The sequence below is a fragment of the Ornithodoros turicata genome, chromosome 3 (genome assembly GCF_037126465.1).
Source record: "Ornithodoros turicata isolate Travis chromosome 3, ASM3712646v1, whole genome shotgun sequence".
Classification (NCBI taxonomy): Eukaryota; Metazoa; Arthropoda; class Arachnida; order Ixodida; family Argasidae; genus Ornithodoros; species Ornithodoros turicata.
The window spans coordinates 56,797,617-56,938,322 of record NC_088203.1 but is presented as its reverse complement, the minus strand read 5'-3'; the positions used below and the strand labels follow the sequence as shown (position 1 = coordinate 56,938,322).

At 47.5% G+C, this 140,706-nt stretch overlaps 3 protein-coding genes, 1 long non-coding RNA gene and 43 other non-coding genes across 47 annotated transcripts; all 47 read right to left on the bottom strand.

Moving 5' to 3' along the window:
- Positions 1-46,656: 46,656 nt before the first annotated feature.
- Positions 46,657-46,730, bottom strand: Trnat-agu (transfer RNA threonine (anticodon AGU)). The gene has a single exon. It is a non-coding gene; the product is annotated as a tRNA-Thr (tRNA).
- Positions 46,731-47,029: 299 nt separating this feature from the next.
- On the bottom strand, positions 47,030-47,103 carry Trnat-agu (transfer RNA threonine (anticodon AGU)). Its single transcript has one exon. It is a non-coding gene; the product is annotated as a tRNA-Thr (tRNA).
- Positions 47,104-56,339: 9,236 nt separating this feature from the next.
- On the bottom strand, positions 56,340-56,413 carry Trnat-agu (transfer RNA threonine (anticodon AGU)). The gene has a single exon. It is a non-coding gene; the product is annotated as a tRNA-Thr (tRNA).
- A 117-nt stretch (positions 56,414-56,530) lies between these two features.
- Trnat-agu (transfer RNA threonine (anticodon AGU)) lies at positions 56,531-56,604 on the bottom strand. Its single transcript has one exon. It is a non-coding gene; the product is annotated as a tRNA-Thr (tRNA).
- Positions 56,605-56,712: 108 nt separating this feature from the next.
- Trnat-agu (transfer RNA threonine (anticodon AGU)) lies at positions 56,713-56,786 on the bottom strand. Its single transcript has one exon. It is a non-coding gene; the product is annotated as a tRNA-Thr (tRNA).
- A 116-nt stretch (positions 56,787-56,902) lies between these two features.
- On the bottom strand, positions 56,903-56,976 carry Trnat-agu (transfer RNA threonine (anticodon AGU)). Its single transcript has one exon. It is a non-coding gene; the product is annotated as a tRNA-Thr (tRNA).
- A 109-nt stretch (positions 56,977-57,085) lies between these two features.
- On the bottom strand, positions 57,086-57,159 carry Trnat-agu (transfer RNA threonine (anticodon AGU)). Its single transcript has one exon. It is a non-coding gene; the product is annotated as a tRNA-Thr (tRNA).
- Positions 57,160-57,838: 679 nt separating this feature from the next.
- Positions 57,839-57,912, bottom strand: Trnat-agu (transfer RNA threonine (anticodon AGU)). Its single transcript has one exon. It is a non-coding gene; the product is annotated as a tRNA-Thr (tRNA).
- A 509-nt stretch (positions 57,913-58,421) lies between these two features.
- On the bottom strand, positions 58,422-58,495 carry Trnat-agu (transfer RNA threonine (anticodon AGU)). The gene has a single exon. It is a non-coding gene; the product is annotated as a tRNA-Thr (tRNA).
- A 540-nt stretch (positions 58,496-59,035) lies between these two features.
- Positions 59,036-59,109, bottom strand: Trnat-agu (transfer RNA threonine (anticodon AGU)). Its single transcript has one exon. It is a non-coding gene; the product is annotated as a tRNA-Thr (tRNA).
- A 1,629-nt stretch (positions 59,110-60,738) lies between these two features.
- Positions 60,739-60,812, bottom strand: Trnat-agu (transfer RNA threonine (anticodon AGU)). The gene has a single exon. It is a non-coding gene; the product is annotated as a tRNA-Thr (tRNA).
- Positions 60,813-68,688: 7,876 nt separating this feature from the next.
- Positions 68,689-69,447, bottom strand: LOC135389505 (uncharacterized). Its single transcript, XM_064619546.1, has one exon. It carries the CDS (start codon positions 69,445-69,447, stop codon positions 68,689-68,691), a length of 759 nt encoding a protein of 252 aa, XP_064475616.1.
- Positions 69,448-69,454: 7 nt separating this feature from the next.
- On the bottom strand, positions 69,455-70,612 carry LOC135389504 (uncharacterized). The gene has a single exon (XM_064619545.1). It carries the CDS (start codon positions 70,610-70,612, stop codon positions 69,455-69,457), a length of 1,158 nt encoding a protein of 385 aa, XP_064475615.1.
- Positions 70,613-70,983: 371 nt separating this feature from the next.
- On the bottom strand, positions 70,984-71,057 carry Trnat-ugu (transfer RNA threonine (anticodon UGU)). The gene has a single exon. It is a non-coding gene; the product is annotated as a tRNA-Thr (tRNA).
- A 1,237-nt stretch (positions 71,058-72,294) lies between these two features.
- Trnat-agu (transfer RNA threonine (anticodon AGU)) lies at positions 72,295-72,368 on the bottom strand. The gene has a single exon. It is a non-coding gene; the product is annotated as a tRNA-Thr (tRNA).
- A 128-nt stretch (positions 72,369-72,496) lies between these two features.
- On the bottom strand, positions 72,497-72,570 carry Trnat-agu (transfer RNA threonine (anticodon AGU)). The gene has a single exon. It is a non-coding gene; the product is annotated as a tRNA-Thr (tRNA).
- Positions 72,571-72,869: 299 nt separating this feature from the next.
- Positions 72,870-72,943, bottom strand: Trnat-agu (transfer RNA threonine (anticodon AGU)). The gene has a single exon. It is a non-coding gene; the product is annotated as a tRNA-Thr (tRNA).
- A 432-nt stretch (positions 72,944-73,375) lies between these two features.
- Trnat-agu (transfer RNA threonine (anticodon AGU)) lies at positions 73,376-73,449 on the bottom strand. Its single transcript has one exon. It is a non-coding gene; the product is annotated as a tRNA-Thr (tRNA).
- A 117-nt stretch (positions 73,450-73,566) lies between these two features.
- Trnat-agu (transfer RNA threonine (anticodon AGU)) lies at positions 73,567-73,640 on the bottom strand. Its single transcript has one exon. It is a non-coding gene; the product is annotated as a tRNA-Thr (tRNA).
- A 109-nt stretch (positions 73,641-73,749) lies between these two features.
- Trnat-agu (transfer RNA threonine (anticodon AGU)) lies at positions 73,750-73,823 on the bottom strand. Its single transcript has one exon. It is a non-coding gene; the product is annotated as a tRNA-Thr (tRNA).
- Positions 73,824-73,940: 117 nt separating this feature from the next.
- On the bottom strand, positions 73,941-74,014 carry Trnat-agu (transfer RNA threonine (anticodon AGU)). The gene has a single exon. It is a non-coding gene; the product is annotated as a tRNA-Thr (tRNA).
- Positions 74,015-74,313: 299 nt separating this feature from the next.
- Trnat-agu (transfer RNA threonine (anticodon AGU)) lies at positions 74,314-74,387 on the bottom strand. Its single transcript has one exon. It is a non-coding gene; the product is annotated as a tRNA-Thr (tRNA).
- A 116-nt stretch (positions 74,388-74,503) lies between these two features.
- Trnat-ugu (transfer RNA threonine (anticodon UGU)) lies at positions 74,504-74,577 on the bottom strand. Its single transcript has one exon. It is a non-coding gene; the product is annotated as a tRNA-Thr (tRNA).
- Positions 74,578-75,067: 490 nt separating this feature from the next.
- Positions 75,068-75,141, bottom strand: Trnat-agu (transfer RNA threonine (anticodon AGU)). Its single transcript has one exon. It is a non-coding gene; the product is annotated as a tRNA-Thr (tRNA).
- Positions 75,142-75,250: 109 nt separating this feature from the next.
- Trnat-agu (transfer RNA threonine (anticodon AGU)) lies at positions 75,251-75,324 on the bottom strand. The gene has a single exon. It is a non-coding gene; the product is annotated as a tRNA-Thr (tRNA).
- Positions 75,325-75,431: 107 nt separating this feature from the next.
- Positions 75,432-75,505, bottom strand: Trnat-agu (transfer RNA threonine (anticodon AGU)). The gene has a single exon. It is a non-coding gene; the product is annotated as a tRNA-Thr (tRNA).
- A 109-nt stretch (positions 75,506-75,614) lies between these two features.
- Trnat-agu (transfer RNA threonine (anticodon AGU)) lies at positions 75,615-75,688 on the bottom strand. The gene has a single exon. It is a non-coding gene; the product is annotated as a tRNA-Thr (tRNA).
- A 117-nt stretch (positions 75,689-75,805) lies between these two features.
- Positions 75,806-75,879, bottom strand: Trnat-agu (transfer RNA threonine (anticodon AGU)). The gene has a single exon. It is a non-coding gene; the product is annotated as a tRNA-Thr (tRNA).
- Positions 75,880-76,186: 307 nt separating this feature from the next.
- Positions 76,187-76,260, bottom strand: Trnat-agu (transfer RNA threonine (anticodon AGU)). The gene has a single exon. It is a non-coding gene; the product is annotated as a tRNA-Thr (tRNA).
- A 307-nt stretch (positions 76,261-76,567) lies between these two features.
- On the bottom strand, positions 76,568-76,641 carry Trnat-agu (transfer RNA threonine (anticodon AGU)). Its single transcript has one exon. It is a non-coding gene; the product is annotated as a tRNA-Thr (tRNA).
- A 490-nt stretch (positions 76,642-77,131) lies between these two features.
- On the bottom strand, positions 77,132-77,205 carry Trnat-agu (transfer RNA threonine (anticodon AGU)). Its single transcript has one exon. It is a non-coding gene; the product is annotated as a tRNA-Thr (tRNA).
- A 107-nt stretch (positions 77,206-77,312) lies between these two features.
- On the bottom strand, positions 77,313-77,386 carry Trnat-agu (transfer RNA threonine (anticodon AGU)). The gene has a single exon. It is a non-coding gene; the product is annotated as a tRNA-Thr (tRNA).
- A 109-nt stretch (positions 77,387-77,495) lies between these two features.
- On the bottom strand, positions 77,496-77,569 carry Trnat-agu (transfer RNA threonine (anticodon AGU)). The gene has a single exon. It is a non-coding gene; the product is annotated as a tRNA-Thr (tRNA).
- Positions 77,570-77,678: 109 nt separating this feature from the next.
- On the bottom strand, positions 77,679-77,752 carry Trnat-agu (transfer RNA threonine (anticodon AGU)). Its single transcript has one exon. It is a non-coding gene; the product is annotated as a tRNA-Thr (tRNA).
- A 299-nt stretch (positions 77,753-78,051) lies between these two features.
- On the bottom strand, positions 78,052-78,125 carry Trnat-agu (transfer RNA threonine (anticodon AGU)). Its single transcript has one exon. It is a non-coding gene; the product is annotated as a tRNA-Thr (tRNA).
- Positions 78,126-78,424: 299 nt separating this feature from the next.
- On the bottom strand, positions 78,425-78,498 carry Trnat-ugu (transfer RNA threonine (anticodon UGU)). Its single transcript has one exon. It is a non-coding gene; the product is annotated as a tRNA-Thr (tRNA).
- Positions 78,499-93,504: 15,006 nt separating this feature from the next.
- LOC135387125 (uncharacterized) lies at positions 93,505-94,218 on the bottom strand. Its single transcript, XR_010420875.1, has 3 exons — positions 94,170-94,218; positions 93,799-93,928; positions 93,505-93,697 (listed from the first exon to the last, which is right to left on the bottom strand). It is a non-coding gene; the product is annotated as an uncharacterized LOC135387125 (long non-coding RNA).
- Positions 94,219-94,911: 693 nt separating this feature from the next.
- Trnat-agu (transfer RNA threonine (anticodon AGU)) lies at positions 94,912-94,985 on the bottom strand. The gene has a single exon. It is a non-coding gene; the product is annotated as a tRNA-Thr (tRNA).
- A 9,082-nt stretch (positions 94,986-104,067) lies between these two features.
- Trnat-agu (transfer RNA threonine (anticodon AGU)) lies at positions 104,068-104,141 on the bottom strand. The gene has a single exon. It is a non-coding gene; the product is annotated as a tRNA-Thr (tRNA).
- Positions 104,142-104,985: 844 nt separating this feature from the next.
- Trnat-agu (transfer RNA threonine (anticodon AGU)) lies at positions 104,986-105,059 on the bottom strand. Its single transcript has one exon. It is a non-coding gene; the product is annotated as a tRNA-Thr (tRNA).
- A 14,079-nt stretch (positions 105,060-119,138) lies between these two features.
- Positions 119,139-120,323, bottom strand: LOC135389503 (uncharacterized). Its single transcript, XM_064619544.1, has one exon. It carries the CDS (start codon positions 120,321-120,323, stop codon positions 119,139-119,141), a length of 1,185 nt encoding a protein of 394 aa, XP_064475614.1.
- A 349-nt stretch (positions 120,324-120,672) lies between these two features.
- On the bottom strand, positions 120,673-120,746 carry Trnat-agu (transfer RNA threonine (anticodon AGU)). Its single transcript has one exon. It is a non-coding gene; the product is annotated as a tRNA-Thr (tRNA).
- A 4,782-nt stretch (positions 120,747-125,528) lies between these two features.
- Trnat-agu (transfer RNA threonine (anticodon AGU)) lies at positions 125,529-125,602 on the bottom strand. The gene has a single exon. It is a non-coding gene; the product is annotated as a tRNA-Thr (tRNA).
- A 4,058-nt stretch (positions 125,603-129,660) lies between these two features.
- On the bottom strand, positions 129,661-129,734 carry Trnat-agu (transfer RNA threonine (anticodon AGU)). Its single transcript has one exon. It is a non-coding gene; the product is annotated as a tRNA-Thr (tRNA).
- Positions 129,735-129,843: 109 nt separating this feature from the next.
- On the bottom strand, positions 129,844-129,917 carry Trnat-agu (transfer RNA threonine (anticodon AGU)). Its single transcript has one exon. It is a non-coding gene; the product is annotated as a tRNA-Thr (tRNA).
- Positions 129,918-139,630: 9,713 nt separating this feature from the next.
- Positions 139,631-139,704, bottom strand: Trnat-agu (transfer RNA threonine (anticodon AGU)). The gene has a single exon. It is a non-coding gene; the product is annotated as a tRNA-Thr (tRNA).
- A 109-nt stretch (positions 139,705-139,813) lies between these two features.
- Trnat-agu (transfer RNA threonine (anticodon AGU)) lies at positions 139,814-139,887 on the bottom strand. Its single transcript has one exon. It is a non-coding gene; the product is annotated as a tRNA-Thr (tRNA).
- Between the last annotated feature and the right edge of the window lie 819 nt (positions 139,888-140,706).

Sequence of the window (140,706 nt, the reverse complement as noted above, 5' to 3'; positions counted from 1 at the left end):
ATTTGCGCTGCACAATAAACTATATCGCCTTTGAACTCTCTTATCTGACCTCTAGAGCGACCCGTTTGCTGGACAAAGTAATATAGCCCCTAACCCTTTGAGTGATAAAGCATGCACTGTGCTATGGTCACATAGATATAGACATAAAGTCTCCTGGCTTTGAGGAAAAGAGTGAAAACCGTGCATATTTCCTATGTCTTGGATACCTCCATCAAGGTTCGTAGTGTTTGTTAGAATGAAAATTGTATATTGATCGATTTTATGATGGTTCAATGATAGATTATTTTCCTCTGTTGATGTTTACGTGTCGCCGCGTGTTCCTCTGTTCTTCAGCGTTAAGTCTGTGCTATTTCGCCATTGATAGATTGATTAGCTATTATTTCTCTATGTGTTGGACGGTGCGCAGGTTTGGCTCTCTATTAATTGTAGCTGATGATTGTGTTGTTTCTCGTTATTTCCTTACGTCTATGCTGTTCACTTAATAGGAAATTAAAAGTTGAGTAGTGTTGGAATATGAAATTGAGATTCCCTATTGCGCTCGAAACGTTATGACAAATATTCACGCTATTGCAAAGATGGTTCTCATGTGTCAGACTTTTATAATACAATTTTTAATTTGATTGTAATCGTATTGATTAAGAATATCTTCTTTGTAGTGGTATAGATTTTATTTCCTCTTGTCGCTCGTGTTCCGTGGTCTTCCATACATCTATCGGCACCCGTCTTCAACAAATCAGGGTAGATATCATTAGATCTGGTTGTTGGCTAGAAGCGTGCTATGTGGTGAAGTTCATTTTTAACATGTCTATTTTCTGATGAGTTTGATTTTTTCTTCTGATTTTCCTCTTGTGTTCGTGTCGTTCTGTGTTGGCTAGGAGTGTGCTATGTGGTGAAGTGGAATATCTTCTTTGTAGTGGTATATATTTTATTTCCTCTTGTGTTCGTGTCGTTCTGTTTGTTGGCTAGGAGTGTGCTATGTGGTGAAGTTCATTTTTAACATGTCTATTTTCTGATGCGTTTGATTTTTTCTTCTGATTTTCCTCTTGTGTTCGTGTCGTTCTTTGTTGGCTAGGAGTGTGCTATGTGGTGAAGTGGAATATCTTCTTTGTAGTGGTATAGATTTTATTTCCTCTTGTGTTCGTGTCGTTCTGTTTGTTGGCTAGGAGTGTGCTATGTGGTGAAGTTCATTTTTAACATGTCTATTTTCTGATGAGTTTGAGTTTTTCTTATGATTTTCCTCTTGTGTTCGTGTCGTTCTTTGTTCGCTAGGAGTGTGCTATGTGGTGAAGTGGAATATCTTCTTTGTAGTGGTATAGATTTTATTTCGTCTTGTGTTCGTGTCGTTCTGTTTGTTGGCTAGGAGTGTGCTATGTGGTGAAGTTCATTTTTAACATATCTATTTTCTGATGAGTTTGATTTTTTCTTCTGATTTTCCTCTCGTGTTCGTGTCGTTCTTTGTTCTGATTGTTGGCTAGAAGCGTGCTATGTGGTGAAGTGGAATATCTTCTTTGTATTAGTATAGATTTTATTTCATCTTGTGTTCGTGTCCCATAGTCTTCCAGTGTCTCTGCTGTTCACAGTTAATTACATACAACTATCAGAACTTCCCGCTATTGCACTGATGGTTCTCACGTATAGGAATATTAGACATTTTATAATACAATTTGTAATTTTGATTGTAATAGTATTGATTAAGAATATTTTAAATGCGCTATCAATTCTGATTCATTGAAAACTTCCACTAATAAAAATATTGTGTTTGATTTGTGATACCTATTCAATGCTAATGTATCATACCTGTAATATTCTTTGTTACGTGTATTGTGTTCCTTCTATTTCAGATTTTTGGCTAAGTTTTTCCCATTCACGCAGAGTCATAACATAATTCCTAATGACTTTAATAAATATATTTTCACTTGTACATTTGTGTATGGCTATCCTTTGCATGTAAACTGCACACCTGTTGTAGCTGGAAAAATTACGAATCAAGTCGACTCAGGCTGAAAAATGGCGAAAGTCGGCGGCCCCAGCTGAAAAATGACGAAAGTCGGCGACCCAGGCTGAATGGTAAACGCACACGCAGCCCTCCGGCCACGCGACGCCCAAGTAGGAAAATTGTGAAAGAAGTCAGCCCAGGGTGAATGGTAGGCATGCACGCAGCCCTCCTGTCACGCTCCGCCCACCTGTCACGGGAAGGAAATCGGCCCAAGTAGGAAAATGGTGAAAGAAGTCAGCCCAGTGTGAATGGTAAGCATGCACGCAGCCCTCCGGTCACGCTCCGCCCACCACAGCAACCCTCCACTCGAGCACCGCCCTGTTACAGGTGGTGAAGGTTTTTTCGGCTGGGTTTTTCTCCTTCACCTGATTGACATCACAATTCCCAGCACTATTGGCTTTAATAAATATATCTCAACTTGAATGACATTAATAAATATATTTTCACTTGTCCTTTTTTGTGTATGACCCTTCTTTGCATGTCTCTGCATGTAAACTGCTCACCTGCTGTATCGGAAAAATATGTGAAGTCGGCCAAAGAAGTCTGCCCAGGCTGACAAATACGCTACGATGAGCGCACGCGCAGCCCTCCCCCGCCGATAAGCGCGCGGACAACCCTCCCCACACGCGCCGCGCAGGGAAAAATACGCGCAGGGCTCAGGGGGTCCATGTCTCTAACTCGCCCTGACGACAGCTCCCAACCTATCTTTACTACTGCTGTGTACCACTGGGAACTATTGCACATGCGCGTTTTCATATTTAGGGATTAGCAAACAATTTGTTAATAATCGATGCGAGGAATTTATTATACAACTGTTGTCTCAGATATTATGATCAGACGTTATATATCAGACTCCATGAAAATATGATGAGAACCATATGTTGCTTCACAGCTGGATCATGCTCACTAAACCCAATATGACAACGGATCTATCCGTAGGCTGTGCCGTTTCATTACAGACTGTAAAAATTATCTTCTGGTTCAATGCAGTCATTATTCAGGTAATGAACGAATTCTCGGAGACATACGTGAGCGTTCAACCTGCCCTCAAATGAACTTTCCTAGGCCCTATAGGAAAAAGTTGACACCATGTCATTGGCTCCTTCGTTTTCGAGAGCCGTTCGAGATAGACGGTCAAGAATAAGGACAAGATCATGTTGCTCGTTCGGGTTTCCACTTTTGCGAGTTAGATGCCCCGTGGCTCTACTCTGCGGCTTTCTAATTTAGGCTACCTGCCCATTTTTATTAATTAACGAAACTGATTATGAAACTGCATTAAGCCTGGCATTGGCTGTCAAAAAGATATTACGCCCAAGCAGGCCATGCAGCAAGCGGGTATATGTACTGTTGAAAGATGGAAGTCACTGAAAAGGTTAGCCAGCTGTAGCTCGTCTGTATTTATCCCTTCTATGCGTTCCAGCCTCAAAACATCAATTGGCTCACATGTACTGTGTTTTGGAATGAAAAATGAACCATGAATTTTGGAAAATTCGCCCGCTCCTCGAGAAAGCACTTTTTATATCGAATACCTTGCGTTAGAAGACGTCGTTGTAACTCTCGCTGGCATACCACTAGCCTAACATACGTGCTATACAAATGTACTCCCGCAAGCCTGGCAGAGACACTTTCATGTTCACACTCGTTGAATTCACGTAACTTTGGCTGTTCTCCATGCAGTCGCCACAGGACCGTCTGAAGTAAGAGGAGAGCCATTTAAAGCAGTCTTCCAGTACCACGTCGCCTTTCCCGATTTCGAAATTTCTCTGCCTGGAACTCCCACGAGAAACGTGAGATTCGCCAAGGGAAGAGCAGGGCCTCTGAGCAAAGTTCTTAGGTGTACTCGTGGTTCTATCGGGGCTTATAAGAGCGTTCTATCACTCAAGAACTCGCGTGTCTCCTACAAAGCTGTAGCCACCGAGCCGAACGAAAAGTTTGATCTGGTAGTGGATGTAATACAGGGCTTGGTGGAAGTGGAGCGGGAAAAGCCGAAGGTACCATCATTTATACCATTTACTGGCCCTGTGATTGAAGGTTGGGAAACTTGTTGGGAGTCGACACGAAAATGAGCACCACCTTGCTCTACTTGCACACCTTGTAATTCCAGTTGACCTTTAAATTTATGTTATATGGACCTTACAACTTGCTGTTGCATGTCTGTACACGATTGACTCTTCCTGCTGTACTGCTCCTAAGAAATGAATGGCATATGTAAGTGTTAGGAATTGCGTCACTAGAAAAACAATCTTCTGACACCCGCAATCTTTGCAGGTGGGAAATTTCAACTGAAGAGCGTAGCTGTGAAAGATCTGGACGTGTACGTTCAAAATCCAGCGGAGCTCAGCAGCGATGGAAGGCAGAACACTCTGTTTGAAGAGGAGCTGAGGAAAAAATTGTTGGGGTTCCTGGAGGTGTTTGCACAGACGGAAGTGGTGAACGATGCACTAACCGACTTCGGCGCTGATACACTCCGGGCAACCTCGACCGCTGTCGGTTTGTACGGTTTCTCCAAGCTACCAAAATTGGCAAGATGGGAGAAAATTCAGGACATGGTCTTGTGGTCGGGGTGACGTCTGAAGAGAAACTTTCGGTCTTAAATTCTTACCGCATCATTGGCATTCATCTTAGCCTCCTCAAAAGCCAAAATCGGATCCACACGGTCTTCGGTAGAGCACGATACATGCCTCATACTTCATATACTTCCTTCGGTAGAGTACTGGAATGCGAAAGCTCTCTCATGTGTACTTTTATTTCCCACAGGTGAATCTTGCACTCAGTGATATCCAGAAGATGGATCATATGTCCCAACATGATAAACTGCTTTCTGTCATGGTTCACTTACGGCACCATGAGCTTGAGGGAACGAGTGGACGCATGAAGAAGTAGACAGGACGAGGCTCAAAGCCTTATCCTGTCTAGGTCCTGTCGAGGTTTGAGCCTCGTCCTGTCTACTTCTTCGTGCGTCCACTCGTTCCCTCAAGCTCAGTGTACGCTACCGTCGTCGAACCTTCACCAGCTTGCTTGCCTGCTCATCCTTATTTCATGGTTCATTTGTCCGCGACATATGCCTCTACAACATCAGCAATTACTACACGTTCGGCATGATAAACATCAGATACAGTTGTTGTTATAGACGTGATGCGAAGATTCAGGACCGGATACGCTGTCCACGACTTTCCTCTTTCCTTTCTTTCGAAATGGTTTGATATGAAAAAGGTGAGAGCTCCTGCGTTCCATGCTTTCCTTTCCGTGTCCTGCAAGGCTGTCCTGCTTGTTTCGGTATTCCGCAAAAAAATAAAAAATAAAATAAAAAAGAAGAAAATTCAGGGCACTTGCCCAGGCTCTAATGGCCACTTTCATCCTGTGTGCGGAATTCTATGGTAATGTTATGAAGGAGAGAGTCGCGACACGACGGTTTGCTTTATAATGTTTGTCTTTTCTTTACGCAACTTCATCATACTGCGATGTTGCACAAAAACAACACGGTGCTGTTGTAGCGCTGTTAACACCATTAAGTGAGCGTGCAATTCCCCTCCTTCGACGAGAAAAAATGGGAAGGACCCGGCACATCGCATTCCACTGGTAAAAGCTGCATTAATTTACAGCGGTGACGAAGGCCTCCTTCGGTCGTACACGCGTTCGTTCTATGGACTTCGACGGAAGCGCTTGCGATGATCGTGATAAAGGGACACTGCCACACACACCCAGCGATACAACGCGCACGAGCTGCCAGCCAGGTAGGGAAGGAGACGAGACCGCAAAAGTTCTCTCATGGCTGTTCCTTCCTTTCCGGCGCCCCCGCCAGCCAACCGAGCGGACGAACACGTAAACTACGTAGTGTCGGATAGTTGAGCGGAAGAGCGAATCCTTACGATACTCCTGCAACAAATTTGTGCACAGAAACCAATTAATTACTCGAGAAAAATCACTGAGTGTCGTAGCGTTTCCTTTTTTTTATTTTTTTTTGTCTAAGTATTTTTTTATGAAGGTTCCGATACGTCAAATAGAGGTTTCGAAACCCTCTGACGTAAAGTTTAAAAGCTTTTATTTTTATTAAATTAGTTAGCGTACACAAATGACGTGCTCACTGCTGAGTTCTTGGCCGATCTCACTAGGACATCTACCAGAAAGAAAGTTATTCGATAACGCCACCTGTTCACGAATTACTCAGCCTTCGGACCTTCATGAAACACCCGGTATAACGAATACCTTACATTAGAAGATGTCGCACATACACGCAGGCATTTTATTTATTTATTTGTACTACCCCAAGGGCCCTTACGGGCATTACGTGGGGGTGGGAAAAAACAGTTACATTTGCAGCATGGTTACATACATATAGTTACAGCAGAAAAAGTGTAAATACAGTATATAAAATAGAAATAAAACATTCGACATACGAGTGTGTTCGACATGCCTGCAAATGTACACCCCTGAGTCTCGCGGAAAAACATTTTGAAAAACCTTGACACCATGCAACTTATGCTCCTCATTGCACTCCAGAAGCCGTTTGAGATAGTCGGTCAAGAATAAGAATGTTGCTCGTTGCGGTTTCCACTTTTGCGAGTTAAATACCTCAGAGCTCTACTCCACAACCGGCTCAATCTACCGGCTGATTTTTATTAGTTGATGAAATTGATGAAAGTCCATTAGCGCTGACGTTGGATGTTAAAGCGTTATTACATGGAAAGAAGCCATGCAGCAAGCATTGTACATTTGGAAGAAAAAATGAACAATGCTTTTAGGAAAAGTTGGCCCACTCCTTGAGAAACCACCCTGTGTTGAACAACCTTCCACACGAAGACGTCGCTGTAATTCTTGTGGACATACGACTATGTTCAACATACGTGCTATGCTAATGTACTCCCGCAAGCCTCGCAGAAAAACTTTCATTTTCAGAGTCGTTGGCTCCACCTCGTGCAGTCGCCAGAAGACCGTCCAAAGTTAGCAGAGACTCATTCAAGGCGGTCATCGAGGACCACGTCGCTTTTCCCGACTTCAAACTTTCTCTGCCTGGAACTCCCACGAAAAATGTGAAATTCACCAAGGGAAGAGCAGGGCCTCTGAGCAAACTTCTCAGGCCTACTCGTGGTTCTGTCGGGGCTGATAAGAGCGTTCTATCACTCAAGAACCTGCGTGTCTCATACAAAGCTGTAGCCACCGAGCCGAACGAAGAGTTTCTTCTGGTAGTGGAACTAATACAGGGCGTGGTGGAAGTGGAGCGGAGACAAACAGAAGGTACCATCATTTATATCATTTACTGGCCCTGTGATTGAAGGTTGGGAAACTTGCTCGGAGTTTACATGAAAATAAGCACCGCCTTGCTACACTTGCACACATCGCAAAGCTCGTGACGCACTTGTGCAGCACGGGCTTGGATTGTTCTGCTCTTCGTTAGCCCTAAGGTAACCTAGCTATCTTAAACCCGAAATAACCCCTCACCTTCAGGCCGATGGCCAGGAATGCTGATGGTGGCCTCGGTTGTCGTTCCGGTCTCCCCGGAACGCACGACGCGGTTCCCCGAGGCCGCAGTCGCTCCCCGGTACGGAGAAACCGGTCGAACTCCGCCCCTTGCGAACGGACACTTCTGTCGCTTCAACAGCCTTCTCTGGTAGAGGACCGAACATCTAGCACAGAAGTGTATGACGTAAGTCAGACCAGTGATCCAATGAATGGTGATGAATCACTGGACCAAGATATGGGGGACCCTTTCGCACTGGTGACGTACAAGAAGAATAGGCCTCAAGGCATCCATGTATTGTTTAAACCAGTTGATTCTGGAAAGTCGTTTTGGAAGGTCAATCCCAACGTGGTAGCGAAGACTATTCGCTCTGCGGCCCAGGAATCAATTATCCGTCATCGTGTCAACGCTGATGGCTCCATGTGCATCTTCGTCCAGACGGAATGGGCAGTGTCTAATCTCATGACCCTTCGTGAAATGGCTGGGGTGGCCGTTACTGTCACCATCCCCTCCTCATACGTTAATAAAATGGGGAAAATATATGACGTCCCACTGGAGTATACCAACGAGGAACTCACTTCGTATTTGGGAGAGGATGGCGTCGTAGCCGCTCGGCGTCAAGTGCGGCATGTCTCTCATGAAGATGGGTCGGACCAGTACATCCCCCTTCGAAATGTCATAGTGACCTTCAAGTCCAACAGAAGGATACCTGAGGAAGTTAAGTTTGGTTTTTCAACGCATAAGGTGCATGAGTACGTGGAAGGTCCAGTGCAATGCTATCACTGCCAGAGGTTCGGTAATCTTGATCGAAGCTGTCGATGGCCATTACGGTGCAAGTTTTGCTCTCAGCCGCACACACTCAAGGAATGTACAGCGCGGCGCCAACCGAAATGTGCAAACTGCGACGGACCGCATGCTGCTTCGCATTCTTTATGTCCCCGGAAGAGGGCACCTACAAGGCGCTTTCAGGCTCGTGTTTTGACCAACACCCCTTCCCCTGGGATCAGGAAGGTACGACGTAGTGCACAAACGGACGGAGGTTCAACTTCAGGTCTCCAGGCGGCCAAGAGTGATGGTCGACCACAAACTACTGCGAGGTCCCAACGGGCACCTCAGCAGGTCTCAAAACCACCAGTCAAAAGCCCCAAACCACAAGCATTTAACCCTCAACCGAGTAGGCATGTGCGGCTGCTAGATAGCCAGCATGACATTCCTAATGCTACCACAACTCTCCGTGCAACTTTCGCGGCCGCAGTGCGAGGTCCAAGGAAGACCGACCAGTCCCTGCCAGCAGCGCCTCGATGGCTGAAATGGCAATCCCCCCAGTCTTCGAATAACTGTGTCATCATCCCCTTAGTTCTTGCTGCTATGAAGTCCATTGTTGCTTGTTGCCCTGAGGCTGCGCGGTTGCCCGAAGTCAAGGCTCTTCTAGAGATTGACAGCCTTTTCCTCGGTCATGGAGCAAATCTGGCTAGTTCCATCTCAAATCGAACAATCCGGTACACTTGATGTCTCGAATGAACGGGAAAAAAATATATGTTGAAGCCGTCGGTGAGTTAGGAGAAATAAACGCTTTCCGAATTCTCTGCGGTGCGCGGTTCGGGAAATAGGAGAGGAGGAAAAAACTGCTTCTCATGAGGCGACGTCGTCGCGAGCGGGTTTGAGCGTTCGCTACAAGGCCATTTCTTCTCGCATTATAGTAATTTCTTGACCTGGCTTTAGACCACTTAGGGCACAATAGGATCCTTCCTTGGCAGTGCTGTACCGGTTTTTGTCTGTCTGCAAAAAAACATCAAAGTTGACTCAAAGTGCCGAAAAACACCATATTCACTGCAGCTTTGCGGGCGATGTACAAGACGGATAAGACTGAGCTTTATGCCGTTTAATTTGTCATTGATAGGGCTATCGAATGATGTATAATTTGTTGCTCTACTCTGTAAGGAACGTAAGCGATACTTCTTTTAGTAGCACCATACCACCGAAAAATTACGAACTTCGGAAGCCATTACCTAAAAAACCCCACCAAAAACTTGCCTCGAAAATTTTATATGTTGTAGGCAGTTCCTTAGAATATATCCAGAAGCAAAATCGAGATTCGGACTTGATCGGTAGGCGCACTGTGAATTTTTTGCCAGCCCTATACGCGGAGCGCATTCAAGCGGAGGCACCGTGTCCCGCGTGTTGCAAAATCGAATTTTCCAAAGGGACTTTCAACTTCTGTCTTCATATAAAAAGTAATTGCTGTCATTTGAAACCATTCTGAGGTTTCAAGGTTTCCTTTTCAAGGTTCTGAGCGTTTGCGTTCATAACAATGGTGTAATCGCTGAATCTAGATTGTGGAGCAACCAGATGTGCTCGCATTTTTTGCGGGATGTCACACATGCATTGCATGTGCTGGTAGCCCGGGAAGAACAGAATGATTTTACATCTTTGTAAGAGGCATATCTGTTCAGGGTTATTCTAAACAAGCATATTTACTGTACGCATTATGGCAGCAGGGACGCAGTGACTTCCAGTATTCTTTGAAACATTTCCTTTCTTACGGCCCCATGACCTCCGGCGGGGGAAATTGCACTGAGGAAAATGTTGTGTAGTGCCATACGCACACACTCAAGGCTAATTCATGGAGCCTTTTGTGAACCTTGCCGAAACAGCCCGACTGGCGCCGCTGTCCAATATGTTATTCGGTTCGACATGCTGCGACCATGGGAAGGTTCTGATCGCATTTACTCCCTGAAGACTCCTTGCGCAAAGTTTCGCCTCACACAGAAGACGCTTCACTCACTTCTCGACTACAGAAGTGCATGGAGTGCCCTTATACAGAGTGTGCGACGACATCTGCATTACTGTAGTGTGTCGTCCTGCTTTCACACCTACCTCAATGGCCTCTTCGTTGTACAGTGCTGATCGTGTGGATTTCGCTGACTACCGCCTCATACACAAGAAAAAAGTGCTATAGACAAATGATTTTCGCTTTGCTTCGGAGATCGGCGTAGCTGCCATAAAGACTGTGGTTCCAGCAGATCAAACCGAAGGCGTAACAGAAATGGGCCAGCTATGCAGAAGCTGCTTCAAGTACTTCACAACAAAGGTGGCTGAATTACAACACGCAGCAATGTTGCCCACATTTGAAAGAAAATCTGACAAGAACCTGCTATCAAAAGTAGCATTAACGAAAGTGGCTTCCACAACGGCCTAAAGCAGTTCATGACACGAGCACTCTCATCCACCCGGAATGCTCTGCATAACTTACGTTACCTTCTTACCTTCGTCACCTTGTCTTCTTCGCTGTCAAGTTCTTGTTATTCTGTGTACTGTAAATATGCTTCGATATGGTCACCGTGGACAAATATACCTCTTATAAAGACGCAAAAGTATTCTAAAGCATTCTGTTCTTCACGGGCTCCCAGCACTTGCAATGCATGTGTCATCCCGCAGAAAATGTGAGCACATATGGTTGTTCCACAATCTACATTCAGCGATTACAACACTATTATGAACGCAAGCGCTCAGAACGGTTTCAAATGATAGCAATTACTTTTTATGTGAAGACAGAAGTTGAAAGTCCCTTTGGAAAATTCGATTTTGCAACACGCGGGACACGGTGCCACGGCTTGAATGCGCTCCGCGTATAGGGCTGGCAAAAAATTCACAGTGCGCCTACCGATAAAGTCCGACTTTTGATTTTACTTCTGTGCATAGTCTAAGGAACTACCTACAACCCATAAAATTTTCGAGGCAAGTTTTTGGTGGGGTTTTTTAGATAAAGGCTTCCAAAATTCGTCGTTTTTCGGTGGTATGGTGTTACTGAAAGAGGTATCGCTTACGTTCCTGACAGAGTAGAGCAACAAATTATATATCATTCGACAGCCACATGAATGACAAATTAAACGGCATAAAGCTCAATCTTATCCGTTTTGTACATCGTCCGCAAAGTTGCAGTGAATATGGTGCTTTTCGGTACTTTGAGTCAACTTTGATATTTTTTTGTAGACAAACAAAAACGGACACAGCACTGCCAACGCAAGATCGTATTGTGCCCTAAGTGGTCTAAAGCCAGATCAAGAAATTTGTTTAATGCGACAAGAAATAGCCCTGTAGCGAACGCTCAAACCCGCGCGCGACGACATCGTCTTATGAGAGGCAGTTTTTTCCTCCTCTCCTACTTCCCGAACCGCGCAGCGCAGAGAATTCGGAAAGCGTTTATTTCTCCTAACTCACTGATGGCTTCAACATAAATTTTTTTCCCGTTCATTCGAGACATCAAGTGTACCGGATTGTTCGATTTGAGATGGAACTAGGAACGCTGTCTTCATGCAGTGGAACACGCGCAGTCTGCGCAACAAGCTGCCAGATCTTAAAGAATTTCTACTTCGACATCGAATTCCCATGTTGGCTATTAGTGAAGCTTATGTTGAGAACGATTTCAGACTCAGCGGTTATAGTTTGGTCACGCAAGAAGATACAGATATCTCAAGGACGGTCCTGCTTGTTCGACGCGATTTCAATGCAGCCGCCCTTCCAACGCCGAAAGTGGCTGGTCTAGACTGTATCCGGTGTAAAATTCGTTTGGGTAAAACTGTCGTCACTGTGGTGAACGTATGCGTGCCGCCGTCAGCTAAGGTGTCCAAGACCGATCTGAAGGCTATGGTGGAAAATTTAGAGTCTCCTTATCTAATGGTCGGTGATATCAACGCTCACCACACTGCATGGCGGAGCACCAAAACTGATCGTCGAGGGAAAATATGGATGGAGCTGATCGAGAGCATGGATCTCTGCATCCTGAATGATGGATCACACACGTTTTTGCGGAGGTCTTTCACTACGGACGTTCTGGACGTCTCCTTCTGCTCAAGAGATATCTATAGGAAGCTACATTTGCACACGGACCTTGATGGCAGGGGAAGCGACCACGTGCCCATATACATCACGTATGATGGATATTCAACGAGAACGGGATGTAGAACGGCGAAATTAACAGACTGGCGTTCGTTTCGTACAGCATGTGGAGATAGAGCACACCCTTTGCTTTCTGTGGATCAGCTAGAAAATGTCATTGCCGATGCCCTTGCCTCGTCCTCTAAAACAGTCAACGTGCGTTCTGGTCACTTAGGGTCTAACCCTTGTGTGGAGCAACTACGTGCTGTCCGAAGGCGCACTGAACGTAAAGCTCGACGGACAGGAGATCTTTCTGATATACAGGAAGCAAGATGCGCGAGTAGACTTGTACAGAAAGAACTCCGAAACCTTGACCGTCAACGGTGGCGGTACTTCTGTTGCTCCTTATCACCTTTTGAGAGCCCTGCTCGGATATGGAGAGTCGCAAGAAGTTTAAAGGAGAGCCCTCCAGTTCGGAACTCACTTGGAGCTCTTGCGCTCTTAACATCTACGTCTGAGAAAGAGGTGGCCAGGGAATTCTGTCGTGTCATTACGAAGGGAGCCAATGTAACCAGCACCGAGGAGTACCTAACCCATAGAGCCCATGTGACATCTATTCTCGAGCATGCGAACCCATCAGCTGTCCCTGCCTTGGATATGGACTTCTCCGTGACAGAACTTTCGTCAGCCATTTCAGCTGCATGCAAGAAGTCGTCTCCAGGCCCGGACGCCATTACATACACGGTGATTGGAAACCTTGACCCTACTTCCATTCAGGCCCTGCTGAACATGTGCACGTCGGTGGAAGGTCAGGTCACGTCGGTGGAAGAGGCACGACGAGGCAGGAAGACCTCGGCGGCTGTATTTCTTGATGTTAAGAGAGCATACGACACCGTTAGTCATCCATCAATCTTACATGCTTTATACAGCGCTGCGCTCTCACGTACAACGTTGCTTTGGATAGCTGATTTCCTCGGTCAACGAGGTATTTTCGTCCGGACAAGACAAAGCGACACAGAGCAATTCCCCATCTCTCAGGGGGTACCACAAGGAAGCGTCCTAAGTCCGCTCCTCTTTAATGCCATTATGGCGGGCATTGGAACCTGCATTCAGCGGAAAGTCAACTTGTCCCTGTATATCGATGGCATCTGTATTTGGACTACAGGCACTTCCCGTCCAGCACTCCGTCAGCGTCTTCAGCGCACGTTAGATGCCATTCGCCTCTATTTACTCCAGGCAGGAATGGAGATATCCGTAGAGAAAAGCGCAGTTCTAGCCTTCACGCGCAAAGACATGCATAGATGTCGCCTGTATATTGGTGCAAGCCCACTGGAGCAGATGACACATCACAAGTTCCTCGGCGTGACTTTGTCATGGAATTTGTCGTGGAAGCGCCACATAGACGTCATTGAAAAGAAAGTCCAACGCTGGGTTCACGTGATTCGTCACTTCGCAGGTATGAGATGGGGGCGAGACGAGAAGGATCTCCTCATGCTGCACAATGCCTTGGTTCGTGGCTCAGTGATGTACAGCCTTCCCGTCCTGCACGGACTTCCTCAGACACTGATCCAAAGGATTCGAGCCCTGCTCGCGCGCAGTCTTCGGGTATGTCTCGGGGTTCCGCGAGGCGCGGAAACCCGTCTAGTAGTGGCTGAGGCCAGGAACATCCCCATTGAGGTTCTCCGTACTCGGGAAACTGCACGCCACTATCTGCGTCTCAGTGCCCATCATAACCATCACTCTCTGATTCGCAAGCTTCACGCTAGACGGAATGCGACGGTTCATGCTGCTGTGACATCATTCAGACCTGATATCCCCAAATTCATAGTCGACCCGACGGCACCCAAAGTGCCTCCATGGACGTTGCCATCGCCGCCTGTCACTGTCTCCATCCCCGGCCTCAAGAACAACAAAAAGAGCTATCCTGATTTTATTCTTAGGCAACTTACCCTTGACTTCATCGAGGCTCAATACCACAACAGTACCGCTGTATACACGGATGGATCGTCGACCAGGGACACTTCATCTTCTGCATTTGCCATTCCATCAGAGTCTGTTACACGTGGGTGTCGTCTATCTCACCGTACCTCATCGACCCCCGCTTAACTTTATGCTATCTTGTTATTCTTGACATATGCGGAAGACTGCGAACCGCGGCACTGGGTAATTTACATCGACTCCAAAGCAGCTCTCCTGTGCATTAAAAACATGGGCATCCGCGGTTTCCTTTCCTCAGCGGTGATAGACATCCTGTGCGCCCTGAAGTCCCTACAAGATCGCTCCCACTACGTTGCCTTTCAGTGGGTTCCAGGGCATTGCGGAATAACTGGGAACCACGAGGCCGACGCTGCCGCTGCCGCTGCACACCAACAACGGCCTTCTATGCCCATTATACTCTCGAGAAGAGACAGAAGATCCCTCCTCAGGCATTTGTCCGATTCCTGGTCTACCCTACAGTGGCAACACGACATTCCAACTAGGTCCTCTTTGGGAAATGTAGACCCAACGCTGTCATACCGGCTGCCTGCAAAACTTCCTCGTCCTCTGAAGTAGCTCATCCACAGGCTACGTCTGAATGTGGCCTTCACTCCGTTGTATCAATACCAGCTAGCCTGTGAGGGTAGCCCCTATGTGCAACGAGTGTGGTGTACTTGCCAACGTTGAGCACATATTCCTCCGCTGCCGGACCTATATCAACGAGAGGCGTACACTGTAGTCACAGCTTGCCACCCTTGGCTGCCTCCCCTTCAACTTGTCGACCATCCTCGGCCCTTGGGATACCGCGGCCGACTCCAGGGCGGCCTTACGTCATGTGGTTGACTTTTTTGAGGCGACAGGCCTAAAGGACTCATTATGACCCCAACAGCGCCCTCGGACATTCCCGCCATCACGATCACGTTCAGCATCGCCATCGCGACTTCGATCATTCCCGTCGCTCTCATCGTCATTACTCATCATTGTCACCACTCATATTAGACCCCTAGCTATGGGGTAGCGTTCCACTCCTAGAGTGGAAAACCTCCACACTTCATCATCACAATATATATGTTTTTGTTGTTGTTGCACACATCGTAATTCAGGCTGACCTTGAAATGGATGTTTTCTGGCCGTACAATTTGCTGTTGCTTGTCTGCACACGATTGACTCTTTCTATTGTACTGCTTCTAAGAAATCTATGGTATATGCAGCTATTAGGGAGTTTGTCACCTGAAAAGCAATCTTTCTTACACCAGCAACCTTTCCAGGTGGAAAATTTAAATTGAAGAACGTCGCTGTTAAAGATGTGGCCGTGTACGTTGAAGAGCCACCGCAGTTCAGCAGCGATGGAGAGCAGAATACTCTGTTTGAAGAAGAGTTGAAGGAAAAAATGTTGGAGTTCCTCGAGGTGTTTGCACAGACGGAAGTGGTGAACCATGCGCTGACCGACCTCGGAGCTGATACTCGCTAACACGTACTCACTTGATACCAGGTGCGTCAAGCTGCCGTTAAATCAGCGTCAAACAGCGGAGGCTGCCATCTTGTGGAACGCAGTTGCCAGACAAGGAAACCCAAAGTTCGACCATTACGTCGGCATAAAACACCGCTGTTTTATTTTTGTCATATACTTGCTTAAACAAATGTATTTATTGAAAAATTATGAAGCAAACGTGTAAAAATTAGTAATAACTAACCTTTGTTGCCTTTGACAGTTTTTGAATAGGATGACAGTTTAAATTTCCTGATTGCTGGTTTTGGCTTGCTGCATATCTATCACATGCAGGCACATCTGGGACTAGATGTTGAGACAAAATATCTCTGAAAGGTTTTTTTATGTGTTTTCAAAAGGGGGGGGGGGTGGAACGTTAAACCCTCCGCGCTACAATAGTGCTAAGCGTGAAACCTAATTGATAAAGGCAGGCGTCCAAAGATCATGAAATGTGGACCACACCTCGATGGCATAATCCTGATGGAAAGCCTCCATGGACCAGAGGGGAAGGCATAGCGAAAAGAAAAACTGAAGACATCTACCAAACTGTTACAGGTCAATCACTTGATGCTTCCTCTTTCTTCTATCACGATTACTCAAGCAGTTGATTTCTAAGGTACAGCAGTGACAAACTCTCACTACTCGTGAGTAGCCTGCCCTCTTCCTGCAGCAAAACAAGTAGCCTACTTTAAGCGTATTGGCATGATGGTTGACCACAGTGGGAACAGCCAGTCATGGGCAGTATCGAAGATGCATGTATCTTCGATACTATCTTTCCATACATATTGTGTATCGGTATTAGGTATCGCGTGCCAAAAATGAGAGTATCGGAGTATCGGTATCGAAAATACATTTTTAGCGTATCGTGTAATTTAACGATACTCGATACTAACAAAAGACGCAAATATTGAGGCTGTTGTGAGACTTAGGGTCAGCGGCACTCGCTCAGGCGGTAGTACAATCCAGGCCGCAACGGCGTAGGCATGTCGACCACAAATTCGCTCCGAGCTTACGTCCGCGCGTGGCTCCATCGTCAAGGTCGCCTGGAGAGGCCCTGGGCTGTGCCCTGGGACGCGCGCCCACGAGCGCGTCCCAGGGCGCGGCTCCCAGGGCAGGGCGGCAAGGCACGACTTCTAGAAAAAATTTCCAGAATTTTCCAGAAATAGGTTCCAGAAAAATCTCTTGCGTCTCTTTCTACGGCGGGCGCGTCGAAAACTCTCGGCGTCATCCATAGTGGCCTTACAGAGGACCAACCTCACGGCTTCTGGAACTGCGCTGCCCGATGTCCCCCTGCTCAGTGTGCAAGAGCACGCCCACTTACCTTGAAGTGTGGATTCTACATCTGTCATGCCGAAAGAATAGCCGCCGGCTTAGTCTGAGCGCTGTAACCCGTTCTACAGCTCACAATTCACAACGGCCAACTAAGGAGATCAAGTCAGAAACAAAGCCAGAGGCTACCGGGTAAGTACTGCAGTACCAAACGAAAAGCAACAGAAAAAAGCTTCAGGTTTACTCGTCGGTAGGTCAAGTGCTCACAGACCGGTACGCATGAAGAACATGATCTTAAAATATTGTTTTTTGCTAGACTGCCTATTGAAGCGATCGTTTCAACTTACCCATGCCTTCAGTCCAATCAAAAGTTCTAACAAGACTAGCTGCTCAGACAGTGCAGCTTCATTAAATCCGTGCGATCGGATACGTTTAAGCCCTTTCACAAAGTGTGCACTATAAGAATACAGCAAAGGTTCGAGAAATAACGGATATTTTTGTTTTACTTCCCTAATCGTATTACCAGCTTTATTATATTCGGGATTTCAGTGATGTAGCGAAGTATCGACGATACAGTACCGAACATCTGTATCGAAAATCAATTTCGGTTGCGTATCTTGTATCGGCATCGGAAATACAATTTTTGAGGGTATCGAGCATCGGCATCGAAGATACTTTTTTTAAGTATCGTGCCCAGCCCTGGGAACAGCGTACTTCCTCTTATGGAAAGGAGTCTCAATATAGCTTATCCCTCCTTATTGAAGAAAATCTTCACTGTGATGAGCATACTTACAGCCAGAGTGCACATGTTGCTTAACAACCACTTGTCACCTGTGCATTTTATATCTTCGCTTAGAGACAATGCCTTGGAAGTGCACAAGAAATATATTTTACACAGAAGGCACAGTGCACGTGATTTCTGAGTTCCTCCGAACGACTACTTGCCATTCAGACATAGGTAGCGATCATGGTACATGACACAGCTAATGCCACATATGTTGTACATGTCCATATATAAACACATTTTAGTTCAAAGCAATAAGCAGTTACGTCCAGCAACGGGAATGCACTACGTGTGCACACATTTTGTGTACATAATGACTGCGTTCCACATTTCACTTCTATCAAGCATGAAGCATTTGTGTGGAAAGAGTAACAAGCATATGGGTGGGTGAATATGAATTTTGCAGATATTAGTAATGTGTCATACAAACCCTTTATTCATCTTGTACTGCTGCGCAGACTTCTTACCTACATGCACGCCTCGACACATGTGAAAGCGAAGCAAGGAAATTTTGTTGGGAAATCTATAATCAGTGATCTACAGCAAAGTAAATTGCGGTTGTGCATGTACTTTGCGAACGTAATCACTGTTTCACATCTTACATGTAATGTAGTTAAAAACGATAAATATCAGGGAAAGACGATGACGGAACACAAAATAAGACGAGGACACGGGACTGAACGGCCAACCAAAGAATTTTTATTTTGCGAAACAAGGCCTTAAATACATAAGAGCCTTCCTTTCCCCCTTTATTCCCTCACGTGTATGGACTTCCTGGTTACACCGCTATATCTTGCACACACAACCGTTATCATTAAGTGGTCAACATGAATGCTGATATTTTTGAGAAAGATAAATAGAAGGGTGACTGATGGCAGTTACTACCTGCTTTTTTCATCTGATGCGCCTCTCGAAAGAGAAGGCTACCTTGTTTTTTTACACCTGATCAATATTTTTGTTTTTTGGATTTCTGCCTGACATCCCACAATGTCAATAATGGTCCCCCAACGTGCAATATCTATTAGAGGTATTAGTTGGCTGTTCCTTTAAGTGAGTGTTGTTTACGCACCTTGATGATTATCCGATATATACGTTACCTCTCTTTAGTTCGATAGGGCAAACTATACCAATATGGCATTCTACAAATATCTTCCCGTGGTCACCAACCAGCCCACGTTTTAACCCTTTTTCATTTTATGTCTAGTCAATCGGGCTTTCCGTTAATTCACACGAATCACGAACCAACCTTTTTCATGTTTACGTCTAATATGTCTGCATATGTGGAGAACTGACACGTATGTGCTACGTGTGAATATCAATGTCAGCGGACTGGGCAATAGAAAAGGTCCATTTCTTTTTCAAAAGGTCATTCTTCTACGATAGAGTTTAACACACAGCGTCCTTAAGGGTCTTTCCTTGAGTGTGGATCGGGATTATGTGAACGAGCCGGCTGCAAAAGTGGAAGAAGAGTTTTAGTCAACACACGCAGGACGACAGTTACAAATGTACTACAAATGTAGTAACTTCTTCGCACAATGTCGTCGTAGACTTACGCCGGGCATCTACATCATCCAAAGCAGCCTCAGCTGGCTGACCAGCGGCATGGCTGAGTGTGCTAAGGCGTCCGCTCGTTGGTGGTAGCCAAGGTCGTGCTGAAGACTGGGAGGTGGTGGGTTCGAATCCTACCGCCGGCTGCGCTGTCTGAGGTTCTCCCTGGGGTTTCCGAAGACTTTCCAGACGAATGTCTGCACAGTTCCCCCTGCAGTCGGCCCAGGACGCATACTAACCCCCTGTCCCACACTCCTTCCGGCTGTTCTCACTCCATCTGTCCACGTCTGTACGCCGCTCATAGCCACAGTTGCTTTTTTTCCTCCTCTTATTAACAAATACACACGAGTACACACAAGTACAGGTACGTCACACGGTTACAACACCGAGGGCCATTACAAAACGTCTAAAGAGAAAACTTAATACCTTAATACATTTTGAATACCCTAAGGGTAATGAAGTATACGTAAGACAATGTTTCTAACCAATTTGGCAGCTCTAAACATCGCATAAGGCACAGCTTAAGTTGAGGTATTTCTATCTTAAAGTATTTCATAGGAGGCATTAACGGTTCTCCGTTCCTGTTACCCATACCAAGTTTCCACAGACAGTACAAGGCTATATTGACAATATCGTACCTGACTGTTTCCCTCGGGTGTAATGGGAGAAACCGTATGGTGTGTGGGTTAAGCCGAAGTCGAGTTTTTAAAACTTTATACTGGAGATCGTCCCAGAAAAACTTGGCTTCTGTGCAGTCTAAGAAAAGGTGGTCATGCGTTTCAGGAACTTTGCAGAATCTACAGTCTGCAGACCAGGGCACCTATATGCCCTTCTGCGCGAGCAATGCCTTGACAGGAAGTGAAGACGTATGAAGTTTGTAAAAGAATGTCTTCATGTTTGGTTTGATTGGCATCCTTTGGACTCGAAACAAAACATCCCTGCCTGGCCAACTGGGTGGACAGACAGGCACAGGGAACAATGTGTCTATCAAGTGGGCCGCCAGCGTTTCCTTGTTGACAGACAAGAGGTATTCAAGGGTAAATCTTGCTTTCAAAAACAGCATGCACTCAACGACCTCCTTGAAAAAGCCTGTTAACCGCATCGTTCCCTCTGTGAAGGTGACGTGTAATTCCGGGATGTAATTATATGTAAAGATGTGTTTTACTCCCTCGAGAACTGGATGCAGCTCCTCACGCAAAAACCAGAGTCTCATGACCAGTTGTTTTACAAAGAGGTGCTGGAGGCCGAGACCTCCATCACGAAGTTTCCGAAAAAGACAGTCGCGACGCATCCTCTCAAATGTAGAGCACGGCGCCTTTTTGTGGAAAGCAAACTGCAGTGCGATGTCGCGGAGCTAAAAACGAGGCCATGCAGGGCGTAGACAAGAGAGTCCACCTGAATCAAACAATCACACGAAAGGTAGGACAGGTATGCACCGGAGGTAGTCGAACCCTCGATCTCGTGTTTACTAGAAAGGCGCTTTAACTACCTAAGCTACGGCGCCTTCTTGTGGAAAGCAGACTGCAGTGCGATGTCGCGGAGCTAAAAACCCAGGCCACCCAGGGCGTAGACAACAGAGTCTACCTGAGAGTCTACCTGACTATAACATAATCACACGAAAGATAGGACAGGTAGGCACCGGAGAGAGACGAACCCTCGATCTCCTGTTTACTAGACAGGCGCTTTAACCACCTCGATCTCCTGTTTACTACACTCTGAGAGAAAAAGGAGTTACCTAGGAGCAAAAAGCAATTTTACTCCCCCTACTAAAATTTAACTCCCACTTAACTCCCTTTCAACACTTTTATTGGCTCGGTCACCCCCATCGCCAAAAGTTAACACCCACTTATCTGCCTTGTAACTCCCAGGGCATGCATTTTGCTCCTCTCACCGAAACGTAACACCCACTTAACTTCCTTTTAACTCCCACGTTTTTCCACGTATTGTCGTTTGCTTGTCGGTGACACGGCTACAGAAGAAATCTGCGCAGAAGGCGTATTTTTTCATCAAGCGCAGAAGAGAGAATCACGTGATGCTCTAGCCCGTTGCGCCGTTAATTTAATTTCAAACTGTCCCAGACGCTGCTGGAGGATGGAGTCGAACAACATGACGGCGTCTCGATGTCTTGGACGACTGCGGTAATCTCCAGCGCAAACAGCTCCAGCACAGGTTGAAGTTTTTGAAGCTTTAAGTGTATGTCCCTCGTAGGTAACGGATGCACCACATGCGGCCACAGTCTATACAGGTAAACGGCCGTGGTGCCTTTGTTTATTAGCGTTCGTTTGAGACTCTATTCTTCTTCCTGTCGATTCAGCCCACCGAGTTCATGAAAATGAAAACTAGCCCGGGTATGCTTGGAGACACATTAGCGTGCGTGTGCTACTTCTAAATTGTGGTCGGTTCACTGTAGTTTTCATCTTACATATTCTTTTAGGACTCATCAAGTGTCTCTTTTAGCAAGCTTGGAATCATTTATCGTCTAATGCGCTACAGGTAAGAATCCTACGTAAATCGAAAAATTCTCTAACGTTGATATGTCTGTATCATGTCTGTGTTATTTTTCCCAGTGTGCTTCGACAGCGGAACTTCTGTTTGGCCGGTGAGTTCCAGAGGTTGGAAAACACGAAGGAACAATGAAATCGGTAGCCGTTCATAAGGCAACAAATGACCAGAGGCTACAGTTGCGTCGCCAGCTGGCAGGACACGAGCTAATTATACTGGTGAGTAACATTGATGATCCTTCTTATTTACATAAGGTAGTTATATTGTGATCGTGATCTGTATAAACGGACGCTGTGTGGTTCGCAAACATAAATAACCACACAAAAGTGGTCTTGACACAGGCATGAGCAGCTCATCAGGTGGCACTTCACGATTTTTTACAGATGCAACGTCCAAGTGCCTACGTGGACAGATAAGCAGAGGACCCAGCACAACCACAAGCCAATAGTGCGGAAGATAAACACGAAGGCTATAGCAAATACTTGTGGCCTCAGCAGCAGTAATGCTGCAGCAGTAAGCTGGCAGCAGTAATGAAGATGAGGTATAACATCCGAAGGACATAGCGGCGCAGGACACCGACGCATAACAAAGAGACACACCACAGCGCTACTAACAACAGGGAATTTACTAGGAAAGCACCTGAAGCTTACAAACACCGCAACTGGCACGGAACAGACTTCCGCACTCCACCTGGTGCATTCTACAACGTGCATGACTCAAGAAATGCCACCTCCTTATCTAACAGCGCGACCGACGGTTTGCTGACACACATGTCGCCGCCGCGGTTTATCAGGAGTGCCTCGATGATCGGAGTGCGGGAGTCTGTTCCGCGCCAGTTGCGGTGTTGGTAGTCTTCGTGTGCTTTCCTAGTAAATCTCCTGTTGTTAGTAGCGCTGTGGTGTGTCTCTTTGTTCCGCGTCGGTGTCCTGCGCTATGTCCTTCGGATTGGAGTACCAACAAGCCAGTAGTATTGGAATAATACAACTTAACGAGCAACTTGACACCTTCCTCGTCTCTCACCCCCTGCTACCCCCAATTTTGCAATTTCCACCCCCACCCAATTTTTAATTTTTATTTGAGATTTTTTCACTTAAAATCGCTCATACACGCATAAGAATGTGATAATAGAGCGTAGAATATAATTTTCAAGTAATACATCCAATTACTATTCATTCCAACGAGAGAGAGAGAGAGTAGGAAAATGCCAAATTATCGTTAAGTTGTATTTTTCTATAATGAGACACATGAAAAGAAGCGCACATACGCATAAATACACTTTATAAACTCATTTAAAATTCAAGTCATTACTATACATATTCAATTCATTAATGTGTCAGTCGAGGTTCGGTAACAGCATCATCCCATGGGCGCCGCCATTTGCAAAGCGTCACACCAGGCAGGTCGGAAAGCATCACGTCAGGTGGCAGCACCGCTGTCATCATGGGGACTTCCGTGGAATGCAGAAAAAAATAAAACAAAACATGTGCTAACGAGGGGAAAACACGCGCAAAAACAGGCGCACACAAGATTTTCACCATCGTGAACATGTACTGGCATGCACCGACGAGAATAGCAACAAGGGAATTGCGAACTAGTTTGGGCATGCACGGACAAAATAACAACAACAACAACAAGGGGAAGACTTTCTGCTAATCGCAACAAGGTAAATCGCAAAACATACACTACTCCAATACACGCTGTCAAGTAATCGCAGTTAGGGGGTAGGTAAAAGCGGCAACAGAAGTATTAAAACGACAACTCACTGACATCGAAGCATATCTGTATGCACACACTGCCCTCCATCTTCTTTACATGACTAAAGAGTTCACCATCACATCAACGGCCACGATACGAGCGACGCGCCAGACGTCCGCACCCGACGAGAGGCTAACAGAAAACTGAATCTGGCGCCCTCTTCGCGGAGCATACGTCACACGCGCGCGCGCGCTCGCAGCGCCACCACGTCTGCCGTCGGACGTTTCGGTTTTGGTCCCGTCACCCTTCACGTCTCGCGCATGCGCTTGGAGCACGGTGGTGGTGCTGGTTGTTTCGCTTTCGTTCTGACGCCCATTTCTTTACGTTTTTTATTTGGAAGCGCCGTATAAAGGGAGAGAGCGCTATCCGCGCGTTATCATTCAGATCAATGCTTGGAAAACACCATGTGTGGTATATTCTCCTGCGTTTCTCGTCATCGCCAGGAAAAGACAAAAAACGAAGAACTTCGCGAATTCATTCGCGGCATCGTGGAGGAAGTCTTTCAAGTCCACCGCCTGGAATGGTTGCAAGCGCGTCAAGACAGGTGTCAGGACAAGATGAAGACGCTCGACCGCATCTTAGCGGCGGACAGACTGACGAGAAAGAAGTTCACCTTTGGTGTGGATAATCTGTATTGAGAACGCACTTCGGACCTAGAGGACGACGTCGACGTGTAAATAAAAGAGATGTATTTCTCTACGAGTCTCAGTCTCTTCTTTTTCTTCGCGCAACGTGTGTACACGCGTCATGTCTACCCCCGAACCTTTTCGTTTCCGCCATCCTTTTCGTTGTATTTTAAGTGGTCCCTCCATGTGCGGTAAATCCACATTCGTAACGAACGTGTTGAAGAACCTGAAGAACGTCGTGGACAAGCCGCAAATATTCTACGTGCAGCAATATGCTTCGCCGAGCATGCAGGACGAATTTGGGGACTCCGTAAAATTTACCAAGGAGCTACCTCGCGAGTGGGATACGTCGACGATCATATGACCGACGCCAATTCCTTGAAGGAGGTGACCAATCTTTTCATTCGGGGTTCTCATCACGCCAACGCGTCGATCTTCTTACTCGTACAAAACATCTTTGTCAACAGTAGCCATTTTAGAACTATATCCTACAACGCCAGTTACATCGTCTTGTGGCGCACCGTGCGCAGCGTCCACCAGATGGAACATTTCGGGCAACATCTATTTGGTAGAAAAAGATTAGAGTATTTTCTGGACGCATATAAACAAGCGATGTCGTCACCCCACACTTATTTACTCGTGGATCTTGACAACTATACGCACGAGGACCACAGGTTGCGTAGCAATATCTTTCCGGGTGAACGTCAATATATATCTACGCTCCAAAATGAATCTCCGTCCTCATCTAACTTTACTCAAAGTACTTTCCACTTTGCCCCCTCCGCGCCATCGCAACTTCTTGAGACGTTCTTTCTCCTCCGACATGAAACACCTCTCCGAAATTTGTCTCAATGTATTGAATGGAAAAGTGTCGTTGGCTCCAGATACGTTCGCGCGTTTGAAGAAGCACAAACGCTTCTTACGCCGGCTCGCATACAAAAAGATTCACAAGAATCCGCAATGTTTGAAGCGCTATCTGTCTCAGCAGCGAGGGCAGGGCGTTCTTTCGTCGGTGGTTCTTCTCCTGCTTTCCGCCGTGTTGAACCTTTTCGACAATGGCCAAGAGAATTGAAGTGACCAGTTCCATAGGAAATATTCTTTCTTCCAAGGAGAGTGACGACGTCAAAGTGAAACTCATACTGCAGGCACTGTACCGCATACTCAAGCAGTACGGATTCGATCCCCACGACAATAAAAACAAGACGTCCGACGCTACAAATGACTTTGACTATTCGCTCCTCTCTCCAGAGGTTGACGAAGAGGAAGCGGAAAGGGTCGCCTCGGAATTTAAAAAAAAAGTTATTTCCTGGGATCGCGAGGGTTGTGTTTCCGTGTCAGGCAAGCCCATCAGGCACTCCTCCGTTTACGAACTCGTTAATTATTTGTTACAACGTAAGACGGGGAAGAAACCTTCCTGGTTCCCCAAAGTTTCGAAACTATTACGCCAGATTTCCCTGCCCAAACCTCGCGGGCCGCAGCAGCAGCAGCAAGCCTCAATTGCGTGGACGACTTATGGAGGGATATGAGAAACCAGAGGGTGGTTTGGGGGGCGTGGACCGCTATAGAAAAGCGCATCACTTGAGCAAAAAGAAGGCTCTTGCCATTCTCAGAAAGCTGGACGGCTACACGCTTCACCATCCAGTGAGAAGAAAGTTTAATAGGAGACGCATCATCGCGCTCAAGATCAACGACGTGTGGCAAATGGACCTTGCCGAAGTCACGCCTGAAAACGAATTGGCACTGTTCAATAAAATAAATGGGAAGCCCATTGTACCCTCTGTTAAAAAGAAGCTGAAAATCGGGGATAAAGTGAGGGTCCTACTGCACAGAAAAGATTTTCAAAAGAGCTCGGAAGAAAGTTGATCGCCTGAGATTTTCACCGTCTCCAGCCTGAGAGACACCTCCCCTCCCGTCGTGCAGCTGGAAGATTACCAAGGTAAGGAAGTAAACGGATCTTTCTACCCGGAGGAGGTACTCGTCGTAGCCCGCGAAGCCAACCAACCTTGGCCTGTAATGAAAGTGCTGAGAAAGAAGAAAGTGAACGGTCGGAGCTTCTCCTTGGTTCGCTGGTTCGGTTACAACAAAGAACACGACAGTTGGGTTCTGAGCAGTGACGTGGTCAAGATTGGGAAATGACGTCAGACATCTACGTTCACCTCCTCTCGAACGCTAGCATGGATAAGTTTCCTTCGAATAAACTCAATGCCTTCACGGTAGCTTTCGATACTCCCCTTCAGCTCTCGGATCACTATAAAGTCGGCCTGATGGATCTCAGCATAAGCAACGAGTTTTTAAATAACGGATACGAAAAGCAAGATGCGAAAATCGAGGTTTCTTTCAAGGACACGGTCGAAGCCGGGAGAACTTTTCGCGTCACCTGGGATCTCGAAAAGGATTTGGGAAAAGCCCTTTCGCACTTTAACGTTTCTTTCGTGTACAATAAATCGCGATACGACTTTGTATTACCCGAAGACGTGAAAGCCGTGGAACCTCGGCTCGCGCAGGCGCTCGACTCGTTACTGGCATCAGCGAATCAGGTCGTGCGGTGAAGTGTCTCAAAATGAGCGAGCGTGAAACCACCGCAGTCTTATGGGAGCACGCTGTACCCGTTGCTTTCGGCGACGTCACTTTGAATTCGGAAACCACGTCCCTTCGTAACACACTCAACAAGTATTTCCAATTACACAAGCTGGAAGCAACGCTAGAATTCGCGGATAACGTCTACTCTCTGAAAACACTGAAAGAGTTGAACATTCCAGAACCTTTTTTAAAGCTGCTACAGTTCACACCCGTCGAGGGGCAAGAAGGAACTCTGCGCACCTCGCTCCCTGTAACGCGTCAATTTTCTTTGACGATCAAGACGAAAATCCCTCGATCATTGCAAGTACATCTACCTCCTGGCTATTATGCTACACCCCAAGCACCCCTGGATGCGGTAAACCAACGCGTTGGTGAACGCGTGCACTTGAGCTTCGATCGAGCCGAACAGAAATGTAATATTCGGCTTTCCGAGGGCACCACCACATTAAGACTTTCCGAGTACCTGGCCGTGCTTTTGGGTTTCGAATCGCGTACCCTGTTCACGGGGGAGGAGGAGGATGCCACGAGCTCAGTCGAGGTACTCCTGGAACCCACATTTCACAACATAATCGTCTACACGGATATCGTGGAACCCACCTACGTGGGGAGCGGAAAAAAAACAATATTAAAAATACTACCCTTTTATTACGAGAAAGACAAGCACATCGTTACCTACACGTTAGATAACATCCAGTATTTTAACCTGTCTCAATTCGAAATTCCCTCAGTGACGATTGTTCTCGCAGACGAAACGGGAAGACGTTTACCGTTGCGATCTAAATGTAAAACCAATCTAACGTTGCATTTCAAATATGAACCGTAATTCTTCAAAAATAATCCCCGTGTATACGGGTCCCCTTTTCCAACGCGGTGGTGGTGTGTTGAGCAACATATCCAAATTTATTGTACCCATCTGGCAACAAATAAAACCTATCGCCAAGAAAACGTTGAAGCGCTTGGCGCGAAATTTGGCCGACGGCGAAGGAATATCGCGCGCAGTAAAAAAAACGGCCATTGCGACGGGGAGAGACGTGTTGGATTCCATGCAGGGCTCGGGGAAGAACAATGGGAAGCTACGCCGCAAAAGACAACAAAAAGCCACACCTGTCGAAGCACTTGCAGACATCTTTGGTTCTTTTTGAGCGAGAAGGTCACATATCCATTACGCTCCCGTCATGACATCAACGAAAGGAAAAATACAGACGCAACGGCCACCGCATTGTCTTACGAGTGACGTGATGATATTCGACCCCCCTTCTGTTCAATACAGAGTGGAAGATACTTCGTACCAACTTTTTTATCCGGTCAACGGAGTAAATAATTCCGTGATCGAGTTTTGTATTCAAAATTTACAAAGGGCACACTTGGATCTCTACGGTAGCTTCGTGTCTTTGACCGCGCGCATTGTTCGCGACGACGGAGAAGAAATGGACGAGAAATATGTCGTTTTCCCAATAAACCATCTGTTGAGCGGCATGTTTAAGACGGTCACCGTTTATGCGAACAACAAGCTCGTTAGTTCCAACGAGTTGTACGCCTACAGGAGTATTTTGGACGTCGTGCTTCATTCCACGCCTCTGCTCAAAATACAGTGCATGCGGCTGGACTCTTTGTCCAGGACGACGAACATTTAAACAACGATTACGACGTCTCTTCTCGCGGTCCGAAACAACGTTACGAAGCGACGAAGGGCGGGAAATACTTTAACCTGGTCGGTCAGATCAATACCGACCTGTTCCAACAGCCGCGACTGATGGTACCTGCCGTCGAAATTCGTATCATTTTCCTGTTAAACAACGACGAAATTAAACTCATATGATTTAAACTCATATCGGCGCCCAACGACAAGAAGACGTACAGTTACCAGGTGGACATTAAAGAGATGACGTTACACTTGAAAAAGGTGACGCTGGCACCTTCCCTGTTTTTGGAATACGAGCGGCGGCTTCAGACCACGCCGGCCATCTACGTCTTACGCGGATTGGAAACCAAAGTGCGGAGTTTGAGTGCCGGGAGCTTGGACGCTCACTTTGAAAACGTTTACTCTGAAAGAGTGCCTTCCAAATTATGCGTCGCCCTGCTCGCCACGTCTGACTTCCTCGGCGACATCCAATCGAACCCCTACAAATTCCCCCCGGAGGGCGCACCGGCTTCGGCTGGTGTTTGGTGAGTGGCGCCACCACGGACCCCAGCCCCCAGTCCCAAGGTGTTAACCGTACCGTGCCGAGGGGATTTAAGGTGAAGGGTAGAAGCCTTGAACGGTGGCGGTCGGGGTCTTGGTCAAGCCCCGGCCGATGGGTTGTCAAAACTCCGGGACCTTCCCGTATGTATGAGTATGAGGTACGGGCGACTCTTTGGAATACTCGTTTCAACAAACCTGTATGGTTAAACACTTCTCTTCCCTTCCGATCGGGGGCGGCAAACGCCCCCGGGCCGATGTCTCGAAATCTAATGCTCAATTTTTTCTGTCGAAATACATAGTCTTGTCGGCTACTTCTTCGGAAGAAGAAAAAAGTACACCACTTGGGAAAATGTCGCCCTTCTTTATTGAGAAGGCGGTGTCTTCCCTCTCCAACCACATCACCGAAATCAAGAAACTGCGATCTGGTGACCTTCTCATCAAATGCACATCAGAGACAGACTGCAAAAAGATACTGAACGCCCGAGAAATGCTTGGTATCCCCATATGTGCTTCCTTGCATAAGACCTTGAATACGTGTCGTGGTGTGATAGCTGTTGCTGAGCTGATCGATGTCCCAGTAGAGGAGATCCTTGAAAACCTAAAGGAGCAGGCAGTAATCGATGTTCGAAAGCTTAAGATAAGGAAAAACAATGAATATATTACCACCAGAAATGTTGTCCTTACTTTCGACCGTCCTTCACTGCCTGATAAATTGAAAGTTGGATATTTGTCTGCGGAGGTCCGTCCGTATATACCAAACCCTCTTCGTTGCTTTAAGTGCAACCGTTTTGGGCACGCTGCTGATGCCTGCCGTGGGTCGTCGTGCTGTGCTCGTTGTGGCCAGCAGGGCCATGATACGAAAGAGTGTAGAGGGCCTGATTGTTGTGTGAACTGCACTAATGATCACCCCTCTTACTCGAGATCCTGCCCTAAATGGAAATTTGAAAAGGAGATTTTACGTATCAAGGTTATTGAAAACATCAGTTACCCCGAAGCAAGGAAAAGAGTATCCCCTTTCATCACACAGAGATCCTTCTCAGCAGTGCTTCAACAGAAACCAAAGATGGTAACTGTACACACGCAAACAGATGTTCCACATAGTAACCAACTATCAGCAAGTGAAGATGGGGTAAAAAAGAAGCCCCAAGATGAAACTACGGTAGTGACTGCGACAGCAGTCCTACCCTCGTCATCACCCTCCATGGAGGCGGGCTCTATGGAGTGCGATGATGATTCGAGCTCGGAGCTCTCCTTGGGGAGCACGAGCTCACCATTTCTGACACCCGCACGAGGAAACCTCTCGAGGAGTGGTTCTCTCCCCGAGATATCGGAGAAGGATTTGGCGGTGGCCAGAAGAAAACCCCGGAAGCCAAGGATTACTCCTCCCCAGAAGAGTAAGACCTTGGAGAGATGGGAAATGGAAATCCTTCTTTCTGGTCGACAAAACAAATTATTGTACGCACGTTTCTCAGTTCTGTACTTCTGATGGGCCACACAATCCTCCAATGGAATTGTCGTGGGTTGCTTTCCAACTTGGACGATATTCATGATCTTTTTGAAAAGTACAATGCAATATGCTTTTGTGTCCAAGAAACATACCTAAATGCACATACACAAAATCCGTTCCGAAGGTATAACATTTTCCGGAAAGATCGAACTGACACAACCCGTGCATCCGGTGGAGTAGCCATCATTACCCGTGGGGCTGTTCCAGCAAAAGAGGTCCCTTTGGTGACAGATCTGGAAGCTGTTGCAGTACAAATTTGCCTCGATAGAATTTTAACAATATGTTCGATTTATCTCCCACCTGCAACAGCAATTACGCAAACACACATTGAAAACTTGTGTGGCCAGCTTCCATCTCCTTTTATTCTTGCTGGTGATTTTAATGCTCATAACCCTCTTTGCGGTGGTGCCAGAGTTGATCCCCGAGGAAAGATGTTAGAAAGGATTCTATTGTCATCAGTGCTTTGTCTACTGAACACAGGTGTACATACCTATGTACACACCGCGACACAATCCTTTTCCTCTTTGGATCTTAGCTTCTGTAGTCCGTCCCTTTTTCAAGATCTGACATGGACTGTAGAGGATAACCCTCACGGGAGTGACCATTTCCCTGTGGTTATGAAATTTTGCACACTGTAAATTCTTTATCCAGTCGACCTCCCAGATGGAAACTTGAACACGCTGATTGGGGAAAGTTTTCAGAAAATTGTGACCTATCCTTAATTCCTTTTGATGAGATAAGGATCGAGGAAGCCAGTAACTTAATCACAAACATCATCCAACAAGCAGCTACTCAATTCATACCGCAAACGTCTCACCATCTACCGCGACGACCAAAGCCGTGGTGGACGAGTGAGTGTGAGGAGACTAGAAAACTTCAAAACCGTGCATGGAATAGATTTCGGAGGTACCCCACTACCCAAAATCTTCTGCTCTTCAAAAGAGCAAGAGCAAAAGCCAGATGGACAAGGAAACAAGCCAAGCGGTCCTCTTGGCAAAACTTTGTATCATCTCTATCCCGCGATACCCTATCCAAGGTGGTTTGGGACAGGCTCAGAAAAATTAAAGGTGAATACACAAATTTTTCCATTCCCTTGCTGCAAATCAATGGCCGCTCATGTGAAAGCTTACAAGAACAGGCAAATGTGCTTGGTGAACACTTTGAGAGCGTTTCAGGTCCTTCGCATTATAGTGCAGACTTCCTTAAACTCAAAAACATTGCCGAGAAACAGAAAATTAGAATGAATGGTGGCGATGACCATTCATATAACCAGCCGTTCAGTATGGTGGAGCTTCAGCGAGCTTTATCCTCTACAAAGGCGACTGCACCTGGCCCAGATAATGTCATGTACCCTATGCTTCACCATCTGTCGGACGAGTCAAAGGCAATTTTGTTACACTTTTTTAATCGGGTGTGGGTAGAAGGGGCATTACCATCATCTTGGAAAATCGCTACAGTTATTCCACTTCTAAAACCTGGCAAAGAACCATCTTGTCCGAGCAGTTACAGACCCATCGCTCTAACGAGCTCTATAGGCAAGACCTTTGAACGAATGGTCAATGGTCGCCTTGTCCATTTTCTTGAGGAAAACAAATGTCTATCAACACTGCAATGTGGTTTCAGGGTGGGGCGTTCCACAATGGATCATCACATTCGTTTAGAAACGACCATCCGTGAGGCGTTTGTTAGAAGGCAGCACTGTTTATCTGTCTTTTTTTATTTAGAAAAGGCGTATGACACTGCATGGAGGTATGGTATTCTTCAGGACATCTATTCTTTCGGCATAAGGGGACGCCTACTTAGATGCATTGCTGATTTTCTTCAAAACAGAAAATTCATGGTCCGGCTGGGCACTGTGTTGTCTCGTCCTTTCTGTCAGGAGAACGGAGTCCCGCACGGATCTGTTCTCAGTGTTACTTTATTTTTAGTCAAAATCAACTCGGTGGCATACGCCATCCCACCTTCTATATCGTATTCTCTCTATGTAGATGACATACAAATATCTTGTTGTTCTGCAAACTTGACAATATGCGAAAGACAAGTGCAGCTAGCAATAAATAGGCTCAACAAGTGGTCATCTGAAAACGAGTTTAAATTCTCGGCTGAAAAAAACTGTGTCAGTCCTGTTTTCGAGGGTGAGAGGAATGCTCCCACCACCGTCTTTAAATCTGGGTGGTCGCGGTATCCAGGTAACATCCGAACACAAATTTCGTGGGGTTACCTTTGACAGTAAGCTTACCTTTCTACCACATATTAAAAATCTTAAGACCAAATGCATGAAGTATCTGAACCTCCTAAAGATACTATCTCACAGATCCTGGGGAGCAGATCGAGACACATTACACAAGATTTATATTTTCACAGTACGCTCTAGACTGGATTACGCTTCAATTGTCTATGGATCTGCCCGCCAATCTGTACTAAAAATACTTGATCCGTTGCATCACCAAGCGCTGCGTTTGATAATTGGTGCTTTCCGCACGACACCAGTTGAAAGCCTTTATGTTGAAGGCAATGAGTAGTCTTTGGATAGACGTAGGACGTACCTTTCAATATCCTATGCACTCAGAGTGAGAGGCTATCCGAACCATCCAACTTTGTCTTGTGTGAAGGAAACGCGGTTCAAACTGCTTTTTCTTAGCAAACCCAGTGTTGTCCCTCCTTTCAGCATGCGACTGTCACAGAGGATCGACACTTGTGAATTTCCTGAGTATCACACTCCAGTTCTCGCAGTTGGAGAAGGAGTTCCCCCATGGCAGCCACCTCCACAATCCAACTACTTCCTGACGAAATATAGGAAACAGGATACTCCTCCGTGTGTTCTCCAACAGGAGTTCATGTACCTTGTTGGTACTTTTGGGGAGCATACAGTTTTTTATACAGATGGCTCGAAAACTCCTACTGCTGTTTCCTGTGCAATGGTAACAGGATCGTGTACAAAATCCTGTCGATTCATGAACCTTGTATCAATATTTAGTGCTGAGGTCTATGCAATTATCTTGGCGGTTAACCATATTCTGGAACAGCAGATTCAATCTTCAGTTATCTACAGTGACTCCCTCAGCTCCCCAAGCTATCTGTAGCTTACACAAACAAACGAACCACATGGTCTTGACTGCACAATACTTAGTGAACAAAGCATTGAGCAAAGGTCTTCGATTGTCCTTCTGTTGGGTACCCAGCCATGTTGGGATACCCGGGAATGAACATGCAGATGCTGCTGCAACAGCCGCGCTTTCCTCTTACATTAGCTCATTTGATGTCCCTTCTCAGGACCTTCGCAGGGTCTTGAGGATGAAAATAAACAGCACATGGCAGCAACACTGGGACACCCAGCATCAAAATAAGCTTAGGCTCATTAAGCAGTCAATTGAATACTCCTATTGTAGTGTCGAAAACCGCTTACAGGGTATCATTTTAAGTCGTTTAAGGCTTGGTCATACACATCTGACACACGGTTTTTTGTTACGTGGCGAAGAGCCACCAGAATGCATGCATTGTGGGGTACAGCTGACTGTACTCCACCTACTCATTACATGCCCATTACAGGAAAATCACCGTCGTCGCCATTTTAAAGAATTTTACCAATATCATGTGCCTTTTCACCCTGCTCTATTGCTTGGGGATGAACCGCTTTTACCCTACATGAGAATCTTCAACTTTTTTAGAGATATCGGCTGTTTAAATGTCCTATAGTGTGAATGACTTTCTCTTTTACCGTAGTTTACATCTCAAATTCTGAGATAATTCGGTTTTAATTGAACAGTTAGTTTTACCTTTCCACACACATCACAATTTAGGCGCATTATAGTCTAGTTGCTCATGCGCCATAAAAACTGCAATCATCATCATCACCCCTACAAATTCCGCCATTACGACCTGTCTCATTCGATGCTCTCCGTGGACGGCCAGCAAGTGCGAGCCGAGTACGACTTTAAGAACGACCTCGTCAAAATTACCTACTTTAACTTCTTGCAAGAACTGGGTGAAAAACATTTCAAGTACAGCTACGACCGATTTAAAACGGACGGTTTCTTCTCTACTTCAACTTGGACGTGGACAAGTGTTCTTCTCCTTCGCATTTGAACGAGTGGCGAAAAGGAAACGTCCGCCTGTAATTACGCTTCGCTAAAGCCCTTCCACGCGCGGTCATCGTCCTCTTGATTTCCGAGTGGCCGAAGCTCATGTGCGTCGACAAGGACCGTACCGTCACCTTCCCATAGAAAAGATGTACGAGAGCGAAATTCTTGGAACTCGTGTCCCTGAACCCCCCCCCCCCCCCGCTTCCTCCATGCTGAGAGGCATTTGCGCTTCCGACGAAGCCTGCGTTTTACGCAAGCCTGGCTATTTAATCATCAATACCGAAGAGCGAAGGCAGCGCGGCCAGCACTGGGTGCGCTATCTGAAAAACTACGACGGGTCTGCCGTGTTTTTCGACAGTTACGGAGTTTCCCCCATCGAAGCAAACGTTCGAAGGACTTTACTAGTGGACGAGTATAACGACCAGTGTATTCAATCTCCTTTTTCGCCTTACTGCGGTCTTTTTTGTATCTACGTAGGCACGCGCGTGTCGAAACGCTACAGCTTGAAAAATTGTGTATCCATGTTTTCCTGTAACCTCGAAGAGAATGACGAAACAATAAAACGACTCCTCGTGAGCGAACTCGTTTCGTAAAATAGTCTATTTTTTCACGACATACACAAGACGCTTGAGAGACGATCTTCCAACCCCGACCCGATGCTCGCCGCCGGTCACTGTAACGTCCAGGGAAGTGTGGTGAAGCCAGTAGCGACGAACCATGGGTCGGTTGAACCACACGTTGATGAGACACGGGTCAATTGCCAGTCCTCGTTTATACTTTTCCATCAGCTCGAGCTTGTAATCTACGAAGCGCTTCATTTTCTTTGAAATCCTCCCACTGGTGGTGAACAGACGTAAGGGCATCGTCTTGAGAATCGAGCGAAAGTCACCCTCGCAGCCATCGCTGTGAATATAATCCCGTAATCGTAGCAAGTCCCGATACATTCGCATTTGCACAAAGGTTGCAAACCTCTGCTCGGGCGCCATGACAGAGACATGAATGAGAGTAGACAACCTTTTTTTTTTCTTATCGTGAGAGGTTACATCAGAGAGAGAGATAGAGTTAGCCTCCCGCTTTGGTTTCGTAGCCGGGAAGACAGCCCAAATACTGACGAAGGCTCGAGTCTAACCAATGGCTGGAGTTCCAGGACTGGAGTCCTCCACAACGACAGGTTCTCAGCTGATCACCAATCCGCAAAAAGAACGTCTTCGGAGGAGGCTTGAAGGTTAGGACCAAGGGCAGATCTCCCGTCAGTAGCCATTCGTAATCTGCATAAATAGAAAGGAGTGTAAGAAACACGTCTTTAAAAAAAACACAGATACACGCACAGTCTTCTTCAGTCACAGAGTGACACTGATGATCTATCTTCCCCATTCTCTTCTTCTCCTTCTTGTTGTTTTACGAGAAGAATTCCTTTACAATGCACGTCGAACGGTACCGTGCGACAGCCGAGAAACGGGCGTATCAATCGATCCGTCCAATGTTTTTGCTATGAAAAAGTGATTGAATATAAAACAAATAACACAGAAAAAGGAAATGAAAACGTACCTTTGGACCATAAACCACCGCAGTTGGCGCAGAAGAAGCGGGCGCTGCCAATCTCCCGAAACACGTGAGGTGGGAAGAAACCTACTTCACGAGCCGCAAAGTTGTTGAAAACGGAAAACGAAACACTTCAAACAAACAAACTTTTTTCACAAAACGAGCGTCACTTACGAGGATCTTCCAAGCTGAGCATGGTTTTCTATACGATTGCTCAAACTGTCGCTACTGCTTCGAAATTTACACTAACGTTTATTCCCTCCCTCTCTATCGTCCTTCAACGTGTTGGACATGTTTGGAAACAGCGGTCAGAACCATCATTTGGAAGCAACGATAACAACTATCTTAGGCTTAACATTTGAACTTTCTCTCGGGCGCGTCATATTGACCAAGAAAATGGTGGTTTCCCGTAAGCGATACAATTACGCCGGATGCATGCAAGCGTGAGAAAGCACGGTCATAATATGGACCGTTCTTCTTGTCACCTCATCCTCTATTCCCTGCCTTCCACCAACCAACCAAGTGATATGCTTCGTCGTTTCGAGTCCATCTTGGACCTCCTGGTCCACATCCGTCCCCTCTACGGTAAGTCTGTTCACCATTGTATAGCGTCTTATTTATTTATTTATTTTATTTCATGCATTTCTGTAAGGTTTACAGTAATCGCAGTGGTAGAACTGTTTTTCCAACTGGTACCGGCGACGGGGTGCGACGTCCCCCGCATGGACGTGGAGACCTTCTTTCAGTGCTTCACGTTCAGTGAGGACGTCGAAATTCAGGACGCAACGGTGGCTGTGCTCATGGGGTATTATGTGACTGAGTGGACGCAGATTGCTATGCATCGGGAACTGAACGGAGAGCTATTTTTTAGAGTCCCCCGAAACTTAGAGGCAGAGCTCTGTTTTGAAGGCACTCTTTCCCTAAGTTTTGGGGCCGCAGAGCACGTCCTCTGGTCCCTCACCACTCAGTGGAACCAAGTGAGCTGTGCGGGATGGAGAGACATCCTCGATCGGTGCATGAGCACGCAAATCCCGTAAGTTTTCCGAGAGATCTTTCTGGTTCGATGTTCATTCTTTTTGTTTATTTCTATAGGCACGACCCCTGGATCCTCGAAGAGCATGAGTTGGAGGAAGGAGGAGGAGACGTCGACCAGGTCAACTAAATGTATATGTATATACTGAATAAAAAGTTTCCCTTTCCTTCTTTGTCTTCTCTCTCTCTCGCGCGCGAGCTCGCTGATCGTTCGTGAGAACCCAGCTCAATAGATGAATACGAAACGGTGCAACCTGAGCATGACAAGTGAATATGGGGGACCAACCCACAACATTCAGTCACTAGGTCAGTCAGCCATTTAGTCTACCTTCTAAAGCTCAACCCTCAACGTTGATCCGAAATTCACGATGAGGAGCTTTGAAAGTGTAACACAGTTGTTGAGGGATATGGAGCCGTCAACTGGTGAGTGCTCATCATAGAAAGTTTTGTTTATTTATTTATTTATTTAACATTTGCATAGGGTACACTGTCCTGAGTATCCTGTCGCTTTTTTTTTTCAACTTATGGATAACAATGACGTTTGAGGGCGGTCTTCGAGGACTTTTTTGAGTTTCTGGTTTTCCCCTTGGACAACGTCATTGAGGAGGCCCTCAACACCATCCTCCTCGCCTACTACAGTGCGGAATGGGAGAGCAGTGGTCTGCATCGTCACCCTGCAGATCAGGAGCTTTTCGCAGTGTCCAAAAGCATGGTGGATGACCTCATCGACCTTGATGTCGATGAGGGCATCCTCCTAACCACTGGAATGATCGAGGGGATTATGCACGCACTGATCTCCCAGTGGAATCTCTAAGCGCACAGGCGAAGTGGACCCCAATTCGTAATCCAGTAAGCTCTTTATTTATTTTATTTTTGACAAGAGAATCACTCTCGTGATTTTATATTAGCAGGTTGACGGTCCACGACTCGGAGGATGATGCGGAGGACGTAGGACGAGGACGCTAGGTTAGGTTACTATTTAAAGAAAAGTTGTCTTCCTAACGGTGCTTTTGATTTCATCCTAGACCCTCCTTTACATTACTTTTTTTTTCTTTTTTGCACGTGGTAACGTGCTTCGAAACAACGGTTACAACAAACACAAGCAACCTGATGAAAAAAGGAAGTCACTGAAAAGATTAGTCAGCTGCTGGACACGAACCCTCATCTTCTGTGTTCCAGCCTCAGAACATCAATTGCCATCATGTACAAGCAACGAGCTTCGAAACAATGGTTACGGTGACAACAACAACAACAACAATCAAGGTGCATCGAAACGACGGTTACGACAGAAAAAAAGGTGGAGCTTGGAACGCAAGTGTCGATTTCACTACGGCAAGACGGAGAGGGGGAGGGAAAAAGGAGAGCGGTGTCAACTATAAAAAGAACTCCCTCAACGACGTGGACCGTTTCGTGGGGAAAAAAAGAGTAAGCCGAATGTGTTTCATGATTGCTATGTTTGTTCTAAATTTTGTACTTTTAGGGGATGATAGTCGCTGACACAATCTTTCATCACGCTCAAGTTCTACAGGGGCATCGTCAACTCTGTCCATCCTTTCCCATAGCCCAACAACAACATCAACAAAAACAACTACTACCTCAAGTGTTTCTTATCCAGAAGGAAGAGTGAGTATTTTTTATTTTTTATTTTTTAGAGGGGGAATCTAGTATTGACTTTGTTTGGTCGCAGTACCACGCTGCCTGATATGCCAGTACGACCCCATCGACGCCGTGCACGTGGCCGTAGAAAGAGAACACGAGGCTAGAATAGAGAATCTCGGTAACAGCCCGATAGCCATTTCAGATTATGATGATGACAACGACGACGACCAGGAATCCCTAGATGGGCACGACAATGCAGACGAACTACTCATGTGGGAAGGGGATCAGTCGTATGCAGATTTCATTCCTCTGTCTGGGTGGGTGAGAGTTGAGACACCAGATGCAAGCCCAGAATTTCGATGGGAAGATGACCCCGTGGAGGGTCGCAGAATCGTAGAATTACGAAAACATGTCGTAGAGAATCATCGCTCCGTCACGGAGAGACGATGCCTTCCTTTTTTTGTGACAGATGAGGCATTTGACGAAACGGCTACTAGGTACACGCTTCTCTGCTCCCCGCACGACGACAACGTCGACGATTTGCGACACTATCTACCGAGCATAGTTCCTGTAATCATGCGCGTCCTGGAAGCTTACCCCATGCCTTTCAAATTTTGTCTGTGCTCGAAGGCGCTCATGGTTAAGGACGGAGCCGACGGGTTAACTTCGCACCTCCTTCACGTAAACCTTCACATGAGAGTGGTTCATAACCGTCAAGAAATCGGAGGCGCGTTAAATGCTGCCATCGCAGAGTCCTCGCAACGCGTCAAAAACTATTCGAGAGAAGGGTCAGGCTTCACTTCCAAAGACGTTCAATGTGTCGACCTAAAAATATTACGTTTGAAACCGAAGCGGATTGGGTGCACTATCGAACTTCCCGCGTCCTTAAAGAAAAAAGAAGGATCTTGACAAACGTCAAGCAACCGTGGAACCACGAAAATGAGTGTTTCAAGTATAGTGTGCTGGCGCTTTTACATCCACTAAAAAATAACCCCAACGATTTCGTCAGATACAGAAAATACATGGATCCTAGGAATCCGGAGAGACGCGCAACGTACTGGCCGCCCTGCTTCCCAGTCACTTACGAAGACATTTTCCTGTGGGAGAGAAAAAACAAAATCTCCGTGTACATCTACGTGTTCGACGAGCGAACGTCGACGGTGAGCACGGTGAGGGTTCCCTCTATGCTGTATACGGATAAAGTACATTTGCTCGAGGTTAGGGGCCATTTCTATGGAATCAGAAACTTTAGCACTTTCATTAGACGAAGTGACTATTTTTATTGCGAGAAATGCACGAAGGGGCATCTAACGAGAGAGGCGTTGGAGCGACACGAACGCCTATGCCGGGACGTAAATGAAACGATTTTGGAAATGCCAAAAGCGGGAGAAAGCGTCTCCTTCAGCAAGATACAGTACATACATCGCTACCCCTATTTCGCGGTACTGGACACGGAAAGCGTTTTGGAAAAGGACGCGCTCGTTAAGGACGCCGTGAGTGTGCGCAGGGTGATCTCGTACTGCATCGTTCTAGTGAGAAGTTGCGATGGAAAAATAATGGACGCAGATGGGTATTTGGGACCTAACGCGGCAGAAAAATGCTTGCTCGCGCTCAAGGGATTTAGCGAACAAATCGATAGGTTGAACCGCCTCCTTTCTCCGTTGGTCATCAGTCCGGAAGACCACCTTTGTCACCAATGCGCAACACACTGTAAATATTGTGGGGTAGAATTTAACCGTCACACGCGGAAGGTGTCGCATCACGACCACACCCGCTTCGTAGAGCCCGGATCCTCGAATTTTGTCGCGACGCTGTGTGATACGTGTAACCTTACGTGTCGTAACACCAAAGAACTCGTCGTGTGCGTGCACAACCTGCAATACGATTTGAGCCCCCTTCTCCGCCACATGCACGTTCTAAATCTGGGTGAACCGTGGATCTTAGCGTTCAACATTGGCGATCTCCAACAACAACAACTTTATTTTCGGCCTTGGAGAGTGGGGAGTTTCATGGCAACAGGCGATACTCTACCCCAGTGCTTGGTGGAATGGGGGGAATAAAATAACGTGCCCCTTTACAATAACGATCGAAGTCCGATGGTGTCCAGAAATGTCAGAAGACCTTTGAGCGCAGAGCGTTGCTGGGCTGGATTGTGCCAGGGACCAAGCAATTTCGGTAGGGAGAAAGGGCGAGAGTCCAGCTGACGAAGAGACTCGGAGAGTGTGGTTCGGGAAGGTTCGTAGTGAGGGCAATGAAGAAGAATGTGCTCCAGATCCTCAAGAGCACCACAGTGGCAGCAAGTGGGAGAATCAATTTGTCTCAAGCGGTAACGCCACTGAGCTGTAAAGGCCACATCGAGGCGCATGCGGTGGATTAATGCAGCATCCTGACGAGATGTGTTTCGTGGCATGCGGAAAGCGAGCGTGGCGATCTCCATTTCTGCGATACCACACAGTTTTTCAACCTCTCCTTGTCGAACCTGGTGGAAACGCTACTTACCAGCGGTGGCGAAAGCGCCTTCCTTTGTACGCGCCAAATGTTTGATGACCGTTTAGCGCTGTCTCCTAAGGAAAAGCGTTTATCCGTACACCTTCGTCGACAGTTTCGAAGCGTACAATTTGCCCGCTCTACCGCCAAAGGAAGCTTTCAAAAATGACCTGAACGATGAAGATATCTCGGACGAGGACTGTAAGTACGCCCGTGATATTTTTGAATAATTTGAATGTAGCAACCTTGGCGATTACATGCGTCTCTACGTCACGCTCGGCACCTGTCAGCTCTGCGACGTCGCGCTGTATTTCAGGAAGATTACGCTAGAGACGGATGGGATAGATATCTTACGCACCGTATCCCTCGCCAGTTAAGCATGGTTCATACTACTGCGTTCTGCTGCGTGCGGGCGCCTGCGTGTGTATGCGTGCGTTGTAAGCAACCCGTTCCGCTGTTCGCATACCTGCGTTCGAATGCGTGCGTCACCAAACCGTAAGCCAATGAGCACCGAACGGGATTTCCACTCCGGTGGCCGCCATGTTGAAAACAGTCTCGCAGAGAGAAACCTACTGCGCACGCTCGGAACGCGGCCTCACGATTCGTTCTCCGCTTGCGGGCTGCTGCGTGCGTGGGAAAAAGTTGAGCTCGGGCGAACTCCTTGCGTTCTGCTGCGGGAGGTCGCGCACGTATCTGTTGCCAAGGTAACCAGCGCCCGCACGCATCCGCACGCAGCAGAACGCACTAGTGTGAACCATGCTTTACGCGTGGAGCAGCGCACTGAAGCTCACCAGAGTCAAACTCGAGCTCATGAGCGATCGTGAGATGTACGAAACGATCGAAAGGGGAATCAGGGGCGGCATTTGCAACGGCTTCCACATATATTGTCGGGCTACTCACGACAGATGCGACGATTACGACCCTCAACAAGAGAAAAAAATTATTCAGTACTTAGATGTAAATAGTTTGTAGGCTTATGCCAAGACTTTCCATCTTCCGACAGGTGGTTTTGAGTGGGTCGATCCTTCCAGCTGGGGCGATATCGATTTTTTCAAAATTCCTCACGGTTCGGAAGTGGGCTACGTGTACGTGGTAGACCTGTCCTATCCCGAAGAACTGCTCACGGGGGATTTCCCTCTGGTACCCGAACACAGAACCGTGGACGGGGGTGAACTATCCCCCTACCAAAGGAACTTGAAGGAGGCATTGGCACTGAACGCGCCACCCACGAGGAAATTGTTACTGACATATTACGACAAAGAAAGTTATGTCGTGCACTATTATCTGCTCGCTTCTACGTGAGGTTGGGCATGAAAATAAAACACATTCACGCCATCCTCTCGTTCCGCCAAGACAATTTTTTGTCCGCCTTCGTGCATAGAAACCTCGCATTGAGGAATGCCTCAACCACGAAATTCGAGCGTTTACTGTATAGGACCATAACAAATAGCACGTTCGGGAAAACGATTCAAAATGTGAGACGCATGAAGAGGTACACCATAGCCTAAGACAAAGAAAGCGCGCTCAGAAAAGCTAGTTCCGTCGACTTCCAGCATTTCCACATCCTGAGTGACAAGTGCATCTTGTACGAGATGAGGCAGCGTCGCATCAAATGCACGCATCCCCTTTGCCATTTTAGAGATATCCAAAGTCCGAATGTACAGCTTCATTTACGAGTCGCTCTTTTCTCGCTTAACCTGTCCACTGCAGTTCATCTGTGGAGATACGGACAGTAGAATTTTTGCTCTCACGTGCGAGAGCTTCGTAGAGCAGCTGATGAAAATTCAGCACGAGCTAGATCACTCCTCCTATCCACCGGACCACTCACTTTTCAACGCCGAGCACGCGAACCAGATGGGGTACTTCAAAGACGAAACGGGAGGAGAGGTTATTCAGGAAGTCGTAGCAATCCGAGCCTAAATGTACAGCATTCTCTTGGAACACACAAACACATTGCGAGTGCGAAAAGAGTTAAGAAAGACGTGGTGAGGAGACACTTATTACACGAAGTGTACCGAGATTCTCTAGTCAGTGAAAGGACAGTCTCTCAGAAGCAGTGCACCATCCAGAGCATAAAGCAAACAATGTATACCATTTCGAGAGTCGAGAAGAGCTTGGTCCCCTACGATGACAAGCGCTATCTGGTCGACGCCGTACGTTCCTTTCCTTACGGCAGCTGCGAATACAAGGGTAAATTCCGCTCTTTGTGTCTCAATTCATTGTAACAAAACACTCTCGTCTTTGCAGCGTCACCGTCGATGGAGAACCTCGAACGTCATCGGGGATTGAGTAACACAAAATACCAAGTCTGTGCACGCATTTCACCGTGCTAGCACGATGGTGAAATTGAGGTATAAAAGACTGTCTATTGCACCATCACACTAGCCCGGTAGTCAAGCGTAAAGTCGACACTGCGATAAAAAGACGAAGACAGGAGGAGCACGGGTCATTGTGGCAGTGTGGTGGCGGAATAGATGTATAAAAAGAATGACCATTCCGACATCGTGCTGGTGCAGTGACCCGTGCAATGTCGTCGCTGCGATGAAGATTACCCGTACCTTTTGTGGCATGTCCGATCTTCTCGTAATGTTCTGTTCGTGTGAGATCGAGCAAGGCAGGGAGAGTGCGAGCATCTATCGAAGTGCTCAAGGGAAGACTATATGTTTAGATTCAATAGAGATGTTTCCATGAAAAAAACACAGAGTCTCGTCAAAGTTATTCACACTGTTTAATGCGTTCCATTTCGATGACTAAAGGGTATTTCAATAAATCAGTGACAAAATTCACAATGTAGACTGGTTGCAGGTTATGTTGGTTCCGCAGTGAATAATTAATTTGAGCAACGGCGCGAGCGAGGAGGTCCACGATGTCTGCAGACACGTAGTTGAATTCGGTGTTCGTCGACTTCAAAAATTCACTGATCAATCCGAAGGGTCCATCCAGAACGCTTATAGAGACGTTCTTGTAACGGGCGTATATCCGACGCACCATCTCCTGTAGGGGACCTGGGGATATTTTTCCTATATTGCCAAAAGCCACCATGTTTATGACGTAGCGAAAAGCAGTGATGACAAGCTCGTTTCGGGGACTCTCCTTGCTGAAACAGTCATTCTCCACATCTTCCCAAGAAGCGTGGATACGGGGGCAAGTTTGCAAAGCATGGTAACTGAACGTTTCCAAGTATTGGTCTGAATGATAACGCGCGGATAGCGCGCTCTCCCTCTATACGGCGCTTCCAAATAAAAAAAACGTAAAGAAATGGACATCAGAACGAAAGCGAAACAACCAGCACCACCACCGTGCTCCAAGCGCATGCGCGAGACGTGAAGGGCGACGAGACCAAAACCGAATTGGCCGACGGTAGACGTGGTGGAGCTGCGAGACCGCGCGCGTGTGACGTATACTTCGCGAAGAGGTCGCCAGATTCAGTTTTCTGTTTGCCTCTCGTCGGGTATGCACGTCTGGCGCGTCGCTCGTATCGTGACCGTTGATGTGACGGTGAACTCTTTAGTCATGTAAAGAAGATGGAGGGCGGTGTGCGCATACAGATATGCTTCGATGTCGGTGAGTTGTCGTTTTAATACTTCTGTTGTCGCGTTTACCTACCCCCTAACTGCGATTACTTGACAGCGTGTATTGGAGTAGTGTATGTTTTGCGATTTACCTTGTTCCGATTAGCAGAAAGTCTTCCCCTTGATGTTGTTATTCTTGTCCGTGCATGCCCAAACATGTTCGCAATTCCTCTGTTGCTATTCTCGTCGGTGCGTGCCCGCACATGTTCGCGATGGTGAAAATCTTGTGTGTGCCTGTTTTCGCGCGTGTTTTCCCCTCGCTAGCACTTTTTCGTTTTGTTTTTTTCTGCATTCCACGGAAGTCCCCATGATGACAGCGGTGCTGCCACCTGACGTGATGCTTTCCGACCTGCCTGGTGTGACGCTTTGCAAATGGCGGCGCCCATGGGCTGATGCTGTTACCGAACCTGGACTGACACATTAATGAATTGAATATGTATAGTAATGACTTAAATTATTAAATGAGTTTAGAATATGTATTTATGCGTATGTGCGCTTTTTCATGTGTCTCATTATAGAAAAATACAACTTAACGATAGCTTGATATTTTCCTCCTCTCTCTCTCTCTCGTTGGAAGGAATGGTAATTGAATTTATTAATTGAAAATTATATTCTACGCTCTATTATCGCATTCTTATGCGTGTATGAGCGATTTTAAGTGAAAAAATCGAAAAAAAAAGAATTGGGTAGGGGTGGAAATTGCAAAATTGGGGGTGGCAGGGGGAGTGAGAGACGAGGAAGGTGTCAAGTTGCTCGTTAAGTTGTATTATTCCAATACTACTCAAGCCCAAGTGTCGACTCTTCTGAGGTATAAAAGCCAATATCTTGGAATACACGTATGCAACAAAACGAAGCAGGCAGGTAGGCAGCAGTTTAGATTATATTTAGATTTAGGTTAGGTTAGGTTAGATTAGGTTTAGATTAGATTAGTTTCAGCATGTACATGCCCACCAGCTGTAAGAAAGTTCTGACTTGGGGTAGTTATGGGACGTTGCCGTCTAGTACTGCTTATCATTTGTTTTTGAAGAATAGTGAAAGCTAAGCTCAAAAAACCCATATAACTGTCACATTTTATCATTCACCAGCATATTATCTGAGCTGTTATTGGTTTACTTTAAAGCTCCTGCATTTAAGACTAGTGTGCAGCCCTTTGAATTCCCGTTTGTTCGTTTGAGTCCCACTGTGTACCTGACTCACTTGCGCCTGTTCCTCTCACAATGGTTCGGTTTTTTTTTTATTATCACCATAATGTCACACACAGTACAAAGTGTACTGGTGGCCAACCAAGAACTTGTGATATCCAGCATTTAGAACCTCTCACAACCAGTGTTAGTGATGTTCACAGTTTAGGATCTACTATGTTGGCATCCATACGAGCTGTGCATCTCAAATAGCTGAGACATGCACCTCTCTAAGATCATTCTTTAATTTTTGCACTGGGGAGTTGGTTCATGTTATGTGTTGCATAGTCATTGATTTTTGCCACCCTAGTCTCAGGTTGAATCCACAGGGTATTTGAAATGTAAGCATAAGTCTGCGGTATGCGGCAAACCGAATAAGCAAGTGCCAGGTATTTATAGTTTGTTTTTACAGCCACAGGTAGGCACCGGAGGGAGTTGAACCCTCCATCTCTTGTTTACTACAAAGGAGCTTTAACCACCTAAGCCACGGCGCCTTTCTGTGGAAAGCAAACTGCACTGCGATGTCGCGGAGCTAAAAACGATCCCAACCAGGGTGTAGACAAGAGAATCTACCTGACTATAACACAATCACACAAAAGATGGGGCAGGAAGGCACCGGAGGGAGTCGAACCCTCGATCTCCTGTTTACTAGACAGGCGCTTTAACCACCTAAGCCACGGCGCCTTTTTGTGGAAAAGCAAATTGCAATGCGATGTCGCGGAGCTAAAAACGAGGTCACGCGGTGCGTAGAGAAGAGAATCTACCTGACAATAACACAAAAGACGGGACAGGTAGGCACCGCAGGAAGTCGAACCCTCGATCTCCTGTTTACTAGACACGCGCTTTAACCACCTAAGCCACGGCGCCTTTCTGTGGAAAGCAAATTGCAATGCGATGTCGCGGAGCTAAAAACGATCCCAACCAGTTTGTAGACAAGAGAATCTACCTGACTATAACACAATCACACAAAAGATGGGACAGGTAGGCACCGGAGGGAGTCGAACCCTCGATCTCCTGTTTACTAGACAGGAGCTTTAACCACCTAAGCCACGGCGCTTTTTTTTCCACCAGGTAATAACGTTTATTTACAAACATTAAAATAAGCTATGACTGTACAGTGTTAATGAGTGATGTATGATGAATGAATGATGCACACCGTAGCATCCAAATACACAGGATACAAAAAAATACGTGGTACACAAAACACACAGGTTACACAGGTCACACAGAGAGTAGTAATTTACATACACACAGGATACAAAAAATACATGGTACACAACACACAGGTTAAACACGTCACACACAGAGAGTAATAATTTATTACTTTTCGATTTGTATTTAGAACCGTTGTGTAGACACGTAATCTGTCAGTATGACGTTCATGGCTTTCAGCTGGGTGGTGTTGAAGTTAAAGTTCTGGCGTATGCAGATGACGTTGCGTTCTTGGTGAAAGATAAGAGAAGTGTCGAAAAAATAATGGAGCAGATCGACTTGTTTTGTGCAGCTTCTGGAGCTCAAGTAAACAAAGAGAAGTCTTTAGGAGTATGGTGTGGGCTTCTGGGTTCAACTCCAGAAATATTTTGCGATATCAAGTGGCAGACGAGCAACCCGGACTGCCTGGGGGTGCCATTACACGCAAGTAGAAACACAAACAGGATGTGGTCAGAAAGAATTGATAAGATGAAAAAGCATGCATTCACTTGGAGAGGCAAGGAAGCCACCGAAGCTCCATGGATCCAGTTCTCGACCTAGTCTCTACAGTTCAACATGCTCGAGCCCATCGACGGATCGTCCGATCGGTCTTCCTCGACATCAAGCGCGCCTATGATACCGTCTCGCACATTTGTGTGCTGCATGCCTTGCGCTCGTTTGGAGTATCCGGTCGGCTCTTCATCTGGCTCCACGACTTCCTTACGGACCGAACTGTCGCTGTCCGTACGTCCCAAGGCCAAAGCCCTCAGCATCCTGTTCCCCAAGGAGTCCCCCAAGGAAGCATTCTCAGCCCGACACTGTTTAACGTGGTGATGGCCGGCCTACAATCAGTAATTCCTCGCAAAGTGTCGTTCTCCGTGTATGCAGATGACGTCGCCCTTTGGACAGTAGGAAAATCACGCCCGGCTCTCCAGCGCCGCCTGCAGCTCGCGTTAAACAATATCCATACGTACCTGACGCACCTCGGGATGGACCTTTCACCCGAAAAGTGTGTCGAGCTCCCTTTCACGCGTAAAGCTATGGCCAATTTCCCACTTTGGCTTGGCTCAAAGAAGCTAGAACCAGTACGCTTTCACCGCTTCCTTGGCGTGGTAATCGACTCGGACTTGCGCTGGGCTCGGCACATTAAACACCTTGAAACTAAAGTGCAGCGATGGCTCCCCGCAATCCAACATCTTTCTGGCCCAGGATGGGGCTGTGATCAGCGTTCCCTGGTCGCGGTTCACGCGGCATTGGTGAGGGCAACTGTGCTTTACAGCCTTCCTATTCTGCACAGGATATCAACAACTTCATTAAATACGCTTCGGTCCCTGTTTGCTCGAAGCCTTCGTCGATGCCTCGGAGTTCCAAGAATGGCTGAAACACGACAAGTACTGGCTGAAGCTGGTGAGCTCCCGCTCGAAGTTCTCCGTGAACGGGAAACGGCTCGGCACTACCTCCGTTTGCGTGCTCACATTCCCCGCCACCCGCTACTCAGGAAAATTCGATACCGCCGTGGAAGCGACCTCTACCGAGTAGCGCAGAGGACACGCCAGACTCTCACTGGCTTCATAACTAAGGACACTATACCGCCGGAAGCCCCCTGGTCTCTCCCGGTACCGCCCACGTTTGTACGCCTCCCAAACCTTCTGCAAAGAAGAGATCAGGTCCCCCCTCAAGTCCTCCGAGCCCATTTTCATGCTCTGGTAGACGAGAAGTTTTCTACGTTTACGGCAGCATATACTGATGGCGCATCCCGAAACAACAAGTCCGCCTCAGCCTTCGTCATTCCATCCGAAGGCGTCGTGCACGGAAGACGCCTTTCACATCCAACCCCCTCCACAGCTGCGGAACTCTATGCCATCCTTTTCTTTCTACAACACATCGCTGATTTTCCACCCCGGGAATGGGCAGTCTTTACAGACTCCAAATCTGCACTTCAAGCAATTGAAACTTCCGGCATACGAGGCCCATCCGCACCCCTAGTCACCGACGTGTTAATGGCTTACCACACTATCTACGCCGCAGGCCACAGGCTCGTTCTCCAGTGGGTTCCAGCCCATTGTGGTGTCGTGGGGAACGAGCAGGCCGACAGCGCCGCAGAAGCAGCACTCTCGTCTCGGAACCGGGCCCGTATTGTTCTGCTCAGAGGAGACCGCCGTTCAATTCTGCGACGTCTAGTGACACCCCTGGCTTCCCGCCAACGGACAACCGACATTCTTCCCCCCTCTATGTTGAACAGAGTTGATCCCATGCTCGCTTTCCGCATACCACGAAACACATCTCGTCAGGATGCTGCATTAATCCACCGCATGCGCCTCGATGTGGCCTTTACAGCTCAGTGGCGTTACCGCTTGAGACAAATTGATTCTCCCACCTGTTGCCACTGTGGTGCTCTTGAGGATCTGGAGCACATTCTTCTTCATTGCCCTCACTACGAACCTTCCCGAATCACACTCTCCGAGTCTCTTCGTCAGCTGGACTCTGGCCCTTTCTCCCTACCGAAATTGCTTGGTCCCTGGCCCAATCCAGCCCAGCAACGCTCTGCGCTCAAAGCTCTTCTGACATTTCTGGACACCATCGGACTTCGATCGTTATTGTAAAGGGGCTCGTTATTTTATTCCCCCCATTCCACCAAGCACTGGGGTAGAGTATCGCCTGTTGCGATGAAACTCCCCACTCTCCAAGACCGAAAATAAAGTTGTTGTTGTTGTAATAATTTATATAGAGGACAGCGATTCACACAGATGCTCTAACCACGATGGTGCTTCCAAATGCTGCATGCAGCATAGCTTCAGCTGCGTTATTTTTACATTAAAATACTGCATGGGCGACGCCAATGGCTCTTCATTTCTGTCTGCCATACGCAGCTTCCACAAGCAATACATAGCTATCAACATGATAATATCGTAACGTATATCCTCATTCGGATGTAAAGGTAGGAATCTGATTGTATGTGGGTTCAGTACTTTAATCTGTATGTCGTCCCAGAAAAACTGTGCTTCCGTACAATCAAGAAAGATGTGGTCAACGGTTTCAGGGACTTTGCAAAACCTGCAGTTGGCAGACCATGGAACATATATGCCTTTCTGTTCCAACCATGCTTTCACAGAGAGCGTTGATGTATGAAGCTTGAAAAAGAATGTTTTCATATTCGGCTTTATGTGCATGCGTTTGACCCTGTGTAAAACGTCCGCTCCAGGCCACTCAGACGGAATTTGCCTGTAAATTGGCACGGGAAACAGGGTATCTATCAAATGGGCTGCCAACACTTTCTTTGAAACCGAAAAGAGGTAATCTGGGGTAAACCTGACTTTTAGAAAGTTGATGCAGTCCACGACCTCCTGATAAAACCCTGTCAACTGCAAGCCTTGTTCGTGGAAGCCAACATATATATCAAGCATATAGTTGTAGGCTACTGCTCTCTTCACGGCGTCTAATAGCGGGTGCACAGACTGCCTATAAAACCAGAATCTCATAATTAGCTGCTTTACAAACAAGTGCTGTAGACCTAAACCTCCATCCTTGACTTTCTTGAAAAGGTTTTCTCGGCGCATTCTTTCAAATGTTGAGCACCATATCGTGGTGGCAAACACGCGATGGCATGCATGTACGATTTTACGGGAACACTGAAGTACTTGCAAAATGTATACCATTTTCGCCACCAAAAACACATTGCAAACTGAAGCCCGCTGGAATATTGACAGTTCCTTGCCTCTCCAAGTGAATGCATGCTTTTTCATCTTATCAATTCTTTCTGACCACATCCTGTTTGTGTTTCTACTTGCGTGTAATGGCACCCCCAGGCAGTCCGGGTTGCTCGTCTGCCACTTGATATCGCAAAATATTTCTGGAGTTGAACCCAGAAGCCCACACCATACTCCTAAAGACTTCTCTTTGTTTACTTGAGCTCCAGAAGCTGCACAAAACAAGTCGATCTGCTCCATTATTTTTTCGACACTTCTCTTATCTTTCACCAAGAACGCAACGTCATCTGCATACGCCAGAACTTTAACTTCAACACCACCCAGCTGAAAGCCATGAACGTCATACTGACAGATTACGTGTCTACACAACGGTTCTAAATACAAATCGAAAAGTAAAGGCGATAAAGGACAACCTTGCCGGACCGAAGCTCCAAGCGCAATCGGGGTGGCAATGAATCTATTCACCACAAGGCTCGTTGCAACTAGTTTGTAGCACAACTGGATGTGATTTACAAACCTATCTCCCATGTTGACATGACGCAGCAATGCGAACAGGTATGTATGACAAACTCTATCGAAAGCTTTCGAAAGATCCAACTGTAGCATCGCCACATGCCCACCCTCATATCTGCACCAGTCCAACACCGTACGAACTAGATGTATATTGGTTTGTATTCTTCTATTCTTGATGGCACACGTTTGATGTTCCCCTACTAGATGGGGCAACACAAATTGCAGACGTGCAGCAAGCACTTTAGCGAAAATTTTGTAGTCAACATTGCAGAGGGTAATAGGCCTATAGTCAGTCACTTTCGGAGTGGACCCCTCAGCTATTTTCTTCGGGATTGATACAGTGTGCGACCTCCGAAAAGTAAGAGAAAAAATGCATTTTTCCTCCGCTTCTGCATAAAGATTAAGTAAAACAGGCGTGAGCAGCTCTACGTACTTCTTGTAGAACTCTGCTCCCCAGCCATCCGGCCCGGGAGTGCGGTTGAAAGCTAACTCTTTGATTGCACACTGTATTTCTGTTGCTGCAATGTCCGACCCTAACATTTCTTTCTCCTCCTCACTTAGCTTTGGCATGGTTGCAATGTACCTATTTATCAAACCCTCATCGACTTTTTGTGCTGTTTGTCCAAACAAACTCTTATAGTAATCGACGAATATCTCCCTCACTTTCTCAGAGTCACCCACTACTTTACCCCCGTGCTCTAAACTTTCAATGCGCGTACTACGCGTCTGCTTCCTCTCTGTTGCCAAATAGCTTTTGTTTGGCGTTTCATCCGGCAAGTATCTATTTGTTCGACATCTGACTCTTGCGCCTTCATACCTATGTTCGCTGAAAAGGTCGAGCCGGAGCTCGATTTCCTTTATATCGTCAAAACATGTGCCTGGGTTTTTCGCCTCAAGCTGTACCAGACTGCGATGAACTTCTTTCAATTTGATTTCTTCACACATTCCTTGATATGCTATTATATTACACCTCTCAATCGCGTAACCTCTAACCTCCTGCTTGAAGATTTCCCACTTTTCGGCCCAGCCTAAGGGATTCTCGGCAAGACATGCAAGCTTTCGTCGTATGTAATCATCGAAAACAGAGTCCTGTAAAAGCTTCGAATTCATTTTCCATAGCTTCCACGTCTTTGGAGTGCGTTTTGCCGTTTCGGGATTTCCAATTGTTGCCACTACGAGGCAATGATCGCTGAAGTGGACTGGGAAGACTTGGTATTTCGTCACCTCTCTGAGTTTGTTGGCGGAATAGCATATGGGATCCAATCTAGCGTGTGAGTTCCTTTGAAAATGTGTGTATTTAATTGTGTCTGGTGTACTATATTCTGCAGCATCAATCAAATTATGAGTTTCTACAATGCATTGCAGACACTCGGCACTATCATGTTCAAGATTTCGGAACGTGCTTCTGTCACTCGCTGAGAGCACGCAATTAAAATCTCCCAGAAACACCATGTTATATTGGTCATCAAAATATTGTCTGGTCGATTCGAAGAACGCACAGCGTTGATTCTTATCATTTGGAGCATATACGACTAAAAACCTCTAAAGTTCCCCCCTAATGTCTACATCTAGCATTGCTGACCTACCATCTGCATCTACGGCATGGTATACATGGGTATAGGAAAGACTTCTCTTAATGAAAAGCATGACACCAGCAGAATATCCAATGGAATGGCTAACGAGCACTTCGTATTGATTCATGAAATACTGCGATAGCATTTGTTCGGTGTCCCGCTGCGACTCAATTTTTCTCTCTTGAATAGCAAGAATGTCAATTTGAGGAAAACCATCCAGTAGCCTTCTGAGTTGGTATTGCTTCTTTTTAAAGTTCAACCATCTAACATTAAGGGTTGCAATGACCAAATGACCCACAGCCATGATTTCTATGCTTCAATAGTGATTATGTATTTACTTATCAAATCAAATCACTTACGAAATCACTTTAGTGAACTGGAAGAGCAGCTTAAGCTTACCGACGTTGGAGGAATCTAGTTGCGCATCCTGCTAACACAACACTGAGGTAGCCAATCTCCCCAACACACTATGCTGACAAAAACCCAATATCGTCAAGAACAGAGCGGTCCACTTCAACAATCTTCGGAGGCATTCTTCTTCTTCTTCTTCTTCTTCGTCTTTCTCCGCAGTGGCGCATAGCACGGGGCAATTGGCCACGGATCGTGACATGAGGGCCCAGTTAATGACAGTTACGTGAAGCGATGAGAGGATGAGATGAATGAAATGACTGAATAAAAGACGAGCGGGGGAATGGAATGACGACCTGACAATCTACCAAAAGACAGAATGGAAGATGCCGACAGTGGAACATCGTGGGCACGGAGCGGGACGGCTAGGAACATGGCGCGTTGGGATGAGTAGCGCGAACAATGGAGAAAAAAGTGTTCAATAGTTTCGTCTTGCTGGCAGTAGGGGCAAAGAGGAGAGACAGAGCGGCGAATTCTATGGAGGTAGTAGTTTAGCTGGATGACGCGACAGCGAAAACGCGTGAGCAGAACCTCCATTCGCCGCGAACCACAAAGGCATTGTCGCCGGCGCCGACTTCCTTCCCTTCTTCCTCTTTGGTGTGATCCAGAAATCATCTTCTATTTCTTCGGTCGCTTCATTTCCAGATCCTTCTAAACCCGACGAGGCTGTATCTTGACGCTCCTGGAGAACGCTTTTCTCTTCTTCTTGTTGAGGATCACCCATTGCTGGAGCAATGGGCCTGCCTGCTTGGGAAGCTACTGTCGCCGCAGCAGGTGCAGCAGCAGACGAAGGAACAGGAGCGGCAAGAGGTACAGCTCCATCAGCATCGTCGTCGCATTCCATGTTGTGCTGACTGTCCTGGCTTCCATGTTGTTGACGAACCCTTGACGCGTATGTCACAACGCCCTCATCTTCCTCGTGTCCAGAACGGTGACACGTTTTGCACCAAGGGGTGTGACATTGCTTCCTAACGTGCCCCACGCCTATACACCATAGGCACAATGGCGGTCGCCCTGGTATTGTCACAAGAACTTGACAACCGCACACATACATCTGGTGCGGCAAGCTGTCCGCAGTTACACCATTTTTCAGTGTAATTACCACTGGGTCGTCGACTCAGCTCCTTCAAAGAATGAGTCCTTCCACTTTTCTCTGGCAATGTTTGTCACAACGCCGTATCTTTCAAGCGCTGCTTCGATTGCCTCGTCAGGTACATGTTGAGGGAGCCAATGCATTTTGATATGAAGCTCTTTCTTATGCGGATCAATGAGCACACATCGTTTCTCTTTCACCGCTACTTCGCTGAGGCTAAGAAACTTATCCTTTGCACTCACGCTATTAAAGGTCAGGGCCCAAAGGTGGTTGAACAGAAACGGACCGACCGATGTGACCTCGCTTCGAACAACTTTGTCCTTCAAAGCGTCACTAAAATGGCCAATGTTGTATGGCCTCCCAGTTGGATCAGCATGTAGAAAAACAGTATTTAACGCTACAGTACCTGATGGAATCGTTGGCAGAATCATTTTGTAACCTTCATCCCGGCTAGGCTTAGCCGCAGTCGCCGCTCTCACGGAGCTCATAATTCCTGCGTCCGATCTGTACAAACAGAAGAAGCAGAAAAGAGCCTAAGCCACGGCGCCTTTTTGAGGAAAAGCAAATTGCAATGCGATGTCGCGGAGCTAAAAACGAGGCCACGCCGTGCGTAGAGAAGAGAATCTACCTGACAATAACACAATCACACGAAAGATAGGACAGGTAGACAGCAGAGGGAGTGGAACCCTCGATCTCCTGTTTACTAGACAAGCGCTTTAACCACCTAAGCCACGGCGCCTGTCTGTGGAAAGCAAATTGCAATGCGATGTCGCGGAGCTAAAAACGAGGCCACGCGGTGCGTAGAGAAGAGAATCTACCTGACAATAACACAATCACACGAAAGATAGGACAGGTAGACAGCAGAGGGAGTGGAACCCTCGATCTCCTTTTTACTAGACAAGCGCTTTAACCACCTAAGCCACGGCGCCTTTCTGTGGAAAGCAAATTGAAATGCGATGTCGCGGAGCTAAAAACGAGGCCACGCGGTGCGTAGAGAAGAGAATCTACCTGAGACTAACACAATCACACGAAAGATAGGACAGGTAGACAGCAGAGGGAGTGGAACCCTCGATCTCCTGTATACTAGACAAGCGCTTTAACCACCTAAGCCACGGCGCCTTTATGTGGAAAGCAAATTGAAATGCGATGTCGCGGAGCTAAAAACGAGGCCACGCGGTGCGTAGAGAAGAGAATCTACCTGACGATAACACAATCACACGAAAGATAGGACAGGTAGACAGCAGAGGGAGTGGAACCCTCGATCTCCTGTTTACTAGACAAGCGCTTTAACCACCTAAGCCACGGCGCCTTTCTGTGGAAAGCAAATTGCAATGGGATGTCGCGGTGCAAAAAACGAGGCCACGCCGTGCATAGACAAGAGAATCTACCTTACAATAACACAATCGCACGAAAGATGGGACACGTAGACACCAAAGGTGTGCCGAACCCTTGATCTCCTGTTTACTAGACAGGCGCTTTAACCACCTAAGCCAGGGCGCATTTCTGTGGAAAGCAAATTGCAATGCGATGACGCGGAGCTAAAAACGAGGCCACGCCGTGCATAGACAAGAGAATCTACCTGACTATAACACAATCACACAAAAGCTGGGACAGGTAGGCACCGTAGGGAGTCGACCCCTCGATCTCCTGTTTACTAGACAGGCGCTTTAACCACCTAAGCCACGGCGCCTTTTTGTGAAAAAGCAAATTGCAATGCGATGTCGCGGAGCTAAAAACGAGGCCTCGCGGTGCGTAGAGAAGAGAATCTACCTGACGATAACACAATCACACGAAAGATAGGACAGGTAGACACCAGAGGGAGTCGAACCCTCGATCTCCTGTTTACTAGACAGGCGCTTTAACCACCTAAGCCACGGCGCCTTTTTGTGGAAAAGCAAATTGCAATGCGATGTCGCGGAGCTAAAAACGAGGTCTCGCGGTGCGTAGAGAAGAGAATCTACCTGACGATAACACAATCACACGAAAGATAGAACAGGTAGACACCAGAGGGAGTCGAACCCTCGATCTCCTGTTTACTAGACAAGCGCTTTAACCACCTAAGCCACGGCGCCTTTCTGTGGAAAGCAAATTGAAATGCGATGTCGCGGAGCTAAAAACGAGGCCACGCGGTGCGTAGAGAAGAGAATCTACCTGATGATAACACGAAAGATGGTTCAGGTAGGCACCGGAGGGAATCGAACCCTCGATCTCCTGTTTACTAAACAAGCGCTTTAACCACCTAAGCCACGGCGCCATTCTGTGGAAAGCGAATTGCAATGCGATGTCGCGGAGCTAAAAACGATCCCAACCAGGATTTAGTCAAGAGAATCTACCTGACTATAACACAGTCACACAAAAGATGGGACAGGTAGGCACCGGAGGGAGTCGAACCCTCGATCTCCTGTTTACTAGACAAGCGCTTTAACCACCTAAGCCACGGCGCCTTTTCGTGAAAAAGCAAATTGCAATGCGATGTCGCGGAGCTAAAAACGAGGCCACGCCGTGCGTAGAGAAGAGAATCTACGTGACAATAACACGAAAGATGGTTCAGGTAGGCACCGGAGGGAATCGAACCCTCGATCTCCTGTTTACTAGACAAGCGCTTTAACCACCTAAGCCACGGCTCCTTTTTGTGAAAAAGCAAATTGCAATGCGATGTCGCGGAGCTAAAAACGAGGCCACGCCGTGCGTAGAGAAGAGAATCTACCTGACAATAACACGAAAGATGGTTCAGGTAGGTATCAGAGGGAATCGAACCCTCGATCTCATATTTACTAAACAGTCGCTTTAACCACCTAAGCCACGGCGCCTTTCTGTGGAAAGCGAATTGCAATGCGATGTCGCGGAGCTAAAAACGATCCCAACCAGGGTTTAGTCAAGAGAATCTACCTGACTATAACACAATCACACAAAAGATGGGACAGGTAGGCACCGTAGGGAGTGGAACCCTCGATCTCCTGTTTACTAGACAAGCGCTTTAACCACCTAAGCCACGGCGCCTTTCTGTGGAAAGCAAATTGAAATGCGATGTCGCGGAGCTAAAAACGAGGCCACGCCGTGCGTAGAGAAGAGAATCTACCTGACAATAACACGAAAGATGGTTCAGGTAGGCACGAGAGTCGAACCCTCGATCTCCTGTTTACTAAACAGGCGCTTTAACCACCTAAGCCACGGCGCCTTTCTGTGGAAAGCGAATTGCAATGCGAATTGCAATGCGATGTCGCGGAGCTAAAAACGATCCCAACCAGGGTTTAGTCAAGAGAATCTACCTGACTATAACACAATCACACAAAAGATGGGACAGGTAGGCACCGGAGGGAGTCGAACCCTCGATCTCCTGTTTACTAGACAGGCGCTTTAACCACCTAAGCCACGGCGCCTTTTTGTGAAAAAGCAAATTGCAATGCGATGTCGCGGAGCTAAAAACGAGGCCACGCCGTGCGTAGAGAAGAGAATCTACCTGACAGTAACACAATCACACGAAAGATAGGACAGGTAGACAGCAGAGGGAGTGGAACCCTCGATCTCCTGTATACTAGACAAGCGCTTTAACCACCTAAGCCATGGCGCCTTTATGTGGAAAGCAAATTGCAATGCGATGTCGCGGAGCTAAAAACGAGGCCACGCCGTGCGTAGAGAAGAGAATCTACCTGACAATAACACAATCACACGAAAGATAGGACAGGTAGACAGCAGAGGGAGTGGAACCCTCGATCTCCTGTATACTAGACAAGCGCTTTAACCACCTAAGCCATGGCGCCTTTATGTGGAAAGCGAATTGCAATGCGAATTGCAATGCGATGTCGCGGAGCTAAAAACGATCCCAACCAGGGTTTAGTCAAGAGAATCTACCTGACTATAACACAATCACACAAAAGATGGGACAGGTAGGCACCGGAGGGAGTCGAACCCTCGATCTCCTGTTTACTAGACAGGCGCTTTAACCACCTAAGCCACGGCGCCTTTTTGTGAAAAAGCAAATTGCAATGCGATGTCGCGGAGCTAAAAACGAGGCCACGCCGTGCGTAGAGAAGAGAATCTACCTGACAATAACACAATCACACGAAAGATAGGACAGGTAGACAGCAGAGGGAGTGGAACCCTCGATCTCCTGTTTACTAGGCAAGCGCTTTAACCACCTAAGCCACGGCGCCTGTCTGTGGAAAGCAAATTGCAATGCGATGTCGCGGAGCTAAAAACGAGGCCACGCGGTGCGTAGAGAAGAGAATCTACCTGAGAATAACACAATCACACGAAAGATGGGACAGGTAGACAGCAGAGGGACAGGTAGACAGCAGAGGGAGTGGAACCCTCGATCTCCTGTATACTAGACAAGCGCTTTAACCACCTAAGCCACGGCGCCTTTATGTGGAAAGCGAATTGCAATGCGAATTGCAATGCGAATTGCAATGCGATGTCGCGGAGCTAAAAACGATCCCAACCAGGGTTTAGTCAAGAGAATCTACCTGACTATAACACAATCACACAAAAGATGGGACAGGTAGGCACCGGAGGGAGTCGAACCCTCGATCTCCTGTTTACTAGACAGGCGCTTTAACCACCTAAGCCACGGCGCCTTTTTGTGAAAAAGCAAATTGCAATGCGATGTCGCGGAGCTAAAAACGAGGCCACGCCGTGCGTAGAGAAGAGAATCTACCTGACAATAACACAATCACACGAAAGATAGGACAGGTAGACAGCAGAGGCAGTGGAACCCTCGATCTCCTGTTTACTAGACAAGCGCTTTAACCACCTAAGCCACGGCGCCTTTCTGTGGAAAGCAAATTGAAATGCGATGTCGCGGAGCTAAAAACGAGGCCACGCGGTGCGTAGAGAAGAGAATCTACCTGACAATAACACAATCACACGAAAGATAGGACAGGTAGACAGCAGAGGGAGTGGAACCCTCGATCTCCTGTTTACTAGACAAGCGCTTTAACCACCTAAGCCACGGCGCCTTTCTGTGGAAAGCAAATTGAAATGCGATGTCGCGTTGCTAAAAACGAGGCCACGCGGTGCGTAGATAAGAGAATCTACCTGACGATAACACAATCACACGAAAGATAGGACAGGTAGACACCAGAGGGAGTCGAACCCTCGATCTCCTGTTTACTAGACTATCGCTTTAACCACCTAAGCCACGGCTCCTTTCTGTGGAAAGCAAATTGAAATGCGATGTCGCGGAGCTAAAAACGAGGCCACGCGGTGCGTAGAGAAGAGAATCTACCTGACAATAACACAATCACACGAAAGATAGGACAGGTAGACAGCAGAGGGAGTGGAACCCTCGATCTCCTGTTTACTAGACAAGCGCTTTAACCACCTAAGCCACGGCGCCTTTCTGTGGAAAGCAAATTGAAATGCGATGTCGCGGAGCTAAAAACGAGGCCACGCGGTGCGTAGAGAAGAGAATCTACCTGACGATAACACAATCACACGAAAGATAGGACAGGTAGACAGCAGAGGGAGTGGAACCCTCGATCTCCTGTTTACTAGACAAGCGCTTTAACCACCTAAGCCACGGCGCCTTTCTGTGGAAAGCAAATTGAAATGGGATGTCGCGGAGCTAAAAACGAGGCCACGCGGTGCGTAGAGAAGACAATCTACCTGACGATAACACAATCACACGAAAGATAGGACAGGTAGACACCAGAAGGAGTCGAACCCTCGATCTCCTGTTTACTAGACAAGCGCTTTAACCACCTAAGCCACGGCGCCTTTCTGTGGAAAGCAAATTGAAATGCGATGTCGGGGAGCTAAAAACGAGGCCACGAGGTGCGTAGAGAAGAGAATCTACCTGACAATAACACAATCACACGAAAGATAGGACAGGTAGACAGCAGAGGGAGTGGAACCCTCGATCTCCTGTTTACTAGACAAGCGCTTTCACCACCTAAGCCACGGCGCCTTTCTGTGGAAAGCAAATTGAAATGCGATGTCGCGGAGCTAAAAACGAGGCCACGCGGTGCGTAGAGAAGAGAATCTACCTGACAATAACACAATCACACGAAAGATAGGACAGGTAGACAGCAGAGGGAGTGGAACCCTCGATCTCCTGTTTACTAGACAAGCGCTTTAACCACCTAAGCCACGGCGCCTTTCTGTGGAAAGCAAATTGAAATGCGATGTCGCGGAGCTAAAAACGAGGCCACGCCGTGCGTAGAGAAGAGAATCTACCTGACAATAACACGAAAGATGGTTCAGGTAGGCACCGGTGGGAGTCGAACCCTCGATTTCCTGTTTACTAGACAGGCGCTTTAACCACCTAAGCCACGGCGCCTTTCTGTGGAAAGCGAATTGCAATGCGATGTCGCGGAGCTAAAAACGATCCCAACCAGGGTTTAGTCAAGAGAATCTACCTGACTATAACACAATCACACAAAAGATGGGACAGGTAGGCACCGGAGGGAGTCGAACCCTCGATCTCCTGTTTACTAGACAGGCGCTTTAACCACCTTTTTTTTTTGTACGGTTTTTTATTCGTTTTTAGTGCATTAAAATTACATTAAAACCACGGCACTCCTTGTGCCTGGTGGAGACGGCAATCTACACCGCAATGCGCATCCTTCCCCTTCCGTATACTTGTCTGCGGATGTTTAGTTCACCCGTTTTCAGTTGGTCGATGACTGTCTTCCAGGGTCCTTCCAGTTCTTCCCCCGTGAGCACGCTTCCGACCCAGTGGAGCTTCCGTTCGAACCAGATCAGAGGAGGCGTGAGCTTTTCTCGTCCTTCGACTTCGTCCATTCTGAAGCGCCATATGGAATGCAACCCGAGCACGATAAGCGATGACATTACGTCCCCATCGGGTCCGCTACCAAACTGCAAAAACTTCATACGGCTCCAGCGCAGCTCCACATCTTGATTGATGAAGTCTTTGAAGGCTCCCCAGAACTGAATAGCCCTCTTGCACAGCAAAAACACATGTAACAATGTCTCATTCTCTTCAGGGCACAAGTACAGCTCAGAGCCCAAGGGACTACAAAACCTTTCCTTCTCAGCCACGTCTTCACGGGAAGCAGTCCTTTGATCCTGTCGGTATTTTGAATCTTCTTACTCTCTTCAAGACGCCTTCCGTGCCTTGGGGAGGTGAGCATTGTCTATACAGGGGAGTCGGTAGGACAGCAGCAACTGTATCCCAATACAGCCTCTTCCGTCTTACGTTTTCAAGATACTCCCAGGAAAACAGTGTTTCAAAAAATGTTATTGCTTCCGCTATTTCCTTGTAGAAGGATAGAACCCTGGCACGCCGAGAAACATCTTGTACAGACACCGTCCACCGCCTGAGGTAGGCATTACCGAGGACTTGCGTCGCTGCTCTTAGGAACGGGTCCTGTTGATTTCTGAAGTACAGGAACCTGTGGACCTTCAGTTTAATGGCAAGGTTCACCAAGCCGATTCCTCCTTTCCTTAGGCTGAAGAATAAGTTAGTCCTCCTCATGCACTCCATCGGTGATCCCCATATGAAGGTTGCACATTTCCTGTGAAACTTGTTGCAGACGCTTACGTTGACACTGATGCACTGCGCTACGTAGAGAAGGGCAGGGTATAGCACACAGTTGCATACGTAGGCTCTGTTGGAGACGGAAATATATCTGCCGTGCCATTGAACTAGGTTGCCGGCCACAGAGTTTAGTTTTTTTGTCCACATAACCTCCGCACAAACTTGCCCGTTAAGGTCAACTCCAAGATATTTCGTCATCGATGTCTTCCAAGAAATCTGCAGGAACTTCTGAGGAGTGCATTGCCAGCTTCCTAACCAGGATCCAGATGATTTTCGTAAATTCAACGCCGCCCCCGACACTTCCGTGTAGTCCTGAATTGTAGAAATTGCCGCACATACCTGACTTCTCGAAGAACATATTATTGCGACATCATCTGCGTATGCGAGCAACTTGACATGTTCTGCACCAATCTGGAGACCTACGATGTGTTCATTTGTTAGTATCTTCCTACACAATGGCTCCAGGTACACAGCAAAAAGTATCGGGGACAGTGGGCACCCCTGCCTAACTGAGGAGGAAACTGGGATACTTTTTCCCACGTTGCCATTCACCACGAGCCGCGCTATCACGTTATTGTAGCAGGTTCGAATCCATGTTGATAGGAAGTCTCCTATTTTGCACCTATGTAACACAGCGAACAGAAAAGCATGGCATACTCTGTCAAACGCCTGGGACAGATCTGTTTGTAACACCGCCAAGGGTTTGGAGGTCAGTTGAGCCACTTCACAGACAGTTCTCATAATATGGAGGTTCCTGGAAATTGACCGTCCTCGTAATCCATATGGTTGGTGCCTACCAATAATTTCCCGGACGCCAATTTCCACCCTTGCAGCTAAAACCTTGGCTATAATTTTATAATCCGTGCATAGCAAACTAATGGGTCGGTAGTCTGTGACAGATGGATGTTCACGGTTGTCTCTTTGCTTCGGTATTAGGACTGTGAGCGCCTGCCGCATGCTTGGTGGAAGCATTCCTCTTCTAGCAATGTCTTCGAAAACGGCCTTCAAGATTGTACAGAGTGGGTCACAAAAGGTTTTATAGAAGTATGCTCCAATACCGTCCACCCCCGGTGATTTGTTCCTTCCCATCTGTGTTATCGCTCTTCTAATTTCCTCTTCGGTAATCTCGTCGTTGATCATTTCCTGGCACTGTGGATCAACAGCTGGGAAATCGTCCAGCCAGGTACCGTATTTCGATTGCTCGCTGGGCTTCTCTTTGAACAGGTTACGATAATGTTGACAAAAGGCTTCTTCAATATCTTCCTCCTCACTGAGCAGATTATCCCCCACTTTAATCAGTTTGATTTTGTTGTGTTCTGCATGTTGCCGTTCTTTGAACTGGAAAACTTTGTACGGTGTCTCCTCTCTTGCGATTGTCTGCACCCTGCATCTGATCATAGCCCCGCGATGTTTATCTTCATATAGCTTGTGCAGTTCATCATTTACTTTTCTGATATCATCCTTGAAGGTTCCTGGCTGTTGACATTCACATTCCACGAGCTTTGTAAGGGTTTCAGTCAGTTGTTTTATCAGCTGCCCTTTTCCAAGCCTTCTGATTCGGGAATATTCCATAGCTGTCAGCTTGATTTTTTGTTTAAACTCTTCCCAGGATACGGCATCAATATTGCCAGCCCTCAGGTACTCTTCAATCATCTTCTGAATTCTTTCCCTGCATGTGTCTTCGTCCAACATAGCTTCATTCATCTTCCACATGCTTCGTTTCCTGTTATCTCTCTTGCACGCCCGTGGCTTGTGCCAGACCGTGATGCACACCAGCGAATGACCCGAGAAAACCTGTGGCCTCACCTCGTAATTGCCTAGCATGGGGAGCAACGATCCAGACGCGTACACTCTGTCTAGTCTTGCGTGTGAGTTGCCTTGAAAGTGCGTGAACGTGATGGATCCTCTTGGAAATGCTTCCCAGACGTCGACGAGATCAGCTTCTTGCGTCAGTTTGACCAGTTCTCTCCTGCTGCTGTCCTTCCTTATCAGTCCGGTACTGCAGTCTTCTTTTCTTAAGACACAGTTGAAGTCTCCGCACAAGAGGACGTTCCAAGGGACACTAACGAAATGCTTGAGCGAAGAGAAGAAGTATTTCCTCTCCGGGGGGTCATTTGGAGCGTAAACACAGATCACGCGTAGCATCCCTCGCCCATGCACACAGTCCACCACACTTAACCGTCCGCTTTGATCTAGCACATTGTCCACATCCGCCAATCCCGAGCTCTTTCTAACGAGGATAAGGCTTCCAGCACTGTTTCCGATTGCCGCGGACGGAAAACACCAGAAATTGGATTTAAAAAAATTAACCAGTTCCTTTTCGTCAACTGCAGTTGCAACTTTGGTTTCCTGAAGGCAGGCCACATCAACGTTTTCGGAAGATAACAAGTTCGCCACCCAATGCATCCGTCTTCTCGAAAGGAGGCTGACGACGTTTAGTGTTGCAACTTTGATATGACGGTGTCTTGTCATCTTCTTACTTCGTTAAAATGCCCTCATGCACTTCCGATCAAAAAAACCCCGGGTCATCGAGCTGGGATGACCCCGCTTCTTCTAGTGGCAACTGTGTCATAGACTGATGCCCCTGCCTCGATTTCTTGTTCAATGGAGTTTGCCACTTCCCTGATTCGTCCTGCCTTGCGTCTCCCACCTTTTCTTCAGTATCAGTCCCTTTCCTTTTTCCTAGCGGGTCCTCTTCTCGAGACCAGTCCATTCGCTGCGGCTCCTTTCCCTGTCGTTCCTTGTCAGTCTCCTGCGCCTTTTCCACAACTTCATTTTCAGTCTCTCCGCTGTCGGAAATGCCTGCTTTCTGCACTGGCTCTTCATTGTCTTGCATTGTAGCCTCTGTGTCCTGCACATCCATTACCATGTCTGCGTTTGGTTTTTCCACTGCACCCCTTGTCATTGCGGCATAGGTACGGACGCAGTCCTCAGCAATGTGCCCAAAACCTTTACATGTTCTACAGTATTCAGTTCGACATTGACTTCGTATGTGTCCGACCTGCTTGCACCGCAAGCATAAAGGTGCCTTCCCCGGTACAGACACGAGCACCGTCGCTCCCATAATTTTTAGTTGATAAGGGATGCTTTCCGTCGTGCAACCTTCCTTGAGATGCAAGACCACGGAACGTGTCGTCGTTTCTACTCCCTCGAGACCTGGCAGTTTCCATTTTTCTCTCACAACTTCTTTTGCTGTTCCGTACAACGATAAAGTACGCCGCACAACCTCGTCTGGAACATTTGTCGGCAGCCAGTGTAGCTTCAAGGATATCACATTGGAATTCGGGTCGACCACAATGCATCGTCTTCCTTTAACTGTCAACTCACCTGCTTTCCGCAGTTTTTCTTTCTCTTCGTCAGAATGCATGGTGATGATCCAAACATGATTGAATAGATATGATCCAAATCCTGCGATGTCCTTGTTGTTGACGACCCTTCGAAGCGGTTCCACAAAATCCTGCACCTTGTACGGTCGCGCCGACGGGTCGGCATGCAGGAACACCGTATTACGAGAGATATCTCCTTTGGGTAACGTAGGCATGATGATTTTGTAAGTTCCTTGAGACGTGTTAGCCTGTAGTGACGACGATTCAGCCCGGCTAGGCTTAGCCGTTGATGCTGCTCCGCTGGAGCTCATACTCCCACAACCGTACTCAACGAGCGCCGGAAGTAGAATGACAGGCGCTTTAACCACCTAAGCCACGGCGCCTTTTTGTGAAAAAGCAAATTGCAATGCGATGTCGCGGAGCTAAAAACGAGGCCACGCGGTGCGTAGAGAAGAGAATCTACCTGACAATAACACAAAAGACGGGACAGGTAGGCACCACAGGGAGTCGAACCCTCGATCTCCTGTTTACTAGACACGCGCTTTAACCACCTAAGCTTTTTTTTTCTTCTAATTTATTGCTTTAGATATGTACAGTTAAAAGTTATCTTGCATCCTTGCAAGGTCCCCCTATCTCTCGTCTTGTAGCCGTGGCCATGCACGGTCGCTCTTCGACCGCGGCATATCCCGTGTCAAATCCATTCTTCTAAGAAGTTTGTTCCAGTACTGTTGACCGTCTTTCTCGGTTGCACATATCAGTTCAGCGGTCCAGCGCAACTGCCAGAGGAATGTGTTCCAGGGTTTCCTAGGATGAGGTTTGCAGCTAACAAAATCTCTCCGATATGCCCACCAAGCATACACTGCTATCGCCACAATGACGTCCACCGGCGTGTCCTGATTCGCGTTCTCGAATTCCAAAAACTTCAGTTCGTGCCACTCAATGAAGACTTCTCTTTCCAGTACATCCTGTACGAGGCTCCAAAACTGGATTGCAGCTGGGCATTCTAGGAAGGCGTGTTGTAAGGTCTCTCGGTCCAGATAGCAGATGTCACATTTCGAAGACCATGGGATTGAAAAACCTTTCTCTTGCTGCCAGGTCTTAACTGGAAGGGTTTCAGTGTGGAACATGACGAAGGTGTCTTTCACTGCGGTCGATACAGGCATCTTCCTAATCCTTCTGAGAACGTCGCCCTTGAATTTACCGATTGCAAGCTCACGGTATCTTGGAGGCGGAAAGACAAGGTCGATGGTATCCCAGTAGAGTACCTTCTTTTTAACTGTCACCAGATAATCCCAGGAAAAGCGTTTTGTAAAGTAATCTACAGCCTTTCCGATTTCCTTGTAGAATCCGAGCTGTTTTCTGTTCTTCGTGATTGGCCGAGTTGAAACCACCCAGGGTGCTAAGAAGACAGAGCCGTATGTTTGTAGCGCTGCTCTCAGCGTCGGGTTACGTTGGTTCCGAAAATACAGGAACCGTTGTACAAGCAGTTTTACTGCTACGTTGATTAGTCCAAGGCCACCCTTCTGCAGGCAGAGAAAGAGATTAGTCCGCCTCATTCGTTCCATCTTGGAGCGCCATATAAACGTTGCGAATATTCTATGGATTCGGTGCGATGTTGCCTCTTTGCACGGGGAGGCTTGCGCATAATATAGTACAGCTGGATAGACAGAGGTATTGCAGACGTAGCTCTTGTTTACCAGGGATATTGCTCTCCCATTCCACTGTAGAAGAATTCCTTGAAACTTGCCGAGCTTCGCTTTCCAGTGGTCATCGGCGCACTGTGCTTCTGCATAGCTGATTCCCAAATACCGTTTTATCTCTCCTGTCCATGCCGCTCCCAGGAAATCTTGCGGTGCCTGCTCCCATTTGCCAATCCAGCTTCCTTCGGTTTTCTTCATGTTGAGCTTCGCCCCGGAGTTCGCACAAAAGTTGTCAATGTGTTCTATGCATTTGGTCAGTTGACCTTGAGAAGTACATATGATCGCTAAGTCATCCGCATAGCTCATCAGCTTGATTTCACTGCCATGAAGACTGAAGCCTTGTATACTTTTATCGTCTATTATGCTTCTGCACAAAGGTTCCAAGTAGAGGGCGAATAAGATTGGGGATAAAGGACATCCCTGCCTCACCGATCGTCGAACGGGAATCTCTTTAGTTCTCCTGCCGTTGACTATCAATGACGTCGTTATATCCGTGTAACACACCTGAATCCACCGATGCATGTAGAAGCCCACGTTACACTTCCTCAGCAGGCCAAGTAGATAGTTGTGCAACACCCTATCAAAGGCTTGACTAAGATCTGCCTGTAGAACAGCAGCTGGCTCATCCATCGTACTTGCAGCTTCCCAAACAGTTCGCATCAGGTGAAGATTCTTCGCAATCGACCTGCCTTTGATGCCGTACGTTTGATGCTCACCTATGACATCCCCTAGAACGAGACCAAGACGACGAGCCAATATTTTCGCTAAAATCTTGTAGTCCGTTGAAAGGAGACTGATGGAACGGTAATCCTTAACTTCTCGCGGGGCCCCGCTCTCGGTCTTCTTCGGAATTAACACCGTCAGTGCCCGTCGCATCGAAGGTGGCATGAGGCCTCGTTTGTAAATATCCGAGAACACTTGAGACAATATCTCTGCCATATCATTTAAGAACATTTTGTAGATGCTGGGGCCAATGCCGTCCACTCCTGGCGCTTTATTCGATGGCAGCTTTTTGATAGCCCAAATGACTTCATCCACGCAGATCGGTTCTTCTAGTTTATCCCTTTTCTCCTGGCTGATGACGGGAATAGGACGGGCGAAACTATCCAGGTTCTCACCTCCTTTTGTCTCTGGTATGCTAAACAAGTCCGTGTAAGCGTTCATAAATTCCTCTTCTATGGCATGGGGATCAGAAACAACTTTCCCATTGCTCATTATCTCCGTTACTGTCTTATCTTTCGAGCGCTTTCTTTCCAAGCTTAGGAAAACCTTGACAGGCTGTTCTTCATTATCAACGATGGCCTGCCTGCTTCTTATCATCGAGCCACGAATATCATTTTCCATGAGCTTTAGGAGTTCCATCTTGCACTCCTTTATATCCTCACCAAACAGGCCGGGACTTCTTTCCTCCTCTTTTATTAATGTCTTGAGCGTCTCAGCGAGGGCATTCTTCTCCTCCCGTCTGTCTCTGGCATACTCCTGAGAAGCCTTGATAAGGTACTCTTTTAGTCGCTGCTTAAAAGCCTCCCATATACAGGCGTCAATCGGTCCTTGCTCCTTTAGTGCGCTGATCATTTCGCCGACTTCCCTGTTGCATTTTTCCTCTCTCAATATGCTTTCATTCAATTTTCACGGGAGCGTATTTCTGTTTTCTTGCGTCCACCGTTTGGTGGTCTGGACAGCCAGTGTCACAAGCGCGTGGTCTGAAAAAGCAACCGGCGTGATGTGGCTGTAGGCGCAGCTAACTTTGCTCTCCCCGGAGATATAAATTCTATCCAGTCGCGCATGAGACTTGTCTTGCCAGTGCGTGAACTGAATGTCCGAGTTCCCCGTTGCCTCCTTTGCATCTACCAAGTTGTTCACATGGAGGAGTCTGCGAAGTTCAGTTGTGCTACAGTCGTTGATTCTGCATTTTCCTAGCCTGTCGCGTTGCGAAAGGACACAGTTGTAATCGCCGCACAAGAAAATATTGGCCGATGTGCGCAGAAAGGTCTGCAGGTATTCAAAAAATAATTTCCTTTCGGACGTTGAGTTTGGTGCGTATACGGATATAATCCTAATCAGGTTACTCCCAAACAGACAATCAACAGAACTCACTCTCCCTTCCATGTCGTGACCAATGTCAGGGACCACTCTTAGATAGTGCCTTCTTCTGACAAACACCGCTGTGCCATTCCTTCCCTCCCTCGCCTTGGAATGGAACACCTGGAAGCTATTCTTGTAAAACGCTATAAGCTCTTCTTCCTGAGAGTCCGTCTCAATTTTTGTTTCCTGCGCACATAGAATATCAATCCTCTTCTCCCACATCAGCTGAAGCAACCACTGTTTCCGTTTGCGACTGACTAAGCTGACGACATTCAGCGTACCAACAATCAGCTTTTCCTGCATACTTTGTTTAATTTTGAGCTTGTCCCCTATCCCTTGGGTCGTACGGTACCTTTGGTTTGGCTATTTTAGTTCGTTTTCCGGGAATCATTTTCCAGGCATTCCCGCTTTTTGTGTCCGCCGGCGCTGCCGTGGTGTTTTCTGCTTCTGCCTTAGAAACATCTGGTTCTTTTCCTGTTCTATTACCGTTGTTGCCTATGCTCTTCGCGGCGCTTGCAGCCTTATCGCCCTCCGTTACTTGTTTGTGACCCCTATCTTGAGATTGCCCTTGAATCAAATCATTTGGACAGGTACTATCCGACGCATGTTCCCGCATAGCGGGACGGCCTTGCGGCTGACGTTGTGAATCATCCTTTGCTTCTTGTGAAGTGGCAGCAGTTTCTGCAACATCCATGATAAGGTCTTCTAAGTGGTTATCTTCAACTGTTACTTTGGTACGATCAGCGTAGGTTTTGAGACAGCTGTCCTTGTCGTGCCCAAAGCGTCTGCACGCTTCGCATTTTGGTGTCCTGCATTGCCGTCGGATGTGTCCTGTTTGTCGACACCGAAGACACAGTGGGGGTCTTCCCGCAATTGACACAAGCGTGAGGTTCCCCAGAATCCTTAACTGATGCGGGATATTGTCGACACTAACACCGTCTTTCAACCGCATTGTGACCGTGCGTTCTGTAGTTTCAGTGTTCTTAAAGAAATCATCATTCCATACCTCTCTTTTCACCACAATATCGGAGCCAAACGGTGAGAGTGCCATCCTGACTTCCTCGTCCGGCGTATGGAAAGGTATCCAATGAAGCTTTGCGCGAACTTCTTTAGGTGACGTGTCGAGGATCAAACACTTTCGTCCTTTTACAGAGCACTCACCAATTTCCAAAAGTTTCTGTTTTGCCTGAGCTGAACGTGTTGTTAACACCCACACGTGGTTCATTTGGTAGACTCCGAATGATGCAATATCTTCCGGATTCAAAGTTGTTTTCAGCGCTGGCTTGAAGTCCTCTCGTCGGTATGGTCGTTGCAATAAATCCGCGTGAAGAGCGACAGTATACAGTGCGAATTTTCCCCTGGGTAGTGTTGGCAGAACAAGGCGGTAGTCATCCTTCCGCAAAGTATCGTTGAATCCATGGTAATCCCGGCTAGGCCTAGCCGTAGAAGGCACTCCAACGGAGCTCATTTTCAACGTCCTACACCAACGAAAGCCGGAAGTAGAATGCTTTAACCACCTAAGCCACGGCGCCTTTCTGTCGAAAGCAAATTGCAATGGGATGTCGCGGTGCTAAAAACGAGGCCACGCCGTGCATAGACATGAGAATCTACCTTACAATAACACAATCGCACGAAAGATGGGACACGTAGACACCAAAGGTATGCCGAACCCTTGATCTCCTGTTTACTAGACAAGCGCTTTAACCACCTAAGCCACGGCGCATTTCTGTGGAAAGCAAATTGCAATGCGATGTCGCGAAGCTAAAAACGAGGCCACGCCGTGCATAGACAAGAGAATCTACCTGACTATAACACAATCACACAAAAGCTGGAACAGGTAGGCACCGGAGGGAGTCGACCCCTCGATCTCCTGTTTACAAGACAGGCGCTTTAACCACTTAAGCCACGGCGCCTTTTTGAGGAAAAGCAAATTGCAATGCGATTTCGCGGAGCTAAAAACGAGGCCACGCGGTGCGTGGAGAAGAGAATCTACCTGACAATAACACAAAAGATCGGACAGGTAGGCACCGCAGGGAGTCGAACCCTCGATCTCCTGTTTACTAGACAGGCGATTTAACCAAGCCAGCGCGCCGTTCTGTGGAAAGCAAATTGAAATGCGATGTCGCGGAGCTAAAAACGAGGCCACGCGGTGCGTAGAGAAGAGAATCTACCTGACGATAACACAATCACACGAAAGATAGGACAGGTAGACAGCAGAAGGAGTGGAACCCTCGATCTCCTGTTTACTAGACAAGCGTTTTAACCACCTAAGCCACGGCGCCTTTCTGTGGAAAGCAAATTGAAATGCGATGTCGCGGAGCTAAAAACGAGGCCACGCCGTGCGTAGAGAAGAGAATCTACCTGACGATAACACAATCACACGAAAGATAGGACAGGTAGACACCAGAGGGAGTGGAACCCTCGATCTCCTGTTTACTAGACAAGCGCTTTAACCACCTAAGCCACGGCGCCTTTCTGTGGAAAGCAAATTGAAATGCGATGTCGCGGAGCTAAAAACGAGGCCACGCGGTGCGTAGAGAAGAGAATCTACCTGACGATAACACAATCACACGAAAGATAGGACAGGTAGACAGCAGAAGGAGTGGAACCCTCGATCTCCTGTTTACTAGACAAGCGCTTTAACCACCTAAGCCACGGCGCCTTTCTGTGGAAAGCAAATTGAAATGCGATGTCGCGGAGCTAAAAACGAGGCCACGCGGTGCGTAGAGAAAAGAATCTACCTGACGATAACACAATCACACGAAAGATAGGACAGGTAGACAGCAGAAGGAGTGGAACCCTCGATCTCCTGTTTACTAGACAAGCGCTTTAACCACCTAAGCCACGGCGCCTTTCTGTGGAAAACAAATTGAAATGCGATGTCGCGGAGCTAAAAACGAGGCCACGCGGTGCGTAGAGAAGAGAATCTACCTGACGATAACACAATCACACGAAAGGTAGGACAGGTAGACAGCAGAGGGAGTGGAACCCTCGATCTCCTGTTTACTAGACAAGCGCTTTAACCACCTAAGCCACGGCGCCTTTCTGTGGAAAGCAAATTGAAATGCGATGTCGCGGAGCTAAAAACGAGGCCACGCCGTGCTTAGAGAAGAGAATCTACCTGACAATAACACGAAAGATGGTTCAGGTAGGCACCGGAGGGAGTTGAACCCTCGATCTCCTGTTTACTAAACAGGCGCTTTAACCACCTAAGCCACGGCGCCTTTCCGTGGAAAGCGAATTGCAATGCGAATTGCAATGCGATGTCGCGGAGCTAAAAACGATCCCAACCAGGGTTTAGTCAAGAGAATCTACCTGACTATAACACAATCACACAAAAGATGGGACAGGTAGGCACTGGAGGGAGTCGAACCCTCGATCTCCTGTTTACTAGACAGGCGCTTTAACCACCTAAGCCACGGCGCCTTTTTGTGAAAAAGCAAATTGCAATGCGATGTCGCGGAGCTAAAAACGACGCCACGCGGTGCGTAGAGAAGAGAATCTACCTGACGATAACACAATCACACGAAAGATAGGACAGGTAGACACCAGAGGGAGTCGAACCCTCGATCTCCTGTTTACTTGACAAGCGCTTTAACCACCTAAGCCTCGGCGCCTTTCTGTGGAAAGCAAATTGAAATGCGATGTCGCGGAGCTAAAAACGAGGCCACGCCGTGCGTAGACAAGAGAATCTACCTGACAATAACACGAAAGATAGGACAGGTAGACACCAGAGGGAGTCGAACCCTCGATCTCCTGTTTACTAGACAAGTGCTTTAACCACCTAAGCTATGGCGCTTTTTTTCTTTTCCACCTTTATTTTTCAGAGCTTACTACTCGGAGTCACGTCGACTCAATACCTCACAATACACAATACGACATACGACAAAATCACAGAGAGAGAATATGGTGTTTCTCCTCTATACCGGACACGTTAATAACACAATTTCTACAAAACATTCAGCCTTTCGCAGACTGTAGGCAACGCCGTGCGTAGAGAAGAGAATCTACCTGACAATAACACAATCACACGAAAGATGGGACAGGTATACACCAGAGAGAGTCGAACCCTCGATCTCCTGTTTACTAGACAAGCGCTTTAACCACCTAAGCCACGGCGCCTTTTTGAGGAAAAGCAAATTGCAATGCGATGTCGCGGAGCTAAAAACGAGGCCACGCGGTGCGTAGAGAAGAGAATCTACCTGACAATAACACAAAAGATGGGACAGGTAGGCACCGGAGGGTGTCGAACCCTCGATCTCCTGTTTACTAGACAGGCGCTTTAACCACCTAAGCCACGGCGCCATTTTGTGGAAAAGCAAATTGCAATGCGATGTCGCGGAGCGAAAAACGAGGCCACACCGTGCGTAGACAAGAGAATCTACCTGACAATAACACAATCACACGAAAGATAGGACAGGTTGACACCAGAGGAAATCGAATCCTCGATCTCCTGTTTACTAGACAGGCGCTTTAACCACCTAAGCCACGGCGCCTTTTTGTGGAAAAGCAAATTGCAATGCGATGTCGCGGAGCGAAAAACGAGGCCACGCGGTGCGTAGAGAAGAGAATCTACCTGACAATAACACAAAAGATGGGACAGGTAGGCACCGGAGGGAGTCGAACCCTCGATCTCCTGTTTACTAGACAGGTGCTTTAACCACCTAAGCCACGGCGCCTTTTTGTGGAAAAGCAAATTGCAATGCGATGTCGCGGAGCGAAAAACGAGGCCACACCGTGCGTAGACAAGAGAATCTACCTGACAATAACACAATCACACGGAAGATAGGACAGGTTGACACCAGAGGAAATCGAATCCTCGATCTCCTGTTTACTAGACAGGCGCTTTAACCACCTAAGCCACGGCGCCTTTTTGTGGAAAAGCAAATTGCAATGCGATGTCGCAGAGCGAAAAACGAGGCCACGCGGTGCGTAGAGAAGAGAATCTACCTGACAATAACACAAAAGACGGGACAGGTAGGCACCACAGGGAGTCGAGCCCTCGATCTCCTGTTTACTAGACAGGCGCTTTAACCACCTATGCCACGGCGCCGTTCTGTGGAAAGCGAATTGCAATGCGATGTCGCGGAGCTAAAAACGATCCCAACCAGGGTTTAGTCAAGAGAATCTACCCGACTATAACACAATCACACAAAAGATGGGACAGGTAGGCACCGGAGGGAGTCGAACCCTCGATCTCCTGTTTACTAGACAGGCGCTTTAACCACCTATGCCACGGCGCCTTTCTGTGGAAAGCAAATTGCAATGGGATGTCGCGGTGCTAAAAACGAGGCCACGACGTGCATAGACAAGATAATCTACCTGACTATAACACAATCACACAAAAGCTGGGACAGGTAGGCACCGGAGGGAGTCGACCCCTCGATCTCCTGTTTACAAGACAGGCGCTTTAACCACCTAAGCCACGGCGCCTTTTTGAGGAAAAGCAAACTGCAATGCGATTTCGCGGAGCTAAAAACGAGGCCACGCGGTGCGTAGAGAAGAAAATCTACCTGACAATAACACAAAAGACGGGACACGTAAGCACCACAGGGAGTCGAACCCTCGATCTCCTGTTTACTAGACACGCGCTTTAACCACCTAAGCCACGGCGCCTTTCTGTGGAAAGCAAATTGCAATGGGATGTCGCGGTGCTAAAAACGAGGCCACGCCGTGCATAGACAAGAGAATCTACCTGACTATAACACAATCACACAAAAGCTGGGACAGGTAGGCACCGGAGGGAGTCGACCCCTCGATCTCCTCTTTACAAGACAGGCGCTTTAACCACCTAAGCCACGGCGCCTTTTTGAGGAAAAGCAAATTGCAATGCGATGTCGCGGAGCGAAAAACGAGGCCACACCGTGCGTAGACAAGAGAATCTACCTGACAATAACACAATCACACGAAAGATAGGACAGGTTGACACCAGAGGAAATCGAATCCTCGATCTCCTGTTTACTAGACAGGCGCTTTAACCACCTAAGCCACGGCGCCTTTTTCTGGAAAAGCAAATTACAATGCGATGTCGCGGAGCGAAAAACGAGGCCACGCGGTGCGTAGAGAAGAGAATCTACCTGACAATAACACAAAAGATGGGACAGGTAGGCACCGGAGGGAGTCGAACCCTCTATCTCCTGTTTACTAGACAGGCGCTTTAACCACCTAAGCCACGGCGCCTTTTTGTGGAAAAGCAAATTGCAATGCGATGTCGCGGAGCGAAAAGAGGCCACGCGGTGCGTGGAGAAGAGAATCTACCTGACAATGACACAAAAGACGGGACAGGTAGGCACCGGAGGGAGTCGAACCCTCGATCTCCTGTTTACTAGACAGGCGCTTTAACCACCTAAGCCACGGCGCCTTTTTGTGGAAAAGCAAATTGCAATGCGATGTCGCGGAGCGAAAAACGAGGCCACGCGGTGCGTAGAGAAGAGAATCTACCTGACAATAACACAAAAGATGGGATAGGTAGGCACCGGAGGGAGTAGAACCCTCGATCTCCTGTTTACTAGACAGGTGCTTTAACCACCTAAGCCACGGCGCCTTTTTGTGGAAAAGCAAATTGCAATGCGATGTCGCGGAGCGAAAAACGAGGCCACACCGTGCGTAGACAAGAGAATCTACCTGACAATAACACAATCACACGGAAGATAGGACAGGTTGACACCAGAGGAAATCGAATCCTCGATCTCCTGATTACTAGACAGGCGCTTTAACCACCTAAGCCACGGCGCCTTTCTGTGGAAAGCAAATTGCAATGGGATGTCGCGGTGCTAAAAACGAGGCCACGCCGTGCATAGACAAGAGAATCTACCTGACTATAACACAATCACACAAAAGCTGGGACAGGTAGGCACCGGAGGGAGTCGACCCCTCGATCTCCTCTTTACAAGACAGGCGCTTTAACCACCTAAGCCACGGCGCCTTTTTGAGGAAAAGCAAATTGCAATGCGATGTCGCGGAGCGAAAAACGAGGCCACACCGTGCGTAGACAAGAGAATCTACCTGACAATAACACAATCACACGGAAGATAGGACAGGTTGACACCAGAGGAAATCGAATCCTCGATCTCCTGATTACTAGACAGGCGCTTTAACCACCTAAGCCACGGCGCCTTTCTGTGGAAAGCAAATTGCAATGGGATGTCGCGGTGCTAAAAACGAGGCCACGCCGTGCATAGACAAGAGAATCTACCTGACTATAACACAATCACACAAAAGCTGGGACAGGTAGGCACCGGAGGGAGTCGACCCCTCGATCTCCTCTTTACAAGACAGGCGCTTTAACCACCTAAGCCACGGCGCCTTTTTGAGGAAAAGCAAATTGCAATGCGATGTCGCGGAGCGAAAAACGAGGCCACACCGTGCGTAGACAAGAGAATCTACCTGACAATAACACAATCACACGGAAGATAGGACAGGTTGACACCAGAGGAAATCGAATCCTCGATCTCCTGATTACTAGACAGGCGCTTTAACCACCTAAGCCACGGCGCCTTTCTGTGGAAAGCAAATTGCAATGGGATGTCGCGGTGCTAAAAACGAGGCCACGCCGTGCATAGACAAGAGAATCTACCTGACTATAACACAATCACACAAAAGCTGGGACAGGTAGGCACCGGAGGGAGTCGACCCCTCGATCTCCTCTTTACAAGACAGGCGCTTTAACCACCTAAGCCACGGCGCCTTTTTGAGGAAAAGCAAATTGCAATGCGATGTCGCGGAGCGAAAAACGAGGCCACACCGTGCGTAGACAAGAGAATCTACCTGACAATAACACAATCACACGAAAGATAGGACAGGTTGACAGCAGAGGAAATCGAATCCTCGATCTCCTGTTTACTAGACAGGCGCTTTAACCACCTAAGCCACGGCGCCTTTTTCTGGAAAAGCAAATTACAATGCGATGTCGCGGAGCGAAAAACGAGGCCACGCGGTGCGTAGAGAAGAGAATCTACCTGACAATAACACAAAAGATGGGACAGGTAGGCACCGGAGGGAGTCGAACCCTCTATCTCCTGTTTACTAGACAGGCGCTTTAACCACCTAAGCCACGGCGCCTTTTTGTGGAAAAGCAAATTGCAATGCGATGTCGCGGAGCGAAAAGAGGCCACGCGGTGCGTGGAGAAGAGAATCTACCTGACAATGACACAAAAGACGGGACAGGTAGGCACCGGAGGGAGTCGAACCCTCGATCTCCTGTTTACTAGACAGGCGCTTTAACCACCTAAGCCACGGCGCCTTTTTGTGGAAAAGCAAATTGCAATGCGATGTCGCGGAGCGAAAAACGAGGCCACGCGGTGCGTAGAGAAGAGAATCTACCTGACAATAACACAAAAGATGGGATAGGTAGGCACCGGAGGGAGTAGAACCCTCGATCTCCTGTTTACTAGACAGGTGCTTTAACCACCTAAGCCACGGCGCCTTTTTGTGGAAAAGCAAATTGCAATGCGATGTCGCGGAGCGAAAAACGAGGCCACGCGGTGCGTAGAGAAGAGAATCTACCTGACAATAACACAAAAGATGGGATAGGTAGGCACCGGAGGGAGTAGAACCCTCGATCTCCTGTTTACTAGACAGGCGCTTTAACCACCTAAGCCACGGCGCCTTTTTGTGGAAAAGCAAATTGCAATGCGATGTCGCGGAGCGAAAAACGAGGCCACGCGGTGCGTAGAGAAGAGAATCTACCTGACAATAACACAAAAGACGGGACAGGTAGGCACCACAGGGAGTCGAGCCCTCGATCTCCTGTTTACTAGACAGGCGCTTTAACCACCTATGCCACGGCGCCGTTCTGTGGAAAGCGAATTGCAATGCGATGTCGCGGAGCTAAAAACGATCCCAACCAGGGTTTAGTCAAGAGAATCTACCCGACTATAACACAATCACACAAAAGATGGGACAGGTAGGCACCGGAGGGAGTCGAACCCTCGATCTCCTGTTTACTAGACAGGCGCTTTAACCACCTATGCCACGGCGCCTTTTTGTGGAAAAGCAAATTGCAATGCGATGTCGCGGAGCTAAAAACGAGGCCACGCGGTGCGTAGAGAAGAAAATCTACCTGACAATAACACAAAAGACGGGACAGGTAAGCACCACAGGGAGTCGAACCCTCGATCTCCTGTTTACTAGACACGCGCTTTAACCACCTAAGCCACGGCGCCTTTCTGTGGAAAGCAAATTGCAATGGGATGTCGCGGTGCTAAAAACGAGGCCACGCCGTGCATAGACAAGAGAATCTACCTGACTATAACACAATCACACAAAAGCTGGGACAGGTAGGCACCGGAGGGAGTCGACCCCTCGATCTCCTGTTTACAAGACAGGCGCTTTAACCACCTAAGCCACGGCGCCTTTTTGAGGAAAAGCAAATTGCAATGCGATGTCGCGGAGCGAAAAACGAGGCCACACCGTGCGTAGATAACGATAAAGACGATGATAACGATGCCATATAACGATAAAGACGACGAGAAGGTTAGAGGCACGAGGCACGTGCCAGCTTGTAGAACTGTTTTTGGTTGCTTGGGACATTAAAGACTTGCTGTTCGGGCTTGCTTGGTATCGGCGTGTCTTCGGTGGCTAATATAGAACAACTGGCGACGAGGATGGGATCTTCAATTATCGTGTAGATAGAGGCCGACCCAACAGCATGCCAAGAAGTAACATTGCAAGCCGCCTCAGGAAAAGGACTGAACGGACTACAACTGCGCAACAGATAAGTGAGACGCTTCAACATGTCCACACCCCATGCTTCGCAACGTTTAGGAAGCATGTCGGAGTTCAACCCGAAGTGGGACGATATCAAATCGTATTTCGAGCGGTTCGAAAATTTTGTTGACATAAATGAGGTTCCAGGAACAAAGAAGTTGAAGCTCTTCCTGAATGTAGTGGGCGGTCACGCTTATGAGGAGCTCAAGAAAATTCTTGTTCCGGAGAGCCCCATCGACAAAACTTTCGATGAAATACGGAAGTTGCTTGATGCCCACTTCAGTCCCGAATACTCAGTGATCGCAGAGCGTTGTAAATTCAATAGGCGGATCCAACAAGAAGGAGAGAGTGTCAAAGATTTTGTCACCGAGTTAAAGCATCTGGCACGTTACTGCCAATTCAAAGCATTCCTGAATGATGCCCTGAGGGACCGCCTTGTTGCAGGGCTACGCGATCAGGAGACACAGAGGCTCCTCTTTGCAACGGAAAGCCTAACATTTGAGGGCGCATGCAAAATCGCGCTTGAAAAAGAACTCGCTGCACGACAGACGAAGGAATTGCACACCGCAGAGCCCAGATCAGCTGAAATAAACGCGGTGCGCGGAAACGCCAAAGAGAAAAGGCATGTAACTGAAGTAAAAAAAGACAATGCGTCACAGAAAAGGAGCTTCTGTTATCGTTGCGGTAAGGGGCACGACCCCGCGAGGTGCTGGTATCGGAACACGAAATGCGGAACATGTGCGAAGACTGGGCACTTGCGGGCCATGTGTCCGGAAAAGAAAAAGAGCTCGGTACACTACGTTGAAACGTCAGATGCGGATTCTGAGGAATCGCATATCTATCATGTTGTAATGTACGCAACAGGGAAACCGCATGGCTACGAGGTTTCTTTGAACATTGAAGGAACGCCAATTTCAATGCTCGTGGGCACAGGCGCAGCAGTTACCTTAATGCCCGAAAGAATCTACAATGAGCATTTCGCAGGAACCAAGTGCGAGCCAACGCACGCCTCACTAAGGACCTACACCGGTGAACCGCTAAAACTAAAAGGGGAGGCAGTTGTCAACGTGGAACATATGGGTCACAGCGCAGCACTCTTCGTGGTAAAAGACGACGACAAGGCTTTGCCGACGCTACTAGGCCGTGACTGGCTTGAAAAGTTACACCTCGACTGGAGAACTGTTTGCGCTGTCACGGATGACAGCAGAGTGAAGTTACTACAAGACAAGTTTCCTGAAGTTTTCAGCAGCACGCCTAGGGTAATAAGAAACTTCGAGGCCAAAGTTGCCATAAAAGCCGACAGTTCGCCCATGTACTACAAGGCAAGGCCCATTCCCTTCGCGATCAAGGACGCTGTTGCAGAAGAACTGCGCAGATTGGAGAACAACGGCATCGTGAGACGAGTGATGAAGAGTGACTGGGCAACTCCTATCGTAGTGGTTCCCAAGCGTGGAGGCGGACTCAGAATCTGCGGAGACTATAAGGTCACGGTAAATCAAGTTCTCAAGACTGACAGCCGGAGAAGCTGGGCGCCTCTTCCTCAGCGAAGCTGGAGTCAGGCGTTTTCTTATCCCTGTCCATCATGTCTCCGCTGCCAGTTGCTGATCCCGGCTGCTGGATGGGGCTTGGTGAGCTGCCGTGCTGAAACTGCCCTGGCTCCCGTGACGTCGATTCCGCTGTGTCTAGACAAAGATCTAGAGAGCACAGTACGGAGCTGCAAAATCTGTCAAAGTGTTCTTCCGGCAAAGACTGTTGGTCCTTTGCAGCCCTGGTCATACCCGACAAGAGTTTGGCAACGTATACATGTGGACTATGCTCTCAAGGACGGCGTAAATTTGCTGGTGCTGGTCGACGCCTACTCGAAATGGGTTGAGGTTTTCTGTATGAATACGACTACTACGAGCACACTGAAGAGGTTGGACGCCCTTTTTGCATCCTATGGTTACCCTGAAGAATTGGTAACAGACGACGGGCCACAGTTCGCCTCTGAGGAATTTCAAGAGTTCCTGCGACAGCGAGGAATCAGACATACTCGAACACCTCCATACCACGCTGCTTCCAACGGAGCTGCAGAGAGACTGGTAAGGACCACCAAGACTGCGCTCTTCAAGGAAGTTCTGGAAGACAGGATAATGGGAGCGAAGCGTACAGTACAAGAGCGCATCAACGACTTTCTGATGTCCTACCGAAACACGCCAAATTCGGTAACGGCAAAGGCTCCAGCGGAGCTTTTCCTGAAGCGGTTGCCCCGCATTAGGTTGTCTCTCGTGAAGCCGAACTTCGCAAGTGACATGGCAGACCGTCAGAAAAGGAATACTGACCGTCGTAACTGCGAAAGAGGACCGGCAGACCTGTTCAGCGTCAACGACAAGGTGTTCGTGAAGACAACGAGAGGCGAAGCAGAATCATGGCAGGAAGGGATCATCGAACAAGTAGTTAGCACCGCAACATACCTCGTCAGGGTAGGATGTCACGTGAGATTCACACATGCTGATCACCTGCGGAAGCGACGGGCCATGGCACCAAGCACGTTTCGTACTCCAAATCAGGACGTCGCAGGTGCTGCGTCTACCCCTCCGAGTAACGAACCCCAAACGTGGGAAAATGTCGACACAGCGGAATCGACGTCACGGGAGCCAGGGCAGTTTCAGCACGGCAGCTCACCAAGCCCCATCCAGCAGCCGGGATCAGCAACTGGCAGCGGAGACATGATGGACAGGGATAAGAAAACGCCTGACTCCAGCTTCGCTGAGGAAGAGGCACCCAGCTTCTCCGGCTGTCAGTCGTCAACACCAATGCTGCGGAGAAGCACACGTGTTCGCACGGCTCCCGACAGATACCGCCCGGACGATTATACAACAAAGAACTAAGTGAACAAACATATAACAGACTTCGTTTTGTTTAAGGATGAAAGAGTGTTATGTATTGCCATATAACGATAAAGACGACGAGAAGGTTAGAGGCACGAGGCACGTGCCAGCTTGTAGAACTGTTTTTGGTTGCTTGGGACATTAAAGACTTGCTGTTCGGGCTTGCTTGGTATCGGCGTGTCTTCGGTGGCTAATATAGAACAACTACATAACACAGTTGGTTAATAAATTGCACAATCTTGCTGCTGACAGTTAGTTCACACACTTCATTGCATTGTCTCACACTTCTGTGCGGTTCTGCACTTCATAAACCACAGCACTCAAAGTGAGAATGCCCCGCAACCAACTTGATTTTCCGGCGATCCTACCGTGGAGCAATTTAATGCAATTGCTTTCCTTGAGGTCTGGAACGACTTCCTCGTGGCGCCCAGATGACTCGAGAAGGTCCACCGTCCAGATGATGATGGCCACAAAGCGGGACCAGGGTGTACACATATTCTCTTTGCAGTTCGCAAAATCTTGCCGATAGCTCCAGAGGGAGTAAATACCCACTGCTGTGATGATTTCCAGCGCTCCCTTGCGCTGCTGATCTTGCTCTTCTTTAAAGTCCAGGAACTTCATGTGTTCCCATTGGATGTGATTTTCAGCACACATGTTGCTTTTTACTGCACCCCAGAATTGCACGGCGTTCCTACAGTTAAGGAACACGTGGATCAGGGTTTCTTCCTCCATGAAGCAGCTGTCGCATTTCAACGACCACGGGATAAAAAAACCCTTTCCGCTTTTCCATGTCTTGACCGGCAGAGTCTCGGTATGAAACCTTACAAAGCAGTCTTTTACCCAGGTGGGAATAGGAAGACGTGAAATTTTCTTGAAAACGTCTGATTTTTCTCGGTGCAAGAAAGAACTTCTGTAAAGAGGGAGTGGGAACAAAAGGTCGATAACGTCCCAATACAATTTGCGCCTCTTGACCGTGCTCAGATATTCCCACGAGAACCTCTGGGTTAGAAAAAGCACAGCTTCAGCCATGTCTTTATAGAATCGAAGCGCGTTTTGTTTCTTCGGTATGACTGCCGTTGAGACGATCCAGGGCGTCAAGTACGGTGCACCATAGATTGCACTGCTTCTCGAAAATGGTCGTTTTTTTCATCCCTAAATAGGATGAAGCGGTGTATCACTAGTTTCACAGCCACGTTTACCAGCTGGAAACCCCCTCGTTCTTTGGATATGAAGAGGTTGCTGCGCCGCATTTTCTCCATTTGGGAGCGCCACACGAATGTTGCGAAAATGCGATGGATCCTATGTGCCGTCGTTCCATCGCAAACCTTGGCCTGTGCGTGGTACAGGGCTGCTGGGTACAACGAGGTGTTACATATGAGAGATCGGTTAAGAATGGAGACGCACCTCCCATTCCACATTGTTAGTGCTCCCTTTAAACGGTTTATCTTGGTTTCCCATTCCTCTGACACTGTGCGAGTTTGATTGAAAGACACCCCAAGGTATCGATCGATCTGAGATGTCCAACTTGTCCCCTTGTACCTGGCTGGAGTGTCAGTCCACGTGCCAACCCATGCTCCAGTTGTTTTCTTCCAGTTCAACTGCGCTCCTGATGCGTCGCAAAATCTTCGTACTTCGTCTATTGCCGCTTCAATGCCTTCCTTGGTGGAGCACACGAGTGTTACATCGTCGGCATAAGCGAGCAGCTTCACTACCCAGCCTCACTTCGCAGTCCGTGTATTCTATCGTTTGCCTGGATGATGCGGCAAAGTGGTTCGATGTACAGAGCGAACAGGATCGGCGACAGTGGACATCCCTGCCGCACAGACCGACTGACAGGTATCTCTTTACTTCTTCTTCCGTTTATTACCAGAGAAGTTGCTAACTCACGGTAGCAGGTTTGTAACCATCTATCGTAAATTGCCCTAATCCACACCAGTCCATCAAACGGAAAAGGAATGAGTGTGACACTCTGTCAAAGGCTCGGCTTAAGTCAAGTTGCATCACTGCAATGGGAATGCCATACGCTTCCGCTTTTTCACATATCATCCTCATTAGGTGCAGTTGTGTGCTGATGCGTCGCCGTTTCAGTCCGTAACATTGGTGTGGTCCTATAACATGCTGCAGAGCTACTTGCAGTCGTCTCGCCAAGGTTTTCCCCAAAATTTTGTAATCAGTTGACAACAGACTGATTGGCTGAAAGTGGTTTACCTCCGTCGGTTCCGATGTGTTTGACTTCGGAATCAGGACCGTTATGGCTTGTCGCATTGAAGGTGGCAGCAAACCTCTTCTGTAGATGTCCGCGTATACACTCGCGAGGATGTCAGCCAGCCGCTGTCTAAACTTTTTATAGAATGCTGTGCCGATGCCATCCGGGCCAGGAGCTTTATTTCCCGAGAGCTCTCCAATGGCAGTGTCGACGTCATTTGCTGAGATGGGTTGATCTAGATACTCTCTTGCTGCGTCAGAAATTTGGGGCACTTCCTTGAGGAGCGTTTCGTATTTCATCGCTTGAGGGCGGTCTTCATTAAAAAGCTTCTCATATTCAGTAACAAAAAGCTGCTCGATGTCCTTGGGGTCTGTTAAGATGTTTTCTCCGCTTTTTATGCTGTTTATCTGTTTTCTTTTGTGTTGTTTCTTCTCTAACGTGAGATAGACTTTTGACGGCACTTCATCTCGTTCTATCAGACTAGCCCGGCTCCTGATCATTGCTCCTCGGCATCTTGTGTTATGAATATTTTCCAAAATGCTTCTACATTGCTTGATGTCTGCTGAGTATGCTCCAGGGTTTCCTTCCTCGACTCTTATTAAACTTCGCAAGTTCTGCATTGCGGATGACTCTTGAGCTTTCCTCTGTGCACTCTTTTTTTCCGAGTAGCTGATCGCCGCTTGCCTGAACTCAACCTTAAAACCTTCCCAGGAACATGCATCGATTTTCCCGCCTTTCACCAAGGCTTCCAGCATTTCATTCGTTTCTTCCAGAAAAGCTTCCTCTTCCAACGCTTTCGTTTAGCTTCCACGGTAACGGCCTTCCAGTTCTGTTTTGAGCTGTCCGTTTAGTTTCAACGTGTACTTCTACGAAGCCGTGATCCGACAACTGAACCGGGGTCACTCGGTACCCGTATGTACGAAGCTCGTCCGACACATATATTCTGTCCAAACGCGCACGTGCTGCTCCTTGCCAGTGAGTGAACCTTATTGCTTCTCCTTCGCTATCGTCTTGGACGTCCCTTAAGTCGTTATCGTGGAGGAGCGAACGCAATTCCTTTGTGCTTGCATCGTTTATCCGAGATCTCGAATTCCTGTCCTTCGCATTCAGGACACAGTTGAAATCGCCCCCTAAGATAACTTTCGACGGTGTTTTGACGAATTCTCTCAAATAATGAAAAAATTCCTTTCGGGTCGTCACAGAATTCGGAGCATACATCGCAATGATTCGCACCAAATCGTTCCCCAGAATACAGTCCACCATGCTGATCCGGCCCTCTCGATCATGACCAATATCCGGAACCACTTGCAGCCCTTTCCGTCTTTTAATAAATACTGCAGTACCGCCGCTTCCATTCTGCGCAGCAGAGTGAAAAACTTGGTATCTTTGTTTAAAGATTTTCAGTAGTTCCTCCTCCCCTTCCAACGCCAACTTGGTCTCCTGCACCAGACATATATCCGTCCTATTGGTGCACAGCATGTGCAACAGCGCCAGCTTCCTGCGTGTTGATACCAGACTGTTAGCGTTAAAAGTGGCGATTCGTACTTTCATATTGTGTCGTACTTTATTGCGAGGAACCACGATCCCGCGGGTCGTAGGGCACCGTTGGCTTGAAGGTTTTCCTACGCTTGAGGACGATCGTTTTCCACTCTCGAGATTGTGTCGCGGACGAAGCTTGTGTCATTTCATCATTATTTCCTTCAAACATTCCTTCGACCTCGCTCTGAGCTAGCGTTCTTTTATTTGCGTCTTCCCCGCTCCTTTCCATCGCGGTTACCATGTCAGTTTCCTCGTTTTCTGGTAAGCTCTTTTCTTCCTCTCCTCTGCTTTCCACTTCTGCTTTATCAGCGCTCTCCTCCTGGGTTTTCAGGCTATTTTCTGCTTGACAAGACGCTTCTTTGTTGTTTACTTGTGTTGCTTCATCTGTCTCAAGGTCATCCATCAGGTAGTCGTCACTTGGATGTCGTAGTGCACCACGTGTCCTGTCAGCGTACGTTCTTATGCACGCATCACTTTCATGACCAAACCGCCGGCACTCCTTACACTTCGGTGTCCTACACTGTTGTCGCATATACCCAACTCGTCGGCATCTGAGGCACAGAGGGGGTCGGCCAGGGATTGACACCATGATATTATGTCCCATTATTTTAAGCATATGCGGGATGCTTTCCGGCGTTACACCCTCCTTCAGCGTTAACTTGAAGTTCCTAGTTGTGGATTCTATGTCCTTAAAGAAGTCGTCGCTATAAATTTCCCGGTTCACCTTACGGGGCTCGCCATACAGGCAGAAAGCTCTCTTCACCATTTCATCTGGTATGTGGTATGGTAGCCAGTGTACTCTTACGGTTATCATGCGCTGTTGCGCATCGAATATTAGGCACCTCTTACCTTTCACGGTGCACTCTTTTAACTTCACAAGTTTTTCTTTCGCCGCAGCGTCCCGTGTCGTGAGTATCCACACATGATTCATTTGATATGTCCCAAAAGATACTATGTCCTTGGCACTAACATTGTCCTTGAGCACGTCACGGAAGTCTTCCCTGCGATAGGGCCTCACACTGCAGAGGCGGAGAGTTTTCATTTTCCCGGAGGGGGCAAGGGCGCACCGCGAAGTAAGTACTGTGTGTGGGGGGGGGGGGTATGTTTATTAAGAAAAAAAAAAGAAAGGAAAGGTAAGCGAGATGGATGTCGGCTTGTTATTCCAAAAAAAAGTGAAAGGGGGAAGTCAAAAAAAGTAAAGAAAATAAGAAAACAAAAAGAGGGAAAGAAAAGGAAAAGGAAAACGAATAACACAAAACTAAAGCTGAAGAATCACACACTCTGGCAGGATCCTATGATGTACGGAGAACTGGTATAGAAATAAGAGGAAGGAAGAACAGAAAAAACAAAACAAAAGAAGAACAGAGAGAACGTAAACAGTGAACGTGTGCACAACTGAAGGCATTACGCATTTGAAAACTGAGTGCAAAAGCAACAAAATGTATTGAATCCTCGGTGTTTGACCCGAAATGCGCGCAATATAATGAATATGGTCAATGAAATGGAGCAGCGGGAGTTGAACCCGCTCCCAACGGATATGCGTTCCGAAGATCCTACCGTTACACCTCACTGGCAGCTGCTGGTACCTTTTCGACTGCTTCGTTTCATTGATCTGATTGCTTTGGGCGAAATTCATGCTATGTGTTGTGTCATCCTCTGTGTTTCTTCGCCTCACCTTCTAGTGTCATAATGAATGAGTATGGTGTGCGGATACATATTTTCAAATTGCAAGATGCATTTTTGGGTTGGTGCCTCTTCGCTCTTTTGACCCGGGCGCGCCGAGCCCCAAAGGTTGGTGTCAGTCTCTTAGCGGGACTTCCCGGGGGAGGCGGCGCCCCCCCTAGTTCATGTTCCGGGGGGGCAAGGGCCCCCGCCCCCCCCCCCCCCCCCCCCGCAGTCGGCGCCTATGCCTCACAGTAACATCACCGTGGAAAAGTATGGTGTTCTCCGCAAACTCTCCAACAGGCAGGGTGGGCAGGATAACCTGGTATGTGTCGTTCGCTTCCGAATTTGCTTCATCCCGCACTCTAAAAAAAAAAAGGTGTCATACTGACTCCTTTGCGGGGGTAAAACACCCTAACTCCCATGTGCAAAATTATAGTCTTTTTGAGGAGTATCTGCAACTCCGGGAACTATGGAGTAAAATTTACCCCTATAGTGTGGAGTAAAAGTTACTCCCAAACAGATCCCTATTTACTCCAGCATGTCGAGTGTAAAAGCAACTCCACTCATGAGGTTAACGTAACTCCGTTGGGGAGTTATGGTGACACTACATAAGGCGTAAAAAGAATGCCCCTATCCTGGGGTGTGCATTACTCTAGTCAACTTTTCATCTTGAAAAACATAAAAGGAAGTGTTGTAAAACAGTATGTTTAAAAAAACATATATTTATTGTGCCTCTGATACAGAGTAGAAGTTGAACATTACAATGCACATTACTCGCTATGTACATGGAACATAATCATATCTCTAGAAACAACAAGTTAGGCAGTTTAACGGCACCTAAAGCGTTCCCTAACCAATGCAACATACTTCAGGTTGAAGTCTTCGTGATGTTCGAATGCGGTCATTTACTGGACAGGCGCGTCCCCCTCACCGTGATACAGCAGTACTGGAACTTCAATGGGTCTTCTGTGAGCATTTTTGTGAGATATAGATCATTTTTGTCTTAAGCGACACCGCTAAGGGGAGAGAAATGATAGCGATATATTACGAAGTTATGTTACATTCCTTTCTATATGGCCTTCTCAAGTAGTATCAGTCAAGTATGCAATGTAGACCTATTAAACTAAGGAGCAGAGTATTTTTTTTCGTTACTGAAAGTTAGAGAAGAATCAAATCAAACAGAGCACATACACACCAAAATTCAGAACTTGCTTATTTGCAAACATTTTACTTCCTTAAATATAAGGATGGGACAGATAGTAGGATGCACTGTGAAAAACATAAAATGTAAGAATGTGTGTGCCGTCCCAGATTGGCAGAAATCACAGTGTTTGGGATGTGCATATTGGTGTGCGAGCGAATCTCTAGCTTGTTCATCTGTTGCAGCTTTTTTAAAATAGGTATGTGTACGCACTTTGCTGTAATAATAATAATTGGAGGTTTACGTCGCAAGACAACTGAGATCGACTTTGCTGTATACCTATTATAAAGCACATGAAATAAAGTAAGCACTTACACAAGTGAACAGGTAAGATTGATCTCCCTCACCAGATGAGCAAAGACATAAATTACTTCTGCTGTGTAATAATCTGACACATAAATATAGGCAATGAGCGTCCATGCAGTGGCGACATGTGATGCTATTGTGGCGGCGCCGAAGACGATCACACCATCCGTACCACCCGCGCTTCTTCTCGCGCCTTTACCGGTGCGTGCACCACTTCGATTCCTGTCCGGCTCCGGTGAACAGCACCGTTCCCCGGCTGCAGTCTTGTAAATAAACTCAGATGGCTTCCCCTCAAGCTGGTGACCCGAACGCGGACCTTGCCCCTTCTGCTTCGCCGTCAGCGGTACCGGCCTCTTCAGTCAGCCCGGCATTAAGCATCTCGGCTTCCACGCAAGTCCGTCTCCCCCCATTCTGGGCCCATGATCCCCTCCTCTGGTTTGTTCAGGTGGACAATTTCTTCCACATGCGACACATCACATCAGAAACCACCAAGTACCAGCACCTGGTTGAAAGTCTTCCCCCGTCCGCCGCCGCTGAGGTTCGGGACATTCTCCTCACGCCGGCGGCAGACAAACCCTATTCAGTCCTCTGGGACGCTCTCGTTAAACGGCTCATGTCATCCCAGGAGCACCGTTTGCAGCAAGTGCTTTCATCTGAAGAGCTCGGTGATCGTCGCCCCACTCAATTTCTCCGCCATCTGCAGTTCCTTCTTGGCGACAAGGCATCATCTATTGACCCTGCTATCCTCAAGGAACTTTTCCTCCAGAGACTCCCTCCCCATGTACGCGTGTCACTAGCAGCATCGGGCGCCCTGCCCCTCTCAGAGCTAGCAGAACTCGCCGACCGCGTCCTGGACATCGCCCCTCCCACCGTCGCCGCGATGCCCTGCAATACGCAATCTGATGATTCCGAACTCGGCCAGCTGCGCCAGGAAGTTGCGCGCCTCACCGAACTTGTCTCACACCTGTCGCAGCAGCGCTTCCCGAACCGCCGGGCAAGCCCCTCACGGCGCACACCTTCGCCGGCGCGTCGTTTGCAGTCCCCCACGCGCTCCCGCCGCACTTCACCACCGGCCTCCACCTACTGTTGGTACCATTGCACATTCCGCAACCGCGCTCGTCGCTGCCAGCAGCCCTGTACTTGGCCGTCGGGAAACGGCCTGGGCGATCATTAACGGCGGCTAGTGATTCCCACCCCCCTGAGTGCCGTCTCTTTTTCGTCACGGACAAGATTTCCGGCACCCGTTTTCTCGTGGATACTGGTGCCGAAGTCAGTATCATTCCGACGACGCCGTTCTACAAAAGAACTCGGCAGCAAACCTCTCCACTCCGGGCCGTCAACTCATCCTCCATTGCCACGTACGGCCAACGTTCGCTCACCATCGACGTTGGCCTTCGCCGCCGCTTTCAGTGGTTATTTTGGATTGCCACTATCCGTCATGCTACCCTTGGAGCCGATTTCCTCCGCCACTTTGGACTCCTTGTCGACGTCGCCCGCCGCCGACTTGTTGACGCCAATACACACCTTACTGTTCACGGCGTTGCCACCGCATTGCAACCGCTGCACCCCACTTTCGTTCCGGCTCCCGCCACGTCTGTTTCTGAGGCGATACTTCAAGAGTTTCCCGATATCACTCGTCCACCTAACGTCAACAGCCCGGTCAAGCACCATGTCACACATTTCATCACGACAACGGGCCCGCCAGTACACTGCCGCCCACGGCGACTCGCTCCAGAACGCCTTACCATCGCCTGCGCGGAGTTTGAGCATCTCCTACAACTGGGCTTTGTCCGACCTTCGTCAAGTCCATGGTCATCCGCATTACACATGGTCCCTAAAAAGACCGGCGACTGGAGACCATGTGGCGACTACCGCGCGCTCAACAACGTGACAGTTCCTGATCGATATCCCTTGCCGAACATACAAGATTGCACGGCCCATCTGCACGAATGCACTACCTTCAGCAAGGTTGATCTCATCAAAGCATATCATCAGATTCCGGTTGAGCCCTCCGACATCCCAAAAACCGCCATGACCACACCATTTGGTTTATTTGAGTACCTGAGGGTGCCATTTGGTCTGCGAAACGCTGCACAGACATTTCAGAGATTCATTGACGAAGCATTGCGAGACCTTCCTTTCTGCTTTGCGTATCTCGACGACTTGCTCATCGCCAGCGCCGACGAGGAACAGCACATGATGCACCTCCGTCAACTTTTCCGTCGTCTCGACGAGTACGGCATCGTCATAAATCCTGCCAAGTGCCAGTTTGGCGTGTCCGAGCTGGACTTCCTCGGACACCGAGTAACCGCCGCAGGAATTCGTCCCCTCGACGGCAAGGTTGAGGCAGTCCGGAACTTCCCCCAGCCCACCACCAAACGCAAGCTGCGTGAGTTCCTTGGACTGGTCATTTTCTACCGGCGTTTCATTCCCGGCTGCTCGGCCATCATACACCATCTGGAAGCGATGCTTTCTTCTGCTGCGCCGCGTACCACCCTCGACTGGACACCTTCGGCCATCGAAGCTTTCAGCGCCATCAAAGCCGCATTGGCGAATGCCTCGCTCCTTGTGTATCCAATTCCAGGCTCTCCAACATGCCTGATGGTGGATGCTTCCAATATTGCTTTAGGAGCTGTCCTTCAACAGAAGTTGCATGGCGTCTGGCAACCCATTTCATATTTTTCACGTAAGCTCAAACCACCGGAGACACGGTACAGCACTTTCGGCAGGGAGCTGCTCGCCATCTATAGTGCTGTACGTCATTTCCAACATTTCTTGGAAGGCCGTAACTTCTTCGTGTGCACTGACCACAAGCCGCTCACCTCAGCCATTACGTCGAACTCTACCAACCGCTCACCGCGCGAAGCTCGCCATTTATCCTTCATCGCCGAGTTCACTTCCGACATCAGGCACGTCAGCGCCAAGGATAACCCCGTCGCTGACGCGCTTTCACGAATCTCCGTGGGTGCCCTTACCTTTCCCTGCACTGCTACTCCCTCCATGGATGACATCGCTGCCTGTCAAGATACCGACCCTGAATTACTCACCCTTCGATCGTCAACCTCCACTCCGCTCCGCTTCGACGACATCACCCTACCGCACTCCTCTAGACCTGTGGCTTGTGACACCTCCACCGGCACGCCACGTCCTTATATCCCTCTTCGGTACCGCAAGCTTATATTCGACGTTCTCCACAACCTATCCCATCCCAGCATCCGAGCGACACAACAGCTCATCACCAGCAGATACATCTGGCCTGGCATCAATCGCGACATCAGATACTGGACCCGCGCATGCATCCCGTGCCAGCGTGCCAAAGTTCATCGGCACACTCATCCGCCCACCGGGCAGTTCCTTCCACCTGACGCCCGTTTCAGCCACCCCTACCCCCCAGCAACGGTTACTCTTACATCCTCACCTGCATCGACCGCTTTACTCGCTGTCCAGAAGCGATTCCCATTTCCAACATCACTGCAGACACCGTCGCGCAAGCTTTCGTCGTGGGGTGGATCAGCCGCTTCGGGGTGCCCGCCACAATTACAACTGACCGCGGACGTCAGTTCGAGTCGGCGCTCTTCAACAGACTCTTGCGAACGTTCGGCTGTAGGCGCGTCCGAACTACCGCGTACCACCCCATGGCCAATGGGCTCGTCGAAAGGTTGCACCGACAACTCAAGTCAGCCATCCGTGCCTATCCGGCTGGAGAGTCATGGACGGAGATTCTTCCTTTAGCCCTCCTTGGCATCCGCACCGCCATCAAGAAGGATATGGGCTGCACTGTTTCGGAGATGGTGTACGGCACATCTCTCCGCCTTCCCGGCGATTTCTTCCCGTCATCCCCCTATCCGCCCCCTGACTATACCACGTACGTCAACCGCCTTCGTTCCGCCATGCATTCTCTCCACCCTCCGCCGTCACGCAACTCGCAGCCGCGGTCCATCTACGTGCCGGTGGCACTGGAGACCGCCTCGCACGTCTTCATCCGCAAAGACTCCGTGCGGGGTCCCCTCCAGCCTCCCTATGGAGCCCATACCCCGTGCTTGCTCGCTCGGAACACCACTTCACCGTCCAACTCCCTCGACGACAGGACGTCGTCGCGAAGGCAAGACTGAAGCCCGCCTTTCTAGACGAAACCGCAACCACCCTTCCTGTGCCTACATCTGGGCCCCCTCTGCTACCGCCGAAACGCCCCCGCAGGGTTCACTGGGCGCTACCGCTTCTCCGGGTGGGGGGCTCCTGTGGCGGAGCCGAAGACGATCGCACCATCCGTACCACCCGCGCTTCTTCTCGCGCCTTTACCGGTGCGTGCACCACTTCGATTCCTGTCCGGCTCCGGTGAACAGCACCGTTCCCCGGCTGCAGTCTTGTAAATAAACTCAGATGGCTTCCCCTCACTATCATATGTCAAATATTTTTGCTAATTAACCATTTCGTATGCCAAACAAACATAGTGCTAGGAAAATGAATGGTTTGAATCATACGGGATGGAAAAATTGATTGATGCTAGTACAGTTCTACACAAAAGTTTATGGAACACATGACGAAAACCCGAGACTGGGAAAAAGACGAAAAACAGACGACACAACACAAAGTCGTCTGTTTTTCGTCTTTTTCCCAGTCTCGGGTTTTCGTCATGGATCTTAGCCACCAGCTCGCTTGCTTTTTAACCGTTTTATTTATGGAACACGTTCCGGCGCCTTCCTCAGAGTGACACGCTAACAGCTAACGGGGCTGCATGAACTTACAGACATGTTCCTAGGTAACCCAGACATCTGTTTGCAAGTCTATAGGTGCCATTCGTTGCTGGCGTGTCACGCTGAGGAAGATATGCTCCGGAGCGTGTTCCGTAAGCTATTGTCCAGCACTGTGATGTGATGTAATAGAAGAAGAAAATAATGGGGATTTAATTCACTGCATTGGACCTACCCTTTTGTTCAACCGTTGCCCTTCTCTTCCTTGCAATTTGCATAGTACTTTCTTCCTTTGTGGAGGTGGAGCAGCGCTTTTTCATCGTCTTTTCCACTGTGCTGTGCACACCACTGGTCAATCTGAAACTTACTAACCACAGCATTAGAACTCAACACTGACACCACTTATCATCGACGGGATACATATGAATGAAATATTAATACAGAACAGCAGTACCCACTGAAACTTACCAGCGCAGCGGACCTCCTTCACACCACCTTCAAAGTTTGTCACTTGAATGTCATGCCAAGCTACGCTGGCCTTTCAGGGGAAATTATCACCTTCGTCATCTGCAGTGCGTGCCATTAAAGTCAGACTATTCTGCAATATAGTTAACATTGGTTAACATGAACGCAGTGTCCTAGCTAAAATCACATTTCAACTATCGTCATTCAGATGGCCTGATAATTGTCAAAATTCCTTTAGCGGAGTTCCTTTAGAACACAACAAAAAGGTACTTCCAAGCTTATGAAAAGAAAGAAACTCTCAACCATATATTTGTGAGCAAAGTACAGGCAAGCAACGTATACGTGAAAGTACGTTTCACAGGACGGAGACTTACCTTGAGTAGATAGTGGTAGGACATGCAGCTATATGACTTGCAGTCGTCGCACTCATTACACCTCAGCATGCTGAAAAACGTTATTGTTGGAAGAAAATATTATTCAGTGGTCCAACAGACCGTTAACAAGTCTCTGCACGACAAGCAGAGAGAGACGCACGCCGCAGAGCTCAAACGCTCAAACTCAACGGCCTCGACATCAGTGTTGCTAGACTGCGCAATGGCAAGGAGGAAAACTGTCCAGGAATATGCAGATGTGTCGCGCTTAACTCTCGCCACGGAGTAAAGCGCAGGTTGAAGGGAGTTATTAAAGCATCAAAACATGGAAATGCAAAAACGAGGAGTTTCAAGGGTGTTTGGTGAGAGTTCATCCGCAGCACGGGGTGTAAAATTGCTTAATACTCTCTTTCGACTCCCTTTTTTTAGAGTGCGGCTAGGCCTAGCCGTTGACACCTCCTTTATGGAGCTCATGTTCGTACGTCTGATCGCTTTGATAACCGGAAGCAGAATCACCTAAGCCACGGCGCCCTTTGAGCGCATTGCGAATTGCAATGCGATGTCCCGAGATGCGAGAGAGAAACTGATGTTCTGAGGCTGGAACAACATAGAAGGGACAGATACAAACAAAGCCTCAAATTGCCTAAGAAATCAACGATGAATGATTCTTTCATCGCTAAAAACGAGGCGACGCGGTGCGTAGAGAAGAGAATCTACCTGACAATAACTCAAAAATGGGACAGGTAGGCACCGCAGGGAGTCGAACCCTCGATCTCCTGTTTACTAGACAGGCGCTTTAACCACCTAAGCCACGGCGCCTTTCTGTGGAAAGCAAATTGCAATGCGATGTCGCGGAGCTAAAAACGTGGCCACGCCGTGCGTAGACAAGAGCATCTACCTGACAATAACACAATCACACGAAAGATAGGACAGGTAGACACCAGAGGAAGTCGAACCATCGATCTCCTGTTTACTAGACAAGCGCTTTAACCACCTAAGCCAGGACGCCTTTCTGTGGAAAGCAAATTGAAATGCGATGTCGCGGAGCTAAAAACGAGGCCATGCCGTGCGTAGAGAAGAGAATCTAACTGACAATAACACAAAAGATGGGACAGGTAGGAACCGCAGGGAGTCGAACCCTCGATCTCCTGTTTACTAGACAGGCGCTTTAACCACCTAAGCCACGGCGCCTTTTCGTGAAAAAGCAAATTGCAATGCGATGTCGCGGAGCTAAAAACGAGGCCATGCCGTGCGTAGAGAAGAGAATCTAACTGACAATAACACAAAAGATGGGACAGGTAGGAACCCTCGATCTCCTGTTTACTAGACAGGCGCTTTAACCACTTTTTTTTTGACATTTTATTGTTCATAAAAACGTCTCATACACAACTTGTGTATTGGATATTTAAAACCCCATAGTGGCGCTCTGACGCCCACTTTCTTTCCTACCACTTGCTGTTTCTGCTTATCCCACGGTTTCTACGACGCCTAAAGCGTTGTCCAAAGGATTCGGGTTGCAGCGCCATGATCACAGGGGCTAGGTCTTTCCACTTTTCTTCATCCCTGAGCCTTCCGGTGCCTATCAGGGACAGTGTCCACCCGAGCTTGTTCTTCATGTAAACTACTGGCGACTTGGCATTAACATCACACTCAACTCTTGCCGTACGTGCTCTCCACAGGGCATGCAGTCCCACTGCGACGATGACGCTCCTCATTTCTTCGTGAACTTGTCCTCTGAAGTCTAACAGCTTGAGAGTCTCAAATGAAAAATCCTCAGTTAGTTCCAGCGAGGCTCGAAGGTCACCCTAAAACAGTACAGCGTTTCTGCAATCCCAGAATACATGTCGAAGGGTCTCCGTTTCTCCACTAATATGACATCTTGGTTCCTGTGGCATAAAGAATCCCTTTCCTTGGAGCCAGACCTTAACAGCGAGTACTTCAATATGGAACCGTACGAAGAAGTCCCTTGTTCCCACGGGTACCGGTAGGCTTCTCACGCGCTTAAGCACGTCATTTGCAGCTAAAGCAGCTAAGTCCTGTCTGTACAGCGGCGGAGGGAACAGACTGGTCACTGTGTCCCAGTACAGCGTTTTCTTCTTCACCTTTGCCAGATATTCCCACGAGAACTTCGTAAGGAAAAAGGTTATGCTCTGCTCGATTTCTTTGTAGAAACGTAGCGTTTTTGTCTCCGCCGCTGGTGTCGCAGTGGTCACAATCCACTGTATCAGGTGTGTGGCTCCTAGGCTTTGCATTGCCGCGCGTAACTCAGGCCGTGCCTCATCTCTAAAGAAGATGAAACGATGTACTTTGATCTTTATCTCCAGGTTGACGACGTTCAGTCCTCCTGCCTGCAGAGGCCAGTACGTGTTCGTCCTTCGCATTCTTTCGAACTTCGACTCCCACACGAAGGTAGCACATGTTCTCTGAAAAAGCTGCGCAACATCAGAGTTCAGTGGTATCACTTGCGCCCAGTAATATAGCGATGGATATAGTACTGTATTGCATATATAGCTCCTGTTGAGCAGAGAGAGCTGACGTCCTCTATAGGGCTGCAACTTGTCGTGCATAGCATTCAGCTTAGGTTTGCATCTACCAATGTCCCCTGCCTCCTCATCAATGTTGACGCCGAGATATTTCCCTATTGCTTCCGTACATTCAATGCCGAGAAAGCTGTTGCTCTTCACTTCCCAATCACCGAGCCAGGTTCCTTTTGACTTGCTGAGGTTGATCTTGGCCCCCGACGCCTCGCAGAAGGTCTTGATTATTCCGAAGGCAGCTTCCACTTGTCCTGCACTTGCGAAAATGAGCGCCACGTCGTCTGCAAAAGCCAGTAACTTGACTTCTCGCTGCCCTACATTTAGGCCGCTGACTGATTGGCTCTTCACGACTGCACGGCATAGAGGCTCCAGGTATAGCGAGAAGAGTGTGGGGGACATTGGGCATCCCTGCCGTACAGAGTTAGTGATGGGAAATCTCTCTCCTGTATTTCCATTAACCACAAGCTGTGCCGAGATATCTCGATAGCAGATTTGGATCCATCGGCGGAGGTCCTGTCCTACTTCGACGTAACGTAGTAGATCAAATAAAAAAGCATGAGACACTCGATCGAATGCCTGACTGAGATCTGCCTGAAAAACCGCGAACTTGGAGCTGGTTGCCGCTGCAGTTTCTATTACCACTCGCATCATGTGCAGATTTGTTGCTATAGACCTTTTCCTTATGCCATACGACTGATGCTTCCCAATGATTTTGTCCAGGATACTTTCCAACCGTCGTGACAACACCTTTGCTAGTATTTTATAGTCTGTGCACAACAAGCTTATTGGACGAAAATCGGACACTGTCTGTATTCTCTCCTGCAGGCACTTTCTTTTTGGCACTAAAACCGTAAGGCTCTTCCTCATCGATGGCGTCATTAGACCTCTTATTCTCATGTCCTCGAAGACGGTTTCTAAGATGGGACCTATTTCCGCAGCGAACTTCTTATAAAACGCAGAGCCAATACCATCCGGCCTCGGTGCTTTGTTTCTTGGGAGCTTTTTCACTACAGCTTGAATTTCTTTCTCTGTTATCTTCCCTTCTCCTTTTTCTTTTCCCTCTTCTGTCACTTTGGGCACGTGCCTGAAAAGATCCTCTTCCACTGCATACGCCGCCACCTTCTTACTGAATATGTTCTTGTAGTGCTCCAGAAAAGTAGCTTGCACCATGTCTGCGCCTTCCTGAACTGTGCCGTCCACCATGAGTCTAGTGATTTCATTTCTTTTTACTTTCTCCCTTTCTCGGACAAGAAAGACCTTGCTCGGCGTTTCATCCCTTTCAATGGTTTGCAGCCGACTTCTTATTTACGCTCCTATGAACCTTTGCTTCATCTCCTCTAGGATTTGCCTCTTTATTTCTTTTACATCTTCCATGAAACTTCCGGGATTCATTTCTTCTTCCTTTAAAGCAGTGCATAAGCTTTCTGTGAGCACACTCATTTTCATCTTCTTTTCTGCCGCTCTCATAACTGTGTATTCGATGGCCTTGACCCGAACCTGTTCCTTGAATCTCTCCCAGGAAGGTGCATCCACTCCCTTTTCCTTTAAGTTGGCGATCATTCTTTGAATTTCCTCTACAAACCTGATGTCTTCAAGAACTTCCTCGTTCATCTTCCATGTTGTGTTCCGCGAATGGTTGGGTCCACTTTTATCGGCTTTCAGTTTAACGCTTACACAGGCATGATCTGTGAAAGCCATTGGTATGACATTGTATTCGCTCAACTGGAAACTGATTTCGCCCGACACATACACTCTGTCTAATCTAGCATGGGAGTCTCCTTGCCAGTGGGTAAATCTTATCTGTCCATTGCCTTTTACGATTCCGCTGTCCTGCAGGTCGTGTTCGTGCAGCAACCTTTTTATCACAGTCACACTGCTATCTCGCTTTTCTGTTTTGTAAGTGCAGTCTTCTTTCCTCAACACACAATTAAAGTCCCCTGCCAGAATCACTTTGCATGCTGTGTCCACAAAATGCCTCACACTGGTTTCAAAGAATAACTTTCGTTCCGCACATTCGTTGGGAGCGTAAACGCTAATAATTCGAATGATTTCACCCCTCCAGAGACAGTCTGCGCAGACAACCCGGCCATTCTGTTCTAGTTCATAGTCGATAACCGCAATTTTGTTGCACCTTTTGACGAAGATTGCAGTTCCCGAACTCCCTTTCGTTCCCGCGGCATGTAGCACGACGAACCCGCGTTGGAAGGCTTTGACTAACTCAGTTTCTTGTTCTTTTGACGAAATCTTGGTTTCTTGCACGCAGAGAACATCTGTGTTGCTTTTCAGTACGGCGTCCATTAACCAGGCTTTCCTTTCTTTGCTTATCAGACTGTTGGCGTTAATAGTAGCTATTTTCAGACAATCGCTTCTGCTCATATTTGTGGGCTTGTCCGACTTACTTCTTCTGTTCTTTCAGTAGCCGTCGTCTCTCCTCTGGGGTAATAATCGGCGTGGGTGTGTACCTTGTTCGTTTTAGGCCTGTTCCGACTTCTTTCCACTTACGGTCACTCTTCCCTCCTTCTAATATTCCCTCGTTCAGAGCGTTGCCTGACCCCTGCAATGATTCAACCTCATTACAGCTTGCAGTTTCGTCCTTGTTGCGACTTGATTCTAGTTCGTCCTTGTAGCCTGGTAGCTCCCGCTCTTGGTTGCTGCTCGGTTTCCCTGCATCGCATTGGGGCGCCCCCTGTATTAGACTCGATATATTGTCACGCTCTGTCGAACGGTCAGCCTTGGAAACCGATTCTTCTCCATCGATGGGGGCCGCAGTCTGGCTTTGACCGGGGTTATGCGCATTAGTGCTGACTTGGATATCAGTGGGTGGCTGGCTCACACGTTGATGATCCGTATTTGCCTCTTTTGCGCCAAAGGGGCTTTCTTGCTCCTTGTTTTCTGCTTTTGTTGACTCCTCAACATCCATCAATTCCACTGTCGCACCATCTTCGTCGACTACTGTTGCTTTAGAAGCATAGGTGTCCACGCAGTCCTCCGTCTCATGGCCAAATCTTCGGCATGACTTGCACCACGGCACTTTGTAATGCTTTCTCAAATGGCCCACTCTCTTACATCTGTAGACAGAGTGGCGGTCTGCCTGGAATGTCGAGGAGCACTTGTCCCCCCACGATCTTCATAATATGCGGGATGCTGTCAACTGAGACTCCTTCCCGCAGGACAATCTTGACCTTTCGCGTCGTGGTTTCTACACCCTCAAATGCAGTTGACCGCCATTTTTCACGCTGTATGTCCTTCACCTTACCAAACGCATTAAGGGCACTTATGACTGCACTATCTGGCACGTGCATCGGGAGCCAGTGGATTGACACTTGCGTATCCTTCTGATTTGGATCAATAGTTAAGCACTTCTTGCCTTTCGCAGTGATTTCCTTCCTTGCTGCCAGCTTCTCCTTCGGTAGCCCAGAATGCAACGTCAGAGCCCAAACGTGGTTGAACAAGTATGCCCCGAACTGTGCAACATTGTCCCTGTTTATCACCGCAAACACACCATCCGCAAAATCGTCAGCCCTATATGGCCTCGCTGACGGGTCGGCGTGGAGGAAAACCGTATTCCCTGAAATGTTTCCTGTAGGCAGAGTAGGTAGCAGAAGCCGGTAATTATCGGTCGAGGTAGAAGACGATGAAACATTGGTGTTTTCCCGGCTAGGCTTAGCCGTGTTCGCTGCTCCGTCGGAGCTCATTTTTCCCACGTCCTTACGCTTCCGCTGCCGGAAGTGGAATCACAGGCGCTTTAACCACCTAAGCCACGGCCCCTTTTCGTGAAGAAGCAAATTGCAATGCGATGTCGCGGAGCTAAAAACGAGGCCATGCCGTGCGTAGAGAAGAGAATCTACCTGACAATAACACCAAAATGGGACAGGTAGGCACCGCAGGGAGTCGAACCCTCGATCTCCTGTTTACTAGACAGGCGCTTTAACCACCTAAGCCACGGCGCTTTTTTTTTTGAACAAAATTACTTTATTTCGCTCACTATGTGATTTACATCAGTGCTAGATGAATATATACATTATGAATATGCAACCGTGAGATTTACAGTGAATTGTGTCTTTTTGTAACAAGCTTCTCACATACGGATGTAAGCCAAGTTGGAGTCTCGTTTCTGTGTCGTGCCATGGTCATCATACCTGAAACTCTTTTTGTAAGAAGAACATGGGAGGCATGAGAGGTTCCTCATTTCGATCCAGCATGCGTACTTTCCATAAGGAAAACATAGCAATAACACATATAACATCATATCTCGGACCATTCTTCTCAATTAAGGGGAGGAATCGTATTGTATGAGGGTTTAGCCTGAGTCGTACATCAATAGCCCTACTTAAATCATCCCACAAAAAAGCCGCCTCCGTACAGTCAATAAACACATGGTCTATAGTCTCTGGTACTTTACAATATCTACAATTCGTACTCCATGGTACGAATATGCCTTTTTGTTCGAGCCACGTTTTTACGGGCAGCGTGCCAGTATGCAGCTTAAAAAAGAACGTTTTCAGATTAGGTCTGATTGGCATCCTTTTTACCCTGCACAGTATATCTTTTCCAGGCCACTCGTGTGGGATGCTCCTATACATTGGCATTGGGAACAACACGTTGATCAGGTCTCCATACAACTGTTTTTTTGACACAGACATAATGTAATCACATGAAAATCTCGTTAAACAAAACTGGACGCTTTCTATAACTTCTCTGAAGAATCCGCTGGGTGTAACATGGCGTATCCTTGTTGCAACTGTTATATGAGGCAAATGATCTAACGCTATGCACTGCTTCACATGCTCTAGGAGAGCGTGTGCCTTAGTCCGGTAAAACAAAACCCTCATTACAACCTTCTTAACAAAGACATGCTGCAAGCCCAACCCGCCACATTCCAACGTTTTGAACAAGTTGTTCCTAGACATCGGTTCAAACGAAGAACCCCACACAAAAGTTGCAAAAATCCTATGCATTTTTTGTATATTTGCGCGAGAACAATGCATGACATGCAGCAGATATGTGATCCTAGCAAGCATGAAGATATTGCAAATACTTGCACGTTGAAAGATAGAAAGCGTGGTTTGCTTCCACACGAAGGCTTGTTTACGCAGTCTACTTGTGATCTCATTCCACATGCCGTTCGTGTTCTTGCTCTCTCCTAACGGGGCTCCTAGGTACGTCCCAGGTACAGTTTGCCATTTTATACCAGCGTACATCTCTGGGGCTGTTCCCCAGACCCCACCCCATATTCCAAGTGATTTTTCTTTGTTTACACTGGCACCGGATACAGAACAAAAATGCTCAATTTTTTCAAACACCATATTCACACTTTGCTTGTTTTCCACCACTACAGCAATGTCATCTGCATACGCAAGCACTTTTACCTCTGAACTACCTAATTTAAACCCTCTCATGTTTACACAACTGATAATTTCCTGGCATAGCGGTTCTAGATATAAGGCAAAAAGCAAGGGGAAAAGGGGGCATCCCTGCCTCACCGATGATTTAACGGGTATCGGGTCACTACAATTACCGTTTAAAATCAGCTTCGTTGACACGTCATCATAACACAACCTGAGCCTGCCTGTAATTATGTCACCAAAACCAACTTTCTTTAGCACCGAGAATAGGTATGCATGGTTAACTCTATCAAATGCCTGGGACAGATCTACTTGGACAACACCAACTTGATCACCTTCCGTTCTTGCAATGTCCAGAATAGTTCGAAGCACGTGAATATTCATTTGAATGCTACGTCCTTTGATGGCGCACACCTGATGATCCCCCACTACTGATTGTATCACTCTTTGAATTCTTGCCGCAAGCACTTTTGCATAAACTTTGTAGTCCACGTTACACAGGGTTATCGGACGGTAATCTGTCACCTGGGGCACCTTTCCCGGCGCTACCTTTTTCGGAATGAGCACAGTATGTGTACGGCGAAACGATGAACAGAAGGTGCCAGTTTCCTCAGCTTCTCGGTAAACGTTCCACAGTATCGAGGCGACGTGATCGCTGAACTTTTGGTAAAGTTCAGCACTGATGCCATCATGTCCTGGGGTTTTGTTTTTAGTGAGCGAACGTATGGCGGCGAGGACCTCTTGTCTCGTGATGGGCTCTTCTAGAAACTGCCGCTGTTCTCCATCCAAAGTCAGTAATTTCAACTCTCCCAGCTTTTCATCTGTGTCCACCTGCCGTCCATGGGTCATGCCCAGTAGTTTCGTATAGTGACCAAAAAAACTGCCTGTATGTCCTCCTCCTGGCTGACTACCTTGCCTTGATATTCAATATTATCTATCTTTTTTCCGCTTCCGTGTTGTCGTTCCTTATAGAGGTACTTCTTGCTAGGAGTTTCGTCCGGTAGAAAATAGCGCATTCTGGACCTTACACGAGCACCTTCCCATTTGCATTCATTAATGAGTTGCAGCTCCAATTTTATTGCTTCCATTTCTTGATGGAACTCTCCTGGGTTTAAAGATTCTAGCTGTATTATTTTAGACAGTCTTCTTTTGAGTCCTTCCTCCTGTCCCTTACAGGCATGCGCCAGCACATTACTTCTTTGTATCGCGTAGGCCCTAAGTTTCAGCTTAAAGTCTTCCCATGCCAAGGACCACGACGACGCGGAAGTTATAACTTCCACAATTTGGTCTTTGACAAAATTGACAAATGCCTCGTCTTCCAGAAGCTTACAATTGAGTTTCCACAGCTTCCATGGGTTGCCTTCTGTTTTCTTTTTCTTCTGGGTCTCACCGAGCGTAGCAACAACCATGCAATGGTCACTAAAGTACCATTAACATTAGTAACTGACAATAACACAAAAGATGGGTCAGGTAGGAACCGCAGGGAGTCGAACCCTCGATCTCCTGTTTACTAGACAGGCGCTTTAACCACCTAAGCCACGGCGCCTTTTCGTGGAAAAGCAAATTGCAATGCGATGTCCAGGAGCTAAAAACGAGGCCATGCCGTGCGTAGAGAAGAGAATCTAACTGACAATAACACCAAAATGGGACAGGTAGGCACCGCAGGGAGTCGAACCCTTGATCTCCTATTTACTAGACAGGCGCATTAACCACCTAAGCCACGGCGCCTTTTCGAGAAAAAGCAAATTGCAATGCGATGTCGCGGCGCTAAAAACGAGGCCATGCCGTGCGTAGAGAAGAGAATCTAACTGACAATAACACAAAAGATGGGACAGGTAGGAACCGCAGGGAATGGAACCCTCGATCTCCTGTTTACTAGACAGGCGCTTTAACCACCTAAGCCACGGCGCCTTTTCGTGAAAAAGCAAATTGCAATGCGATGTCGCGGAGCTAAAAACGAGGCCATGCCGTGCGTAGAGAAGAGAATCTACCTGACAATAACACCAAAATGGGACAGGTAGGCACCGCAGGGAGTCGAACCCTCGATCTCCTGTTTACTAGACAGGCGCTTTAACCACCTAAGCCACGGCGCCTTTCTGTGGAAAGCAAATTGCAATGCGATGTCGCGGAGCTAAAAATCTGGCCACGCAGTGCGTAGACAAGAAAATCTACCTGACAATAACACAATCACACGAAAGATAGGACAGGTAGACACCAGAGGAAGTCGAACCATCGATCTCCTGTTTACTAGACAAGCGCTTTAACCACCTAAGCCTTTCTGTGGAAAGCAAATTGAAATGCGATGTCGCGGAGCTAAAAACGAGGCCATGGCGTGCGTAGAGAAGAGAATCTAACTGACAATAACACAAAAGATGGGACAGGTAGGAACTGCTGGGAGTCGAACCATCGATCTCCTGTTTACTAAACAGGCGCTTTAACCACCTAAGCCACGGCGCCTTTTCGTGAAAAAGCAAATTGAAATGCGATGTCGCGGAGCTAAAAACGAGGCCATGCCGTGCGTAGAGAAGAGAATCTACCTGACAATAACACAAAAGATGGGACAGGTAGGCACCGCAGGGAGTCGAACCCTCGATGTCCAGTTTACTAGACAGGCGCTTTAACCACCTAAGCCACGGCGCCTTTCTGTGGAAAGCAAATTGCAATGCGATGTCGCGGAGCTAAAAACGTGGCCACGCCGTGCGTAGACAAGAGAATCTACCTGACAATAACACAATCAAACGAAAGATAGGACAGGTAGACACCAGAGGAAGTCGAACCATCGATCTCCTGTTTACTAGACAAGCGCTTTAGCCACCTAAGCCACGGCGCCTTTCTGTGGAAAGCAAATTGAAATGCGATGTCGCGGAGCTAAAAACGAGGCCATGCCGTGCGTAGAGAAGAGAATCTACCTGACAATAACACCAAAATGGGACAGGTAGGCACCGCAGGGAGTCGAACCCTCGATCTCCTGTTTACTAGACAGGCGCTTTAACCACCTAAGCCACGGCGCCTTTCTGTGGAAAGCAAATTGCAATGCGATGTCGCGGAGCTAAAAACGAGGCCATGGCGTGCGTAGAGAAGAGAATCTAACTGACAATAACACAAAAGATGGGACAGGTAGGAACCGCCGGGAGTCGAACCCTCGATCTCCTGTTTACTAGACAGGCGCTTTAACCACCTAAGCCACGGCGCCTTTTCGTGAAAAAGCAAATTGCAATGCGATGTCGCGGAGCTAAAAACGAGGCCATGCCGTGCGTAGAGAAGAGAATCTACCTGACAATAACACCAAAATGGGACAGGTAGGCACCGCAGGGAGTCGAACCCTCGATCTCCTGTTTACTAGACAAGCGCTTTAACCACCTTTTTTTTTTTTTATTGCGTTTCTATAAAACCACTATTTCGTACATCCCTTTTGTACTACATCACTAAAATCACCGCCTCGTACATGCTTGCCAACATTCCGTCCTGTCTGTTCCACTGTCGGCCTTACAGTTTTATTTTGCACCCGAATGTCCTTGGTTCAAGTCGCTTTATCGTAGGGGCTAGCTCAGTCCATTTTTCCTCGTCTCGCAAGTTATTTGTCCCAATTAGGGATATCGTCCACATGAGCGTATGTTTGAGGTATTCCACGGATGACTTCCGGCGAACATCGCATTGAACGCGTGCTGTTCTTGCTTTCCAAAGAGCTTGTAGCCCTGCCATTGCTATCACACTTAGCGTTTCAATGTAGTTGGTGTCTGCAAAGACAAGGAACTTCAGGCTTTGGTACGTAAAAACTTCATTCACACGCAGAGTTGCCCTCAAGTCGCTCCAAAAAAGTATGGCGTTCCTGCATTCATAAACTATGTGACGAATGGTCTCTTCTTGGCCACATACATCGCATCTTGCGTTCTGAGGCACGAAGAAGCCTTTGTCCCTAAGCCACTGGTTTGCTGGGAGCACTTCAATGTGAAACCGGATATAAAAATCCTTGGTTCCGGTGGGAACCGGCAATTTCCGGACCCTCTTTAGCACATCTTGCTGACTGAGCGCTGTATACTGCTGCCTGTAGAGAGGTGGCGGGAAGGAACTGGTAACAGTGTCCCAATAGAGCGTCTTCTTTTTGACCGTTGCAAGGTATTCCCACGAGAATTTCTCCAGGAAGAACTCTATGCTGTGCTCAATGTCCTTGTAGAACGTCAGACCGCCTGCTACTCCTATAGAAGCTTCGGTGGTTGCAATCCACTTTATCAGGTTCCGCGTGCCCAGCTTTTGTAGCCCAGCTAGCAGCTCCGGTGCGCGCTGATCGCGGAAGTATATAAAGCGCTGAACTTTCAGTTTTATCTCCAAGTTCACCAAATTAAGTCCTCCAGCCTCAAGCGCTTTAACCACCTAAGCCACGGCGCCTTTCTGTGGAAAGCACATTGCAATGCGATGTCGCGGAGCTAAAAACGTGGCCACGCCGTGCGTAGACAAGAAAATCTACCTGACAATAACACAATCACACGAAAGATAGGACAGGTAGACACCAGAGGAACTCGAACCATCGATCTCCTGTTTACTAGACAAGCGCTTTAACCGCCTAAGCCACGGCGCCTTTCTGTGGAAAACAAATTGAAATGCGATGTCGCGGAGCTAAAAACGAGGCCATGCCGTGCGTAGAGAAGAGAATCTACCTGACAATAACACAATCACACGAAAGATAGGACAGGTAGACACCAGAGGAACTCGAACCATCGATCTCCTGTTTACTAGACAAGCGCTTTAACCACCTAAGCCACGGCGCCTTTCTGTGGAAAGCAAATTGAAATGCGATGTCGCGGAGCTAAAAACGAGGCCATGCCGTGCGTAGAGAAGAGAATCTACCTGACAATAACACAATCACACGAAAGATAGGACAGGTAGACACCAGAGGAAGTCGAACCATCGATCTCCTGTTTACTAGACAAGCGCTTTAACCACCTAAGCCACGGCGCCTTTCTGTGGAAAGCAAATTGAAATGCGATGTCGCGGAGCTAAAAACGAGGCCATGCCGTGCGTAGAGAAGAGAATCTACCTGACAATAACACAATCACACGAAAGATAGGACAGGTAGACACCAGAGGAAGTCGAACCATCGATCTCCTGTTTACTAGACAAGCGCTTTAACCACCTAAGCCACGGCGCCTTTCTGTGGAAAGCAAATTGAAATGCGATGTCGCGGAGCTAAAAACGAGGCCATGCCGTGCGTAGAGAAGAGAATCTACCTGACAATAACACAATCACACGAAAGATAGGACAGGTAGACACCAGAGGAAGTCGAACCATCGATCTCCTGTTTACTAGACAAGCGCTTTAACCACCTAAGCCACGGCGCCTTTCTGTGGAAAGCAAATTGAAATGCGATGTCGCGGAGCTAAAAACGAGGCCATGCCGTGCGTAGAGAAGAGAATCTACCTGACAATAACACAATCACACGAAAGATAGGACAGGTAGACACCAGAGGAAGTCGAACCATCGATCTCCTGTTTACTAGACAAGCGCTTTAACCACCTAAGCCACGGCGCCTTTCTGTGGAAAGCAAATTGAAATGCGATGTCGCGGAGCTAAAAACGAGGCCATGCCGTGCGTAGAGAAGAGAATCTACCTGACAATAACACAATCACACGAAAGATAGGACAGGTAGACACCAGAGGAAGTCGAACCATCGATCTCCTGTTTACTAGACAAGCGCTTTAACCACCTAAGCCACGGCGCCTTTCTGTGGAAAGCAAATTGAAATGCGATGTCGCGGAGCTAAAAACGAGGCCATGCCGTGCGTAGAGAAGAGAATCTACCTGACAATAACACAATCACACGAAAGATAGGACAGGTAGACACCAGAGGAAGTCGAACCATCGATCTCCTGTTTACTAGACAAGCGCTTTAACCACCTAAGCCACGGCGCCTTTCTGTGGAAAGCAAATTGAAATGCGATGTCGCGGAGCTAAAAACGAGGCCATGCCGTGCGTAGAGAAGAGAATCTACCTGACAATAACACAATCACACGAAAGATAGGACAGGTAGACACCAGAGGAACTCGAACCATCGATCTCCTGTTTACTAGACAAGCGCTTTAACCACCTAAGCCACGGCGCGTTTCTGTGGAAAGCAAATTGAAATGCGATGTCGCGGAGCTAAAAACGAGGCCATGCCGTGCGTAGAGAAGAGAATCTACCTGACAATAACACAATCACACGAAAGATAGGACAGGTAGACACCAGAGGAAGTCGAACCATCGATCTCCTGTTTACTAGACAAGCGCTTTAACCACCTAAGCCACGGCGCCTTTCTGTGGAAAGCAAATTGAAATGCGATGTCGCGGAGCTAAAAACGAGGCCATGCCGTGCGTAGAGAAGAGAATCTACCTGACAATAACACAATCACACGAAAGATAGGACAGGTAGACACCAGAGGAAGTCGAACCATCGATCTCCTGTTTACTAGACAAGCGCTTTAACCACCTAAGCCACGGCGCCTTTCTGTGGAAAGCAAATTGAAATGCGATGTCGCGGAGCTAAAAACGAGGCCATGCCGTGCGTAGAGAAGAGAATCTACCTGACAATAACACAATCACACGAAAGATAGGACAGGTAGACACCAGAGGAAGTCGAACCATCGATCTCCTGTTTACTAGACAAGCGCTTTAACCACCTAAGCCACGGCGCCTTTCTGTGGAAAGCAAATTGAAATGCGATGTCGCGGAGCTAAAAACGAGGCCATGCCGTGCGTAGAGAAGAGAATCTACCTGACAATAACACAATCACACGAAAGATAGGACAGGTAGACACCAGAGGAAGTCGAACCATCGATCTCCTGTTTACTAGACAAGCGCTTTAACCACCTAAGCCACGGCGCCTTTCTGTGGAAAGCAAATTGAAATGCGATGTCGCGGAGCTAAAAACGAGGCCATGCCGTGCGTAGAGAAGAGAATCTACCTGACAATAACACAATCACACGAAAGATAGGACAGGTAGACACCAGAGGAACTCGAACCATCGATCTCCTGTTTACTAGACAAGCGCTTTAACCACCTAAGCCACGGCGCCTTTCTGTGGAAAGCAAATTGAAATGCGATGTCGCGGAGCTAAAAACGAGGCCATGCCGTGCGTAGAGAAGAGAATCTACCTGACAATAACACAATCACACGAAAGATAGGACAGGTAGACACCAGAGGAAGTCGAACCATCGATCTCCTGTTTACTAGACAAGCGCTTTAACCACCTAAGCCACGGCGCCTTTCTGTGGAAAGCAAATTGAAATGCGATGTCGCGGAGCTAAAAACGAGGCCATGCCGTGCGTAGAGAAGAGAATCTAACTGACAATAACACAAAAGATGGGACAGGTAGGAACCGCAGGGAGTCGAACCCTCGACCTCCTGTTTACTAGACAGGCGCTTTAACCACCGTTTTTTTAACGTTTTTATTATTACTAAAATATGTAAAACCCCCCTACATTTCTTCCGGTTCCTTGCTGGCTTCCGCCTTACAAACGAGTTGCTCCTCTCCTACCATACACCTGGCAACTTAGGTTGCCTCCACCGCGTTCGATCTTGCTTTGGACCTCGGCCCACAAACCCACCAAGTCCTCGTTTGGTAGCACAGTAATTGTCCATAACACCTTTTGCACAAACTTCTCCCACGCCGTTCCGTTTCCTTCACGACATTCAACATAGTCCATGCGATAGCTCCAGAGGGAATGTAGTGCAAGAATTAAAAAAACTGTCCAGTGTGTCACCAAATGCAGAAACTTCATGCGAGTCCAGTGCAGATCCATGTCCACGTCAATGAAATTCCTGAATGCACCCCAAAATTGTATGGCTCTTTTACACAGCAAGAACACATGAATGAGAGTCTCCTCTTCCTCGGGGCACACAACGCAGTTAAGGGACCAGGGAACTATGAAGCCTTTCCGTCTCATCCAGGTTTTAACCGGTAAGACCTCCCAATGGAACCGAAAGAAGAAATCCTTTGACCCTGTTGGGATCATTAGCCTTCTCACTTTCCTGAGCACGTCTTGTGAGCCGTAGGGTGGCTTACACTGTCTATACAACGGAGTTGTGGTACCTTTAGCTATAGTGTCCCAATACAGTATTTTCCTTGAAACAGATACGAGATAATCCTGTGAGAAGAGGTCCTCAAAAAAGGATATTGCACTTGCTATTTCTTTATAGAAAGTTAAAGAGTGAATGTGGTGGCTTCTATCTTCAGATGTTACTGTCCACTTCCTGAGGTATACGCCGCCTAGAACTTGAAGTGCTGCTCTAAGGAACGGATCTTTCTGTTCTCTGAAGTAAAAGAATCTTTGCACTCTTATCTTGATCGTTAGGTTTACGAGGCCTATGCCACCTTGCATCAGGTTAAGGAAGAGGTTTGAACGTCTCATACTTTCCATAGACGAACGCCAAATGAAAGTCGCACAAATCCTGTGGAACTTTGCTTGGAAGCGTTGATCAATGCTAGTACACTGAGCTGCGTAAAGTACAGCAGGGTACAACACTGCATTGCAAACGTATGCCCTGTTGCTGAAAGACAAGTATCTGCTTTGCCAGGGGACCAGACTTCCACGTAGAAGGTTCATTTTTTGTGTCCACCACATGTTTAAGGTACCCTGCCCGTTGAAGGCAATACCCAAGTATTTTCCAATGCTTGTGGTCCAGGTGATTTGCATGAACTGCTCCGGTGTATATGTCCAATTCCCTAGCCAGGCTCCTGTTGATTTCCTCAAGTTCAACTCAGCTCCAGAAACCTTAGTGAATTCTTGAATGGTACCTACAGCTTCACATACTTGCAGTTTCGATGAGCAGATTATTGCGACGTCGTCCGCATATGCCAGAACGTTGACGTGCTCTGTACCGATCACTACACCTCTAATATTCTTGTTCATAGCTAGCTTGCGGCACAGGGGTTCGAGGTACATGGCAAACAGAATGGGTGAAAGTGGGCAGCCTTGTCTGACGGAGGACCGGATCGGTATGCTTTTTCCGAGCTTTCCGTTTACCAAAAGCCGAGTGGTGACTTCATTATAACATATCTTGGTCCACCTACTCAGATAGTCCCCTACCCGACAATGCTGTAGAACAGCAAAGAGGAATCCGTGGTTAACTCTATCGAAGGCTTGCCTGAGATCCGTCTGGAGCACTGCAAACTGCTGAGAAGTACAGTTGGCTATTTCACAGACTGTTCTCATTACGTGGAGGTTTCTGGCAATGGATCTGCCGTGGAGACCGTATGGTTGATGATTTCCAATAATTCCCCGAAGTGCTGTTTCGAGTCTGCCCGCCAGAATTTTTGCTAAGATTTTGTAGTCCGTGCACAGAACACTAATGGGTCGGTAGTCAGTGACGGATGGGTTCTCCTTGCCCTCTCTCTTTTTTGGAATCAGGACCGTGAGTGACTGTCTCATGCTTGGCGGTAACATTCCTCTTCTTAAAATGTCGTCGTACACAATTTTCAGTATACTGCATATCTGCTCAGAAAACACCTTGTAAAAACCTGCTCCAAACCCGTCAATCCCAGGAGACTTATTTCTTCCTAATTTTTTGATGACCTTGGTGATTTCTGCTTCCGTTATTTCTGCGTTGTTCGTTTCCATACATTCCTCATCTACTGTTGGTAAACCTTGTAACCAGGTTTCGTACTGCTTCCGGTCACTGTCCTTCTCTTGAAAAAGGCTGAGGTAATGTTTATAAAAGATATCTTCAATCTCGTTATCCTCCTTGACGATGCGCTCGCCTGTATCAATAAACTTGATAGCGTTGCCCTCTGCTCGTTCACGCTCCTTAAACCGGAAAATCGTAAATGGTGTTTCTTCACGTGCTAGTGTCTGCACCCTACTTCGTATGAGCGCTCCACGGTGTTTCTCTTCAAACAGTTTCTGAATTTCTTCCTTAACTTTCTTGATGTCTTCTTTAAAGAAGCCTGGGTGTTTACACTCAACCTCTGCCAAAGACGTCAGTGTCCGCATCAGATCCCTTATCCGCTGATTCCTTTCGCAGGCTCTTATTTGTGAATATTCAATGGCTTCTTTCCTTAACGCATGCTTAAATTCTTCCCAGGTCACGGCATTGACATTTCCTTCTTTCTGATATTCTTCTATCATACTTCTCATCTTGTCGCAGAAACTTTCTTCCTCCAGTATACTCTCATTCATCTTCCAGCAGGTTCTGCTCTCTTTTCCTACCCTGCTTGTACGGTTCTGACGTTGAACTGTCATGCTAACTAAAGAGTGGTCCGAAAAAAACTGTGGCTTTACTTGGTAGTTTCCAATCATAGGGAGAAGCAGCCCCGATGTATAGAACCTGTCGAGCCTTGCATGGGAGGTTCCTTGAAAATGCGTAAATTCGATATTACCTCCGGGCATTTTTTCCCCGACGTCGGTCAGGTCGGCATTCGTTGTGAGTTTTATCAGCTCCTTTCTGCTCACGTCACTCTTTACCTGCCTGTAACTGCAGTCCGCTTTCTTGAGAACACAGTTAAAGTCCCCACACAATATGACGTCCCATGATACGTTCACAAACTGACTCAGTGACGCGAAGAAGTCTTTTCTTTCCGTAGGTTCATTGGGTGCATATACAGAAATAAGCCGTATCATATTTTGCCGGAACAAAAAATCTACCACGCACAGCCGTCCGCTCTCGTCCAGCACGCAGTCCACCACCACCAAGCCTGCTTTCTTCCTAATAAGAATGAGAGTACCCGCACTTCCTCCTATCGCCGACGAGCAATAACACCAGAATCTCGACTGGAAAAAATTAACAAGTTCTCTTTCTTGCTCTATCGTTGCAATTTTAGTTTCTTGAAAGCATGCCACGTCGACCTTTTCAGCAGCTAACATGTTTCCAATCCAGTGCTTCCGTCTGCTTGATATCAGGCTGACGACATTAAGTGTTGCAAGTTTTATTTTCTTCTTTCTTATCATACTGCTATCTCGGCCGACAATCGCAATGCTGTTTACCATTAGAAGAAACCTGGGTCGTCCAGTTGTGACAACCCAACCTCTTGAAGGGGCAGCTGCCTCTCCAGCACCTGAACCTGCTTTACTTTCTTCTTCCCAGTAATATCAGATTTTCCCAAATGGCTTTCAACGGATCTGTCCAAAGTTTTCTCAATTTCAGCACCTTTCCTTTTTCCGGTCGACTCCTGTGAGCAGTCCATCTTTCGTTGTTCATCTGTCCTTTTGTCTTTGTGCGAAACATTTCCCTCCTCTTCTTGAAGTCCTATCGATGAGTTTCCTTGCGGTGGACCACTTTCTTCTGTGTGCAGGTATTTTTCCTTTTCACTTTACAAGGTCGCCTCAGTATCTTGAATGTCCATTACCATCTCCTCGTTACTTTTCCTCGACGTGCCCTTTGTCATCGAAGCATAGGAGCGGACACAGTCTTCCGTTAGATGGCCGTAGCCCTTACAGCTACGACAGTAGTCTGTGCGACACTGACTGCGTATATGGCCTACCTGTTTACATCGTAGGCAGAGGGGAGGTTTTCCAGGGACCGACACCAGCACTGTCACACCCATTATCTTCAGTTGGTATGGGATGCTCTCCGAAGTTACACCATCGTGAAGCTGCACGGTGACCGAACGTGTCGTCGTCTCCACCCCTTCCAGACCCGCACAGTTCCACTTTTCCCGCACGATATCTGTAACCTTCCCGTACAATGACAGGCAACGACGAACCGCCTCGTCAGTCACATTCGTTGGCAGCCAATGCAGTTTAAACGTAACGTCATTGGAATTTGGGTCCACCACAACACACCGTCTTCCTTTGACTACCAGTTCGCCAAGTTGCCGGAATTTCTCTTTTGTCATCTCCGAGTGGAAGGTAACCACCCACACATGATTGAAGAGGTACGAACCGAATCCCGCGATGTCCGCCTTGTTCACTGCCACTCCAAGAGGGGCTATGAAGTCTTGAACTTTATACGGCCTCCCATCAGGGTCCGCGTGCAGAAAAACAGTGTTACGTGAAATTTCGCCTTTTGGTAACGTAGGCATAATCATCCTGTAGGACTTCCGAGGCACAGTAGACGATTCATCCGGGCTAGGGTTAGCCGTAACAGCCGCTCCAACAGAGCTCATGTCGCACACAACCGGTTAGCACAAGCGCCGGAAGTGGAATACAGGCGCTTTAACCACCTGAGCTACGGCGCCTTTTCGTGAAAAAGCAAATTGCAATGCGATGTCGCGGAGCTAAAAACGAGGCCATGCCGTGCGTAGAGAAGAGAATCTAACTGACAACAAGACAAAAGATGGGACAGGTAGGAACCGCAGGAAGTCGAACCATCGATCTCCTGTTTACTAGACAAGCGCTTTAACCACCTAAGCCACGGCGCCTTTCTGTGGAAAGCAAATTGAAATGCGATGTCGCGGAGCTAAAAACGAGGCCATGCCGTGCGTAGAGAAGAGAATCTAACTGACAATAACACAAAAGATGAGACAGGTAGGAACCGCAGGGAGTCGAACCCTCGATCTCCTGTTTACTAGACAGGCGCTTTAACCACCTAAGCCACGGCGCCTTTTCGTGAAAAAGCAAATTGCAATGCGATGTCGCGGAGCTAAAAACGAGGCCATGCCGTGCGTGGAGAAGAGAATCTAACTGACAATAACACAAAAATGGGACAGGTAGGCACCGCAGGGAGTCGAACCCTCGATCTCTTGTTTACTAGACAGGCGCTTTAACCACCTAAGCCACGGCGCCTTTTTTTTTTTATTTTTCCACCAGGTAATAACGTTTATTTACAAACATTAAAATAAGCTATGACTGTACAGTGTTAATGAGTGATGTATGATGAATGAATGATGCACACCGTAGCATCCAAATACACAGGATACAAAAAATACATGGTACACAACACGCAGGTTACACAGGTCACATACAGAGAGTAAAAATTTACATACATACACAGGATAGAAAAAAATACATGGTACACAACGCACAGGTTAAACACGTCCCACACAGAGAGTAATAATTTACATAGTGGACAGCGATTCACACAGATGCTCTAACCACGGTGGTGCTTCCAAATGCTGCATGCAGCATAGCTTCAGCTGCGTTATTTCTACTTTAAAATACTGCATGGGCGACGCCAATGGCTCTTCATTTCTGTCTGCCATACGCAGCTTCCACAAGCAATACATAGCTATCAGCATGATAATATCGTAGCGTATATCTTCATTCGGATGTAATGGTAGGAATCTGATTGTATGTGGATTCAGAGAGAGGCGTTTATTCAGTACTTTAATCTGTATGTCGTCCCAGAAAAACTGTGCTTCCGTACAATCAAGAAAGATGTGGTCAACGGTTTCAGGGACTTTGCAAAACCTGCAGTTGGCAGACCATGGAACATATATGCCTTTCTGTTCCAACCATGCTTTCACAGAGAGCGTTGATGTATGAAGCTTGAAAAAGAATGAAAGCCACGGCAGGTAGGAACCGCAGGGAGTCGAACCCTCGATCTCCTGTTTACTAGACAGGCGCTTTAACCACCTAAGCCACGGGGCCTTTTTTTTTAAATCATTTATTTAAAACCACATTGTACACACACTTTTTTTTCGCTCCCTGGAGCGAGAAAGATGCGGGCGTGAGACCCCTTGTCTAAAAGCAAGCTTGTGTGCGACAGAAGTTGCTCGTAGAGCTCCTATACTGTGCGCTGCCTCGTTCCATGACTATTCAGTCATTTCTGGTTCCCCTGCAGTTCCTACCACCGCGGATATGGAGTTTTCCTCAACCTCTCCTTTAGCTTCAGCCAAGGTCGTCCTGCGTCCAGATCTTTTGCTTCTATCACGCTGATTGTGGTGATCAGTGCACTTACGAACACATTCCATGGAGACCTGATGTCCGCCACACAATTATAGAATTCCATCCTATGTCTCCAAATCGCATATAGCCCGAGAAGCACAATAATGTCCATCGCCCCCTCGCATTTGTCACTGCTAACCCTGAGGAACCTGAGGTCATTCCATTCCAGTTGTGTGTCTGATCCGACGAAGGTTGTTAACGCCGCCCAGAACTGAATAGCTTTCCGGCATCCCATAAAGACGTGCGGAAGGGTTTCATCCTCTTGATAGCAGCTGTCACACCGGAGTGACCACGGGACGAAGAATCCTTTGCTTTTCCGCCACACTTTGACGGGCAATGTTTCCGTATGAAATGACCAAAAGAAATCCTTGGCCGATGTTGACACCGGGAAGCTTCTAACTCTGCAGAGAACATCTGCTTCTTTCCCCAACCGAACGCTTCTGTAACGGGGAAGCGGCAGCAACAGGCTGATAGTGTCCCAATAAAGTTTCTTCTTTTTTACTGATGATAGATATTAACAAGAATATCTTTCAGTGAAGAATCGGACAGCTTTGGCTATATCTCTATAAAACCGCAGAGCTGCTGACGGTTTCAGGACACGAGCTGTAGTCACTATCCATTCCAACAGATAGACAGCTCCGATGTTTTGTATCGCTCCCCTGAGTACCTCGTTCTTCTGGTCTCGGAAGTAAATGAACTTATGCACCAATAACTTCACAGCAACGTTGACTAGCCCGAGACCGCCTTGGGATAGGGGATAAAAGAGATTCTCCCTTCGCATTTTCTCCATTTGCGAATTCCATATAAACGTCGCAAAAGTTCGGTGCACTTTGTGCGTGGTTGCTGAATCGCACGGACCAACCTGTGCATGGTAGAGTACCACTGGGTATAACGCCGTGTTACAAACGAAACTACGGTTGAAAACCGATATTCTTCTGCCATTCCAATGACGCAGCTGTGTTTGGAGACCTCTGATCCTGGCCTGCCAATCTTCTTTGAGTACAGCCATTGTTGTAAATCGGATACCGAGGTATCTTCCCACCGCAGTCGACCAGGTTGCGCCCACGAAATCTCTCGGTGCGCTGTCCCATTGTCCTAACCATGAACCAAACGTTTTTTTCAGATTGAGGGCAGCTCCCGATGCAGCGCAGAAATTCTTGATGTGTCCCACTGCCCTCGCAATCTGGCTTTTGGAAGTACATATGACGGCCACATCATCCGCATACGCCATAAGTTTTATTTCTATCTGCTGCAACCGCAGACCTTGAATGATTTCGTCATTTATAATCTTTCTGCACAGCGGCTCAAGATACAAGGCGAATAGTACAGGAGATAACGGGCACCCCTGTCTGACTGATCGCTGTAGTGGGATGCTCTTCGTTTTCTCGCCGTTGATGAGAAGGTTCATAACTAGTTCCTTGTAGCAGATTTCTACCCATTTTTGTACGTAATCCCCGACCTCGCACCACCGAAGCAATGCAAACAGGAAATCATGTCGTACACGATCAAATGCTCTGCTTAGGTCTGCTTGTAAAACTGCTGAAGCGGGACCCGTTGTGCTAGCAACCTCACAAATTGTTCTCATCATATGAAGGTTTGTTGCGATCGATCGTCCCTTGATGCCATACGTCTGGTGTTCGCCAATGATGTCACGAAGTACATACGCGAGACGCTCAGCCAAGATTTTTGCCAAGATTTTATAGTCCGTTGTTAGTAGGCTAATTGGTCTGTAGTCACTCACTTCAGGAATTTGCTCGTGTTGTGTCTTCTTTGGAATAAGTACTACCAAAGCGCGTCTCATGGAAGGAGGAAGAAGTTTCCTGCTGTGTATATCATCAAACACATTCACTATAACAGGAGCGAGGTCCTCGCAGAATTTAATGTAGAAACTGGAGCCTATGCCGTCGATGCCGGGCGCTTTGTTTTTCTTGAGCTTCTTGATAGCTCTTTCCACTTCCGACTTTGTTATGGGAGCATTAATTACATCCCTTTTCTCCTCGCTGATTTTTGAGAGCATGGCACTGTACTGACCAAAGTTTTCTCTTACCGAACACTGTTCTTCAAACAGGTTTTGATACGTATTCAGGAATTCTTCTTCGATCCGAGAGGCGTCTTCAATAACTTCTGACCCTTTCCTTATTCTTCTTATAGAATTGTTATTAGCCCGTTTCTTCTCCAACGTTCTAAATACTTTAGCTGGCCTCTCCTCACTTTCTAACGTCGTTACTCTGCTTCTGATCATTGCACCTCGGTAGTGCTCTAACTTCAACTTGAAGATACTCTTTTTGCATTGACGTATATCCTCAATGAACATACCAGGGTTTCGTTCTTCCTCAACCACCAACATCTTTAAGGTGTCTACCATCGCCTTTTCTTCTGCTCTTCTTTCAGCTGCTCTTAGCTGACTGTACCGGACAGCAATTCTTTTAACGTCCGCCTTAAATAACTCCCAGCGACAGGCGTCCACGCTTTCTTCTATCACTTCTCTTATTTTCTCTTTAATCTCCGCGATGAAACTTTCTTCCTCCAGTATGCTTTCGTTGAATTTCCATGGAAGATCACTACTCTTTCGTGTTACCCTGTTTTGCAGTCTAGTTAGTTCCGCCGTAACCAACCCTTGGTCAGACATGAAGAGTGGCGTGACGTTGTACCTCGCGTCTTCCGTATCTGTCTCATCAGAAACATAGATTCTGTCGAGCCTCGCGTGACTGGTGCCCTGCCAGTGTGTGTATTTCACCTTGCATTCAGGAGCAACATACATAAAATCAATAAGGTTGTTTTCCTCGATGATTTTCCTCAGTTCACTTGTGCTACCATCGTTAATCGCACCTTTCCCAGTCTTATCTGACACTGTCAACACACAGTTAAAGTCGCCACACAGGAAAACTTTTGCTGGGGTATCCAAGAAATCCTTGAGATAGCGGAAGAATTGCTTTCGCTCGGAGGCGTCATTCCGGGCGTAGATCGAAATAAATCTAATCATATCATCGTTCACCAAGCAGTCCACCGCACTGACCCTCCCACCTTCGTCGTGTCCTATATCGGGGATGACTCGCAGCCATTCATTCCTGCGCACAAGGATTGCCGTTCCCCCACTCCCGCTGCTAGCACGTGAATGGAAAACTTGAAAGCTCTGTTTGAAAAACTGGATGAGATAATCCTCTTCCTCCACTGACGTGATCTTGGTTTCTTGGATGCATATTATATCAATTTTCTGTTTAATCAGTAAGTCCAGTAGCCACTGTTTTCGTTTCCTGGAGATTAAGCTTACAACGTTTAAAGTTGCTACTAATAACTTAGCCGTCATTGTTGTTTTGCTGTATCTGAGCTTTCCCACGATCCCTTGGGTCGTATGGTATATTTGGTTTTACATGTTTTTTGAACTTCCCACCTGTCCTCTTCCGTGAGGCCCATGACTCCACTGGAGTTAAGGTGTTCTTCCAATCTTCTACGGTTTCCTCTTGTAATGCCTGATCACTTCTTATTTCTTCCTTTTGTTCACTGTCCAGCTCGGTATGTTCCTCCTCACAACTCTGTTCGCTGAAGCTAGTAGAATGAACGTCCCGCAGATCTTCTTCATGCGTTGTTACTTGCGCTTCAAGGAGCTTTCTGTCATCGTCGACTTTACTGCTGGTCGCACCGGTTACTGCATCACCCTCCTTATCCGCCTCTTGTTTGTCTTGTTGAATTTCTTCCATATCGGCCTCGTCCATGAGGTTCTCATCAGCTTCTTCACGCACCTCCTTCGTTACAGACGCATAGGAGCGTACACAGCTTTCATCATCATGTCCATATCGTCGACATTTACTACATCTCGGAGCCCTGCATTGTCTCCTGACATGACCCAGCTCCCTGCACCGCAGGCATAGGGGGAGTCTTCCAGGTATTGACACAAGAACCGATTTCCCACACAACCTCATCTGGTGAGGGATAATGTCCACCGTCACGCCTTCTTTGAGTTTCATTTTAAGTACCCTTGTTGTCGATTCAACGTCATGAAAGTAGTCGTCGGTCCACTTTTCTCGACTAACGATTATTTCCTGTCCGAACACCTCAAACGCCTTCCTTACACTGTCGTCGGGTACATGATAAGGCAACCAGTGCAGCTTCGCTACGATTTCCTGTTGACAACAGTCGATAATCAAGCAGCGCTTCCCCTTCACAATGCATTCTTTTGCATTGAGTAGCTTCTGTTTTGTTTCCTCGTTGTGCGTCGTTAAAAGCCAGATATGGTTCAACTGATAAACACCAAACGCCGCGATTTCCGTACCTTTGATCAGTTCTTTCAGCGCAGGTTTGAAGTCTTCCTTGCAGTAGGGTCGTCCGGTGATGTCACCATGCAGCACAACAGTATTTTTTCCAACTTTTCCAGCAGGCAAACTCGGCAGAAAAATTCTGTACTCCTGGCATTCCGTTGTCTTCATATTCACACCGTTTTCCCGGCTAAGCCTAGCCGTTGTTGTCACTCCATCGGAGCCCATGTTACCTGCGACCGTTCCGTACGAAACCGGAAGCAAGAATGACCTAAGCCACGGCGCCTTTTCGTGAAAAAGCAAATTGCAATGCGATGTCGCGGAGCTAAAAACGAGGCCATGGCGTGCGTAGAGAAGAGAATCTAACTGACAATAACACAAAAGATTGGACAGGTAGGAACCGCAGGGAGTCGAACCGTCGATCTCCTGTTTACTAGACAGGCGCTTTAACCACCTAAGCCACGGCGCCTTTTCGTGAAAAAGCAAATTGCAATGCGATGTCGCGGGGCTAAAAACGAGGCCATGCCGTGCGTAGTGAAGAGAATCTACCTGACAATAACACCAAAATGGGACAGGTAGGCACCGCAGGGAGTCGAACCCTCGATCTCCAGTTTACTAGACAGGCGCTTTAACCACCTAAGCCACGGCGCCTTTTCGTGAAAAAGCAAATTGCAATGCGATGTCGCGGAGCTAAAAACGAGGCCACGCGGTGCGTAGAGAAGAGAATCTACCTGACTATAACACAAAAGATGGTACAGGTAGGCACCGGAGGGAGTCGAACCGTCGATCTCCTGTTTACTAGACAGGCGCTTTAACCACCTAAGCCACGGCGCTTTCTTGTGAAAAAGCAAATTGCAATGCGATGTGGCGGAGCTAAAAACGAGGCCACGCGGTGCGTAGAGAAGAGAATCTACCTGACTATAACACAAAAGATGGTACAGGTAGGCACCGGAGGGAGTCGAACCGTCGATCTCCTGTTTACTAGACAGGCGCTTTAACCACCTAAGCCACGGCGCTTTTTTGTGAAAAAGCAAATTGCAATGCGATGTGGCGCGGCTAAAAACGAGGCCACGCGGTGCGTAGAGAAGAGAATCTACCTGACTATAACACAAAAGATGGTACAGGTAGGCACCGGAGGGAGTCGAACCGTCGATCTCCTGTTTACTAGACAGGCGCTTTAACCACCTAAGCCACGGCGCTTTCTTGTGAAAAAGCAAATTGCAATGCGATGTGGCGGAGCTAAAAACGAGGCCACGCGGTGCGTAGAGAAGAGAATCTACCTGACTATAACACAAAAGATGGTACAGGTAGGCACCGGAGGGAGTCGAACCGTCGATCTCCTGTTTACTAGACAGGCGCTTTAACCACCTAAGCCACGGCGCTTTTTTGTGAAAAAGCAAATTGCAATGCGATGTGGCGGAGCTAAAAACGAGGCCACGCGGTGCGTAGAGAAGAGAATCTACCTGACTATAACACAAAAGATGGTACAGGTAGGCACCGGAGGGAGTCGAACCGTCGATCTCCTGTTTACTAGACAGGCGCTTTAACCACCTAAGCCACGGCGCTTTCTTGTGAAAAAGCAAATTGCAATGCGATGTGGCGGAGCTAAAAACGAGGCCACGCGGTGCGTAGAGAAGAGAATCTACCTGACTATAACACAAAAGATGGTACAGGTAGGCACCGGAGGGAGTCGAACCGTCGATCTCCTGTTTACTAGACAGGCGCTTTAACCACCTAAGCCACGGCGCTTTTTTGTGAAAAAGCAAATTGCAATGCGATGTGGCGCGGCTAAAAACGAGGCCACGCGGTGCGTAGAGAAGAGAATCTACCTGACTATAACACAAAAGATGGTACAGGTAGGCACCGGAGGGAGTCGAACCGTCGATCTCCTGTTTACTAGACAGGCGCTTTAACCACCTAAGCCACGGCGCTTTCTTGTGAAAAAGCAAATTGCAATGCGATGTGGCGGAGCTAAAAACGAGGCCACGCGGTGCGTAGAGAAGAGAATCTACCTGACTATAACACAAAAGATGGTACAGGTAGGCACCGGAGGGAGTCGAACCGTCGATCTCCTGTTTACTAGACAGGCGCTTTAACCACCTAAGCCACGGCGCTTTTTTGTGAAAAAGCAAATTGCAATGCGATGTGGCGGAGCTAAAAACGAGGCCACGCGGTGCGTAGAGAAGAGAATCTACCTGACTATAACACAAAAGATGGTACAGGTAGGCACCGGAGGGAGTCGAACCGTCGATCTCCTGTTTACTAGACAGGCGCTTTAACCACCTAAGCCACGGCGCTTTTTCGTGAAAAAGCAAATTGCAATGCGATGTCGCGGAGCTAAAAACGAGGCCACGCGGTGCGTAGAGAAGAGAATCTACCTGACTATAACACAAAAGATGGTACAGGTAGGCACCGGAGGGAGTCGAACCGTCGATCTCCTGTTTACTAGACAGGCGCTTTAACCACCTAAGCCACGGCGCTTTTTTGTGAAAAAGCAAATTGCAATGCGATGTGGCGGAGCTAAAAACGAGGCCACGCGGTGCGTAGAGAAGAGAATCTACCTGACTATAACACAAAAGATGGTACAGGTAGGCACCGGAGGGAGTCGAACCGTCGATCTCCTGTTTACTAGACAGGCGCTTTAACCACCTAAGCCACGGCGCTTTTTTGTGAAAAAGCAAATTGCAATGCGATGTGGCGGAGCTAAAAACGAGGCCACGCGGTGCGTAGAGAAGAGAATCTACCTGACTATAACACAAAAGATGGTACAGGTAGGCACCGGAGGGAGTCGAACCGTCGATCTCCTGTTTACTAGACAGGCGCTTTAACCACCTAAGCCACGGCGCTTTTTTGTGAAAAAGCAAATTGCAATGCGATGTGGCGGAGCTAAAAACGAGGCCACGCGGTGCGTAGAGAAGAGAATCTACCTGACTATAACACAAAAGATGGTACAGGTAGGCACCGGAGGGAGTCGAACCGTCGATCTCCTGTTTACTAGACAGGCGCTTTAACCACCTAAGCCACGGCGCTTTTTTGTGAAAAAGCAAATTGCAATGCGATGTGGCGGAGCTAAAAACGAGGCCACGCGGTGCGTAGAGAAGAGAATCTACCTGACTATAACACAAAAGATGGTACAGGTAGGCACCGGAGGGAGTCGAACCGTCGATCTCCTGTTTACTAGACAGGCGCTTTAACCACCTAAGCCACGGCGCTTTTTTGTGAAAAAGCAAATTGCAATGCGATGTGGCGGAGCTAAAAACGAGGCCACGCGGTGCGTAGAGAAGAGAATCTACCTGACTATAACACAAAAGATGGTACAGGTAGGCACCGGAGGGAGTCGAACCGTCGATCTCCTGTTTACTAGACAGGCGCTTTAACCACCTAAGCCACGGCGCTTTTTTGTGAAAAAGCAAATTGCAATGCGATGTGGCGGAGCTAAAAACGAGGCCACGCGGTGCGTAGAGAAGAGAATCTACCTGACTATAACACAAAAGATGGTACAGGTAGGCACCGGAGGGAGTCGAACCGTCGATCTCCTGTTTACTAGACAGGCGCTTTAACCACCTAAGCCACGGCGCTTTTTTGTGAAAAAGCAAATTGCAATGCGATGTGGCGGAGCTAAAAACGAGGCCACGCGGTGCGTAGAGAAGAGAATCTACCTGACTATAACACAAAAGATGGTACAGGTAGGCACCGGAGGGAGTCGAACCGTCGATCTCCTGTTTACTAGACAGGCGCTTTAACCACCTAAGCCACGGCGCTTTTTTGTGAAAAAGCAAATTGCAATGCGATGTGGCGGAGCTAAAAACGAGGCCACGCGGTGCGTAGAGAAGAGAATCTACCTGACTATAACACAAAAGATGGTACAGGTAGGCACCGGAGGGAGTCGAACCGTCGATCTCCTGTTTACTAGACAGGCGCTTTAACCACCTAAGCCACGGCGCTTTTTTGTGAAAAAGCAAATTGCAATGCGATGTGGCGGAGCTAAAAACGAGGCCACGCGGTGCGTAGAGAAGAGAATCTACCTGACTATAACACAAAAGATGGTACAGGTAGGCACCGGAGGGAGTCGAACCGTCGATCTCCTGTTTACTAGACAGGCGCTTTAACCACCTAAGCCACGGCGCTTTTTTGTGAAAAAGCAAATTGCAATGCGATGTGGCGGAGCTAAAAACGAGGCCACGCGGTGCGTAGAGAAGAGAATCTACCTGACTATAACACAAAAGATGGTACAGGTAGGCACCGGAGGGAGTCGAACCGTCGATCTCCTGTTTACTAGACAGGCGCTTTAACCACCTAAGCCACGGCGCTTTTTCGTGAAAAAGCAAATTGCAATGCGATGTCGCGGAGCTAAAAACGAGGCCACGCGGTGCGTAGAGAAGAGAATCTACCTGACTATAACACAAAAGATGGTACAGGTAGGCACCGGAGGGAGTCGAACCGTCGATCTCCTGTTTACTAGACAGGCGCTTTAACCACCTTTTTTTTTTATTATTATTAAAATCTTCAAATGTCTATATACAAAACATTGTTGACACCTTCACTTCGGCGCCTACGATTAAAAAACAACCGAAGACCTGTGACACTCGTTCAGTTTACTCTTACGTTGTGTTGAGGGCTATCCGAAGGGCCTCAGCGATCTCCGATCATCGCCACGAACTTTTTCAGCTCTCTTGGTAGAGTGGCCTTCAGTCTATTCCTTGTGTTCTGCACCTTGGTTTGTAGGTCAGTGTCTCTTCCGCAGCGCTCCTTTACGACGCTGACGCACCAGTCGAGCTTTGCTGCGAGCACGACGAGGGGAATTTCAGGAGGTACTCTTCCATTCACAACATCCGTCTTGTGTATCCACAAAGCATGCAGTCCTAGAATAACTAAAATATCCCAAGCGTAAGCATCCTCCCCTGTCATATCGAGGAAGGTGATGCGGGTCCAGGTGAGCTCGCCAGGGATGCCAAGAACCATGCTGAGGTGGCCCCAAAATTGCACTGCTGCCCTGCAGCCTAAGAAGACATGAAACAAATCTTCATCTTCCGCGAAGCATATGCCACAGCGGCTTCCCCATGGCACAAAGAAGCCTTTACGGAGCAGCCAAGTTTTCACCGGCAAAGTTCAGGCGCTTTAACCACCTAAGATACGGCGCTTTTTTGTGAAAAAGCAAATTGCAATGCGATGTCGCGGAGCTAAAAACGAGGCCACGCGGTGCGTAGAGAAGAGAATCTACCTGACTATAACACAAAAGATGGTACAGGTAGGCACCGGAGGGAGTCGAACCGTCGATCTCCTGTTTACTAGACAGGCGCTTTAACCACCTAAGCCACGGCGCTTTTTTGTGAAAAAGCAAATTGCAATGCGATGTCGCGGAGCTAAAAACGAGGCCACGCGATGCGTAGAGAAGAGAATCTACCTGACTATAACACAAAAGGTGGTACAGGTAGGCACCGGAGGGAGTCGAACCGTCGATCTCCTGTTTACTAGACAGGCGCTTTAACCACCTAAGCCACGGCGCCTTTTTGTGAAAAAGCAAATTGCAATGCGATGTCGCGGAGCTAAAAACGAGGCCACGCGATGCGTAGAGAAGAGAATCTACCTGACTATAACACAAAAGGTGGTACAGGTAGGCACCGGAGGGAGTCGAACCGTCGATCTCCTGTTTACTAGACAGGCGCTTTAACCACCTAAGCCACGGCGCTTTTTTTTTTTTCACCTATATTTTTCAGAGCTTACTACTCTGACTCACGTCGACTCAATACCTCACAATACCATACACAATACGACAAAATCACAGAGAGAGAATACGATGTTTCTCCTCTATACCGGACACGTTAATAACACAATTTCTACAAAACATTCAGCCTTTCGCAGACTGTATCTAACCAATAAGGCACTTCTAAGAGCTGAGTACAAGCTAACTTTACCTGCAGTAGTTCGGCTTTGAAATATTTCATAGGAGGACACAAGGGCTCTTCGTTCCTATCGGCCATACGAAGCTTCCACAAACAGTACATGGCAACAAGCAGAACGATATCGTATCTCACATTTTCACCGGGGCGTAATGGGAGGAAGCGGATAGTGTGAGGATTAAGCGAAAGACGGCGCTTAAGGACTTTGAACTGTAAGTCATCCCAAAAGAATAAAGCTTCTGTGCAGTCCAGAAAAAGGTGATCGACAGTCACGGGCGTGTTGCAAAATCTGCAATTCCCGGACCACGGAACATAGAATCCCTTCTGTTGATGCCAAGCTTTCACGGGCAGTGTGGACGTGTGTAATTTAAAGAAAAATGACTTCATGTTGGGCTTGACCGGCATCTTCCTGACTCTGCACAATACATCCGTGCCGTGCCATCCGGAGGGGATTTGACGGTAGATGGGCACAGGAAAGAGTACATCGAGAAGATGAGCTACCAACGTTTTCTTGGCGACAGAAAAGAGGTACTCTAAGCTGAATCTAGCCTTCAAGAAGTTTAGGCTCCCGACAACCTCTTTGTAGAACCCGCTTAAGCGTAGACTTTCTTCGTGAAACCCAACATATATATCGGGATTGTAGTTGTACGCAAGGGCCCGCTTGATGGTTTCCAGAATCGGGTGTGAACTCTGCCTATAAAAAAACAGTCTCATGACGAGTTGCTTGATGTAGAGATGCTGTAAGCCTAGTCCGCCGTCCTTGACTTTCTTGAACAGGTTTTGTCTTCGCATCCTTTCGAACGTTGAACACCATATTGTGGTGGCAAATATGCGATGACAACGATGTATAATTTTGCGGGAGCATTGCAGGACTTGCAAGAGGTAAATCAGCTTAGCGGCCAGAAAAACATTGCACACAGAAGCTCGTTGAAACATTGAGAGATCTTGTTTTTTCCAGGTCGAAGCATGTGTCCTAATGTTTTGTAATCGCTCCAACCACAAGGAGGTCGTGTTACAACTTTTGTCTAACGGGACCCCAAGGTAGCAAGGACCACGGGTTTGCCACTGAACGCCACAAAAGAATTCCGGGGCTGTTCCCCATTGACCGCACCATATCCCCAGAGATTTGTCATTGTTTAGACGTGCCCCAGAGACTTGACCAAACACATGAAGTTCGTGAATAACTTTGACGACACTTGGATTGTCTGTCACGAGAAACGCAAGGTCATCCGCGTACGCCACGACCTTCACCACAGCATCGCGAAGCTCGAAACCACGTATGTCATCACGAGAGATGATACGCTGGCATAACGGCTCAAGGTATAGATCAAATAGTAGGGACGACATGGGACAGCCTTGTCGTACTGAAGCTCGAAGGGGCACTGGCGCGGTAAGAGTGCCGTTAATTACCAGGCTCCTTGCAACCTGTTCATAGCACAACTTGATTCTGCTTACGAACTTGTCTCCCATGTTGACGTAATGCAAGAGCGAAAACAAATAATCGTGACACACCCGATCAAAAGCCTTAGAGAGGTCCACTTGCAGCAGGGCTACATGACTTCCTTCAAGTCGACACCAGTCTAGAACTGAGCGGACAACATGGATGTTTGTTTGTATGGTCCTGTTCCTGATTGCGCATGTCTAAGCCACGGCGCTTTTTTGTGAAAAAGCAAATTGCAATGCGATGTCGCGGAGCTAAAAACGAGGCCACGCGGTGCGTAGAGAAGAGAATCTACCTGACTATAACACAAAAGATGCCCAGTCAACACACATGGTTGACAGAATGTAAAATCCACGTTGAATATCGTTGAACAATGTGAAACGTGAATTGAGAACATCAATTTCACGCAGATTTTACGTAAAATTTCAACGTGCGAATTGTAATGCAGGAATTCAACGTTGATTCAACACTCATATACCAGCAGTTGAATGGAGCACGTTATGACAGCGTTGATACTTACGATGGAATTTATCGTAACCGAAAACGTACAACGAACAACGTTGTTTTTGCACAAGTTTAACTTCAGGATTTCACATGCAAAGTGCACACGTAGAAATCACGTAGGTTTATCATACGTAAAGCAACTGCATTATCCAATCCAATCCCATCCAGGATCCAATTCAAGTCAGTTCCTTTCAAAGCGAGAATCGGGGAAGCCGCACCAGACGCCATTCTCCTCAGATCGTAATCGCCATTAACTGATGCTGGCGTTTCAAGTTTATTTCGCGTTTGCAGCTCCTTCTTCTTTGTTTCGTGGCTTGTTTTGGTTTCGAACCGGGTTGTGCTGGTGACTGTGATGTCGGTAAGCACAGGTTTCACTGCTGGGATATACGAATCGGTTATGACGGTTACAACGGGCTCTCTACTACCAGGAAGCTGGCTCAGAGATTATCGCCGCCGCTAGCAAGTCCAGTGTGTGCGGTTTATGAGTGATTCGTAGAAAGCGCAGGTATGTCGACGACGGATTTGAGTTCATAATTGTGTTTACATTTGTAGAGTGTGCAAATGGGGTCACTATTACATGGTGGGCTCCCGAATTGTTTTTCAGCGTTGTTGGCCGTTTCAAATTCGTGTGATAATTATCATCACTTGTATTTCAGGACAGAGAGCGATGCGTGAAAGAAAGGCAGCTGTTGAGCAAAGGGCGAGCCTGTACACAGATGTAACGTAAGTTTTCTCTTAGCTGTTCGAATTGATCTTTTGCTTTGTTTGTGTTCACTTTTACGCAGGCGTAGTCGCAAAGAAAGAAGACAGCCTGGATGCCGAAACGACGTGGCTTCCCGCGAGGTTCTAGTGCATTTCAACAATTAGAACGGTCAGTTAACTGCCTTTATTGTTCACAAGAGAGAGTATGGAAAAATGTAGCTGTGCTAATCAAATGTGAGGAGAATAAAACCTTACGACAAGCATATTCTTGTGTCATTATTTACGACTATTATCAGGACATTATGCCTATTTGTGAAATAAAAGCATCGAGAAATAACATGTATTCAATAATAATTAAAAATGTAGTTACGTGTAATTTGCATTTTCATCGCATGTTAATTATATGTTGTCAGTTTGCTGTTGATTATTCCACTTTTTCAACATTGGTATACGTTGAATTCACGCGTAAACTACGTTTCAGTTATGTGGAATATGCGTTCTGCTCGCTGTTAATTTAACCCGTTTCTGGCTGTGACATCAGCCAAGTTGAATCAACGTTAATTGTTAACGTCGACCCTGCATTCACATGGTTGATTTTGAACGTGTTTTCAGCGTTGAATTTGCAATGTTGTGTTGACTGGGTGGTAGAGGTAGGCACCGGAGGGAGTCGAACCGTCGATCTCCTGTTTACTAGACAGGCGCTTTAACCACCTAAGCCACGGCGCTTTTTTGTGAAAAAGCAAATTGCAATGCGATGTCGCGGAGCTAAAAACGAGGCCACGCGGTGCGCAGAGAAGAGAATCCACCTGACTATAACACAAAAGATGGTACAGGTAGGCACCGGAGGGAGTCGAACCGTCGATCTCCTGTTTACTAGACAGGCGCTTTAACCACCTAAGCCAGGGCGCCTTTTCGTGAAAAAGCAAATTGCAATGCGATGTCGCGGAGCTAAAAACGAGGCCACGCGGTGCGTAGAGAAGAGAATCTACCTGACTATAACACAAAAGATGGGACAGGTAGGCACCGGAGGGAGTCGAACCCTCGATCTCCTGTTTACTAGACAGGCGCTTCAACCACCTAAGCCACGGCGCCTTTTCGTGAAAAAGCAAATTGCAATGCGATGTCGCGGAGCTAAAAACGAGGCCACGCGGTGCGTAGAGAAGAGAATCTACCTGACTGTAACACAAAAGATGGGACAGGTAGGCACCGGAGGGAGTCGAACCCTCGATCTCCTGTTTACTAGACAGGCGCTTTAACCACCTAAGCCACGGCGCCTTTTCGTGAAAAAGCAAATTGCAATGCGATGTCGCGGAGCTAAAAACGAGGCCACGCGGTGCGTAGAGAAGAGAATCTACCTGACTATAACACAAAAGATAAGACAGGTAGGCACAGGAGGGAGTCGAACCCTCGATCTCCTGTTTACTAGACAGGCGCTTTAAACACCTAAGCCACGGCGCTTTTTTTTATTACTATGTGCACATCACACCACCACAGTAATTACATTAAAATTGCATATCATTAAAAAGTGTGCTCCGGCCTGGAGTCACACAACAACAGAATTTCTTAAGCCAACCTGGCACATGTCCTCTGTACTCTGCAAAGCGCCTCATTTGTAACAGTTCGTCGGCCAAGTACTCCATTGGTGGTCTCCTTGGCTCTTCATTTCTGCCAGTGACTATAACTTTCCATAGACTAAACATTGCTAGGATACACAAGGTGTCATACGCGGGACCGTTTTTTTTCCACTAGGGGCAGATATCTCATAGTGTGAGGGTTCAATCGTATCCTTTTGTTAGTCATCCGGCTCAAGTCGTCCCACATAAACTGTGCTTCAGTACAATGTATGAATACATGTTCACTGGTCTCAGGCTCATTACAATATCGGCAGTTGGTGGACCACGATGCGAATATACCTTTATCCGCTAACCATGTTTTCACTGGTGAGGTATTTGTATGCACTTTAAAGAAAAACGTCTTAATCCGTGGCTTGATACACATTTTCTTCACTCTGTTTAGGATGTCTGATCCTGCCCAGCTACTGGGAATCTCTCTGTAAAGAGGTATTGGGAAAAGCGAATCTATAAGACCACTTTTCAGTCTCGCTTTTGACACACTAAAGAAGTAGTCCCGCGAAAACCTTACCAGCAAGAAACGCATGCATAACAGTACTTCAGTGTAAAAACCTGACAGCTTGAATGTACGATCCACTGTTGCCACTACTAGTTCTGGGAGGTACACTTGCCCAATACTTTGCAGCATACATTTTAACACAGGGTGCGTAGAGTTACGGAAAAAGAAAAGCCTCATAACGAGCTGCATCACGAACAGATGTTGTAGTCCCACCCCACCACTGCACACCGGTCTGAAAAGATTGTCCCTGCGCATTGCTTCAAAGTTCGACATCCACGTGAACGTAGCGAAAACGCGGTGGAATTTTTGAATCTTTGTCCTTGCACACTGCAGCACTTGCAGACAGTACATCAGCTTCAAGGAAGACGTTACACAGTTCCCTTCCTTTCAGGATGTTGGCATGAGTTCGTACTTTGCTGCACAGTTCCAGCCACATCCTATTGGTATTTTTACTTTCCTGTAACGGGACTCCTAGGTATACACTTGGTGCACATTGCCACTCAATCCCTTGAAACTTCGCCGGCGTCGTCCCCCACTGCCCCGCCCATATCCCAACAGACTTTTCTTTGTTAAGGCTTGCTCCTGAATGCTTGCAACATTCATCAATTTCTTTGAGGACGCCGGTAACGCTCTTCTTGTCAGCAACGACAAATGTGATATCATCCGCATATGCCAACACCTTGACTTCACTACTTCCAAGTCGATAACCTCTAATGTTCTTATTGTTGATGATCTTTCGGCATAACGGTTCGATGTACAGGTCAAACAAGAGAGGGGACAACAGGCATCCTTGGCGAACAGAAGAACGAAGAGGAATTTCTGATGTGCACGTACTGTTGATAAGGATTCTTGTTGTTACTTCTCTGTAGCAAAGTCGCACACGTTCCGAGAAAGCTTGATCGATGTTCATCTGATGCAGTACAGAAAATAAGAAATCATGGCGGACTCTGTCAAACGCTTTCATCAGGTCGGCTTGGAGCACTGCTGCCTGGTCGCCTTCTTGTGTACATATGTCCATTAGCGTGCGCAGCACGTGTATGTTCATTTGGATACTTCTGCCCTTTATAGCACACGACTGATGGTCTCCAACGAGATTGGGAATCACTTTCTGCAGTCGAGCTGCAAGTATTTTAGAGTATAGTTCGTAATCCGTATTGCACAGTGATATAGGTCTGTAGTCCTTGACACCGGGCACACTCTCTTCGGCAATTTTCTTAGGTATCAGTACCGTACGTGAACGTCGAAAAGTTCGCGGCAGCAACCCCCGTGTCTCAGATTCTCGGAATACTTGTAGTAACACTGGCGAGAGAAAATCCGCAAAGGTTTGGTAGAATTCTCCTCCCAAGCCATCTGGCCCAGGCGTTGTATTTCGTGCGAGAGACTTTATTGCATCTTGGACTTCTCCCAAATGAAGGGGCATATCTAATGCCTGCTGCTCCTCATCTGTCAAGCGGGACAGGTTCCACTGCTTCGTTTCATTCCCAGCATCAACGTCTGACTTTCTTTCTTTGCCTATGAGGTCTTCAAAGTAGTGTTCGAAGCACTTGAGTATATCCGATTCTTTATTAATTATCACCCCTTCATGTTGGATCTGTTCTATCACTTTTCGTTTCCCGTATTCCTTTTCTTGCAGAAAGTACCTCTTGCTGGGAACTTCGTCTGGCAAATACTTCTGAGACCTGCACCTGACTCTTGCCCCCTCATACATCGTACAATTTATAAGTTCGAGCTCATACTTCGTATCCTTCATTTCCTCTTCGAAGCTTCCAGGATTTTGCGATTCTAGTTTCATGACAGAGTTCAGCCTTTTCTTCAGGCCTTCCTCTCTGCATTTCTTCTCGTAAGCCAGCACGCTGCTCCTTTCTATAGCGATAAACCGCACTTGCTGTTTAAATTGCTCCCATGAAGGGATCCAATCTTCGTTGCTTGATATAAGCTCAGCTATCTCATCTTTCACAGATCCAATAAATTTATGGTCCTCTAGCAACTTTATGTTCAGCTTCCACTGTGACCAGCCTCGTTTTTTCGTAGTTTGAGAATTATACTGCCCAAGGGCCACTTTCACCATACAGTGGTCACTAAAATATGCTGCGTGTACACTGTAGTGTATAACCGACTTGGAGCTTGATGTTGTTACGTAGACACGATCCAATCTTGCATGTGCATTCTTTTGGAAATGTGTAAACACAAGCTGTTTCCTTTTGCCCACCTCGAAGGCATCTATCATGCTGTTGTTCGTTAATATTGATTGTAGCGTTACTTTACTTGCATCTGTTGAATATTTGAAATTGCTTCTATCGGCATCGTTCAAAGTGCAGGTTGAAGTCGCCAAGCAGTACTGTGTTACCACATTTCTCGGCGACATTGGCCAAGGACTCGAAAAAATTCACTCTATCTTGCACGTCGTTGGGGGCGTAAACACTGACAAACCGCCACATCTCTTCATCAACAATGACATCTAACCTTGCTATCCTCCCTTGATTATCAGTCCAATATTCAAACGGTATCATGTGTTGCCTTCTCTTCAAACAAAGCAGTGTTCCTCGTGAACGCCCAACAGCGTGGCTTACAACTACATCGAATTCCTTTTCAAAAACATTTGATATTCGTGTGGCAGTATCCTCTTCTGAGCTTATTTTTGTTTCTTGTACAGCTATTACATCGATGTCAGGATAATCCTCCAGATACCGCTTCAAGTGATACTGTTTTCTTCGAGAACCTAGTCCTCTGACGTTGATTGTAGCTACTGTGATTGCTTTTTCCCCCATTGATAGATATTTGTTTGTCTTTCAGAGAAGAAGGGTACGTTACTTATCTGTTACTTTCTGTTGGGCGTCTGACAGGGCATCTTGTCACCCCTAAGTAGTTCCAAATGCTATGTCATCCAGGCACGACGCAGCGATTTGCTGTGACTTCAAGGTAGCGAACTTATTGGTTATGTCTTGCTTAAGTCTTTTCGGTGTGGACGTTAGTCCGCAGTGTGATCTCTGGCTACGTTTTCATTCTCTACACGTCTTTGGCCACTGACCTAAGCCACGGCGCCTTTTTGTGAAAAAGCAAATTGCAATGCGATGTCGCGGAGCTAAAAACGAGGCCACGCGGTGCGTAGAGAAGAGAATCTACCTGACAATAACACGAAAGATGGTTCGGGTAGGCACCGGAGGGAGTCGAACCATCGACCTCGTGTTTACTAGACAGGCGCTTTAACCGCCTAAGCCACGGCGCTTTTTTTTTTTTTTTTTCCACCAGCCACGGCGCCTGTCTGTGGAAAGCAAATTGCAATGCGATGTCGCGGAGCTAAAAACGAGGCCACGTCGTGCGTAGACAAGAGAATCTACCTGACAATAACACAATCACACGAAAGATGGGACAGGTAGACACCAGAGGGAGTCGAACCCTAGATCTCCTGTTTACTCGACAAGCGCTTTAAACACCTAAGACCTTTCTGTGGAAAGCAAATTGAAATGCGATGTCGCGGAGCTAAAAACCAGGCCACGCCGTGCGTAGAGAGGAGAATCTACCTGACAATAAAATACCGGACAGGTAGTAACCGCAGGGAGTCGAACCCTCGACCTCCTGTTTACTAGACAGGCGCTTTAACCACCTAAGCCACGGCGCCTTTCTGTGGAAAGCGAATTGCAATGCGATGTCGCGGAGCTAAAGACGAGGCCGCACCGTGCGTAGACAAGAGAATCTACCTGACAATAAGACGAAAGGTGGGACAGGTAGGCACCAGAGGGAGTCGAACCCTCGATCTCCTGTGTACTAGACAAGCGCTTTAACCACCTAAGTAACGGCGCCTTTCTGTGGAAAGCAAATTGCAATGCGATGCGCGGAGCTAAAAACGATCCCAACCAGGGTGTAGACAAGAGAATCTACCTGACAATAACTCAAACGCACGAAAGATGCGACAGGTATACACCAGAGGGAGTCGAACCCATGATCTCCTGTTTACTAGACAAGCGCTTTAACCACCTAAGCCACGGCGCCTTTCTGTAGAAAGCAAATTGCAATGCGATGTCGCAAAGCAAAAAACCAGGCCACTCCGTGCGTAGACAAGAAAAATCTACCTGACAATAACACGAAAGATGGGAGAGGTAGACACCAGAGGGAGTGGAACCTTCGATCTGCTGTTTACTAGACAAGCGCTTTAAAGGTCAGCTCCGGAGATACCTTGACTTCTTGAAACTGTAACAATATTCTGGAAGCCCATATCGAACTGTGTCTGAAAGCACCCTTCATTTCCACAAAACAGCCCCATATTTTAAATAATCGTAAATTAACCATTTCGAAACAAACATGGGGGCCGCCATTTTTATGACGGCAGCTGTTCACGCGGTCTATATCGCCGACGTAAGTGATATCAGTGTTCTTCAAGACTTCCCTCCCTCTCTACGGAGCATACGGGAATGTAAACAGGCGATGGTGGCAGGGAGCGTCTGCTCGATCGACGTAGGCTTCTTGATCGCATCGTTTTTCTAATATTTGGGATGATCTGCCAATGCTAAAACAAGCTGTTGATACCACTTGTGCAGTTAGGATTCGTGCAACTATGCTGTCGCGTTCCGGCCAGCGGCAGACTGGCTAAGAACGCAATGGACGTCACGTATATTGTCAACAGAACTGTGCTACGCCTACATACGAAAGATATTTTTATTCGCATTGTAGGTGTCTTTGATAAAGTAAGTCAATTCATCGCTTAATTGAAGACTTCACTCTCTTATAGTTACGGCTCACCACTGCTGCAACACTTGCGCATATCTTTCCAAGTCTCGAATACCTGGCGTTGGACGTTACAGGAGCAGTAATCGCATTTCTTGGCATTATAACCGGGTGAACGAGTTGTGTTTGGCCACGCCATGTTATCGTATACACACTGCAGGTACTACGTACGTAAGCATTAGGCTTGAATGACAACCTTAGTGTAGATTCGCCATGAACGTATTTGCCGAAATTTTACACTGTCGAGAGAGCAAGCACCAGATACAAGAACAAGATACTTACATGAGGGCATACGTGGCTTATGAGAGCTGAACAGAAAAAGAAAGGAAGGAAAAAATAAACGAATACAAAAATACACTGCACAGTACAAGGACACCATGCAAGTGCAGGGATATCTTGCACCTTTTTTCGGCTGGTTTAGTAGTGCAGTGCAGCCATGAGCCATCACATTAATCAACCACAAAAAAAGAAAAAAAAAGAGAAAAGAAATGAAGATGAGTTGCTTCCATATGTGAAAGACACCAGTATTACATCTGGATCTGCATGCTGGTTTCTGGAGCCGATTTACTTCTTGAGTCAATGCACATCTCCACACATTCCACAGATACTGTAATTTTACACGTAACACTGAATAGACCATAATTCTATTGAATACACAGAGATCATAAAACTATCTGACTCCCCCCATAATCCCTCGCAACAGGTAAACAAGCACACTGCAAGATGGACAGAACACAGGTGTCAGTTCAGGTGTTCTGTGGTAAGTCTTAGGGGCAGAATCAGGTCATTCCCCACAAACCAGTGAAAGGGGTTGCAACACCACCATCCCACATGAACATAAAAGCTTCTTCGTACCAATGTGTGTTTTACAAACCAAGGTTGGAATAGAGCGTAGAAAATGGGCACCTTGAATAGCAAAACTCAAGCAGCTCTGACGTCACAGACCTCAGGGCTATCAGTGGAATTGGCTGTATTTCTGAGGTCCTTGACATTCGTGCGTTAGTCAGGCATCTGTTCGAGAGCTTTATCTCACGAAGTATGACACATGAAAAAAAAAAACAGATTGATCAGCATTATGGAGCGCAATGCATGATGCACCCATGATGTAACAAACCACGTCTATGAAAGCGTCCCAACCCCTCTGATTTTTCCCTGGCACTTCATGTAGTAAAAATGGCTAAGGAACATGGAGTACCATTTACTGTGTGCTCCAAAATCTTATGTTTATTTCCCCATCCCCTACGCTTCTACAGAAGCCACCGATTAATGGCGAATGAAATGCCAAAAACAAAAAATCCTAGGTATGCGACTGTTTGTACATGTTCGCTGAAGCCCTTCTGCTATCGACTTGCATTTAATGCCTTGCATAGTTGTTAGCGTTTACTCATTCACTCAAACTCTTGCAGTGAGCCCCCCTTGTGTAGTCTCTTCCTTCTGTTCGGGGGCTCATGAACAGCTATCGTCCACAGAGATCGAGCAGAGCACCAGAAAGCCCCCGCACATAATCTGACATGAAAATTAGCATTATTAGAATTCCTAAAACAGACAGAACAGGCTTGTGCAGTAAAGAAGCAATGCAATTCTCTGTTTCAGTAGTTTTCTCACACGCATTCCTTTTGTGTAGATACAATATGTGGCACACACATAAGGTGGAAATGATACATGACCTACTTACCATGACATACTTTGATACATGACCGAGTAACAGCACTCAGACAAGGAAACTTTTAGTGCACACAATGCCGGGATGTCCTTCAGAAGGGGAAGCACACCCACTATCCCCTACAACACTTCGAATGTTCCAGTTCCTGTAAGTGAGGAATGCAGGACAGTTGCTTAGTAATCGCTGCTAGCTTGAAATACTGTAAATCACCTTCGTGGGGCCAAAGCAGCTTCCCAATGTCTTGATGTGCACATCTTGCATGGTGACTTTGATGCTCATGAATATGTGAAGCAACGTTATGATCCAAATATCCATGACATGCCAGAGTATCATGAGTCATTTTACCAGAAACAGGTTGCCATTATCATTGCTTGTCCATGTGTGCACACATGTACATGTTCACGATACTGTGGTACCATTATTGTAGCACCAGACGTTGCTTCACCAGTGCTGCTGTATGTACCTCTTTCCTGGGGCCTGAGAAAGGAGAAGCAGAAATTATAATGATACCTGTTAAGGCTAATATTGTTAGGAAAAGTGCAAAAAAGCATCTACATATTTAAGAGCTACAAAATGTGATCAACAATGTTGACAGCATAGCTTGCCCCCAGCTATACCCCTTCTAATAGGAAATATGTTGTCAACCAATGGACAGCATACATATGTGTTATGACTGTGTGCTACAAAGCAAATGTGGCCCTCTTGCAATGTGCCATGTGTCAAAACGATGATTCACAGGTAGATGAGCCTTTCTCATGACTTCACCTATTTCTGCTAATCTGTGACGAGCATGCTGATCGTCATCCCTTACTGGTCAATGTACTCAGTTCCTGGAGTCAACTTCATTAGTATAGAAGGACAGAATGGAATTTCTGGCACATAATAACTTTACATTACAACTTGAATACACGGCACTCACAGACACAGCCCGGCTTTTAAAGAGGAACAACAATATGCTACCATGTATGCAGGATATGGTGTGGTTCCATGGTTGGGAAAAGGCTGAATGTGATCACACAGAAGTCCAGACAGACACAGAGTGTCTCAAAACAGGAACTCCTAAGTTGTTGCTGATTTCAGCTGCTGTGACTGTTTTGTCTTCCCTGTGCCCAAGCTCAGACTTCTCCAAACTCATGTAATTTCTCAACCAGCTTCTCTGAGAAACTGCGTAGTTTTACATACAACCGCGGATTATAGGGTTTAGCAGTTCCATATTTGTCGTTCACATGTTTACATTGTGTGCAAGCCATAGTGCAAGTTCGTGCGGACACTTACCCGCAACTTTGGTCCTTTGTTGCTATCCTCTCCTCTTTGTTGTCGTCGAACGAGGCAGGTGCCGCATCCCTTTCCAGCGACTTTTACAGTCCAAATCGGCCGTCAAGTGAACGACCTCGTAACATTCTGATGCAAAATGCTTCGTGCACACACGACAGTTGCCTTGATAAGTTCAGAGCACTCAACTACTGGTTTCGTACCACTCAATCACGCACAATATCAACTGGGAACCTGGCACGAAACATCTTTCTTAGTAGCGTACCTGCTCGTACTGCGAGAAGCACGGCATTCTCACAATTCACTCACGCTGCATCTCTCACAAAGTGACAACTTAGATGAGGTTGTGTGTACTGACTAGCCGGAGTAAAAAGATGATCAAATTAAGACGCGGAGAAAGGTGCCCACACGTACACGACTCTCGATTTCGCTTTCAGCCTGACGAGTTGTGATTGCTGGCGATTGCGAAACTGCGAGCCAGCAAACAAGCCAAGAGGAGCCAAAGCGAAAGCTGAGCGTGACGTCAGCTGTTCAAGCGGACGATCGGACGGCAAACCAAAAACAGATTTCGCAGTAAATACAGGGTATTCGCCGAAACTATTTTGGAAGTACATTCAGTAGGCATCAACCTTTGTGCCTGCGAGTTTTTGTTGTAATCCGTGGCAGTGAGTTTCCTCCGGAGCTGACCTTTAACCACCTAAGCCACAGCGCCTTTCTGTGGAAAGCAAACTGCACTGCGATGTGGGGGAGCTTAAAACGATCCCAACCAGGGTGCAGACAAGAGAATCTACCTGACTATAACACAATCACACAAAAGGTGGGACAGGTAGGCACCGGAGGGAGTCGAACCCTCGATCTCCTGTTTACTAGAGAGGCGCTTTAACCACCTAAACCACGGCGCCGGTTTGTGGAAAAGCAAATTGCAATGCGATGTCGCGGAGCTAAAAACGAGGCCACGCGGTGCGTAGAGAAGAGAATCTACCTGACAATAACACAAAAGATGGGGCAGGTAGGCACCGGAGGGAGTCGGACCCTCGATCTCCTTTTTACTAGACAGGCGCTTTAACCACCTAAGCCACGGCGCCGTTCTGTGGAAAGCGAATTGCAATGCGATGTCGCGGAGCTAAAAACGAGGCCACGCGGTGCGTAGACAAAAGAATCTACCTGACAGTAACACAATCACACGAAAGACGGGACAGGTAGACACCAGAGGGAGTCGAACCCTCGATCTCCTGTTTACTAGACAGGCGCTTTAACCACCTAAGCCACGGCGCCTTTTTGTGAAAAAGCTAATTGCAATGCGATGTCGCGGAGCTAAAAACGAGGCCACGCGGTGCGTAGAGAAGAGAATCTACCTGACAAAAACACAAAAGATGGAACAAGTAGGCACCGGAGGGAGTCGAACCCTCGATCTCCTGTTTACTAGACAGGCGCTTTAACCACCTAAGCCACGGCGCCTTTTGTGCAAAAGCAAATTGCAATTGCGATGTCGCGGAGCGAAAAACGAGGCCACGCGGTGCGTAGAGAAGAGAATCTACCTGACAATAACACAAAAGACGGGACAGGTAGGCACCGCAGGGAGTCGAACCCTCGATCTCCTGTTTACTAGACACGCGCTTTAAACCACCTAAGCCACGGCGCCTTTCTGTGGAAAGCAAATTGCAATGCGATGTCGCGGAGCTAAAAACGAGGCCACGGCGTGCATAGACAAGAGAATCTACCTGACAATAACACAATCGCACGAAAGATGGGACACGTAAACACCAAATGGAGTCGAACCCTCGATCTCCTGTTTACTAGACAAGCGTTTTAACCACCTAAGCCACAACGCCTTTCTGTGGAAAGCAAACTGCACTGTGATGTCGCGGGGCTAAAAACGATCCCAACCAGGGTGTAGACAAGAGAATCTACCTGACTATAACAGAATCACACAAAAGATGGGACAGGCAGGCACCGGAGGGAGTCGAACCCTCGATCTTCTGTTTACTAGACAGGCGCTTTAACCACCTAAGCAACGGCGCTTTTTTAACCGTTTTTATTTTGATACATTTTAACTTGACATCAGATTAAAAACACTTGCATTTAAAAGTGTGGACTCCGACTTGGAGCAACACAGCCGCAGAATTGTTCAAGCCACTCCCCCATCACGTATTGCTTTGAACAAGTTGTTCCTTCGCATTGCCTCGAAGTTTGATTTCCATATCAATGTTGCAAACGCACGGTGAAGTTGTTGAATTTTGCTCCTCGAACACTGCATCACTTGTAACAGGTAGACAA

Coding starts and splice junctions, on each gene's coding strand:
- LOC135389503 (XM_064619544.1), bottom strand. CDS start 120,323: ATGGGCTCCGATGGAGTGACAACAACGGCTAGGCTTAGCCGGGAAAAC.
- LOC135389505 (XM_064619546.1), bottom strand. CDS start 69,447: ATGCAGGAAAAGCTGATTGTTGGTACGCTGAATGTCGTCAGCTTAGTC.
- LOC135389504 (XM_064619545.1), bottom strand. CDS start 70,612: ATGAGCTCCGTTGGAGTGCCTTCTACGGCTAGGCCTAGCCGGGATTAC.